Source organism: Arachis ipaensis, chromosome B2, assembly GCF_059453495.1.
Source record: "Arachis ipaensis isolate K30076 ecotype BB chromosome B2, ASM5945349v1, whole genome shotgun sequence".
Classification (NCBI taxonomy): Eukaryota; Viridiplantae; Streptophyta; class Magnoliopsida; order Fabales; family Fabaceae; genus Arachis; species Arachis ipaensis.
This window is the reverse complement of record NC_142437.1, coordinates 115,986,710-116,106,040: the sequence shown is the minus strand read 5'-3', so window position 1 is coordinate 116,106,040 and position 119,331 is coordinate 115,986,710. Positions and strand designations below refer to the sequence as shown.

The window sequence follows — 119,331 nt, the reverse complement described above, 5'->3', positions numbered from 1 at the left end:
TCTTCCTTGAATAAAATCTTCTTTTATAGAGTTTGATATCTATTCTTTAATATTGGAATGATTTTCTTTTTTTATCAACTAGCCGTTGTATCATTTATGAGTTGATTCCATTGATATTGAAGAGGAAAACTTTTTTTTCATTCACCGAATGCAGATATGATTTTGGAGAGTATTACTTACTGTCTTGATTGTGCATAATCTTTTCAAACATGACTTGATATCATCTTTAATGATATTCTCAATAATATGTTTCTATTGCACAATTTTAGCTTTTTTGTTTAGTTATCCTTGATTAATTTCTACATTGCTTGTCATATTTGTTAGTTATAACAGAAAATAGTTGATTGTGTTTATTATCCTAAAGTACCAAATTAAATCTTGACTCAATAAATTCGCAAGAGATATACACAAGATTTTACATGAATATGATCTAAATTTTGTCTTTTATAAATTAACATGCTTAGGACAGTCTTAGGTTGATTATAACTTTAGATTCAAGCTAAAAGTTGAACTGTAATAATATATATAATAAAAGAAATTTATTTTTAAGTTGATCAATCAAGTAAGTATTTTAAATTTTTAATTAATAGTTAAATTTGAGTTTTGAGCTTTTGAGATCTGGAAAATATAATTAAAAAAAAATAAAAATTCTATTTACAAAGATATTTTATTCAATTTATGAAACTTTTTTGGGTTAACTAAGTTAATCAATTTTCTAAAATTTTGGAGAGGGAAGGAAAATTAGGAAGAACTTTACCTAAAAAAAAGTTGAATAAGTAAATAAACCATAATAAAGAGAAAATTATTAAGATGCTAATTTGACCAACTTTTTCTTTTTCATTGCCTAATACCTTTTGTATCTAGCTTTATTCTTTATCCTTATTATGATTTTTTTTTTTTTTTGTGTCATCCTTATTTTCTTTCTAATGTCGACTATAAGTGTCTAATTTCTATGTATATAACTTAAATACCAAACTTCCAACAAATTTAACATAGCAATAAATTTATTTATATATTTATTTATTTATTAAATTTATTTATTTTTATAAAATAAAAAAGGTTTCTTCTTTTGGATTGAAATCCCAGACTGACAGCATAAAAGAGCAATGAGAACTCAGAATATGATGGAAGAAGAAAGAGTGGCGGTGGCACTGTTCTTAATTATTTATTAGTTTACTTTTCTCTTTTTAGGTAAGGGACATATTTGTGAAAGATTAAAAACTAATATGACAAATCAAACAGTATCCTTTGCCATGTGCAATTTGATTTTATATTATATATATAATAATGACAAAATGGAAAATAAAATAAAATAAGGCATGAGACACGGCCATGAGGTGATTTTTCATCATTGTCAATGAATTATCATGTGCATATTAAGCCTATAAGGTGGAATAATTTGTACACATTTTATTGTCAAAACCATAGATTTAGTTATTGTAAAATATTTAGTGCAGAATCACATGCATCTCTTAAAATACTCACCAATGTGGTTCTGCTGTGAGAAATGTTAGTAATGAGATGGCCATGTGAGAAGGAGTTATGAACTTCAACTATATTAGATAAGCAATAATTAATGTCTATTTTTTTATTGGTCAAATAATAATAATAATAATAATAATAATAATAATAATAATAATAATAATAATATTTTTTGGGGTCTGAAATAATTAATGATAAACATAATCAGATTGGAGAAAAATGAAGTTTTTTTTTTCCTCCATAGACCTTGCTTTATATTAGAGACCAAACCAATTTTTTGTTTTTGTTTTGTAGAGGCCGAAGCCTACACTGAATCAGAAGTGAGTCCAAGTTTTATTGTGAGGAATTTCAATTCCACACTTGAAGGTTGGATTTATTTATTCTTTTTATTTCCTTTTCAATAAGAAAAGTGACTTTTGTTATTAAAAATTTATGTTTGTGTAACTTATTTGAATAAAATTTTAAGAGAAAATAGAAAAAATAATCTTCCTAAGAATAAGTTTAAAGGCAACAACTTTTTTTTTGGACTAAACTCTATTTTAGTCCTTGATGAAAATTTCTAAGCACAAATTAGCCTCTTGTTGTTACTATTTAAGAAGATAAACAAATTTATCCCTTCATATGAAAATATATTTAAATGGTAGAAAATGGTAATTTTAAAACTTTTTTTCTTTTGACCGTTAACATAATTTAATTGATTAGAATTGAAGACCTAATACATAATTTTTTGGGCATTTAATACATAGATTCATCATTACAAAGTAATATTCGTTTTTTTTTTGACGGGGCACGGGCCAGGAGCCCGACCCACACCGAAACCAACCGACCCACTAAACAATAATCTCTGATTCTAAACTAATATCTAAGGTCCTGAGACAACTCCCTAAACCACTACGCCTTGCTTGTACTTGATGCCATACATGTTTGGGTTTTTGGAAGAGCTAAAGTCTAGTTTGGGTAAACAGCTAAAACCAAAAATTACATGAGATTGGATTCTGTTGTACTATCTTATCTCTTCTGTTCACTTTTCATTTTAGGGTTAATGGGTTATCTTGTTTCTTTGTTTCAATCATAGTGGTAAAAACGGAACCAAATTAGTTGGTTCGATCGAAAAATTGATGAATTAGACTATAAATCGGTTCGATTTACTTTTTAGACCGTGTAAAATAAAAATCAATATAAACTAGTCAAATTTGGTAGGAACCGACAGAAACGGTCCAACCAGTTTGGTTGCCACTATATGGTGCTTCATACCTGCGCATCTCCACCTGTCAACCTATTAGCATGTGTTATTTTGGAGAAATCCAAAATGTTAAAACCAAAGTTCGAAAGCTGCAATTTGGTTTTAAAAATTACATTAAACATTAATACTACGGTAATTTACATAAATAAATTGTTTGCCCCTCAAATTTACGTAATTACATTGTTTTAAATATGAAGACGCAAATACATTGTTTCATATATTTATAGAAACCGCTACTGCCAGTAGCGGTTTCCCAAAACACATAATCCGCTATAGCCAGCAGCGGATTACATGTGAATGGTAGGGGTGAGCACGGGTTGGTTTGGTTCGGGTTTATTGTAAAATTAAAACCGAATCGATCAAAATGTAATTGATTCGGTTTGGTTCGGATTTGCATTTTTTTGTACATGTACCCGAACCAAACCAAACCGATTAAGAACGGATTTGTTCGGTTCGGATAATTGGGTACCCGATGACTTTGAAATTCATAAAAAAAAAAACCAAATTTTTATCTTAAAAATTCAACAAGTACAATAAACATGTAACATCAATAAAAATAATCCAAACATGTTAAACACCAAATACATTAAAAACTAAACTCATTAAAATCTATAATGAATAATCATTGTCTAATGAAAAAGTCATATATATTTTTTTAGTTTTTTTTATGTAATTAATATATGATCGGGTTCGCGGGTTGGTTCGGGTTCCGCACCCCCAAAACCGATACCCGAACCAATCACTAACAAAATCCATCGGTTTGGTTCGGGTTAGACTCGATTACCCGTTGGTTTCAGAACCAATTTAATTGGTTCGGTTCGAGTTCGGACGGGTAATCGGGTACCTGCTACCCGTGATGATTGGCCATAAACTGCTACTGGCAGTAACGGTTTATGTGTATTGGGATATGTGCGTAAACCGTTAGTTTACGTTGAGTATGAAAACAAATAGTAAAACAAATATTTATCTAAAAAAATAATTACAAAATAAATAATTAATGGTATATACTATTTAAATAATATCATAAATAAAAAATTTAATTTATCATTTCACAGCATAATTTAAAAAATATAAATATGTATGTAATAAATTTTTTATTTGTATTTATTATTAAAAGTGAGACCAAATTACAAATAAAAAAATACAATACTCAAAATATTAAATTATATAAACTAAGACTAATTTTTTTTATTCTCATCTCTTTTTTTTTTTTGGTGACTGAAATAATTTAAGTATTTTTTTTTTTTTTGTGACTTTTCTCAAGAGACTCGAACACGCAACCTCTTAATTGAGTATGGGGAGTCTATGCCATTTGAGCTATAACTCATTGGCTTCTCATCTCTTTTAAAATTTATAAACCAAGACCAAATAATATATATTTTCTATAATTGTAGAAGCCTTTTGTTAAAATTGTATTTTATTTGAATATTTAAAAAATTAAAATAAAATTAATTTTAAATTTTAAATTTTAAATTTTAAAATATAAATTTATATATATTTATTAAATCTATGTTGATAGAAAGGTATAATTATTCTGATAGATATTAGTAATTTTATTTTTTTTAATTTAAAAAAATAATTCATAAGAATATAAAATTTTATCAATTAATATGTATTTAAAAAATCATCTTTAAACTTTAGCTATATAATTCAAAAGGTCATTGCATTTATAATTTCTAAGATTTTAAAAAGTAAAAACTATTTGTATTTTATAGTTGATTGATTGGATAAATAATAGTGATAACATCATAATTTTAATGAATAAAATAGAAAATATAAATATGTATGTAATAATTTTTTATTTGTATTTATTATTAAGATGAGACTAAATAGCAAATCAAGGAGTGAGTACTCACAAAGTACTAAAATATATAAACTAAGACTAATTTCTTTTTTTTTTTATCTTCATCCCTTCTAAAACTCATGATGATAAAATAATTTATTTTTAGTAAAAAATTCACTAAAGTATACATTTTTTCTTTAAAAATTACTTCATTTTTTATCCATATAAATCATATGATTGCAAAAAATATATACTCAACGTAAACCGCTGCTGCCTCCAGCAGTTTACGCACGTGTCCCAATACACATAAACCGCGATTGGCAGTAGCGGTTTATAACCAAGCATCAACAAACAAAAACCGCGACAGCCTCTAGCGGTTTATGTGCTTCCCCATTCACATGTAATCCGCCGCTGGTTATAGCGGATTATGTGTTTCTATAGATATATGAAACAATGTATTTGCGTCTTCATATTTAAAATAATGCAATTGTGTAAATTTGAGAGACAAATAATTTATTTATGTAAATTGTCCTTAATACTACTACTTTTTATAAGTCAAAAACTCAAAAAAATTACTTTTAAAACTTCCCAAAGGGTCCTAAGTCAATTCTAAGCCTCTATTTTGGTATGGAAAGGAGGCCATAGGCCCAGGAAAGAAAAAAAAGTATAACACAACAAAAACTGGATTTTCATTGGGATTAACATTGTTTGGATTGGGGTTGGGTTTCCCGGCCTTTACCCTTGACCAAAGGAAAAGTTCATCCCAAAATCCCTTAAAATCATATTGAAAAGGTAATTCTCAAAAAAGCCCAACTAAGGAAAAAAACAGATTGAGAAAGACCAGACAAGGAAAATGGACATTGATAAAGATAACCTTAAGTCAACCCCAACAAAAAAAAAAAAGATAAGTCAACTAAGTTAGATTGATCTAGTAGTTAACTCACTAGTTTGCTTAAATAAGTGACAGAAATTCAAATCCCGTCTTCTATATACAACAATCCATTAGCCAGCGACAAACCCTTAAATGGAGCTCCAATTCCTGACGGATTTATCTTTGACTTGCCAAGCTAGAAAATACCGTGAAAAACTAAAAAAAAAAAAATTTCAAATAACCTTAAGCCATTGCTATGTATACAACAATCTATTAGCCAGCGACAAATCCTTAATGGAGTTCCGATTCTCGACTGATTAGTCTTTGACCTGGTAAATTAGGAGATATTGTGAAAACTAAAGAAAAAAAAAAAGATAACCTTAACTAAAGAAAAAAAAAAAGATAACCTTAAGTCACTATAGAGAATCAAATTACATTATTTGATACAACAAAACCAATGACTCATTTCAATATTACAAATTGTTCACAAGTCGTTACAAGGAAATAACTCAGAAATCAAAAGCAAGCCATAATAATCTCACTGCTTAGTGAGCATTTTATATTATATATATTTCTCTCTCTCCCTTCCCTACTAAAAATGTACAAGAATGTTTATTGCTTGGTGTACTTTGCAAGAACTTCAAAGTAATCAGGGAATGTTTTCCGGGTGCAACCAGGATCATTGATGGTTACCGGAACATCGCCACACGCAGCAAGAGAAAATGCCATGGCCATTCTGTGGTCATCGTACGTGTCGATCGCCGTGATGTTCAATTTCTCGGGTGGCGTTATCACACAGTAATCAGGACCTTCTTCAACTGTTGCTCCTAGCTGAAATACCAACGACAGGACAATGAGATAAGAACTTCCCAATTGAGTGTTATATTTGCTTGAATTTTATATTGTCAATCAAATGTGTGTAAACTTTATTGACATTAACAGTGCATATAGATCAAATCCTTCTTTTACTAGGAATTTCAATGTTTGAACTTCTACTTTTATAGCTTGGTTTGGTTTCAAAATCATTTAGTTTCTCAATGAATTGTTAACTCATTTGGGGGGCATTCATTTTGTTAAAAAGAAGCAGCAAGACACTACTCACCTTCCTAAGTTCTGTGCAAATTGCTATCATTCTCTCTGTCTCCTTAACTCTCCAACTAGCCACTGAAAAGTAGAAGAAACATAAAGAATAAATCAGTGCCTGAGATGCAAACAAGTTTGCTTGAATGATATAGCAGAAGATATAGCTCAAATGGATTATATAGCCAATGAGACAATGACTCGCGCTACCCCTTTTCGGATAAAACTACATACTTGCAATTTGTTAAAAAGATTTTAAATTAAACAAATAAACAAGGAAGGGTATCTCCACACAAATATTATTTCTAATTATACCGAAGACATCACAACAAGAACTATGTGAGTTACAAAGGGGATACAATAATTAAGAACCACGGATAAAGTTCTCAGAAAAACAAGTAAAACTTAGAAGACCATGGTTTTAAGGACATAGTGGCTAATCGAATTCCGATGTAATTAACCACAACAAAAGAACTTTTTAAACAAACTACTAGAGCACAGACAAAGGAATAAACCATACCATCTCTTATGGCAGTGGGGCCATTAGCAAATAGCGCAACAACAGCAAGAGTCATGGCAACATCTGGCATCTTGTTCATATTGACATCAACGCCTTGCAAGACTTTTCGGCCTGAAGGATCTCGTGGTGGGCCAGTAACGGTGACACTGTTCTCTGTCCATGTAACTTTAGCTCCCATCTTTTCGAGAACTTCAGCAAATTTTACATCTCCCTTTAATAAAGATGGATCAAGTTAAGAGAAGCTCAGGGCATTTTTAAGCGAAACGCAAAATGGCTCCACTGAAAAAGATAATCTGATCAGGATTCATGTCATAGAGTTCATTGGATTCACATACCTGTAAACTACTTGTGCCGCAGCCTACAACTGTGATAGTCCCACCGGTAACAGCTGCACCTGCAAGGAAGTAGCTGGCACTAGAAGCATCGCCTTCAACAAAAGCATTCCCAGGAGACCTGGTAGGAAACTTCCAATTATAGTCACAATAATTTATTCTGAAATCTTTACAACTCAATAATAGAAACTTACTTGTACTTTTGACCTCCGTGGACCAAGAACCTATCCCAGTTACCGCTGTGCTCCACATGGACTCCAAAGCGCTCCATCAGTTTCAAAGTCATATCAACGTAGGGAACAGAAATCAGTTTATCGATAATCTCAATTTCAACATCACCAAGGGCCAAAGGAGCTGCCATGAGCAATGCAGTCAAGTATTGACTGCTAATTGATCCAGACAACTTCACCTGCAAATAAGATAAATAAAAGCATTTGAAAAGGATCAAATAAACACCGGTTACAATATTTTTCTTCAGAGAAGTTATAATTAAAATACCATATCTATGTAAAGTTATCGAGAGTTTGTAAGTAACTTTAGAAAATTAAGCAATCCCATTTCGAAGGACAGTCCATGACTCAGTTCTCAATTTGACCGAAAAATTATAAAAGTGATGGATAAAGTTTGATAAGAAAAATCCTCATCCAACATTCCTCTCACTATTTAATTCAAGAATCAATCAGTGGCTTGTAATTGTCATTCTAAGATAGAAGAAAGATCATTCAATTAGAGTTTGTCTGCCTCAACCAACTGTGAAGTTTGTTTAGCCAGAAGAAATTTTAACAATATAAATACAAATTGACGTCACAGGCCACTCCCTCACTAATTCTCAGTTAAAATTATCATGAAATAATAGTAGCAACTCTACTGTAAACTGTTTCAACAATAACAGAGAATTTTAACGCCGATGCCAGAAGGTATAATGAGTAAGGATAGACACATGCATTACACAACTGGCACATAATCTAATAAAATCCTAAGGCAAAACCTTACCTTTCCCCCAGGAAGTCCTCCCTTCCCAACTACACGAACAGGTGGACAGTTTGTGCCAAGGGAACAATCAACATCTGCACCAAGCTGCTTGAGACCAGCCACCAAATCTCCAATAGGCCTCTCTCTCATTCGGGGCACCCCATCAAGTACATAGCTGAAAAAAACACAAATTGGTTCATTAGCAACTCAGACCAGTGATCATGACAGAAGAAAGTAGAGGTTAAGGTTGATCATCAGGGGTGCTCCTCAAAATTTGTTTGCTCAACCTTCGCATGCTCGTATAAATATTAAATGTAACTAAAAAGGCACCTTTAAGTTTTGAAAGAAGGGGTTTGACTAATCTAAAAAGAATTGTCTAGATTATAATAGTATAAAGAAAGAGTGCATGCTCTATTGTTACTTATACTATAAGTAATTCAAAGATTGTGAGGACTTATAATATGACAGACCTTGTGTTTCCACCTGCAGCAGTCACAGCTGCTGTCAAAGGACGCATTGCAGTACCAGCATTTCCAAGGAATAAAGTAACTTCCTCTTTAGACTCTCGACCAGTGGGAAACAACCCCCCACAGCCTTCCACGATTGCTTGTTTGGCATTTTTGTCATCTTCCACTCGTAGTCCAAGGGTCCTTAATGCACCGAGCATGTAATGAACATCCTCGCTATTCAACAAGTTGTCCACAACAGTTGTTCCCTGAATAAAAATAGCAGAAATAATGTCAACAAGACAACCATTAACGAATCAAAAGTTGTAAGAGCAATAAAATGAAACTGATAAATGAAACTGATCTTGAAACACCCGCTAACTTCATATGTTTTTTTTATTTTATTTCTAAGAATACTTTAATCAAACTTGGATAACCATCGACCATGTAGATATTCTTACATGCCAAATTTCAAAAAAGTCCAAAACATGAATAAGTATATAATCCTGTTTCCTCTAAAGTATCTAGCAAATAACAATTGGATCACATAGTCAAATTACAATCAGCATTCTAATCATTAGCTACTTCATTAAAATATCAATCTTCTTCATGTCTTCATAGAAAAGGTACTTCATTTTCACAAGAATAATGACAATATTCAATATCATCAACAAATCAACTCTAGCTCCTAATCACAACTAATCACATTTCAGTCCACATTCCACATTTCTTATCATTGGGCATATTAATTTCATGTCCATTTATGCTGAATCAAGCGCTTCAATTTCCTTAAAACCATAAAATTCAAAATCAACAACATAAGCTCCAGCTTCCAATTACAGAACCAAAAAGCTCTCTTTTTTTCCCCTCAAAAATGAAATTAAATGAAATCTTCACCTCAGAGAGAGCAGCAAGAAGCAAAATTCGATTGGACAGAGACTTCGAGCCAGGCAATGTGATGGTTCCGGAGATTTCTTTGATAGGTTCCAGAACGATCTCCGGCGCCGTCGAAGGCTTCTCTGTAGCGGCAACAGATGCAGAAACCCTAACCACATTATTATTGCACCTACCCACCTCAAAATTTCCCAAAAAGACACCATTTTTGTGATTCAAGCTCACAGATTTTGAGGTGCCCCAAAGTTGTGACTTCAATGAAACTGAGTTTGCTGATTTGGGTATGTGGGAATTGTGAGTATGGCGAAGAAGAATCTGTGTGTTTTGAGGACCATTGTGGATTCTGGTCACTTGGGCCATCTCAAAATTTTGTTAAGATTCAAACTTTATTAGATGCTCAGCAATAATCCTCAATCTCTTTTGTAAATGTGTTTTCTGAGTGTGGGTGAAACAAGTTATTTTGTGTTTTGCTTTTGGGGGTTTGGTGAAATGAGTGGTTGGTGGATTGACTCTAAATTATACAAGTGACTTAAATTATTTCAGACATGCCAACCAAGATGCACATTTCTCACACGAAAAAAGGAAATTGAGAGTGATTCGAGAAGTGCACCTACCAACAAAAATGGGTTTATGTAGGTCCTTGGTTATTACCTATTACAATTAGTAGTTAGGGACTTAGGGTGGTAAATTGAGGAGAACATATTAGATAGCATTATAACATTAACGAATTTTAATACTAGGAGTGTTAGGAGACCAACAAGTTTTGTGATTTATAGTCATCAATTAATTATTATTAGTGTTTTTAATAGTGTGAGATTTTATCTAATGATGTAGAATTACTCATTTCTCTTTTACTGGTTAAGTGTTCACCAAATTTTAATAAAAATACTGGCCCTCTATCTTTAGTAAATATTCATATTTCATATACATATTTATCTTAAACCAAATCTAATACTATATAATTTAGGTCTACACACATTAAACTAAACATAATATAGAAACTTAATTTAGTTTCAATTTTTCAATTTCTATCTCTCCTTCAACTGTAATCTTAATGTTTGTTTTAAAAATAATTATCATCATTCATTTTAAATTTTTAATATATAAAATATTTAAAAATTACAAAAAAGAATAAAAAAAACTTTATGACTATATACGAATGTTTTCAATTCAATATTAAATATGCTCTAAGCTCTAAAGTCTAAAGTATTTTACCATTTATATATTAGAAAGGTGCACACGAATCTATTCGAAGAAGGGGTTGGTGAGAAGGGAAAGGTTGGTGGAATGGACTAGAGAGAAACAGAAAGCAAGGCAGCCAAACACTATCTCTATCTCACCAAACCAGTGGAATATTTACTGTTTAAGCTTTGGAATATTCTTTAAAATTATACAAAAAAATTATTGTCTAAAAAGGTCTCTTTTCTCAGGATGAAAGCGAAAATATTTCCAAGGAGTTATATTAAAATGGTTAATTAATTTAAAATTATAATCAAAGCAATTTCCCCAAAACTAAATTATAATTCGATCATCTAAATTACGGATTATTTTTTTTTTCTGTTTTTCTCTTAAAAGGAAAAGCAACACAAGAAAAAGACTTAATTCTCATGTTATAAAAGAGTGCCAATATATGCTAGATTCTGAAATGTTCTTCTATCAAATTATGGATTTGTTTTCTTTTTTCCCTATAGCAGCACAACTACAGGATGGTATTTATGTAAGTTATGCTCCTTTACTTAGTATAGAGTGGTGTAGATATTATGCGTTGAAATACCAAATCAGATGAACCACCATGAATGTTATTCAATGAGAATCATTGATTTTGACCGTGTGGCAAATGCATAACTCAACTGTTCAAAGTGTTATTACAAGTTCATACTTCCATCTCCTGCTTTGATCTAAGAAACTCAAATGAGAATCACAAGCATCTGTAACCTAATATATTCCTTATTCAAGTGAAGGAATGCCCTTTAAACATGCCTCATGCAAATTCCCCTCTCAATGTAAACATCAACTCAAACCAAGGCAAAAACAAAAATTAAGAAACTAATACATCTTAGATAAGTGATTTTGCTGCAGCAATAACAGCTTCCTTTGTAATGCCAAACTCTTTGTATATTTTTCCTGCTGGGGCACTAGCTCCGAATCGATCAATGCCTATTGCTTTTCCTTTGCTTCCAATGATTCTCTCCCACCCAAATGTTGATCCTGCCTCAATGCTAACTCTAGCTGAAACAGCAGCAGGGAGAACACTCTCCTTGTATGCTTCCGATTGCTCGTTGAAAAGTTCCCATGAAACGAACGAAACGACTCTAACAGCCTTACCTTCCTTTCTGAGATCATCAGCAGCCTTGGCGGCAATCTCCAATTCGGAACCAGTTCCAATCAAAATGACATCAGGCTTATTGCCTGTTGAGTTGTCTGAGATGGTGTATCCACCCTTCCCGACTCCTTCAATAGAAGTTCCAGGAAGATTGGGCAACTTTTGCCTAGAAAGGGCGAGGATAGAGGGTCTCTTCCTGTTAAGCACGGCAACTTTGTATGATCCGGCAGTTTCATTACCATCAGCAGGACGAAGCATCAAAACATTAGGCATTGCCCGGAAGCTTGCCAGGTGCTCAATAGGTTGGTGGGTCGGCCCATCCTCTCCGAGTCCTATTGAATCATGGGTCATCACATAAATAACACCAGCCTGAGACAGGGCAGAAAGCCTTATGGCAGCTCTCATGTAGTCGGTGAAAACAAAGAAAGTTGCACAGTAAGGAATCAGGCCAGGGCTGTGTAGAGCAATGCCGTTGCTGATTGCTCCCATGCCATGTTCTCTGACGCCAAATCTAATATTACGCTCAGCAGGAGTGTCCTTTTGGAAGTTCCCAAACATTTTCATCAAGGTCATGTTGGAGGATGCAAGATCCGCACTACCACCAAGCAGACCGGGAAGAACCTTTGCAAGGGCATTAAGGTTGTGCTGAGAGAGATTTCTGGTGGCATCACCTGGGGTCTCGGGGGTGTATGTCTGAAATCAAATTGGAAGGGTGACAAGCATCAATGTTATGGACATCAACAGCCAAATTCCATTACTTCGATATTTGAATAATAGTTTTAAGATCATAAACACAAGTGTCCATTAAAATTTAATAACAAAATATCATATTTAAAACCAAGATACTCATAGACATCAGAAGTAGTTTAGAATTAACTCACTGGAAGTGCTTTCTCCCATCCAGCAGGAAATTCTCCATTGATAATACACTTCAGTTCTGCAGCTTCCTCCTTGTATTTCTTCTCATATTCGGCAAACTTTTTATTCCACTCGGCTTCAAGTGCAGCACCCTCAGGGATGTGACGACTCCAGTGCCTGGTAACACAGGCAAACGATTCTTGTTCAGTACCATATAAAATCAACTGTTAAAAAGGAAAGAGAGAAATATTTAAACCCTATTATCCATACTTTTTGACATCCTCGGGCACATGGAAAGGCTCATGTGCCCATCCAAGGTTCTGCCTTGTAGCCTCAACTTCTTTGGCACCCAATGCACTTCCGTGCACACTGTAGGAGTTAGCCTTGTTAGGAGAACCATAACCAATTGTGGTCGTGACCTGTGGAATAGGTAAAACCGGACAAAGACTAATCAATAAAACTGTTAAAAACCACTTGCACACATACAAAGTACACAGACATTAATTTCACATTTACCAACTTCAGCATGTTAGGAAATTATTTAAAATAATCAAATCAATATTTTTTTGTAAAGAGAGAAACCTCAATATCAGTTGACTGTAAGGCAGATTTTGCTTGTTATTATAATTATATACTAGAAATCTAGGTCCAATGTTAGCCATATTAAACCAACCTTGATTAGTGTGGGTCTGTCTTTCACAGCCTTTGCCTCCTTGATGGCAGCACGAATTTCATCATAACCATTGTTTCCATTCTTTACCCAAATAACATGCCATCCAAGTCCCTCAAATCGTCTATCAACACTCTCGGTGAATGCAATTTCAGTGTTACCATCAATAGAAATGTGATTGTCATCATAGAATGCTATTAGCTTCCCTAATCCCCAGTGGCCAGCAAGTGAGCATGCTTCATTTGCAATTCCCTCCATCTGACAACCATCACCCAATATAGCATACCTTCATGAAATAACAAATGCCATTAACGAAATGCCACAGCCACACAATCTCATAATTTTTAGAAGTGGAAGAGGTGAGGATTAAGGGTATTTTACGTGTAATGATCAACAATCTCATTGTCAGGCTTATTAAATCTCGCAGCCAAGTGCTTCTCTGCGAGGGCCAAACCCACAGCATTGGCAATACCCTGACCAAGAGGACCTGGACAAAATACAAGAATAGATAGGTAAATTAAACATACTGAAAAGCCAAATTAGAGTCAGCTAGTATATAAACTCAAATTATGTCTAACCTGTTGTAACTTCAATTCCAGGTGTCTCGAAATTCTCAGGGTGTCCCGGGGTCCTGCTTTCCCACTGGCGGAATTGCTTCAAATCCTCCTCCTAAAAATTAAACCCCATGAAAGCTCACCGTTAATATCCAACCAGAATTAAGCCAAACAATAGGCCAGCCTTGTATTAAACAAAACAAAAAGAAAGAAGATTGCTTGTTCAACAATGAGTCTAAATGAATTTCCACGGACACCAAGCTAAACAACACACCAGGAAAGAAACAGACACACATAAATAATTAAACTAAAAAAACAATCATAAACAACAAATATCAACTAAGAAGTTTCTCACTAGGTGGGGTCACCAAAGGGGATTGAAAAGTAGTAGTCTTCTCTATCCCAAACTAAATTCCCTCTCAATGAAGCTGTCACTATTATTCTCAGTCTACCTCTAACAAAAATGACACAAAACTCCAAAAAGACCACCTTCAATTGTGACACTCCCTACATGATTGTATCACCTTACTTCATCTTCCACAGTAACATACTCAAATCATAGTAACAGAACTGAAAAGTATGCAAACCAAAACCTTGCACGCAGATCCATTCAACACAGATCATAAATTTAAAAAAGAAAAAATCATTCAGATCAAAAGCACCAGACAAAAGGGTGAAAACTCAGATAGAGATTCCAATAACGAAAAGTTAAAAAGTAAGATAAAATACACAAAGCAACAAACTTTGCAACAGATCCAAACAAACCAACATGAAAATTTCAAACCTTTCAACAAAACACAAACACACAACGATGACACTAACCTTGACGCTATCATAGCCAGCAAGGTGAAGCAACGCATACTGAAGCATGCAACCATGTCCAGCGGAGAGAACAAAGCGATCACGGTTGAACCATTTCGGATTCTTCGGGTTGTACCTCATAACCTCGTCATAGAGCACGTGACCCATCGGGGCGCAACCCATGGGAAGACCCGGGTGACCCGAATTCGCTTTCTCAACGGCATCGATTGCGAGGAACCGGATCGTGTTGACCGACTTCTCAACGATGGCGGGGTCGGCGGCTGTGCGGTCGACGGTATCGACGGCGGAGGAGGAGGAAGCGGAGACCTTGAGGGCGGAGATTGGGGGGATGCGGCGGAGGGAGATTGCGGGTTGGGTCGGGTTAGATGAGGCGGTTGGGCGGAGGCCGGAAAATGAGGGGAGGGAAGAGCGGCGGGATGAGGAGGCGGGACGGGAGAGGATGGATTGGGAGATGGAGAGAGAGGAAGATGCCATGGTTGGTTGGTGTGCGAGTGTGAGAGAGTGAGATAGAGAAAGAGAGAAGAAGAAGAAGAAGCTGGCGATGGTGAAGGGTCCATGTTTGGGTTTTGTAGAGAGAGAGAGAGAGAGGGATCGTTGAAGTTGTCGCCCACACCGGACTATTGCACTGTTCCTTTAGAGAGAAAATCTTAATTAAATAATAAATTATTATTTTTCGATTTCAGAAAGATAACAAATAATAATAAATTAATAATATATATATTTGGATGCAGAAAGGAATAATAATCAATATCAATCAACGAAAACGGTTTCTAAAAAAATATATATAAAATAAACCAAAATATACCCAAGATTTGGCACTTATTTTCAATTAAGTTTTTTATTAGTAGTTTTTATAAAAAAAATCATTTTGAAATTTGAATATTTGTTTCAAATTATTAAATATAAAAGTAAATATTTTTTTAAAAAATTTAATATTTTAACGAAAAACAATAGATAACAATCAAATTAATATTTGATCAAGACTTACATATAATTATTTTTATGTGAAGTTGATAATTAAAAATGATTAGATTATGATTTAGTCAAATTTATTAAATTATATAACGATTCTTAAATATTAATTTTATATGAAGACAATTGCATGTAAACTTTTACCTTAAAATTTTATTTAATATGAAAGTTTAATGAAACTTTTAGATTATAAAAATTTAACCAAAAATTTAATAAAATTTTATTTAACGGTTTTTAACTATTATTTTTAAATTTTTAGTTCAATAAAACGAAAAAAAAAAAACATATTTCACTACTAAAAATTTAAATATTGACTAAACGGTATAACATACTAAAATTATATTGATACGCAAAAATAATTATTTAACAAAATTAATCAAACATTAATTAGGAGCTAACTCGGTAACCCTTTAATTTGTTCATGTATGTTCTTTATCATTAAACCACCAAATTTTTCATTCTCTTTTCTCTTCTCCCTCTACCTCCACCATCATATATATCTTTTTCTTTTCTTTCATGTTTCTAACTTTTTGTTGGTATCGAATTAGTTTCAACCTATTATAATTAGTTTTGTCGCATCCATATTTTATTATAATTAAAAATGCCAAAATGATCATCTATACTAACGAGTGATTATGCTTATATTTTATTGAAATGTATTAATTGATATGGATCTTGTTCATATCTTAACTCAAAATGAAGCCAGATTCATTAAGAATAAAAGTTTATTAAAAATCCAATTTTATTTATCTAAATATATAATATTTTTTATAAATTTTTTTTTTATTGTTATCCCATCTAAAGAGAAGATCTTAAAATTAAAGAAATAATTATCCATTAATAAAAATAAAATGACTATTTAAAAAATAATTTATCTATTTTATTATACTTTTTAAATATATTTAAGTCTTAATTTAATAAAATTTTACTTAAAATTCTTGCTAACTCACGTTCGAACTCAAAAACAATTTAATTTCAAGTAACCTTTCAAACAGGTCTTATTAATAATACCACAAGTAAGAAATGTTAATATTTTTAATTTTGAAATACATTGAATGTAATGGCAATATATTAAAATCATCAATTTTTAAATTTAATTCTTCTAATCATATCATGGAGTTGGTGTCAATTTGGACGTTTGTGTTTGGTGCATGTTGGGGTTTGGGGGAGAAAAGCCATATAAAAAATGATTGTTGATAATATACTATTTGAACAAATATTTTTAAAAAATGCCATATAAATATATTTTCTATAAGTAATATCACTTATATTGTTATTATGAGTGGATATATGTGTGTGATTTATATGGTGGAATAGTTAAATTTGACCACGGAAACTAGGCTTAGATGCTGCTCAATTATTTTGTCTTAATACCAAAAATACCCTTCAGATGCATCATTATTATCGTCACCAATACATGCGTATTAACCTATTCCTATTCCTGTCACCAAAAAAAAAAAAACCTATTCCTATTCCTATTCTTCTATTCATTTCTCTATTTTTACAAGGTTACAACGATGTTTAAGGAAGCTTGCACGTGGCAACTGCCATTGTTGTTGGTAAAGAAGGTTGGTCAATATCAGGAATGTAAGTATTTACTTTGAATTTAAGATTTGTTATTTGTTGACATCATAAAACTTTGTTGGTTGGTCGTTGAAATACAAGTGTATATGTCATTCAAAAAATTCAATGTTTTCATATTGAAATTATAAGGATTATTTTTGGGTGAAAGTAGCTTGTCAAATCCAGTGAAAGGTGTTACTACAAAAATTATAAGGATATAACTTTCCTTATCGTTGCAAAGAAAAAAATTTAGATAACTACTGAAGTATATACTATCATATTAATTACAATATTTTACTCTATAAATTATTGTTTACAAGTCATGTAGACATAAATATTTAATTAAACAATAATGTTTCAATGTATATCATCAATTAATCAATGAGTAAATGGTTAAATTAGTCCCTAAAAAATCACTCGTTTTTTAAATTGGTCTCCAGAAGATTTTTTAAATTTAATTCGTCCTTTAAAGATTTTAAAATAATCATATTAGTACTTCCATTACTTTTTTTGTTGCGACACCCAACACACATCTGGGAGTCTTAATTGACTATTAACATGATTAGTTTATGAAATTAGATCAAATCAATCCCGAATTGAGGGATTTCAATGTCTCAAGTTCTTCTCTCAATTAGGTATTGATTTGATCTAATTTCATAAATTTATTATGTTAATAGTCAATTAAGACTCTTAAGTATGTGTTGGAGTATCACTTAACGTGTTACATTAGCAAATTTTAGCATCATCAACAAAAAAAGTGACAAAAGAACTAACATGATTAATTTAAAATTTTTAAAAGACAAATTTAATTAAAAAAATATTTCAAGAACCAATTTAAAGAACGAGTGATCTTTCAAAGACTAATTTGATCATTTACTCATTAATCAATTAGTACATACTTAATACACATAATTAATGTAGAACAAATTATTTATGCTGCTTCTACATTAAAATAATCTTTGCCCCACATCGATTAGATATGGCCTATGAGAATCACAAGGGTCAGTACAACTACCTTTCAATTTAGTACAAAGTTATTAGTGTATTGATTCGTTGCATGGGTGTGTATTTGAGTGGAAAAAATATTAATAATATATGAGCTCATATTAAGAATAGAATACAGTGTAATAATGTATTATATATTGGTTTCTAGCTATTAAATAATTAAATTCTTGCAGCCTCCTTATAAGAATAGCAATGGAATTTTGTGGGTTGGTATTTTTCTGTTCTCACTTCCATTCTCACGTATCTTTATTTATTAGTTTTTGTGAAAAAAAATATTTATATAGGTATTAATAGAATTTTTTTTTAAAATAATATAACAATAATTTTTACACAAAGTAATTCAATATATTTTGATTGAAAATTTAAAATTAATAATTTATTTATTGTAAAAATATAAAATTAAAAAGTAAATTAAAAAGAATAAGAAATCGTCTATACCAATCCAAACATATAAATTTTTTATTAATTGCTAGTCACACCTGATAATACAGCTTAGATCAATAGATCCTATATAACTGAGGGAAAGTAGAACAAAAGCAAAAAGCAAGGACATCATTAATTCAACTTTGGCTTCTATTTTATGTTAATCTTGTAATAATTTTGGTGCAAAGGAATATATTCTAGACAGTGCTTGACGTTTTTGGAATTGAATATAAAAAGAATAGAGGTTTTTAATTCGCCAATAATAAAGAGAGACAGACTTTGGACCAACCTTTATTCTTGACCACGAATTTTTTTTTTCTTTTTTTTCTTTTTTTTTTTTTTATATAATTGGTACTCTCAAGAAGTTCTCATTTGCGATAACTTCATGCTGATATAAGCACTTACAAATTTCATTTTCATGAGAAAATGACTTTTATAGAAACCTGATCGGTGATCCTTGAATTCCTTGCTTTACATAACACTTTTGTGTAGGTCAATATTATCCAAATATATATATATATATATATATATAGGGACAATAAAAATACTAAATAATTTACATAATAGATATGTCGGATAATATTCAATTAAAGAGGTATGTAGATAATTATGTTAATTATTTTTAATTAAATAATTATTTTTTTATTTATTTTATTTATGTACCGTTAATAATAATTAAATGTTTAATTTATTAAATATATAAATAATTATTTTAATATTAAAATTTAAAACATAATTAAAAATAAAATATTTTTTTATTTTATTAAATCAAATTTAAAATTTTTACATTATTTAAAAAAATCATTATCTACTTAACAAAACTGTATCCAAAATATGTCCCTTCTTTTCAAGGACAAAAACTATAACTGAGATAATAAATTAGTTTAAATGAACAAAAATTAGCCAGCGGTGATATGCATAGATTTCTTGTTCCATCAATAGTTTTCATTTCTATATAAAAAATGCTTTCATTTTTATTCTAAGAATTCTAAGAATATATATATATATATATATATATATATATATATATATATATTTAAAAATGTATGAAACGTTATTTAATTTTTTTTACTAATAACTTTATTAAATTACTTTTAATAATACTTTTAAAATATATTTTTAAAACGCATGTTAGCAAAATCTTTATTTAATAAAAATATATCAATCAAAGTACTATTATATTCGGTAGAATTTTATTTTATTTTTTATATGAAGGAGGATTTTAGAGGTTGCTCTAAAATGATGAATATAAAAATATTAGGGCGTAAATTTATTTTAAAAAAAAATTGTATAAAAATAAATACAGTATATCTATCATAAAATATATAATATTCTTTTTTGTTTATTCTTCATATCTAATGCATGCCTTTTTATGCTGAGATAATAAAGAAATAAATTGAATTTGTTACACAAAGATATCCTTTATAGAGTAAGAATTTCTTACATTTATAATAATCTCTTTCCATGTTGAACATAAGGACAAAATAAATAAAAAATGACTTCTTCACTTCCATGCTACATCACACCAAGTAGGCAAGTAACATAGGAAAACTAAAAGGGGATAAGTACAATCTAGTTATTTTGTCCTCAAATCACAACATGGAATAAACAAAATTAACGAGAGAAGGTTGTGTTTCAAACTCTTTTCTTAAGTCTCACATCATCACCCTGATATCTTTGCAACTTGAAGTAGTATTGCTACTCAGAGAATATGGTGCTGATTCTGATTTAAGGGGAAAAAATGAATCATTTGATGAATTAACGGACGGACTAATATCTGTCATAGAAGACAGTTTTTTTATTTTTCACGGTATTTTCAGTTTGGTAGATAAAGTACTAATTTGTCGCGGATCCAAACTCTATTTAAGGATTTGTCGTTGGCTAATGAATTGCTGTATGCATAAGGTGAGATTTGAAACTCCGATACTTATTTAAACAAACTAGTAAACTAATGAAGACAATTAAGAGAGATATGAAAGCTAAAAGTATTATCCATTGCAAAGTGTGCTTGGTTTTCACTTGATTAATCAATAGAGGAGAAAGCTAATAGAAAGAAATAATATGTAACTAATAGTAATAGATGGAGGTTAAAAATAAAAAGGTTAACATAGAAAGAAATATTAGATGGAAATCAAGTCAAGTAAATAATACGTAACAAGGTTGGTATTATACTATTATTACAAGTTTTACATCTCTTAAGAATTAAGATTTTAGAACATTTATAAGTGAATGACATCCCTCCCCTCTTTAGCTAACTTTTGAGATGAGTTAGTCCATTCAATTCTAATAGTTGGAATTTTGATAAGAAATCATAATGAATTAACGGAATGTTTATGTTTATTTGTGTAATGGTTATGGAGTTTGAGATAGTGTAATTGATGGAAATAATGGATTAAGTGTATGAATGTGTGGTATAATGGAGAAGTGTAATTTTGGTGATGTTTTTTCAATGTAACAATTTTACCACTAGTCTCCACTCTTAACTGTTTTTCCTTCAAATTTTCTACCTTTTATAACCAAAATATCTTCAATGCAACCGACTAAGGACTCTTCTTGAAGGAACAATAATCAAGTAACTGCCACTTTTGAGTCCATGATTTCTTAGAAAAGTCAAGGGAGGAATTGTATGAAAGGTTTATGTATCTAGGATTAGCACGTTATATGAAAGGTTTAAGATCCAAACTATGACTATAGTTAAGGTTAACAACATAACCAGTTTAAGAAATTATGCTTCCATTCAACAAGTTGTAACTTGAATCTAGTGTTACAGGAGAAAAACAAGTGCTGATAGGAAATGGAGTAGACCCTGTTAATCATTCATCTTAAAACTAACAAACATGATTAAGACATGAAATAAGCTGCCTCTTTCCATGTATTCATAAACCAAACTTGCATTGATTGTGAAGGCAAAAGCCATGAAGTTTCACGATTTTTCTATGACGGATTTCTGTTAACATCTTCACTTCGTTGCGGAAGCTTTCATTGAAGGATATGTTTTGAGATTCGCTTTGTTGAAGTTTCTTCAATGCAACAACTTTTCCACTTGGTAATTGTGCTCTATAAATACTACCATATGCCCCAGTACCAATACAGTACTGGAAGTCAAAGTTATTTGTTGCTTCAATGATGTCTTAAAATGCAATTCTACCATCATAGTTCCATATACAAAACAAGTCTCCATTTTTGGCTTGTCTTTGTTCAATTTTGATTTTATTGGTAGACAGAGTAAAATACAATATGAACAGACAAATGATAAGGAGGATGCAACTAACAGGAAGAATAATTACAATGAAGTGTTTAGCCTTGTTAGTTTTTTGGACTTGAGAAGAACAAGAAGGGAAATTAGGAGTGTTACCAATTAGTGATTCTATGGAAAACTTTGAAGCCTTTTGAACACTTAAAAGAAATTGAATGACACGTTTATATGAAGTAAATTTGCAAGTTCAATTGGTAAGCCACCTGAGAGATGGTTGTAGCTAAGATCCAAACTTGCTAATATACGACCTATATCTGTTTGTGACTAAGAAGCATCATCACTAACAAGTAAAGAAGGTACTTTACCACTCAGAAAATTGTGACTAACATCAAGGATGTTAACAAAACCAATTTGGACAGGAATGCCTCCACTTTAGCTTGTTATTGCTTAAATTAACTCTTGCTAGGAAACAGTTTACTCTAGGAGATGGGATAAATCCTTCTAGCTTATTATTGGAAAGGTCTACATAACAAAGGCTAATGGAATTCCTCATCTCAAATGGTATATGCCCAACTAATTGATTGGTTGAAAGATGCAGAGAAGACAAGGGTAACTTGAACAGTTCAGATAGAATAACACTAGATATCTTCTTGTGAGAAAGATACAAGGTAGTTCCGCTAACCAAATTCGTATAGAACTATTTATTTGATTGAATTCTATATATAACTCTTGTAAGAAAATTAAGCTCCGACTTGAGAAGGAATTGGACAAAAAAAAGAGTTAGATGAAAGATTTAATACTGCTAGTGCTTCTAAACTCCCTATCTCTGGTGGTGTTTGTCCTTCTATTTGGTTTGAATCAAGGTAGAGATAAGATAAATTTCCCAATTGACATAGAGTTAAAGGGATTGAACCTGAGAGTGAATTATTTGAGAAATAGAGTTTTTTTAAACTCTTTAAATTCCCAAGATTTTGAAGCATGTGACCTTCAATTTGGTTTGAAGCAAGTGAGAGAGAGTCAGGTTTCCCAATCGGCCTAAACTAGACGGGATTGTACCATTGATCAAATTATTTGAGAGATGTAGTTCTTGTAGGTCTCTTAAATTCCTTAACTGTTGTGGTATTGGACCTTCGATTCGGTTTGAAGCAAGCGAAAGAAAGGTTAGATTCTCGAATTCACCCAACTCAGAAGGAATGGTTCCACAAAGAGAATTGAAGAAAACTAACAAGAAAAAGGCAGAGAATAGCACTAAAGAACATGATAAATATGTATTGAAGTTGTATTTTACATGATAAGAACATGCTATTTATATGGAAATTACCAACTAATTTTATAAATATTCATATACTAATTACTAACTCTCAACTACTTATTAAATATCTTTTGTGTTGTTAATATGTTGGGTTGATGGAGATTGGTTTAATATGCCTCCGCAAGCTGGACGATGGTATACGTCAAGAATCCCCAACTTGGATAAGTTGGTGTAGAAAGGGAGTTAAACCCCAAAATGGTCTCTGAGATTGTCGTCGTCCACTGAAATCGTCCTGAGATTCCAATTGCACCAATTACGTCCCTGAGATTGACAAAAATGCACCATATTAGTCCTGACCCATTTTCCATTAATGACACGTTAATGACATGGCTTGATGATGTGACCGTTAATGACACGTGTCACTCCATGATTTGGCCACGTGTAATGGTATGATGATGTGTTGACCAGTGACATGTGGCATGCTGATGTGGATGGTTGTGCCACGTGTCACAATGCTATTTGGCCACGTGTCTGTTTGTACCACGTGTCGCAACCGTATTCGTCCACGTGTCATCCATTATGTCATCATTGTAGATGTACCAAATTAGTCCCTAATTTCAACTGCTTTCATTATGAAAAATATGGACACAAAGTAGCAGATTGTGGATTTAAAATGATGAATAACAATCAAGTACATATTGCAGAGCATTAAAATACTGATGATAATCCGACTGCTCAAATCTTTATTTTTTACAAGTAATTCATGTGCTGAAGATGAAAATATACGGCACTTGGATAGTGCCTGTAGTAATCATATGTCTTATAGAAAGGAGTTATTTTTTTCATTAGATGATTCAGTTAAACTACTATTGAAGTTTGGTAATAGTACAAAGATCCCTATTGAAGAAAAAAGATAAATACTAATTAGATTGAAGAATAGTTTTCTAAGTTATATTTTTGATGTATTCTATGCTCCTGAACTTGATTACAATTTATTGAGTATGAGATAATTATCTGAGAAGAGATATAAGATGATAACATACCGTGGATACTACACCATGTTTAACAACAATGAAAGATTCATAGATAAAGCAAAGATGACTTCAAACAGATATTTTAAAACTCCCACAAATTACAAATAAAATTCACACAAAATTAATTTTCGTTATTATTTAATTTAACCGACATTTTACCAAAGGAATTGCATTGTTCTAAAATAAAAAGTTTGAGTAATTATAGATAAAGACCGGATTGAATCTTTACTGTTAAGTTATTGACATAGCATACAATAGTACAATATCATACAATGACTACTGACTAGTGTTAGATCTATACATCCAAATAAAAAACTATCGAAGTAGCCAAAAATAAGATACTCCTATGTCTAGGTTCCTGAGAGATGCAGGCAAAATTACCAGCCAAAATAAGTTTATTTGAGAATAACTATAGTTGTTCATATTGGAATTTCTGGCAGTTAAGTGATTTTATAGTGGTGGTAGATGTGGCTGTTTTTGTTTTTTTTTTTTTTATCTTGCTACAGGTTTTTTCTCTGCCTTTTGCTGCATCGAGTAAAGTATTAGGTCATCAAAATTGTTTACTCTTGATCAATCTAAACTCTAAAATATATAAAATAGACCTATGTTTCAAAGGATTCCTCTATGTTACACTTTGGACAAAGTATTAAACAGTGTGAATTTAAAGCATGATCTTCTTTCCTATATGGTTAGCTTTTTCTGGACACTAGCATAAATTTCAAAGTGAAATGAAGGAACATACATAACAAATAAACAAAACAAGCAAAAACATATTCATTGAGCACTTAATACATGAATAGGACCGTACTTTAGGTTCACCCCCCAAAATTCGGTTAGTTGCTCTCTATGGAAGAAAGGTGAAGATAAAACGCATGTTAAATTAAACAAGCCAATAAAATGTACATTAAACACATAGCAGTATAGTCCGAGATATTATTCACCTCATCTCCAGTTCTTCCACACCAGAATAACTTGCTTGACTTTTTCATCATAATATGGAGCCCTTAAACTAGATATAACAATCATAGCTCCATGCTCTTGATCCATATAATCTTAAATGACCAAGAAAAAAATTGAGGAAAAATCAAATATAAAATTATCCCTAATATTAAGAAAGGCATATTTAACATTCCAGTCTTAAACATTTATTTGTATCTAATTCTGCTCATAAATCCCCTCTTTTCTTCCCTTTTAATTTCAGAGTGAAATAGCTTTCATTTTTTGTTACACATAGCAAGTTATGTCTTCATTTTGTTATGATACTTATAGAGATCTAGGAAAAACAGGGCAAAGAAGAGCAAAGAGACACAAGACTGTTTTTAGTGTCCACACCCCAGATTAAAAGTTCAGAATTGTATTTAATAAAAATATATCTAAAAGCTAATCCTAAAACTAGGAAGTACCTAACAAAATAACGTTGAAAGTCATACATAAAAATGTAAAATTTACACCACTATAGAAACTATATCAACATGCTACAACGTTTCATTACTGATACAACAAAATATAAGATGAAAACAGAAAACTTAACATGGTTCAATTAACCTGCCATGATAGAAAGACCTACGAGCACATGCTCTATGAACAATTAAGAATTCAAGTGGCTAAGCCTAACAAAGATCCTAACTGTAATCCCAACAAACAAAATACTGAAATACTTACTACTAAGACCAAACTGAATTGACAAATTAACAATTTGTTTACATTTTAAATTTCATATTGATGTGGGATAGATATGATAATGCAACCAAGAAAATATTGAATAAAGATAAAGCATTTAATATAACAGATTAGATTTAACTAGAGGAAGCTATAACTAGAGGAAGCTATATTTGCACTTTCAAACGTCCCGGTTTTTCACATTTATAGTTGAAAGGAAAATCATGTGCAGAAAATTTTTGTACTTAAATGTACACAAAATTTTTAAAAGGTAATACTAAATTTCTCGCACACTTTAAGCACATAGAAAATTAACCAAAAAACTGAAATAGAAATCTGAATTAAAAATCTACGGCTTATACATTCAAAAATCAATAAAAGAATATGGTAGAGAATACATACAAATTGACCATCTCAAAATGCAATTCACATCACAAATCTCATACTGAGATGTGATATTCTGTTTAGAAAATATACCAATTATTACATTGTTTCTACCAACCACAACATAGGAAAAAAAAAGGCAATTAATTATGTAAACCTTTTATAATCATCTAAACAGAGGGATTAGTAGTAAGAAAACAAAAACCAGTAACTTAATCATGATAATGCAGCAAAAGAAAAAAAATTTACACAGACAAAACATAAAAAGCAAATGAAAATTTTCAACATATATAGGAGACGGAAAATAAAACAGATAATATAAGAAATATATCTATCGGATTAAACTCAAAATATATTGGATTAACAAGTTGCTAAACTCTATTTTCAATTTTCAGATGTTCTTGAGTTATTTTCCCTTCATATTTGGAAAGAAAATCACAATTTAAAGCAAAATAAAATCACATGTCTAATTTGTTCACTTGAATGTAAGCTCCTGATCCTATCTCTCTTATTTATGGCATCACTTGTGCATGCTGCTAAATCTAATCTAGGTGTTAACTGGAGTTAGTAATCAATGAGAATCAGCACAATAATATAGCATGTGAAAGATTTTCATGGCTAAAATTACTGATGCTAATTCTGCTTCTCCTCAAAAGCTATTCACTATTTATTTTACTCCCAGTAGTTTAAAACTGAATTAGATACAAGATTAATAAAATAAGCACAGAGGCAACTAGGAATTTTATAAGAGACTCCACACTTTGCATCTTAAGTCTGCACAAGAAACGTATTATCTCAAAAAGAATCTACATTTACAAAGTTTTGGATTGAGTTCATAAGATTTTGACATGATAAAATTTGAAGCTAAATTAACATAAGACAACAAAATGAATAAATGAAGAAAAAGTACTTCATCTTTATATAAAAATAGAGAGCCGGAGAGTGCAAGCGAAACTATTTATAGGAGTACTTATTCTTTCAAAACATGTTGAGATAAGCCCCTCTGCCACGAAAGCCGTCGATTACTAGTTTGACATACAAGGTGCAGCAAGTTTATATACTCAAAATAAAACAACTCTCATATACTGTAATTTTTTGTTTTTGGGTTTGCCATCAGTTGCTAGTGAACTTCTAAAAACAACCATGCTAAAGGTAAGATTAGAAGAAGTATATTATGTAATCTGCAAAATAAAACCTATAAAGTTTTGCATAACCAACTAAGAAATATTACTATTAGATGTGATTCAAAAGATATATTGGATTTAAAAAGAGACTAAACTTCATTTGCACTTTTCAAATGTTCTTCCCCAAATGGCAAGTTGTTCACTTGTATGTTGGCTACTCATTCTTCTTTCTTTGTTTGAATCTTTGGTGATGTTAAACTTGATGGTGAATTTGATGGCCTGCAAAAAAGCAGAACTGATAAAAGTCAAAGCTTTAGACATGAAAAAGATATAAACTTCGAAACCCCACCACAAGACCAGACTATAGGAAGCAAGACAATGATTAATGATTCCCTAAGCGTTGATAAATTCAAAATTCAATATCCATAGATTATAGTGACATTTGATTGCAACTTGATGCATAATACATATTACACATTACTTATTCATTAATTACAATGCAACTAAAACTATCAGGAATATCTTGTTACAAAGCATAGGAGAATAGTTTACATACAGTTTTCCTTCCTCTTATTCTTCTTGTCCTTGTCCTTAATGTCGCTAGGGAGTGGCAAGAGACTCTCTGTATACACAGCATAGGCTCTACGGATGGGACAACAAAGATTTTTAAAATGTTTGAGCAGGTCTCCTCGGACATTATGTATGAAGTACCCTCTTTTATCAGAGAAAGTATAACCTCTTCCAATAATATCACCATGACTGTAAAAGCACACCGGCTGAAAGACTTCGCAAGGAATCTGATAGAGAGTCCAAGTTGAGTGCACTTTATATTCTTTCATCACCCATATCTCAGTTTTACGGCTATCATAATTGCGATAATACAAGCCCAGGCAGCCTCCTAGTACGGCGAGAATTGAATAGGAACATGCACTCTTTACAGGTTGTTCCGGCGCAGATAAAGTTGAGAAAGTTCTCTCCTTCAGATCAAAGATAAGAATAACATCCCTGTAAGCTTCAAGAACGCTAGGCACCCAATGAATAGTGCCATTAAAGAACAACCCAGGTGGATTCCAGTTATAAGAACCCAAGAGATTAGAGAGTGCAGCATCAAGATTAATCCATGAATTGGTTCTCAAGGACAAGTAATCCAAGTGATAATGGTCATCCTTATCCTGCCAGGCTACAACAACTAAGTAGTCATCCTGTGAAGCATCATAACCAAATCCATAGAGATGGAACTTGTAAGGAAGCCTAACGACATAGTATTTAAGACGAGCAACAATATGAGAATAAGATATTCTTTTGCTGAATCCGGTCAGTAGGTTCCATACCACAAGAAAATGTGGGTCTCGATACGACAGAATAAAGCCTCTGCAGGATCCCAAGACCGCAAAATGAGAAGGTTTCTTTTTGAAAGGGGGAGACATCACTTTTTGTGATGCATCATTGTCGTCTAAGTAAATAAAGTAAACCATAGCTTCGTTTTCTATGAAGAAACATGCGTTGGTGGCAACGGGAGAGTGGTGAAAATGCAATTCCGCAAAGTCGGGATCAGAAATTAGAGAGTACCACAACTTGGAAACGCACTTGAGGCGAGCGAGATGTCTGATCGGCACCCGCATTAGGACTATGTGAATCAGTTCAAGAGAGAGGATGTCGTAAATGCTCTTGCTCTTGTGATTCTTCTTCTTCTCCATGGTAGATTCCTCTTTTGGTTTGTTCCCCATGTGCTTCCGCTTCTTCTTCTTATCCATGCTTGGATTGCTGAGCTTTTCGCAATTCATGTAGCAATTCTTCCCTCAACCCCGGGACATGAAATTGCTTTGAAAACATAAACGAAGGGAAGGGTCAGCTTTGGATTGACTATTGAAAAAAAAAAATACTTTTTTTAAATAATAAAAAAGTTTAATTTATTTTAAAAAGTTAATAAGAAATGTAAAAAATTATTAAAATTTATTATTTTTTATTATTATTTAATCTCAATATTTAAAAGTATAAGTTAAAATATATTGTTGAATTAGTAAATTAAAAAAATTAAATTATTAACTAAAAATAATAATAAATTTTAATAATTTTTGTTATTTTTAAAGTTAAATATAATAATATTAGATTTATTAAATAGAAAAATATATTTTTTTTATTTAAATTATATAAAATGGTAAAGTGTATAAAATAATTTTTAAACATGCATTTTCTCAACCGTGAGTCAAGGTGAGATGTATATCCGTGAGGTCCTTTAAAGTTTTCTGTCAAAAGCACGGCCAATTTGACCTCTTCAATCTTTATATCCTGAAATATTTTTCTGTAATATTTTTGAATTCACTATCTTATATATAGCTCTTAAACCCGAGTAAAACTCTATAATGGTCTCTCAGATTGAGCTCGTGCATCAATGTTACCCCTGACTTTTGAAATGTTCTAATTGCACCCTTCAGATTGAGCTCCGTGCAAAATTCTGGTCCCTCCACCCAATTCCGGCGTGACTCAGCAGCCGGAGCGATGAGCTGGCTGCTTATGGTCCACGTAGGCAGCCTTAAATGGCTAGCTGATGTGGAGTATTATCAAAAACTCTCCGAATTCCCTGAATTAGTCCTTAGTACCAATTATAAACCCTAAGTTGTTCTTCCCTCTTTCTGTGTGAATTGGTTCGTCGTCCACCTCAAGCTCTTCTTCCCTCTTCCTCTTATTCTTCTTCTTCGTCCTCTCCCGCCATGAGTGACAGTCACGCTTCTCGAAGGTCGAATCGCTCATCTGCGACTGGAAACTGGAGAGGGAACAATGTGCGTAGCCGGCGTTCAGCAGTTCCAGAGTGGTGTGGTTGTGGGTGCAGGCCTGTCCTTCGGTGGTCAGGGACGGAGAGTCATCCTAATAAGTCGTTCTTCGGGTGTCCGAATTATAACGTGAGTGCAATTACTGGCTGAAATTTATAGTGTTGGTTAGTTGAGGTAGTTGTTTGATAAGGTTGATGCATATTTGCAGACTAGTAGAAAGAATTGGTGTGGGTTATTTGTCTGGGCAGATTCGGTACAGGATGAGGTGCCGCTGAAGTCTAATGAAGAAGATGAGCATGGTGGGATGAAGATGAACATTGCATGGAAGGTGGGCAAACTGGAAGCAGATGTGAGAAATGTAAAGCTGATGGTCCAAGTGCTTGGTTTAGGGGTATTCATGTTAGTTGTGTTTGTGTTGATGTTATTGTTGAAGGTTTGATTAGGGTGAGAACTGAAACACAGAACCAGTATAATCCAGTTTATGAACAATGTAATTGACATTAGATTGTTTTTGATATATTGAATGACTATTTGGTTTTGTTTTTGTAAACATAATTGACATGGATAAGCAACAGTAGGAAAAGCTTACATAAGGCACAATTCATAACTGAATGACAATAAAAATAGTTCATATAAAATTTTGCAATAATGCATTGATGACAATAACAAGCCAGAAAATTTTGAGCATTGTTTCAGCTAGATTCCAGCAACTTAGTTAGTATTTAAAAGTTGCAGAGATGTCTATAAATCACCATGACCAAACAAAAGAAGGCCAAGATAATTGTTTCACAAAATATTACAATCTTTCATAATTTCAACCTAAAACTAGGATCATAATCACTTCTTTCTTGGCGGTTTGAATCCTGGGGTGGGTACAAACTTCAGAAAGTTAGCGAGCCTTGCTGCAGTTGCCTCACTAGCTCCCTCCATTGGATTGAATGATGTAGAGCCAGTTGGAATAGGTGACCTTCTTCTAAGTGGCAGTTTCCCAGGTCTTGTAGGTGTGTTCTTGTTTTGTTCATGCTCCTGCAATGCAGACAATATTTTGACATAAGGCCTATAAAATAAGACAAATAATAAAAACACGTTACATGAAGCATTATTAAACACAATACCTTTTGGGAGTTTTCAGCTTCAGAGTATGAGGGCTGAGACAAATCAATTTCAGCCTGCTGGACATCCACATCCACAAAAGTGGCAGGAGCAGGGGCAGATGTAGTAGCAGTAGCAGACGCTCTTGCAGTTCTAGAGCCTGTAGCAGTAGCAGAGGCAGTTGCAGCTTGAGGTGCATTGGAAGTAGTTGTTGTAGCTGACGCAAAGGCAGTTACAGTGACATTCTGAGCAGCAGCCTTAGGGTCTTTAGCAGCAGCCTCCGCAGCTTTTTTCTTCTCAGCCTCTGCAGCTTCAGCAGCCTTCTTCTTCTCACACCCTCTTTTTGTATGACCTTTCTGCAAGCAATACTTGCAAGTGAATGGTCGTAGCTGTCTCTTCAGAGTGGTGGTTGGCTTTGATTTCTTGCTAGACTGACCCCCCTCATCCGCATGCTTCCTTCTCTTGGTTTGGAGCTGTCCAGGTTTCCTCTTAACCAAAGGTGCCAATGGTCTGTTGGCCTCAGATCTTTCCCATAATTGTTGGCCAGGTAAAGGATTTATGTGGTGGGAGTAAGTGGCTTTGTAGGACTCCATTGTGAGGAGCTTGTGGCAGAAATTCTCTGGCCACTTGTTGACCCTAGCAATAGCAGCACATGCGTTCACACATGGGATTCCTGCAACACCATAATCAGCAATAACAATTAGGTGCATAGTTAATTAGACTCACTAGGCAGAGTAGTTAAATAATTAAGTAACAGTTAAATACATTACCTGTTAGCATCCAAAACTGACAAGTACATAGCCTTTTCCCCAGATCCACTACATGGTGTGTAGGGTGTCCATGTACCTCGAACTTCTCGTATCCGGTGTCTCCAGCCCAGATTGGTTGCCATTGCCTAGATTCCTTCCTCAGCTTCTCCAGTCTGCTCTTGATCACTAGGGGAAGTATCCCCACATGGTTATCCAACTTCACTTTATTTTTGGCCATCGTTCTCATTACGAACATCCTAACCTCTTCCAGCAGTGTGATTATAGGCTTCCTCCTAGCTTCCTTAATCTTTGCGTTGAATACTTCGCACGCATTGTTACATATTGAGTCTAACTTTGGCTTGTGACTGAACTGAGATCTTGCCCAAGAATGTGTTGGCCACTTTTCTAGGTATGCCCATGCCTCCGGATTAAGCCGCTTCAACTTTTCCCTATGTTCCCTGAATTCCTCAAAGGTTGTGGCTCGTGCACAATCCCACAGCAACCCTCTTAGCTCCAGATCTTTCCATTGCTTGTTGAAATTCTTCCACAAATGCCATACACAGAAACGGTGATGCACATTGGGCATCACCTCCTGTACAATATTTATGAGTCCCTGCAACACAGAGTGGATGCAAATAATAATTAACACAGATACAACAGAGAGAAGTTTGTAGAATACACAGTTATATGCTCACCGAATTAGAGCCTGACTTTTTTAATTTTCACCATAATAGACCCTGGCTTTTAATATTTTCACCATAATAGTCCCTGAGTTTCTATTAAAGGCACCATAATTGTCCCTAACTTTTACTATCGTGCATCTACAGTAGTCCTACTCACATATCAGCAAGTCTCTTACAGATCCAGGATATTATAACACAGTGAAGCAACCAAACTGGAAACTATATCAGAAGGGATTAGCAGCCATGTACGTTTTGCATATCAGATATGAAACACCAACCATGTGTCTTGTAATCTCCCAAATCTGCGTGCAATAGTTCCAAGAACCATTTTCAGTTGGCAGTATTTTCAACTTCCACAATTGCCCAAGCAATGACATATATGTGGTGGTTTGCATCCTGCCCAATAGCTGATAGAATCTGCCCTCCAAAGACAGTTTTCAGGAAAGCACCATCAAGTCCAATGAGTGGACGACATCCTGCCTTAAATCTATTCTTGCAGCCACTTAAACACACATACATTTTCTCAAATATGACATCACCGTTTGGCTGTGGGATGGTGCAAATTTGGACAGTTGAACCCGAGTTGGTCTTCAGCAGTGTCTCCCCATAGTCCCTCACCATTTCATATTGTGCCTTTTCATCACCATATACAAGGTTTCTAGCATCAGACAGTACCCTTGAGATCGAGTTCCTATTCAATGACAGATCATACTTGGTCTTGAAGATGGTGTTTGCATCACAATGCCTGAAGTTGGGATACTTTCTAACTTTCTTCACCAGCTTACTAGCAACCCAGTTACGATTGGCTGCTCTGTTTTTATCCTCCCTTGCACAGCTATGATCATCTCTGAAAGTCTTCACTTGCCAGCAAGTATCGTCTCGGTCCTTGGAAGCAAAGATAACCCAACTGCATTCCTTCACCTTGCAAACTGCCCTAAGCCTCTTCATATCATTTTTATTGAATCGAATATGCCTTCTCTCCTGGATGGTGTGCTCCCTAACAGCCTTTTTAAAATCCCACTTCGTATTAAACTGCATTCCAACCTCTAAGTGAAGCTCCCCGAACCTAGCCCCCTCTCTAAAAACTGGAAACACCTCATCAGACTTGGTCTCCTCTTCTAATTCGTCTTCAGAGTTGGGTGGGATTTTCATCTCCAATGAATGCCAAGAGTTGGCACCATCAGAATCAGTCCCATAATCGTATGCATCATAATCATCATTCTTATCAGTTCCAACTTTCCCAAAATCCACTTCAACATCAGAATTACCCTCCACATAAGCATCGTCATCAACACAAATCTTCTCCTTCATCTTATTCTTTCCCTTACCCTTATCCTGTGAATCACTCTTATTACTTGTTTTCTTCTTACCCTTTACCTTACGTGAAGGAACAGGGTCCGCAGCACATGAATCAGATGAGCTGTCTTTCTGTACTGGTTTATAGGGCTCATCTTCTGAACTATCATCAGAATTAGAGGACTCCTCATCAGAGGACATCAACATCACTGGGATCTTGCTACCCTGCCCCCTTTTCTGAGTCTTTGTGCCTCCTATCCCAGTGGCAGACCTCATGCAATACCTCCTATGAACTTTTGTTTGACTTGGTTTCGGGGTGTTCTTGGCCTTCTTTTTAAGTTTTTGTTCAGTCGGCACCTTAACAGATGCTTTTACCCCATCCTCCCTAGGTCGACTCACATTAGCAGTAGGATTCTTTTCATGATTTGGCCTAGCACCATTGTGTGGGGCAGCTGCAATATTTTCCTTAGCTTGCGTCCCAAGGTCCCTTACTTGATCATCAATGTATACCATAACCTCCTTCCCTTCTATCAGTTCAGGTGACGAAACCTCATGTTCAATGTAGATATCAACAAGACCTGCATTCTGTGAACCCATCTCACACATCTCTCTTAGGTCTGCATCACTATTTAACTTCCTCAATCCCTCCCCTATGCTCTTTCCAGGTACAAGCCACCAGACTTCCTTCATTCTGTCACAATCTAGCTCCTTATAATAGTTTCTCAGGTAAAATACATCCAGCCTATCCACCTCAACATCACCTAGGCAGTTTCTGTTGTCTGGATAGTAACCAATCTTTCCATCCATACCCTTTTCAAAACTTCCTCCATGATGAAACATAATGTCCAGTACTTCATCCATCTGCCAGATAAGTAAACAAACAAATTAAACACATGCAACCCTTCTTTGAGGAAGAAAAAAATAGAGCAACCCAAATCCCTTCCTAACAACATAACCACAAAAAACCTAACAACATAGAAATCTAAACAAAACACCAAACGAAGATGAACTCTCCCTCAATCAACACACCACGTGAAGAGCCATCAGTGAAAACCCAAAAAAAAAAAAAATTTAAACTTCAACTACACATTGTATTACTAACCTTGTTGTAGCTGACAATGACAATACCCTCTACTTCAACAACTTCGTACCTGTGGCGTCCTTCCTTCTCCTGGCAATGAACTCAGTCAAGCACTAACCAGAACGTGCCCTAATGTCACAGCATTCTCTGGACGACACAGCATTCTCTGGACGACAGAGAGAAGAAATGTCTGAAGAGAAGTAGGAGAAAGACTAACGAATGATCAACCCTCTCCCCAAGCAACCTTTCAATTCCCCTCCAAGGCAAAACGACGTCATCCTGATTCATTAACACCATCCAGGCAAAACGGCGTCGTTTAAGGCCGCCTACGTGGACCATAAGTAGCCAGCTCAGTGCTCCGTCTGCTGAGTCACGCCGGATTTGGGTAGAGGGACCAGGATTTCGCACGGAGCTCAATCTGAAGGGTGCAATTAGAGTATTTCGAAAGTTAGGGGTAACATTGATGCACGGGTTCAATCTGAGGGACCATTATGGGATTTCACTCCTTAAACCCACAAATAAAATGTCTGACTGTTGCATCAGAATATGCAACTTTTTTTTCATGCTATTGATTGATTTGAATCCTATATCTTAAGCTAGCCAACAAAATAATTGAGTAAATTAAAAGAATCATATAAAATTCTCCTACCAAAAAGGTCATATATCCCAAGATATGTAAGAAAGATATGTTCGCCCCACACTCAAGGGGAAGAAAATAGAAAGTTTAATTTTTCTAAGAATTTTAACTTAAAAGATTTCAACTAAAGATCTCAATAAAAATTAATTCAGTTTCCTATTTAGTTCAACAACATATTACTCTAAATTAAACTTTTTTATTCTCACATTTTTATTTAGTTTTGTATAGCCAATTTTATTCTCACATTCATTACTTTATTTTCAGTTATTAAACAGCTAAATAAAAAAATATAGGAATAAATAAATTAAGTAGTCTTTTTATTATAATACTTAGATAGAGACCTAGAAAAAACAGGAGAAATAATAAGAGATACAAGACTAATATTAATATCTACAACATAGTTTACAATGCAGAATTTGTAACAATTCAAAAGTTATAAAAGTTAAAAGCCTATACTTAAGACAGTTAAATTTTTATATTTTATATGTAGATATTTAAATTCTAAATACACAATACTAAGGGTGTATTTGAATTCTCATCCCACACTTTTAACACACACAAAAAAATCAATAAAAGAATTGAATTAAAAATCTACAGCCTAAAGAAATTTATTACATCAAAAAATTAATATAGTAGAAAATATATAAAAATTGACAATTTTATTTAGGTATCCTTGTTGGAATAAATTATTTCAATTGACCCAGATCATCTATATTGAATCACCAAAATATATTATAATGCAGAAGCGTACCTTTACTCATAAGAGTCAGAAATTGATAGAAGGATTTGAATTTTGTGGTACTTTCGATCTTTCTCAACCAAAACCTTATGTATTTCTAGGTGGCTGAATTGTTACTCTTTTGATGGGGAAAGAGCGACAAAGGCGGCCTTTGGTATATTGGAAACCGAAACCCTAAAGGCCTATTTATATTTGAGCATGGCACCCATTAGACCCTAAAGCCCAAATAAAATAGTATCTAAAGTCTAAATGATAATATATCTAAAATCTAGAAGATAACTATCTAAGAAACAAAAGATAATATCTGATTTTATTCTCATTTAGTTCCAAATCAAAAGTAATAATGACTTATTTAATTTAGTATTTATAATAATAAATGAGATCACCATTATTAGATGATTTAGTTAAACTATTATTGAAATTTGGTATGTAATAGTACAAAGATCTCTATTGAATTAAAAAGACAAATACTAATTAGATTGAAGAATAATTTTTTGAGTTATATTTTTGTTGTTTTCTATGCTCCTGAACTTGATTATAATTTACTGAGTATGAGACAGTTGTCTGAGAAGGATATAAAATGATAACATATCGTAGATACTGCACTGTATTTGACAACAACAAAAGGTTCATAGATAAAGTAAAGATGATTTCAAATAGATATTCTAAAACTCCCACAAATTACAAGTAAAATTTGTACAAAACTAATTTTTGTTACTATTTAATTTAATCAATATTTTAATAGAAGGATTGCATTGTCCTAAAATAAAAAAATTGAGAATAATTATAGACAAAGACCAGATTGAATTTTTATTCTTAATTGTAGTATTAAGTTATTGACATAGCATACAATACCATACAATGACTACTGACTAGTGTTAGACTTATACAACCAAATAAAAAACTACTGAAGTAGCCAAAAATAAGATACTCCTATGTCTAGGTTTCTGAGAGATGCAGGCAAAATTATCAGCCAAAATAAGTGCATTTGAGAAGAACTATAGTTGTTCATATTGAAATTTCTGGCAGTTAAGTGATTTTGTAGTGGCGGTAGATGTGGTTGTTTTTTTTTTTCTTATCTTGCTACAAGTTTTTTCTCTACCTTTTGCTGCATCGAGTAAAGTATTAGGTCATCAAAATTGTTTACTCTTAATCAATCTAAACTCTAAAATATATAAAATAGCCCTATGTTTCAAAGGATTTCTCTATGTTGTACTTTGGACAAAGTATTAAACAGTGTGAATTTAAAGCATGATCTTCTTTCCTATATGGTTAACCTTTTTCTGGACACTAGCATAAGTTTCAAAGTGAAATGAAAGAACATGCAAAACAAATAAACAAAACAAGCAAAAATGTATTCATTGAGCACTTAATACATGAATAGGACCTGTACTTTAGGTTCACCTCCCAAAATTTGGTTAGTCGCTCTCTATGGAAGAAAGGTGAAGATAAAACGCATGTTAAATTAAACAAGCCAATAAAATGTATATTAAACACATAACAGTGTAGTCCAAAATATTATTCTTTTCGAACATTTCAACATTTATCACCTCATCTCCAGCTCTTCAACACCAAAATAACTTGCTTGACTTTTTCATCGTAATATGGAGCCCTTAAACTAGATATAACAATCATAGCTCCATGCTCTTGATCCATATAATCTTTCGGGGGCCACTCTAATGAAGTCATCAAAAATGACTTCCGCTGAATTTCAAAGCTGCACCATTGGATATTATTTTGGGATTGAAAATTTTATGGACATGTGTCATTCATGATGGACAAGAAATTAAAGTTGGTGTAGCATAATTTTTTTATTTTGGTTCAATATGTTAAATGAATCTAGTTAAACCGATATAAAAATAAATCGGTTTATAACGACAATTAAATTTAATTTTAATTATTTTTATTAATAATAAATCAATTTATGACAACAATCAAATATTCTAAATGTCATCTCAAGAACAAATTAACTTTTAGTTTTAGGATTACAAATAATCATATATGAAGTGATATATTTCATATCAAAATTATTTTTTAAATTTTATCTTAATCATTAATTTACATAAAATGGTGCTCTAAATTTATTCTAAATCACTAATTTACACTTAATTAGAGATTTAACAGTGAACTTAACATTAAATTATGTTTTATATTAAATCTCAACTTTTAATTAATATTAATTTTCAGTGTAAAAGTGAATTTCATATATAGTAATGCTTTAATTTTGATTGAAATCATTAATTCACACTTAATTAGAAGTGCAAAAGAGAACTTCATATGATTACATCAAATCATACTCTAAATTTGATATTAAAAACTAATTAACACTTTTTTTTGTTGTCATGATTATGAATTTCAAATTAAATATGTTCAAATTTTTATATGACCATATCACTAATTATCATTTATTTATATATACAAACAAATTTTCAAATCAAATGACACTCTAAATTTAAGTAAATTTAATAAAAATTTTAAATTTTTATTTTAATAAATACTCAACAAATCATTAAAAATTTAATTTATTATAACTTTACCAAAAAAAAATTTTAATTAAAAATTTTAACTTTACCAAATTTAATATTTATTAATTATAACAATAATTAATAAATATTAAGCCAATGAGTAATAGCTCAAATGGCATAGTCTCCCCATACTCAATTAAGAGGTTGCGGGTTCGAGTCTCCTATCTTTGGTAAAAAAAAAAATTAATAAATATTAAATAAAATAAATTTGAGTTATTTTAACTATTTTTTTTGTTTTTCAAACATTATTATTATAAAATAAAAGGTACATTATACAAATAATTACAAAGCTATGATTTATTTTATTATAATTTATTTATATTTAGATATACTTACTTTTTAGTTTTTTATTTTTATTATTGAAGGAGAAAAAATTAAGTAAAATTATTAATTAAAATATTAACCAAAAAATATATTAGTATTTTTAAATTTGAATCATATAGTGGTTTGGTTCAATACAATTTAATAAAATCCGACCAAATTAAAAGTAAATCACGTGAGACACTTGTTTCAATCACAAGAACGAACTTGTTTCAATCACAAGAACGACTTCAGGAGAAGTCATTTTTAATGACTTCATTTAAGTGGGCGCCTAATCTTAAATGGCCAAGAAAAAAATTGGAAGAAAAATCAAATATAAAATTATCTCTATTATTAAGAAAGGCATATTTAACATTCCAGTTTTAAACATTAATTTATATCTAATTCTACTCATAAATCTCCTTTTTTATTTATACATGTACTCCCGTGTACTCCCATATCGTTTTGATGGACATATATACTAAAAAAAGAAACGTATTATCTAAAAAAAAATCCATATTTAAAAAGTTTTGGATTGGGTTCATTAGATTTTGACATGATAAAATTTGAAACTAAATTAACATAAGACAACATAATGAATAAGTAAAGAAAAAAAAAACTTCATCTTTATATCAAAATAGAAAGATAGAGAGTGCAAGCGAAACTATTTATAAGAGTACTTATCCTTTTAAAACATATTCAAATGAGAAGGTAGTTTCTCCCTGAAAAGAGGAGACACCACTTTTTGTGAAGTATCATTGTCGTCTAAGTAAACAAAGTAAGCCATAACGTCATTTTCTATGAAGAAGCATGCGTTGGTGGCAGGAGAGTGGTGAAAATGCAATTCCACAGAGTCAGGATCAGAAATTAGAGAGTACCACAGTTTGGAAACGCACTTAAGGCGAGCGAGATGTCTGATAGTTTGATTAATAGTTTGATTTTAGACGTTGTTTTAATGATGTGCAATTTTCTCATTTGCTATGATTCCTATACTTTGCCATATCTCCAAATCTTGTTTTTTTTTTTTTACTTACTACTAGTTCTGCGCTAATTTGGTTAATTTTCACTTCTTGATTTAACAGTAATTTTTTAGTGTAGTTATGTTGTTCATTATTTTATAAAAATCAAATTGTAATGTAATCAAAGAGACTAATTCATATACATACAATTTTACTATTTATATTTTGTAGTTGTCAAATTTTTTTATTCGTACTCATTCTGGCCAAATGCAGTTTCAGTACCCAATTCTATAGTATGCATTAATTTAGAGACTTTAGTGATAGAATAAAATGATTTAATTGAAAATAAATGTTAAAATTATAAAAAAAGTACCAAAAAAGTACAAAAAAGCACATATTTATTTTTAACAAAATAACTCTAGCTAATTCTAGAAAATAAAAAAATACTAACTATGATTGATTGGAATAATAACTAATTTAATTACTCACTATTAATTTACGACAATATTAATGAACAAAGTCCTAACTCTTAAAATTCAGAATATTAGTTTTATACTTACATTTTATTATTCTATCTATTTATTATCATTTTATTATATTTAATAGAAAAATAAAATAAAATTAATTTTATGAAAGTTCATTTTCTAACTATGTACAAAGTTTTTATTCTTTTTTAATCTAAAGGTATCAAATTCTTAAATTTTAAGTTTATGTATTTTAATTTTTCCTGATACTATTGTTTTAAATCCAACAAGTCAAAATTCTAAATTTTAATTAGTATGTAAAATTTTTGAAATATAGTTTAAAGTTATAAAATTTATAATTTAATATTTTTTATTAAAGTTAAATTTTACTCTAAATTAAAAATGATAGTTACTTCACTAAACAAAATTCAAATTAATATTTATAATAAGATAAATGAAATTTTTAGCGGTAATGTTAAATGCAACTTTTATTTAGTCCACTCACCCAGTTTTCAGGATAACTCCCTCACACTTTTCTTTTTCTCCAAATCCCCTATTTGTTATCTCCTGCAATTGATTCAAGTTTGATAACATACAGCCAACCCTTTCGCTAATAAGATTCTCTTCAGTTTCTCCAAATCCGTAATTTCTTAGTTCTTACACTCATATCAAGCCAACTAACCTTCAAAGCAAATCTGTTTCGCTTAATCCGTTCCTTTTTAGGTTCTGAGTACCATTGCACTAGACATTTTGTGGAAGAGTAAGGGACCAGGATTTGCAGTTCGAATGCCGTCAGTTCGAGTCGTCGAAGAAGCAAGCAAAATCAATCCGATTCTACCGGCAAACCCGAATCGCGAAGAAGACTTAAGGAACCCTAAATTGCTCCATTACACCTCCCTCACCGTCACTCTCTCTGGAGGTAGTGCTCTAAATCTTACCTCTCTAACACACTGTCTGGTCGATTTAAGTTTTATCTTCTTGTCCTGTTGTTGGTAGAGATGAGTGCGTTGACTTGGATTTGCATGTTTTATTCTTTTATCCTTTTGTAGGCATAGAGAATGAACTACTGGTATAAAGTATAATTTAAATGTATAAATATAACTAGTTACTTAGTAGTATGTATTAATGTGATTAATTACATTCCTAACTAACCTTAGTTCTCTTTTATATGGTAAAATTCCTAAAATCAACATTATTTTGGTAATGGCCATAGCCATAGTAAGGTAGCAAACAAGAGTTATTGTTTACATTTCTTGGCATTTCTTGTGTTTTTTACTCTTGAGTCTGACTTTATGCATCTAGTTCTGTATATTCTAAACCACTTCAGAAGAAGTTCCACCATTTAGATCACTATGGTAGCATCCATTCTTCAAACATGTAATTTTCTGTATACTCAACTTTTTTAAGAGCCTAATCTTTGTGAATATTTCTTTTTGCATGAGTGTTATTTTGTGATCATAATAATGTTAGTCAATGTAGTTCAAACTATCTCCATGAGAGAGATTTTAGTTCCATGTATGAGGAAGAAGGAAGCTCCAAGAATGGTAAGAAGCAGTTTATGTGTTTACAGGGCAGATTGATCAATAGAAATGAGGTGACAATAAGGATACTTTATTTGATTTGCTTCTTTCAACCTTTCTTTTATTATAGCACTAGACAGTAGCTGAGACTATTTGTTGACGATGATTCTTTCAATTATTAAAGCGTAGTTGTTGTTGTGTGATTGAAATTTAAAATTATTTAATAGAGAACAAGAAGAAAGAATTCATAATTGAAGTGGAGGCTATAGGTTATGTTAGACATAAACATCTTGTGTGCCTGCTTGGAGGGAGTTAACAGATACTTAGTTTTAGCAAAGCAAATCATTTTTAGTGTTTGTTTCAATGTTTAAGCTACTAATGGATGAATATGTGAATATTGGTAACTTAGAGTAATGGATGCATATTGCTATGGAACAAGGAACACTTACTTGGGAGGTCCGCATGCTCGATAGTTACTTGGTAAGTTCAACTTTCTACTTTAAAATATTGATCTTGGTAATTGCTAACACATTTCTATTTTTACTTTTAAATTCTTTGTCTCAAATGGTTTTGATTGCAATCCGATATCCTACTTACTTACATGAAATAATTGAATTGAAAGTTGTTTAACAGGATATAAGTCTAGCAATATATATTGATTGACGATGAGTTTAATGAGATGTTTTATGTTGTGAAAATGAAAATTCAGCCTTATTGGATATGCATTCTTACTTTTTTTTAACTACATTAAACTATTAATTTAAATAATGTCTTGGGACATTTTTTTCATGAATTAAGAGATAACACAATCTTATTTGAATGTTTTTGCAGGTATTCCAATGAAGACGTTAGAGATTTAATAATGATGCATTCTGATACTTGATTTTGTAATAGTTTAAACTCATTTAGTTCAGGATATTTACTTTTCAACATTATTACTTAAATTTCATATTTTTATTTCTAAGAATACCACTTATGTGGATATGGTTAATTTTTTTAATTTTGTATGATATAATTTTGTACTAAGTAGCATCTTTATTATATATATATATATATATATATATATATATATATATATATATATATATATATATATATATATATCTTTCATGATTAGCCACGGAAAAAACCGTGGCTAAATAACCCAGCAACATTAGTCACGGACAAAATTGTGGCCAAAAAGCCCAGCCTGCCAATATTAACCACGGATAAAATTGTGGCAAAATTATATTTGTTAGTTACATTGTTATCATTTAGCCACGGTTTAGAGTGTGGCCAAAATAGTAAAAACCGTGGCTATTCAAATGTCTCCACGAGTCACAAAACCGTGACTAACAAGCCAAAAATCGTGGCTAATTGAAAATGCATCGCCCTTGTTAGCCACGGATACCCATTCGTTGCTAACGCTTCATCGCCATGGTTTTTCTTGATTTTAGCCATAGTTTTTTCCATGGCTAATCACCGTGTCTAGACTTTTCCTTATAATAATAAGAAGAAAGACAGGGAAGTCAAGTCCATGTTTCTTCCAAAATTTTAGTTTAATATCATAATTATCTATTTATTAAAAGTTAATTGTGTTAAAAATTTAAAGAATTATTAAGAATGCTCAAGAGTTTTTATTAATTAAGGTATTTAGTTATTAAATGATGACAAAACTAAAGTATGTAAGCTGAACGAGACACATTGTTTTCTAATATAAATTATATCTCAGTTATTAGAAGACATTAACACTTTAAAAAATCAAAGCAAGCTCTACAAACTTCATCAATCATCGCCAATATATACAATTAGTTGTTTAAAATTATTATTTTAGTATTAAAAATTGTCTATATAAAAGTACATATGTCTTATGTATTTTATATTCTATAAAATGAAAATATGTTATGAGAATTGAGAATTTTTTTTTTATTTTTTTATTTTATGAGTAGTAGTGAATTAGAAAGATGAAAAATATGATAATGTTATCTGTATGAGTGAGTAATCTTAAAACAAATAAATTGTTGGTATTATACTTACATTTGGTATCAGAATTGGTTAATTCAGTACATGATGTTTAAGAATTTGTGAGGTGTATAAGAGTTCTCACATAGTTGTTTATTCGAATCGGTATGACAAACACTTTTAATATTGTATGTTTTGGTCCCAAATTAAATGGGAACCTCGATTATAGTTATTGAGAGATTTTGATGTCTACCCATTTAAAAACTCAAAATCTGTAAAATTTTATTGAATCGGGTTTGCAAGAAAGAGCATATGATTCCCAACATAAGAGAGATTAATTGGCGCTATCTCAAATTCATCAAGGAGTAGATTATGGGGTGTTTAACAAAATAGAAAATGCCAAAAGTGCAAAAGAGGCATAGAACATGTTGAAACTGTCATACAAAGTCGTAGATAAAACCCAGAAAGCAAAGTTACAGTCTTTACAAAGAGAAAATGAAAGGTACGAGATGTCTAGCTTAGAAACTGTTGAGCAATATTTTACTCGTAGTGTAGATTTGTTCAATAAGATGAGAGTCTATGGAGAAGATATGTCCGATAGTAAAGTGGGAGAGAAAATTCTTCGCACCATGCCAATGAAGTATGACCATGTGATGACTACGATACTAGAGTCACACGATATGAATACCACGACAATTGCAGAGTTACAAGGAACTATGGAAAGCCACATCAGCAGGATATTGAAAAAGTAAAAAAAAAATCAACAGAGAAAACCCGGAAAAGCCAAGTGAATTTAAACAATAATGCAGAATTAAGTCATACACAAGAAGGACGAGATCGTAGTTTCAATGTTCAAAATAGAGGTAGAGAAAGTTTCAGAGGTAGAGGTCGTAGCAATTACAACTAAGAAAGCTTTGGTGCTTTGATGTTTTGGCTGGTTATATGCACTTTTTTGTGCTTTGTTTGAAACGCTCTTGTACCTCATTTGATTATAGTGGAACTATTTCATTGGTCTGGACGACTCGTGATTTTTACCTCTCACATTGAGGGGGTTTTCCACGTTAAAATCTCGGTGTGTTCTTATTATTGCTTAACTTGCTATATTTGCTTGTTATAGTTGCTGCCATATTGTGTTGTGAGTGCTTCCATATTGTTCTTGTGTTGGACATTTGTGTCGTTTTCGCTGCTAGGCTCTTTCATACTTGCATCAGAGCTTGTTGGTATTTTTCTGGGCTTGTGAATCTGTGAACAATGGAAGCTAATACTAATACTAATAGGATAATCACTCTTAATGGTCCTAATTATGATTTGTGGAAGTCAAAAATGAAAGATTTGCTTTATGTCAAGAATTTTCATCAACCAGTTTTTGGTACAGAGAAGCCTAATGATAAATCTGATGATGATTGGACTTTGTTGCATAGACAAGTCTGTGGATATATTAGGCAGTGGGTTGACGATAATGTGTTGAACCATATTATTGGAGAGACACATGCTCAGACTCTTTGGATTAAGCTTGAACAGTTGTATGCTCGAAAAACTGGGAATAATAAGATGTTTTTTGATCAAGCAATTGTTGGCTTTGAAGTATACAGATGGGACATCAATGACAGATCACTTGAATAATTTCCAAGGAATTATGAATCAATTATCTTCCATCGGTATCAAGTTTGATGAAGAGGTTCAAGGATTGTTACTTCTTGGCTCCTTACCAGACTCGTGGGAAATTCTCAGAATGTCATTGTCCAATTCTGCTCCTGATGGTGTAATCTCTATGGATCTTGCCAAGAGCAGTGTTTTGAATGAAGAGATGAGAAGAAAGTCACAAGGTACATCGACTACACATTCAGATGTTCTTGTTTCTGAGTCTAGGGGGAGAAGCAAAAGTTGAGGTCCTAAAGGTAGAGATCAAAGCAGAAGCAAGTCTCGAGGAAAGTATAAGAATATTGAGTGTCATCATTGTGGTCAAAAGGGACATATGAAGAAATTTTGTTGGCAGTTAAAGAAGGAGAAAACCAAGGCAAGTAAAGACAAGAGCACAAATAAAGATGATGGTAGCAAGGAAGACAAGGTTAATGTAACTCATGATGATTTTCTTGTTGTTGAGGAGTTTGAATCTGTTAACCTTGTTGATAATAGCACTAGTTGGGTGTTTGATAGCGGTGCTTCTATTCATGTTATATCTAGGAGGGATTTGTTTACGTCTTATATTCCTGGTGATTTTGGTGATGTAAAAATGGCTCATCAAGGTGTTGCAAAATGTGCCGGTGTTGGACAGGTTTGCTTGGAAACCTCCAACGGTACCAAGTTGACTTTGAAGCGTGTGAAGCATGTTCCAGATATTCGGTTGAACTTACTTTCTGTTGGTAAGTTGTGTGATGAAGACTTTGATAGTGCATTCTCTCGTGATAGTTGGAAGCTCACCAAGGGTTCCATGGTTGTTGCTAGAGGTACTCGACACTCTACTCTTTATTTAACTCAAGCAAAGATTGTGAAAGATGTTGTTAATGCTGCTGAGTTTGTTGATGAAACTGATTTATGGCATAAGAGATTATGTCATATGAGTGAGAAGGGCATGAATATGTTATCCAAGAGAAATCTTTTATCTGGTTGTAAGGTTGCTTTGCAAAAGTGCAACCATTGCTTTGCTAGGAAACAGAACAGGGTTTCTTTCAAGAGCCACCCACCTTCAAGGAAGTCAGAGATACTTGACTTGGTGCATTCTGGTGTATGTGGGCCGATGAAGACAAGAACACTTGGAGGGTCTATCTATTTTGTAACCTTTATTGATGATCATTCTAGGAAATTATGGGTTTACTCTTTAAAGACCAAAGATCAAGTTTTGAATGTGTTCAAGCAATTTCAAGCTTCTGTTGAAAGAGAAACTGGGAAGAAGTTGAAATGCATTCGTACTGACAATGGTGGTGAGTACTCAGGTCCATTTGATGCTTATTGTAAAGAGCATGGTATAAGACATCAGAAGATTCCTCCGAAGACTCCTCAGTTGAATGGCTTGGCTGAAAGGATGAACAGAACATTGGTTGAAAGAGTTAGGTGCTTATTGTCATAGTCTGGATTGGCAAAATCCTTTTGGGGTGAAGCTTTGAGCACTGTTGTTCATGTCTTGAACCGGACACCATGTGTTCCCTTGCAGTTTGAAGTGCCAGAGAAGGTATGGTCAGGTAAAGATGTTTCTTATGATCATTTAAGAGTCTTTGGATGTAAAGCTTTTGTTCATATTCCTAAAGATGAGAGATCTAAGCTTGATATAAAGACTAGGCAGTGTATTTTTATTGGCTATGGCATGGATGAGTTTGGTTACAGGTTTTATGATCCTGTTAGCAAGAAGGTGATTTGGAGTAGAGATGTTGTCTTTGTTGAAGACCAAACATTGAAGGATATTGATAATGCGGAGAAGCCAATGGTTCAGTCTAGTGATGATTTTTCTGACTTGGATATAACTCCCTCTATGCCTATGGTAGAAGATGGTAGAGTTGAAGTTTAAAATAATGAGCATGATACAAGTGCAGGTGAAGATGGAACAATTGATCCGATACTTGATGAAGTTGGTGATGATGATCAAGATGAAGAACCAGCTTTGGAAATTCCTGCAAATGCACTCAGAAGGTCTACAAGAGAGCGGAAGCCTTCATCAAGGTATTCTCCACATGAGTTTGTTTTGTTGACTGATGGGGGAGAACCTGAATGCTTTGGAGAGGCTGTTGAAGATGAAAGCAAAACTCAATGGCTTGAAGCTATGCAAGAAGAAATGAAGTCCTTGCTTGAGAATGATACCTATGAGTTGGTGAAGCTACCGAAGGGTATGCGAGTTTTGAAGAACAAATGGGTATTCAGAATCAAGAATGAAGAACACAATTCTAAGCCTCGGTATAAGGCTAGATTGGTTGTTAGAGGTTTTAGCCAGAGAAAAGGTGTTGATTATGAGGAGATCTTTTCTCCTGTTGTGAGGATGTCATCCATTCGTGCTGTGCTTGGATTAGCAGCGTCTCTTGATTTGGAGATTGAGCAAATGGATGTGAAGACAGCTTTTCTTCATGGTGATTTAGATAAGGAGGTCTACATGGAGCAACCGGAGGGCTTTGTTGTTAAAGGAAAGGAAGATTTTGTGTGCAAGCTTAAGAAGAGTCTTTATGCAAGCTCTAAGACAGTGGTACAAGAAGTTTGAATCTGTTATGGGGAAGCATGGTTACCGTAAGTCAACTTCAGATCATTGTGTATTTGTGCAAAAATTTTCTGATGATGATTTTATCATTCTTTTGCTTTATGTGGATGATATTTTGATTGTGGGCAAGAATGCTTTGAGGATTAATGAGTTGAAGAAACAATTGAGCAAGTTCTTTGCTATGAAGGACTTGGGTCCTGCCAAACAAATTTTGGGCATGACTATTACTCGTTATAGAGATTCCAAGAAGCTTTATTTGTCACAAGAGAAGTACATAAAGAAGGTGCTTCAAAGGTTTGGCATGAATGATGCCAAATGTGTTGCTAGTTCTTTTGCTTCTCATTTTAAGTTGAGTACCAAGCAGTGTCCAACCACTGATGAGGAGAAACAAGCAATGGATGAAATTCCTTATGCCTCAGCTGTTGGAAGCTTGATGTATGCTATGGTATGTACTAGACCAGACATTGCTCATGCGGTTGGTACTGTGAGTCGTTTTCTCTCTAATCCAGGTAAAGAACATTGGAATGCTGTTAAATGGATTATGAGATATCTCAAAGGTACAAATAACTTGAGTTTGAGTTTTGGTGGTGAGAAACCTTTGCTAGTTGGCTTTACTGATGCAGACATGGCAGGAGATATTGATTCTCGAAAGTCTACTTCAAGTTATTTGGTCAAGTTTGCAGGGGGAGCTATTTCATGGCAGTCAAGGCTACAAAAGTGTGTTGCACTTTCTACCACAGAGGCAGAGTTTATTGCAGCAACTGAAGCATGTAAAGAGTTGTTGTGGATGAAGAAGTTTCTTGCAGCACTTGGTTTCAAGCAAGACCGTTATGTGTTGTTGTGTGATAGCCAAAGTGCTATTCATCTTGCCAAGAATTCTACTTTTCATCCAAGATCTAAATATATTGATGTTAGGTATCACTGGATACGGGATGTGTTAGATTCAAAGTTTTTAGAACTTGAGAAAGTTCACACTGATGACAATGGTGCTGATATGATGACAAAAGCATTGTCAAGAGAAAAGTTTGAAATATGTTGTTTGATCGCCGGAATGGCGAGAGCCTCCACCTAGTCGAGAAGGGGGAGATTTGTTGGGCTTTTTTCTCTTCTTTGTGAGGCCCAAGCCCAACATTTTGGGGGTGTATTCTTGCACCCTAGTGTCACAACCCTAATTCAGATTTTGGAGGTCATTTGAGAGAAAGAGAGTAGCCACCAAAGAGAGAAAGAGAAGGGGAAAAACAGAATTCCCATTTTTGTCCAAAGCAGTAAATTTCAAATGGAAGTTTCTTAGTTGTTCACCGTTGGATCGGCTTGAAATTTAAACTGTGTGTTTCTATCATCTTGTTCTTTATTCTGGTCGGTGAAGATGTTGATTGGAAATTTGCAGTGAGAGAATTGGCTTCGCAAGAGAGAAATTAGGTTTCCCATTTTTACACAGAGTAGCAATCTTGGAATGGCAGTTTTTCATTCTTTCACCGTTGGATCAATATGAAATTTGGACTGTAGATTCTTCACATTGTGTTCTTCATTCTGAACGGTGAAGATTTTAATTGGAGGTCTACAGAGGGAGAAATTGGCTTCGACAGCAGCTCTATTTTTTTGGTATATTTCATCTTCTTGCTTCTAATTTGAAAGCTTTGGTGCTTTGATGTTTTGGCTGGTTATATGCACTTTTTTGTGCTTTGTTTGAGACGCTCTTGTACCTCATTTGATTATAGTGGAGCTATTTCATTGGTCTGGACGACTCGTGATTTTTACCTCTCACATTGAGGGGGTTTTCCACGTTAAAATCTCAGTGTGTTCTTATTATTGCTTTACTTGCTATATTTGCTTGTTATAGTTGCTGCCACATTGTGTTGTGAGTGCTTCCATATTATTCTTGTGTTGGACATTTGTGTCGTTTCCGCTGCTAGGCTCTTTCAGTATTTTGATATAAGAAAAAAAATACTTACACATTTTATCCAACCACCTCTCCACCTAATGCCCTTTTACTTGTATTCATGACATCAAGCTAAGTATTATATATGCGTCCGGATAGTTTTCCAGCATGAATGATTCCTTTAGCATTTTGTCATCGATCACCAAATCAAAAGCATAAGCAAGGTTAAACAGATATGTATGATATGACTATCTCTATGCTATACAAACGATAGAGTGAATACCCATGAATTTGAGTAGTATTGCTATGTCTAAAAGTATAAAATTTATACAACTATAGCAACTATATCAATATACTATAAGATTTCATTACCGATACAACAATTAATGTGAAAATAGAAACTTAACGTGATTTAATTAACCTACAATGATAGAAACCCCTACGACTACGAGCACATACTCTATGAACAATTAAGAATTCAAGTGGCAAATACAAAGATTTCAACTGTAATCCCAACAAACAAAATATTTACTATTAAGACCAAACTCAATTGACAAATTAACAATTTGTTTATATGTTAAATCTCATATTGACATGTGATATTCTGTATAGACATGATAATGCAACTAAGGAAATATTGAATAAAAATAAAATTTTTAATATAACAGATTTGATTCAACTAGAGGAAGCTATATTTGCGCTTTCAAATGTTCCAGTTTTTCACCTTCATAGTTAGAAGGTAAATCATACTTTAAAGCAAAGCCAAAAAAGAAAAAATTTTCCCTGAAAGTTTCTTCCAGCTCAACTTACCAATCCTACACTTTATTTACAATCGAATTAAGTGTCTCGGTTGTTCCATAGAAACAGTACATAAAAATATTTTTGACATTTTCATTCAAATAGTTATCTTTTATATACGCTTCATCCTTTTTATTCAATCCATTGCATGATGCCCGCAATAACAAGTTACTAACAAAAATGAAGAATGTTATATGTATTGAGTATAATTCTATTGGACATGTTCTTATGCTTTTTTTTTTTTATTAAAAATAAGATAAAAATTTATATATAATTATTTTTATACAAAGTTAATAGTTAAAAACTATTTGATAATAATTTAGTCAAATTTATTAAATTATCTATTAATTTTTAACTATTAATTTTACGTAAAAATAATTATACGTACATATTTATCTAAAAGTAGTTGATAAAAATAGGATAAATAAAAAGTTTGTTAGATCCATACAAAAATTTAGAATAGATTGACTAAGATTTGGTATCACATTTACATTGCAGAGTGGTTGATTAATTAATTAGTTACTTGACTCGGTCAATTAACATTCTTTAACCCCTCGCAATAAACTTGATTTAGTAAGTAGTTTAGGTTTGGAATCTATAAAATTATAATGATAGAAATTACCGTAAAGATTTTATAATTATTTTTGTATGAAGATGTTTTTTTTTTACTATTAGATAATAAATTATAAAGTTTGATTTTAATATGTTATAAAAGTATTTTTTTTTAAAGTGTGGTTAAATAAAAAAATACATTTTTAATACAAAAATTTTTATAAAAAAATATTTTTAGCATCTTTATTTAAATAGATGCCAATTATAATAATTAATAAAAAAAACTACAAAATGATTGCTTTATATTTTTTAAAGAGACTGAAAAAATAACCAAATTTGTCAGAAAGAAAAATCAATTCAACCACTCAAACTACTGTACTACCGTTTGTGACAAAGTATTATAAAATATTTAACTATTCTAATAGTTTATTAGAATAATACTTTGTGATAAAAGCTTGCATTGCTTGGGGCTGGGTACTAGATTTAAAAAATAAAAGATCTGCTCTATTTTCCTGCAGAGAACATATTAACATAGCACTAACAGGCACGTAATATAATAAATTTGAGTTAGTCTAATAGTTAGTTTATTAATTTGTTTAAATTATTATATGTCAAGAGTTTAAATATCATCTTATGCATATAATAATTTATTAATTAATAAAAAAATTCTTAAATATAGTTTAAATTTATGACGAATTATTAGTGTTTGACATATTACCTAATCAATAGCAACTATTTTTTTTTTTACTAGCTGCCTGATTAGAATTTAGTGCTATTTTTTTTTTACTAGCTGCCTGATTAGAATTTACCATGACCTTTTTTTTAGCTACTAATTGGGATTTACTGTGTGCTAATGACATCAACATGCGGGTTCGTGCTTATTTAAAAATTCTGCATGGGATGAGATTAAAATAGGAGATTTGAGAGATGGGGAGAAGTTTGGGTACCACTAGATTAGATTGTTTCTTTTTTTTTAAATGTATTACATAACTATATATTATATTTTTTAATTAATATATATAATAAACATTTAATTAAATATTTTTATATTTATTTAATTTAATATTTATTTTAACAATTTTATATAATTTTAAAAATAATCAATTTAAAAAATAATTAATATAAAATAAAAATAAAAATTAAATAAATATACAAATAATATTTAATTAAATATTTTAGATCATATGTATTAGTTAAAAAATATAATACATTTAAAAAAATATATAATATATAATAAGAAGCAACTTGACTTGATGATAGTCACGCTACTATCCTAAGTTCTTTATTCGAATTTAACTTTGTTCTTAATATTTTAAACGAAGTTAATATTTAAGTTAACAAATCTTAACATAAAAAATATACTTTACTTTATTTACAAATTGTGAAGAGATAGATCCATTAATTTAATTGAGTTCTATGTTGAATATTTCCAATCACGTTGAAGCTCCTAGCCTCCTACTTGAGAGGGAATTGAACTGGAATGTGAGTTACATGGAAGATATGTCTTGTAAGGATTTTAAGTTTCCTATTTGCAATGGTATCCGTCCTTCAATTTGGTTTGAAATTTTGAATCAAGGTAGAATAGGAGATGTAACTCAAGTTCACCAACTCACATAAAGAAGAAGGGACTGAACCTGTTAGTGAATTATTTGGGAGAGATAAAATTTTTAGCCTTTTTAAATTCCCTACTTATAGTGGTATAGGACCTTCAATTTATTTATTTATTTTTGTTGACTAACCTTCAATTTAATTTAAACCAAGAAAAAGAATTCCCAACTTTTCGTATTTAAGCAATTTGATTTGGACTGTGGACCAACGACTTCTCTGCTTGACTTTGACTTGACTTCTGCATACAAGAAAATTGAAAGTTGAAACGTGTTCTTACTTTTACAGAAGCAAGAATTGGGGAAAGCAAAAATCTAAAATCGAAATAATAATATCCTTTCCCAATTTGCAATATCTGTTCGCATTTTCTCCATTATTAGTACCACTTTTGTTTCAATTGAATGTGTGATAATGGGCACACGGAGTTGAATCCCTATACACTAATTGCTTTGATAATTTAAGTGCTTATGCTTTGAATTCCTTCCCTGTAATTTCTTATTCATTAACTTTAACTTTTCGCCATACCATTGGTTATTTTTAACAGAAATAAATAAAATTAATCAATAGAAAAAATGCAACCTATTAGATTAATTGGAATTTGACATAAAGTTTAGATAAAATACTGTAAGATATTCATTAAAAAAATATTGACACAAATTTTTTAACAAGAGTTCTCTCTATATATATTTAACTCAATTGGCAGAGAGTTTGACACAAGACTCGCATTAACTTCTGAAAATCTTGAAATAGCATGATTTGAAGTCCCTCATGCACCCTACAATATAATCAAGTATTTGAAATATTTTAGCTCTTCTTAGTGAACAAAGAAAGAAGCCATAAATAAATAAACAAGGTTATGAATACCGGACCGGTCATTGAACCGGTCAAACAACTGGTTTAATGGTTCAATGGTCCGACCGGGGTCGAACCGTGGTCGAACCGGTTTAATTAAATATACACTAAAATTATATAAAAATTCAATATATAATTTTAAATATACCAAATTAGTCTCAAACAATAGTATTATACTAACTCAAACAATAGTATTATACTAAAAAATGATTGGCTAAGCTATAATATCAATTAGTCTCAAACAATAGTATTATACCAACTCAAACAAAATTAACTCAAACAAAAAGCAGCGATTCAGAAACTAACCATCAACAAATAATTGCAATATTTCTTGCTCCACCTGGCCCTGTTCCTCCAAAGGCTTCCTTTTTTTCTAAATTAGTTGGCTAAGCTACATGTAAAACTAAAGTTTCCTGTTTTATTTTGATTAAAGTTTCAAAACCAAATCTGGCAAATCAATAGATACTATGGGAAAAATAAAACTGCATATCTAATTGAAACAAAGTTCTCACGTTTCTACAGCCTTTTCAATATTCTAGATCATGACACCCTTAACTTCAGAGACCTTTTTCTGAACCTTGGCAAGCTTGCTTATCTACTCCAGTACTGCATATGCTCCTTGAATTTCAGCCTGCACCATCCAAACAAAACAAAACAAAACAACACAATTTACACAAATTCAACCAAATCAACCTCCATAATCAATTAGTCTCAAACAATAGTATTATACTAACTCAAACACAATTAACTCAAACAAAAAGCAGCAATTCAGAAACTAACCATCAACAAAATTAACTCAAACAAGCAGCAGCAATTCAGAATATCAATCCCATAACAGAAGCAGCAATGCAAAACAGAAGCAGGTAACAGAAGCAGCAATGCAAAACAGAAGCAGCTACCAGAAGCAGCAAAAAATATTCATCATGATTCATGAAGCAGCGAGCTAACAGAAGCAGCAATGCAAAACATATTCAAAATAAAAAACATCAATCCCGAAAATCAAGAAGGCAGCATAGAATAGGCGAGCTCACAGAACTTCAGAAAATCAAAATCCAAAATCATAAAGGCAGCATAGAACAGGCGAGCTCACAGAACCTCAGAAAATCAAAATCCAAAATCAAGCATAGAACAGGCGAGCTCACAGAACAAGATCAGAACCTCAGAAAATCAAAATCAAGAAGCATAGGTGAAAGAACAGAGTCTTACCAAATTCAGAAGGAGGCGGGCTCGGCCGGTGGTCGTCGGCTGCTGTCGATGGTTGTGGGTGGCGACCAACAACAGCATAACAGAATCAAGAATATCATCAACAATCCTAGACCACGGTGATAACAACAATAATTGAAGAAGAAAAATTAAAACAACAATTACAGTAAAAAAAATACCTTCTCTTCTAGAGAACAGAGGTGAGGGAGCACGACGGAAGGCTGGACGCGGCAGAACTAGAGAAGAGGTGGCCTGGACCACCGCGGAACTGGAGAAGAGGTGGCCTGGACCACCGCGGAACTGGAGAAGAGGTGGCCTGGACCGCCACGGAACTGGAGCCCAGGAGGGTGGTGCGCGGCGGAACTAGAGCAGAGGAGCAGAGCCGGCGCAGCGGAACAGCGGCTGCGCGACGGAGGAAGCACGCGAGACGAGATGCAGTAGGGACGGCAGCTTCGAGTAGTTGAGACGGCGGGGGTGATATGGCAGTGAGGCCAGGGCTGGGAGAACTGGTGAACGGGATCTAGGGGTTGGGAGGAGAGGCTTCTGTGCTTCCCCTGACTGCGACGGACGGCGGCGGTGACTCACTCCTTGCGGCTTTCGACGATCGGCGGTGAGGCTAGGGTTTCCGTTTTGGTTTCGGGAGAAGGACTGGAGACTGGAAACTGACTAGGGCCTCCTTCGATTTTTACGCGTTTTCCCCTTTTTTTTTTTTTTTTTTTTAATCCAAAACGACGTCGTTTAGCATTTCAGCCTTCAAACCAAAAACCGTTAAAAAACCGGACGGTTTTTCCGGTTCATCGGTTAACCGCCGGTTCGACCGGTTTTTTTACTAGTTTTTTGTCAGACGATTTTTGACATTACCCGGACCGGCTAGATGACCGGTTCCCGGTTATTCCGGTTGAACCGGCCGGTTCGGTTCGGTTTTCAGAACCATGTAAATAAATAAATAAATGTATTCTTTGCTTACATTATTAGTATAAGAATACTATATGCACAAAAAAAAATCAATTACTATATATATATATATATATATATATTAATTATTCTACTTATTTTTAATGTATATTTTATATTTTACTATGTATTTAATATAGATGATTGATCTAGTGATTGATTTTTGTATACACATGTTTGTTATGAATATGAATGGCTTAAAAGTATTTTGTATTATTGATTAGTTTAATTATAAAAGACATAAACACATACCAAAAATAAATAAATAAATAAAAAAGGATGGAAAGAATGACTAAGATGTTAACAAAGGATGTAAGCTAAATAAAAATTGAACAAAAAAAAACTCAAGATCTTTGTGAGAAAATTGGATAGATCAAAGGAAATGCATGGTAAACCTTAACCGTCCTTAACCTCATGCATATAGTAATGAATTAATGATTATATGTTCATCGTAATTAGCAAAGCATTAAAGTTCTAAATAGAAAAAAAAAATATTATTTCAATAATAACAATTTCTTACCTTATTCATCTTCTAATCAGCAATTATTTTCACTATTGCTATCTTCTCAGAAATTGTGCTATCAATTGATGAAATATAATCTAAGCGAAAAGCAACGACAGTGACTGTTTAGAAGTAAAAAACTCGTGCCCACTTGCAGCATTGATGGTCTTGACTTTGGATTAGAACGCAAGCATGTTAATGCCATTGTTACTACATGAACTATAGCTTGAGTTTCTTTTGACTTAATGGTAAACGGATACGTGGATCCAAGAGATCTTTTACCATTATGTTTTGTTAGAAGAGTCATCTAACGAAGACGAGATTAGCTCTCTTGGGTGCCTTCCCACTAAAGTTTCCAATACCACCACTCTAAAACTATAGACGTTACAGTTTTCTGTTAGAGCCATTGTATAAGCCAACTCTGCACAACGAATAAAGAATGATCTCAATGAAATTAATTTCTCATATTCAAGAATTGATAAATCTATTTACTAAACGCATCAAAAGATTTTTTAAGAAAACTTCACCTGGTGCAAGGTACCCATATGTTCCAACTTGTAATGTCTAATTTGAAGAATCTAAGAATTCAAGATCAAGAAGTCTAGCAATTCCAAAGTATGAGATAACAACATGCAACTCTGAGTTCAACAAAATGTTGTTGCTAATGTTATTGCTTGTTTCATCTCTGTGAACTATTGACGGAAAACAATCATGACGCATGTAAGACAATGCATTAGCTGTTCCGCTAATGATATTCATCCTCTTGCTCCAACTTAGCTCCTTAGCTTCTTCATCATCCATCCTCAAGGCATAAAATAAGCTTCATCTTTCCATGTATTTGGATACCAAAAACATGCACCAATTGTGGAGACAAAAACCATGAAGCTTAACAATATTTCTATGAATGATTTGTGATAACATCTTTACTTCATTGCGGAAGCTCTTGTCAAACGATGGATTTTGTGACTCCCTTTAGTAAAGTTTCTTCAATGCAACAATTTTGCTATTTGGAAATTGCGCTCTGTACACACTGCCATAAGTTCTGATATCAAAGTCCTGTGTTGCTTTGATGATGTCTTCAAATGCAATTTTACCATGTTTGTACATGGCAATAATTATGTAAACCCATTTCGTTATAAATATACACACTCATTGCTTACTATTGTGGTGGCGCTTCTATTTTCTACCGCAGCCTATTATGTCATCATATTCCCATCCAACTGCACAATCGGCTCGGACTTAGACATGTTTTAATATAAAGTGGTTGGTGGAGTCATATTCATAGTATCCTATACCAATGTATTTTGATCTGCCGATGCTGGAGGGGTTGTAGAGATTCACGGATCTGTATTGAATGTTAATCCTTATAATGAGTTCAAATTATTGCAGCTACAGAACTTAAATCTCACTGTCTTCTCCAATTTGGTCAACCTCAATCTTTTTGGAATGAAACTTACAGGAAGCATCTCAAAAAAATTAGTACCCCACAAAACTTTCTTATCTTGATTTGTGCTTTAATAATCTTTATGATAAACTGTCTCCAACACTTTCAAACGTCACTCAACTTATAGAGTTATATGTTTCTTTCAATTCTCTTAGTGGCATCATTCCTTCTACTTTGGGAATCAAACCAAATTGAAGGTCCCATAGCAGTGAAACTAGGAATCTAACACATCTTAAATTATTGTCCCTTTCATTTAATTTACTCAATGGATCCATTTCCTCTGTTTTGGATCAATTGGAGAATTTAACATACTTAATCCAAATCAAATAAAATGTCCTATACCACTAAAATTAGAAAATTTAAAAATATTAAAGATACTATATTTTGATAATAATTTGTTGATAGGCATAATTCCTTACATTTTTAGTCGATTAAAGAATTTGACTCTTTTTTTTCGCTTAAAGTCCAACCAAGTTAGAGATTTCATACCGTTTCAACTAGGTAATTTAAACATGTTAAAAAGAATTGCATCTCTCAAACAATTCACTCGCAGTTACAATTCCTTCTACTGTGAGTCGATTGAAGAGCTTGATATATCTCAACTTAGATTTAAATCAAATTGAGGGTCCCATACCGCTATAAATAGAAAATGAGTCAACTTATATCATTGTCTCTTTCAAGCAATTCACTCAACGGTTCAATTCCTTCGTAACTCAGAATTTGATCAATCTGCGCATTTTGCATCTTTCTCATAATATGATATCTGGTATTATACCATCTAAGCTGTTTCAGTTCACGAGCTCAACCTCACTACATATTTCTAACAATCAATTGGGTGGAAACATATCATCAAAGATTGGAATTCTTGATACTTTGCGATGTAAACCTATCCAATAATAAGTTAGAATGATTAATCCCATCTTCCATGCTAAATTGTCTCAGTTTTGGAAAAAATGAGTTGAGTAATAATCTGTTAAGTGAGAATATTACTTCAAAAATCGGCTATGTCGATAAACTTGACATGAGCCACAATTTTCTTAGCAATAACGTACTTTTGGATCCGTTAATGATGTTCCTCATGTTCCTAGGACAGAATATTTTTTATTAAGTTTGGATCTTAGCTACAATAATCTCACAGGTACTTTACCTATAGACCTTACAACCATACCTCATAAATTTGTCATTCAAATTTTTTGAGTATATACAAGACGCAAAGATTTTCATACAAAATCAATGATTGGTAATACTCCAATGTCCGTCAATCCTTCTATTCAAGTTCAAAACACCAAAAGACCAGGGCATCTAGGTCTAATTGCTCTTCTTACCCGTTGTTACTTCCTCCTTGTCATTTTTGTGGGTATATTTTGTTTTATTCAATAAACAATTTGAAATGTTCATCACTTAACACAAAATATATATTTTGCTTATGTGATAAATATTCCAGATATCAAATAAAGCAAAATATACCCACAAAAATGACGAGGAGAAAGCAACAACAACGGATCGGAAGAGCAGTTAGACCTAGGTGCCTTGGTTTTTTGGTGTTTTGAACTTGAACGAAAGAGTTGTCACATTGGAGTATTACCAATCATTGATTTTGCATGAAAACATTTGCACTCTTGTGGACACTCAAAAAAACTGAATGACAATTTATACGAGGTATGGTTGCAAAGTATACAGATAAAATAACCGTAAAATTATTGTAACTAAGATCTAAACTTGATAAAGAAGATTCTGTCCCAAGAATATGAGGAACATCATTAATGGATAAGAAAGGATACGCTACTGCGAAGAAGATTGTGGCTCATATCAAGTTTATCGATATAACCAATTTTTGAAAGAATAATCCCACTTAACAGCTTATTACTCAAGTCAATTTTCCCAAAACTGAGACAGTGTAACATGGGAGATGGGATGAATTCTTCTAACTTGTTATTGGATAGATTTACATTGCAAAGAGAATCAAGACTTCCAATATCTGATGATATACCCAATTGATTGTTAAAAAGATGGAGTAAGGTAAAGCTCGTGACTGAAATAGCTTAGGTGATATTCAAATAGTTTGAGAGATGCAATTCTTTAAACATATTCAAATTACCTGGTTGAAACGTATGAAACCTCTAACTTGGTTGGACTCCAAGTCGGAAAAAAATCAAATTCTTTAATTGACCAAAAGTGAAAAGAATTGTGTCTATCAACAAATTATTATCAAAATATAGTATCCTTAATCTTTTCAAATTTTTTAATTCTAGTGGTAAAAGACATTCTATTTGGTTTGGACTAAACACAAGATGTGTTAAACTTTCTAACCGTCCTATAGCAGAGAAATTGAACCATTAAGTAAATTAAATGAAAGGGATAATAATTCAAGATGTATCAGATTTCCTAGTTTTGCTAACCTTCAATTTGGTTTGATTCAAGAGAGAGAGCAGTCGACCAAACGTAGAAGGAATAATGTTACTAAGAGAATTGAAAGAAACATATAACCCTACAAGTTGAGTGAGGTTTGAAAGTGTTAGGAACAGTTTACCATGAAGATTATTAAAGCACAAATTAAGATAAGAACGCTTTGTGAGGATACCAATTTCTTTGGGGATACTTCCTATAAGCCCCCATTCCAAAAAGATTGAGGTATATCAAATTAGAGAAGACAGTGAAATTCAAGTTCTGTAGTCCCAATAATTTGGACTCATTATAAGAATTAATATTCAATATAAATCTATCAATCTCTACAACCTTTCCAGTATCGGCATAGCTGATCCCGATCGAATAGCAATAATATAGGATACTATGAATATGACTCCACCAACCACTTTATATTAAAGCATGTCTCTTTCAATTATTGAAGGAAGACTAAAGCATTTGATGGGAGCACAAAAGTGCCACCGCAATAGTAAAAACAGCAAAGTTACTACTACACTTTCCATCAATGAGTGTATATGTTTATAATATACAATTGGCAAGAGTGAAGAGTGCCATTGTTCAACAATGTTCTCAAAGAAAGAGAGAAACATTATTATGCGTTACTGTGGAAGAACAAACAGTGAAGAAGAGGCTCTGTATAAATAAGTGAATATGCATGAGTGTACAAACAAATTTATATAACCAATGGAATGAGTGTTAAACCTGAAAGTAGCAAAACATGAACTTGTACGAAAGAACCCAAAATAGAAAGAAAGCCATCAAAATCAACGTTGAGTAATCATAATTCAAAATCAAAGGAACAGAGAATTAATGGTGTCTATAAGTCATTTTCAGAGGCACATTAAGGTACCAGGGAGAAGTTGGGTGAGGTGAAGTGAAGTGTTGAAACTTCAAACAACCACTAAAAAGAGAAAAAAGAAGACGAAGACTTTTGTTTCAATTGAACATGTGACATGGGCACATGGGACATCAGTACATGTCACATGGAATTGAATCTCTAAAGACTAATTGCTTTGAAAAAGTGATCTTCCATGCAATTTCTTATTCATTCACTTTAACTTTTGGCCATATCATTAGTTACTGGTAACATGAAAAATAAAACTAATCAATAGAAAAAAGGCAATCTATTAGATTAATTTATCATGAACTTTAGGTGAAATACTAAAATCTGTTGTGATATGGAATTAATTAAAAAAAGATACAGACACACATTCCTTACTTGTAAATTACTTTTATTATCAACAGTTCCTCTCTTTATAAATGTAACTCAATTGATAGACAGTTTGACACATGACTGATGACCACATTGAAGTCTCTCACACACCGTGCAATATAATCAAGTATTTGAAATATTTTAACTCTTCTAAATGAACAAAGAAAGAAACCACAAATAAAAAAAATATAATGAAACAAACAAACAAGGATATATAATGTTCCACATACTAGATTTGGAGGCAGTAAGCAGTAAACTATATATATAAATCAGGAATTAAGAAGTGAGAACATGAAGTAGCTCGCAAGGTAATCAAACACTTTTGGCAATCTCTTTTTAATTTACTATTGAGCTTTGCAATTCAAATTTATCTAAACTCCTATAAGCTCCACAAAATTTAAGTGAACTATTGAGTTTGAATGTTTGATTATCTTGACAATGTGAATAACAGCACTTTAAAAATAAAAAGAGACTTAAATTCATTTGACACTTTTATTTTATGAAGTATATAGACTTCGATGAAAAGTTGTATTGATGTATGAAATGCATAAGACACCGACATTCATTCATACTTGTTCAACACACGTCTGGCATACCCAATTATGCATAAACAAAAATCAGAAAAGTATTCAAAATAAAAGATATTAAAAATGTATAATGTAGTCACAATACAAATTTATTATCCAAATAAAAGATATACAAAATTCAGATAAAAGTATTCAAAATTTTATTCTTTGTCTATATTATTAGTATGAACTGCTAAAAGTAGTTTGTATTATTGATTAATCTAATTAAAAAGGATACAAAAAATATTAAAAATAAAAAAGGTGAAAAGAACGGCGAAGATGTTAACACAGGATGTAAGCTAAGTAAAAATTGAACTAAAAAGAAAACTCGAACTTTGTGGAAAAATTGGATAGATCAAAGGAAATACATGGGTCTTAAGACTACATTTTGTTATGAGAACAAAACAACACAACAGAACGCTGAGAATAAGATACATAAAATAGAGACACAGAAATTATTATTCTTATATTTTATTTGATGATAATTTAAATATAAGAAAGAACAAATTATTAAACTCCAATTTACTCTCTTTTTCTCATACAAAAAATAAAAAAATAATAATAAAAAATGATTACAAAATTAATAGAAATAAAAAAAAATAAATTGTGTTTTTTATTAGATAGTATCTCTATATCCTATTTAAAAGAACATAAAATACACTAATTTAATACAAATATAATTTCATATTTTTGTATCCTACAATATTACGTGCCTATATATAAACGCAACTTAAATGCTTTCACTAGTTCGCTGACCTCGGATGATCCATATGACTAACCTCACCGAATATAGTAATGATTATTCATAGGATTTATTACATGGTTTTGAATAGTAAAGGCATAGCAAATTCTAAATAAAAAAAATTAATTGCTTAAATAATAACAATTAATGAGTGTAAACCTGAAAGTAACCAAATATAAACATTTGTATGAAAGAACCCAAATCGGAAAGAAAGCCATCAAAATCAAAGTTGAGTGATCAAAATTCAAAATCAAAGGGGACAGAGAATTAATGGTCTCTATAAGTCATTTTCAGAGGCACATTAAGCTACTAGGGAGAAGTTGTGTTAGGCAAGGTTGCGAGAACCGAACCGGTTATCGAACTGGTCAAATAACTGGTTCAATGGTCCAATTGGGGTCGAACGTGGTTGAACTGATTTTATTAAATATACAATAAAATCATTAAAAATTCAATATACAATTTCAAATATTCATATTTAATATTTTCTAAACTAATAAAATTTAAAAATTTACCATTTTACATAATAATTTGTTTATATTTTATCATTAAGAATTGATAATAAAAAAAATTTAATTAACTTCTAAATTCTAATCAAGTTCAATTACTTGACAATCAAGATAAACACTCCAAGAATTTGTGGACTTACTGACAAGTCTCTTCATTATTCTTACCTGCAGAATGGATTCTGATTGAGTGCATAAAGTGCGGCAAGCGCAATTGCTGCAGCTATCAATGAGGGGCAGTGCAGAACAATTTGACAGTGCATAAGACCAAGTTCAGCCAGGAAAAAAATCATGTTCTCCAGCTGCATTTTGTGTTTAAATATATCAAAGTAAAGAAACCATGGAACCAAATCTGCACTGCAATAGTGCAATAATTACTATGCATCATGGTCAGGATTCAATATAATTTGAAAGAAAGAAAAGGCAGCACAATTCTAACCTAGTTGAGTTGCCATACTCCATATTTCCAGATCAGATTTGATAGGTTGCTCCTTAGGAGCATGAATCACGATAATGATGGAACCGGCAATGCACATTATACATCCCAAAACCCCAATCGAGTGTAGCTTCTCTTTCAGGATAATCTGAGCCAAAACAGCACTAACGGATGCCATCGCCATGCAAAAGGTAAAAACGAAGTTAGAGGTTAATATTGTCTTCACACCAACTAGAGAAGAAAAGGTAAAGCCGAATACCTCACGATAATGCTCAATGCGCCAAGAGGGGTAACTAGAACTGTTGGGGCAAATGCATAGGCAACAAAATTTGCAATCTCTCCAACAATCACTAAAGAATAAACCACAAAGAAACAGATTCTGCAAGATGTCAACTAAAGATAAAAGTTGCATTATAATTTAAAATCTCCATATTCTAGACTGATTCTATTCTAATAACCATCAATAGCTAATACACAAAAGTCAATACTATATAAAATTCAGAACCCAGAGACCAATGCAAAATGAAATTACTTCAACCTAACCCATTGAATACAAACTTTCCCTTTTGATCCAATTAAGCCATAATAAGATCATTGAATCAAATCAAAACCAAGAATGAGGAGAATAATATCCATTGAAGTAACAGAAAATCTAACTAACAAATATAAAATCAAACAATATAAAATCAAACAAACATTGGGAGCTTACTCGTAATCATCCCCACCCACCAGAGTGGCTCCAATAGATAAGAATAGCCACCAACACCTACAAATAAATAAATAAATAAATTGAGAAATTGATTGGGAACAAAAAAGAAAAAGATGAGAAATGAGAATTGACGAACCAGCCCTAACACCGCTGATTCAATATAATTTTTTTATTTTTCTTTCTCTGAGCATGCAATTTACACAGATGTTAAGATGAACTCAAATTACTTACGATGACAAGGAATCTAGTTCACTTGTAGTAACATGAGACATGTTGGTGAACTCAGTTATTCAAGGCAAGACCAAATACCAGATTTTGAATCAACAAACCAAAATCAAACTCTAGGTAATCAGGCATTTCTAGTATGAAGTGTATATACATGCTAAATGAATAGGAAGCAAACTTATAGCAAAAATATTCAAAATCAAAATCAAAATAAGCACTCTAGAAGCAAATAATCAAGACAAAAGAAGGATTGGAGCGAGGAACGGAAATTGACATGACAAAGTGCACCAAAAGCTATGTTGGACCTGGTGAAGAAACATAGGAAATGCCATGGAAATGTTGGACCTGGTGAAAGACAGCTGTTCATGACAGCAAAATAGTTTCCGAGTCAAAAAGCTTATCTAGTTACAATCATGGATTTGAGTTTACTATGCATGGAAACTTCATAGATTGTATGTTACAAGTTTCTCACCTTGAGCAAGTCTAAAAGAGTTGAGTCTTCAGGATTGCTCATGCTTAAATCTGAAGATTGAAATTGCACAGAAAAAATGTAACAAGTTTATTAAATAATAAATAATCAGGAATCTCTAGGAAAGTTGCAACATGAACTGCTTACATAGAAAGTTAAAAGATAAAGATGTGACATTTTGTGTTTACCCGGGAAACCTTCGCGACCAGCAGGGTTAACAATGATCCTCTTCCAAGAAGCACCAACTGCGATCAATAATCGAAACATTTTTTTCAATCATGGTTAACAAAAGTTGTTAACAAAAGCAGTCTACAGAAGTCCACATCACAGTAGCCAATTCCAAAGCTCAAAAAAAAAAAATGACAATATCAAGTTATGCAGTTAGACTAGTCTTCAAGCATAAAACAAAATCTTCCAAGTGAAGTAAGTTACTGTAAAATGCCTAAATTACTAATACTCGATAATTTTGTTAAATTCTGAAACAATATCAGCTGATTGAAACCTTTAGCGTGACACCCTAAGAAGCTCGAACTGGTTACATAATTATCGGAAAATGAAATCATGGTGTTTAAATGTCACAAGCTAAACCTCCTTTATTATTAGAACTTACTCACTCCCTATATTAATATACAAAGAAAAACTCTGTTATCCTTTGTTAATAAAATCATAAATTATTTTATGAAAAATAACAAAATGTCGTAGATCAAGCTTCAAAAACCGTTTATATTAAAACACAATGATAATTTTCTTGATGGAACCTAATGGAAAAAGAAGTAATGAGGTAATAAGGTGCACGAACAAAATAAAGTAGAGAAGTGAAAGAAATTGATACCCATCCCGAGTCCACAGAGAGCGACGTCATTGTTCTACTTTATGTACTTCTGCACCAGCAAAAAAATTAAAAATTGAAAGCCAAAATTAAAGCAGTGGCACAATCACAAAATTAAAAATCGCAGGGAGTGGACCAAAATAAAAATCCGATGGAACCAAAACCAAAATCAAGAAGAGGAAAACCCTAAATTCGGTAATTTGATAACAGCACATTACAAGAAATGAACCAAAATAGAACATCCATGAAACTATTATGAAGAAATAAGCAATAAGGAGTAGGGGTGTGCATGGCCCGGCTCGGCCCGAAGACCCGGCCCGGTCCCGAACACTTTAAGGGCTAATTTGGTGTGATTTTATCGGGTCTAGGGCCGGGTATGGGTCTCAAAAATAGACCCGGTCATAATTTCGGGTCGGGTCCGGGCCATAGCTCGGGTCACCCGAAGTCGGCCCGGTGGCCCGGTCATCATATATAATTAATATTTTGTGTTATTAGTGATGGATGATGGCTATTATTATGTGAAATTTAAGTGTTGTAAACCTTAATATTTTGTGTTATTAGTCATTATATATAAGACTATAAGTTAATATTTTATGTTTAAAATGCATAAGACTTTAGACTAATGCATAATATTGTGTTATTTGTATTGATTTAAATATTTGGTGTTATAGGCAATATTAGTATTGATTATGGTTATGCTTTAATTTTAGAGAAGAGTTGGTTCTTAGTATATATTTCTAAGTGAATTTTACCATGTCAAATAATGATTGGAGTCTTGGAAATTTGGATATTTTTACATGCTAACTTACAAGAAGGTATCAAGATAATATAATGTTAACGGCCCGGTTTTCACCCGGTATAATCGTGGCCCGAAAGTGTATAGATTTCATCGGGTCTAGGGTCAGGTTCGGGTCTTAAAAATAGGCCCGGTATATATTTCGGGTCGGGTCTGGGTCACACCAAACCCGGTTTCACCCGGCCCATGCACACCCCTAATAAGGAGCATCAGGTCAATTATCAAAGCCGCATAAAAGACGAAATGCTAGAAACAATAATTAAGAGTGAATACAAAATCGAAAACGAAAGCATTATTGAGAGAGCATGTAATTAGAACAATTAGCATATAACAATCATCGAAGTAATTACAACCACAGGATGTGAATTTAGTTACAGATCTAAGAGTGAGAAGTTCTTAGAACGCAAACTGAGAAACAGATTGAGGAGGAGAATGCACGTTAATGGACGAGGAGAAGCTCGCAGATCTGGAGAAAATCTTAACGGAGGAGGAGAAGCTCGCACATTGAGTGAGTGTGTATGATAATATTGACAAAATATGAACAGCGAAAGCATAGAAAACAAAACAAGACCCTTCAAGATAAGATTTTTTTGAGTAATGTGGATCCCACATCAATAAAGACAAGCACCGTTACATTCGTTAATAAATCATCATTTTCATTATAAAAAAATAAGAGGCCATATAAAGAGGCCTAAAACGTCTTTTTTTAAAGATGTTTTTATATTGTGTTTTAATTGATTTCTGTATAATTTATTCGGTGTTTCTCATTATATATTATTAAATTTCTCAAAAATTTTTCTTTCTAGAAACAATAAAAAATATTTAATTTAGACTAAAACAAAAAAAGTAATAGATTAACTATTAGATTTTTTTTAAAAGATTATTTATATAAAAAAATATATCACATTCATCAAAATATATATATATATATATATAGAAGGAGCCTTGTTCTATACCACTATTTCATAGGGGACAAACGGGAGTTATAACACTATAGAGGGTACCCCATTAGGGGGACTACTAACTCCTGTTTTAAGTCTATCTAAAGACCTCTCTAGGCCTCTAGTTGGCTACTATGGTAGTCCCCCTCCGAGAGCCAGTTTCCTCTATCTCACCTCCCCTGATACTGTATGGAACTTGACATTTGCCAAGCCGGGACACATACAATATTCACCAGGGTATGGAGCCGACGTCGATCACAGACAGCCGCATAAGGTCCTCACTCTCATGCAACGGAATGGCGGCGGCAGCCCGGCATACAGCTATATATATATATATATAACAAGCTCTTAAAATTTTTATAAATAAAAAAATAATTAATTTATATTCGTACAATATATAAAATAATTACTATATTATTATTATATTATATATTAAGATTCACTATTTTAAATTTTTTTTATTTTTAATATAAGCATTAGAAATAAATAAAATTTTTATAACTAAATGTAGTGTAACAAAAAATATATAATATTAATTAGTTCTTAAAATATTCTAAAAAAATAGTTTCTTTCATTTTAGTAAAATAACTATTTATTAAAGTAGACAAATTAATTATTTTCTTCTCATATACAATTTTTTTAAGACATAAAAGTAATTAATTAAGACGTTGGTTAAGATAATTAAAGTCACTATTTCATTAAATTTTTAATTTTAAAAAAAAATTCTAGTTAATTTTGGTATAGAAATTTCTAATTTGAAAACATTGATAAAAATTATGTTGAATTTTGATTTATTTGATTCTCATTTAAATTAATCACTACATAAGTTAAAGTTATGTTTTGAAGTTATATTCGAGTTTTAATCTGATTTTTAAAGTTTCAATTTACTTAGTTTGATTTTTTAACTTAGGTATCCATGACTCATATTAGGGTTTTAAGTGTTTAGTTGAAAAAAAAAGGTAAAAAAAATTTCAATTGTCACATCAAACAGTCGCTAGAATGTATAATGTAACAGTGGTTAGTCCATCTCAGCATGTCGTTAACGATTTTGTGAGACAGTGACAAAACTAAGATTAGGAACTAATGTGAGTCATAACTATTAAGTTGGGAGACTAAATTGAGTAAATCGAAATTTTTGAAATTAGATTGAAACATAGTTGTTAAAACCAAACTAGTGATCGAACCGGTCAAATTACTAGTTTATTGGTTCAACCGATAAATCACTGGTTGAATCTATAAAACCGGTCTCACGTAAATATAAAATATAAAATAGTTAAAAACTTAAAATTAAAATTTGAAATACATATCTTCACTAACATTTTATGAAGAATCAAGTCTCAATTTCTGAAAATAACTAATATAAAAAAATCACAAAATTTTAATACTACAATAGTATCTTATTTTGACATAATAAAAAAATAATTAATTCACAAAGCCTATCATCTAACTATAATATTAGTAGATTTTAACACTAACATAAAAATAAATAACCTTAATCACAATACTAGCAATAAAATAGATCAAGTAAATTAATAAATTTTTAGTGAAATTTATATTTATATTAATAATGGTATATAATTAAAATATAATTAATTTTAAAAATAGAAAAAACAAAAATTAAATTAAATTAGATATTTATGTATACTATATAATTAGTATTTGTCAAATATAATACTTAGAAGTAGGAACGGATCCAAAAAGTTTAGTATGGAGGGGCTGAATTTTAGATAATTTTTTTTATTTCATAAAAATAATTAACATATAGTTATTAGAGTTAGTTTTTTAAAAAATTTATCAAATATATATATAATTATAAATTTTTTCACAATTTTATTTTTAATATGATAGTTACATAAAAAAAATATAACAATATCAATAGTACATTATAAAATTATAAAGTACCAATAATTTATAGCGTGTTTAGTTAAAAATGATCACATATCTTATTAATTCTTTCAAAAATTTTTAAAAATTTGAAAATAAATGATAAATTATTAATTATTTGAAAGACACAATACCTTTATAAAATACAAGATATAAGATATTTTTATAAAAATTTTTCTTTCAACAACGTAAATTTAGAAAAAAAAGTATTTTTTATAAGAAAAGAATATTTAAAGTACATAATGTGATTACCAAAATATAACTACGTAAGTTATTATTAATATAATAATATAAATTTTAAATATGTTAATATAAAATAAACAAATGATTTTTTTAAATAAATATAGAGATTATTATATAAAAACTAATTTGAAAATTACAAAGACTTGAGGATATGATATTAAATTAGTTAAGTGAAAAATATTAGTGAATTAAATAATTAAGACATAAATCTATCACATAATAAAAAATAATACATATAAAAAGACTAAATTATATAATATTTTTTATATTTTTAAATACATATCTCATATATAAATATCGTTTCTAAAAATTTGGGGGGGGGGGGGGCGAGGCTCTAAGTCCGTCCCTGCTTAGAAGTGCAATGGCTAAGTGGCAAGTAGAGGTTGCTTTTGCTCCAAGGTTCTTGGTTTGAGACCTTGTGGAGACATTTTAAAAAAATTTTCAAGCATACCAGTTCGGTTAGACCGGTTTGTACCGGTTCTTATCGGTTCACACCGGTTTTATTCCTCAAACGGTCCAAGGAGTAAACCGAACCGAACTAGGGTTCGGTTCTAGTCCGGTTCACTAGTTTTTCGGTCGAACCAGCTGATCCAGTTCGGTTTTTACAATTATGGATTCAAATACGAATATAATTTTAGAGACTAATAAGTATTATCTCTTTGTTGACAATTAAGTTGTTTTAATGGTAATTAAGATATAATAATGGTTTATAATAAAAGAAGCATTCTTTTGCAACAATGAACCTATAGTAGTAGTTAGGGGTGTTCATAGATTATATCATATCCATATAAATCCACAGTATTTATCCGTATCTGATATGTAATTTGAGGATATGATCTGATCTGTAAGATGATCGGATTGGATCGAATCGGATCCACACTCTAATTAGATAGAAGTAAATATGTTTACAAAAGTAAACAAAAAAATTATTGACTTTTTTTATAAAAATAAAATTTTTTAATATTTTTTATTTTATGGATATATTTGATATCTGATCCAAACATAAAAAGTGTGAATATCGAATTTGATCTAATGAGTTTAGTGCGGATTGGATTGAAATTTCAGCCATATCCCATCTCTGTAAACACCCCTAGCAATAATAATTAAAAAATTATAATTATTATATTTTTAACTAAGAGAAAGTGCAAAAAAAAAAAGTACTAAATACAAGAACATTTAATCAAGTATTAAAAGAAAATTTTACTTTAAAACAATTGAACTTTTTTTGCTTTTATATATATATATATATATATATATATATATATATAATGTAATAATAATAATAATAATAATAATAATAATAATAATAATAATAATAATACGATAATTGTTTTATATATCACACAAATATAAACATATTTTTTCTATGATCTTAAGAAAGGTTTTGTAAATCCCTAACTTTGTTATCGATTTTTGTAGTGTTAACCCTCATATTATCAATTTGATTCGTATATAATTCGGATGATAAATTATTTGGTGACGTGCTTCCTTTTTTACTGTGATATACTTGTTTATTATTATTATTATTATTATTATTATTATTATTATTATTAAAAAATAACAGGCCAAATTATTGCCATAACATAATAGAAGCAGTGGTGGAGCTTAGTTCAGACAAGGGGTGGCCATGGCCCCCCCAAACTTTTTATAAAAAATTTAGTAGTATTTTTTTAAAAGATAAAAAATAGTTCACTTGACTTAAATACTTTACTATGATTTAAAGTATCTAATAAGTTCAATAAACAACACTCTCTCTATCTTTAGGTTCAAATATAAAAAATTAGATATCTTTTATTTATTTAATTTAATATTATTTTATATTTTACTATTTATTTAATTTAATGTTTTATATGATAAAAAATAATAGAATATTCAATAAGTATTAATATTATTGTATTTGTATAAATTGATAAAAAAATTCAATAAATATTATAAATTTTAATATTTGTCCTTCTAACTTCTTTATATATTTTACAGGATATATATTCAAATTTTTATATAAAATAATAATGAAAAATCAAAGAATTGATACATTTTTTAAGAGGAAGGCTAATATTTAAGAAGGAGAACATATAACTTTTACAATATCAACACATGTAGATAGTTCTTCTACTTTAATGAATCACGAAAAAAGTGAGATATAACCTTCAAAAGTTCAAAAAGTTATATCTGATGACTTTAACTTTAACTTTTTGGAACGAGATCTTGAAAAATGGCTTTAAATTTGACAGTATCACCCAAATCAAAGAGATGAGATTAGACGAGCTTATCTTAAATGAGGTCCATATAAAAAAATATTTTGACAATTATTTTCTATTTGGCCCCCCCAAAATTTTGTTTCAAGTTCCGCCACTGAATAGAAGTACGGAAGTTTATCATTCTTCTCTAATGGAGGAAACAAAATTCTTTTCAATGGTTTATTTAACGTTTAGTAGAATAAAAATAATTTTTATTAGAATAAATTTTAATACGAGTTTAATATTTTTATTCATCATAAAATATTTATAGAATTACTCGTAGATAAATTTTGAAAAAAAGAAAAAAAACATGATTTTTAATTTTATTTTTAAAATAAACTTTATTTTTAATTTTAAAATAAAATTTATTTTTATTTTTTAACAATATTAATTTTTTCCCGTATATAATTATTCAATTATTTTTTAATCATATATAAATAAATTACTCTTAATAAGACTTTTTTGTGTTGTTCAATTATCTTTTTTAAAAAATAATTAATTATTAAATTAATTAAACTTTTCACAACAAAAATAATAAAAAAAATGATGAACGAACAAAATTAACTATCCTGATAATTTTTTGTATTTTTATTCATATTTTAATTATAAACATAAATATAATTAATTATATTATTTATGAAATGTGACTATAGATGTAGATAAAATTTAGTTATATTACTTATATATAGTTTCATTATATTGTATTGCTTATAAAATTAGATTATAATTATGACAATAGAATTGTTCTTGTATTTTTATATGTGTGACTAATTGGTGGTGTTAAAACATTACTCTTAATTATAAATAAGGTTTATAATTTAAAAAATCAAAGACTCAATTAAAAAGATACGGAAAAAATGAAGTTAAAATATTCTAACTCTTTAAAATAAAAATATTCGAAATTCAATTAAAAATTATTTAAAATTTAAACTCAATAAAAATTTATATTCAATGTGTTTTGTATTAAATATATTTAATAACCTATTATATCATATTGGTTGAAATTAATTTTTATAATTTTAATTTTTTAATAACACTTTATTAGAAAAAATTATCTTTTCAGAATTTTTTAAAAACTAATTAATATTATATATATTTTGTTACATTACATCTTGTTATAAAAAATTTATTTATTTCTAATGCTTATATTAAAAATAAAAATAAATTTAAATTAATAAATTTTAATCTACAATATAATAATAATATAGTAATTATTTTATATATTATACAAATAAAAATTAATTATTTTTTATTTATAAAAAATTTAAAAGCTTGTTTTCTATATATATATTTTGATGAATGTGATATATTTTTTTTGGAAAAGTCTAGGGACCAGCAATTTTATTGCATTTTGGCCAGCATGTAACCAGCAGAGAAATGTGAGTCATTGGATGATATCTCACACCAATCTCACACCATCAAATCATCATTGATGGCTAGTTGATGGCTACCAATCACAAATGTTGCTGGCCCCTTAGCATTGCTCATTTTTTTTATGTAAATAATCTTTTAAAAAAAATCTAACAGTTAATCTATTACTTTTTTTGTTTTAGTCTAAATTAAATATTTTTTATTATTTTTGAAAAAAAAATCTTTTAAAGAATTTAATAATATGTGATGAGGAACACCGAATAAATTATACAGAAACCAATTAAAACATAACATGGAAACATCTTTAAAAAAAGTCGTTTTAGGCGACTTTATTTGAGTGGCCTCCAAAAAAATAATATTATCATTTACCAAAATGCATGGCGTCATAATTCATCACCCCATTGTTGAAATCGGAACTTTTTTTTTATGAAAGTAAAAATAGTGATATACTTAAATATGATAATAATTTTTGGTATTTTATAAAATTGTAAAAAATACATAAATTAGACGAGTCTGATTTTTGTATCTCAATTTTTTTTTATTTTTTTAACACAAATCAAATAATTCTAAACCTCTAACAAATCAAAAGATTCGATTTTTTACTTCTCTAATTAAATAGTTTTACATTTAAAAATAACATTCATTAATTCACATTTTTTAAAAACACCATTGTAATTCCAATATTAAAAACAAAAAGTTGTTAGAATCGGCGTGACATGAAGTAGGTCCCGAACTATCTATGTTACAATTTATATCAGAATTTATAATTTATATCAAAGAATTTCTGCATGTTGGTTAAGTTTAAGATCACTAAATGTGCATTTGAATTTCATAGGTGATAAGTAATTAAGTATTGATAATTTACTAGTGAAAAAAACAAGTCTAACAATTATTTTTGTTCTTAAATGGAACATGCATAATGCATTACGCTCTTAACAAATAGTGAGATCTCACTAATAATTAATATCATTTATATTTATCTATAAATATGATAAGCGTAAGCTGACGATGATATTTAATAATCGTTTTCAACTTTTCTTTTCTTTATACAATAATTTTTTGAATTTAAACGTAATTGCGCATATATATAGTTTGTAATGATGTTGAATTTTGTTTTGATATCACATTATAAAAATATAAATTAGGTTTAATTATTCTATTAGTTTCTATAATTTTAGGGGTGATCATGGATCGGATTCGATCCGCATATCCGCGGTATTTATCCGAATCCGATCCGAAAATTGCGGATATGGATCCGATCCGCAAGGCTTTCGGATCAGATCGGATCGGATCCGCACACTAATCGGATCGGATTGCGGATTTTGTATTGATATCCGCATATCCGCGTATCCGCAAAAATAAATAAATAAATAAAAAACGTATATGAGCCAAGGGGAGTTCAAAATTACCTAAATCCGCCAAACAAAATTCTGATACATCATTCTACCAAAGAACAAATTAATGTAATTCGAATGACATCTTATTGTAAAATCAAACTAGTATAGACGGAGCAAAGTATTTTCATATAAAAACCCTAGCAGAGAAAGAGTACGTACTCCGTACTCAAGGAGAATGAGAGAAGGAGAGAGGGGGGGCGAACGGTTGAGGGTGAAACACAATGAAGAAGATGGCCATGCCATCGGAAGAGATAAGGGGGAGAGCGTGGGTGGGTGTGTATCCGGTGTTAAGGAGGGTTCTTCTCGAGAGGGATTAGAAAAGCCATTCAAGGTCTCTTTTAGAGATAAAGTCATTGGTGCAGAAAAATCTAAGGCCTTTGCATTAGTAGGGTCTTTATCTGGGGATGGTATCGCGACGGTGACAGGTAAGCAGGGTGATTCTCGTCCACCAAGTGTCAATTTTACCAAGGAGGCAAAGAGTTGTCTAGCTGAACCTTATAAGGAAGCCATCGTGATCAAGGTGTTGGATAAGCATTATGGCTACACGGCTCTCATGCATAAGCTTCGGATAGTATGGCGCATCAAAGGAGGGTTTGATTTGTTGGATGTGGGATTTGGATATTTTTTGGTTAAATTTGATATTACTGCGGATCGTGAGAAAGTCATTCTTGGTGGCCCGTGGTTGATAGACGGTCACTATGTTGCAGTAAAGCCATGAGATGTGGATTTTAGGCCATGCGAAAAATCCTTTGGATCAACGCTGGTATGGATTCGAGTCTCGGGACTTCCAATTTGGTGCTACCAGGAACAAGCAATGCTGTGAATTGCTTCTGCAATAGGGATTCCGGTGAAAGTAGATTTGGCTACTAAGCTTGCAGAAAGAGGAAAATATGTCCGTGCTTGTATTCAAATTAATCTTGAGTTGCCTGTAATCAAACATATTATAGTGGAGGGTGTGACTTATGAAGTGGAGTACGAGAGTTTACCGTTGATTTGTGCTACTTGTGCACGATATGGGCATGATAAATCGTTGTGCATGGAGAAGGAGTCCTTGGAAGGAAACGGGAATTCCTTTGGTGATGAAAAAAATAATGAAGCCCCGACATTAGTGCCACACAACAATCATGAGATTCAACAAGAGGCTGAATCAGAAGCTCGTGATTTGGGTGAGAATCCTCGTAATTTGGGTGAAAAATTAGGAGTTGTTAAAGGGAAGGATGTGGTTACGAAATCATTGGCTCCTCACGTGCCTGATGGTCATGTTAATGAGGCATGCATGGATGATGTAGAGGGCTGGCAACAAGTGCTCCGTAAGGGAAAATTCACAATGGGCCAGTCATCAGGTTTGAAGGACCAAGATGGAAAGCAGCACAAGTTTGGTTCGAGAAGGGTTCCAAGACCCAATTTGCGTGGTGATGGAGGTAAATCAATTGGCATTAGGATGGGGAAGCGAGAAAAACATGAAATTGCGCCATCTCCATCACGCAGAACTCCTGCACGTCGTGGAATTTCTCTACGGAAGCGTCCTCGGCCTTCCTCCTTGCAGAACTCGCCAGTTGATAAAAATGGTGGCACAATGGAGGAAACCTTAGTAGATGGAAGCATGGCAGGTGCAGTGTCAGGAGGTCCGAAGGTGACAATTATTGAGGATCAGAGTGTGCCAGTACCGCAGGACAAACCACCTATTGAGGTTGGTGATTCTGTTTAGAGTTTTATGTTCTTATTTATTCTGTCCCTATTATCTATGGATAGTTTAAATATGATTGTTTGGAATATTAGGGGTGCTTCTAATAAGTTAGCCCGTGTGCATTGCAAGGAACTTGTTAGAAAATTTAGACCTGTTTTCTTTATTGTGGTTGAAACTCACTCCCCTTTTCAGCATTTAAAATTATTCTGGGAAAGATTGGGGTATCACTCTGTTGGTATAGTAGAAGCAGAGGGGCATAAGGGAGGTATTTGGTTTCTATCTTCTATGAAGGGTGTTTGTTGTAAGTTCATTGATGCTTTTGATCAGGGTGTTACTGTTGAGGTTCACTTTGATAATTTAATTTGGAGGCGTAGTGGTATTTATGGCAGTCCTCAATTTAATAAAAGGGTTCTCCTTTTTGGATTATCTTGTTGCACAATCCATGGTTTTTCAAGGACCTTGGATTGTTCTTGGTGATTTTAATGAAGTCAAATTTTCTCATGAATCTAAGGGCTGTCAGTTTTCTCATCAAAGAGCAGACATGTTTGCTACTTCATTAGGGGATAGTGGTTTGTTTGATCTGAAGACTATTGGGAGGCAGTTTTCTTGGTACAGGAGGGTGAAAAATTATGTTGGCGTGGCAAAAAAGCTTGATCGAGTCTGTATAAATAATAGTTGGTTATCTATCTTTCCAGAGGCTTATGCAGAAGTTTTAAATAGGCTTCAGTCTGATCATTGCCCTATTCTGGTGCGTTGTAAAGGTCGTCCTCAGCCTAAAGGGAATCGACCTTTTCGATTTGTTGCTGCTTGGGCTACTCATCCTGGGTATAGAGATATTGTGAACCAGTCATGGTGGTCTGGTAATAGAGGAATTCATGGCAAGCTTTCGGAAGTACAGAAGAATTCACTAGAGTTTAACTCAAAGGTATTTGGTAACATTTTTGTTAAGAAATGTGAATTAGAGCAGCAGATTAATTATTTACAAAAGTGTTTGGAAGTGGTGGATAGTATTTATTTGCGTCAGAAAGAGCGACAGTTGCTTGATGATTATAATAATACTCTAGTGCAAGAAGAGCTCCTATGGTTCCAAAAGTCCAGAGAGCAGTGGGTAAGGTTCGGGGATAGAAATACAAGATTCTTTCATATTCAAACTCTTGCGCGAAGGAAGCATAATAAGATTCATGGCCTTTTTCTCAAGGATGGAGTGTGGGAAACTGATCCAGAGGTTCTGAGTCAAGAAGCAGAGTCTTTCTATAAAAGCTTATTCTGTCATTTGGATGATGTTGATTTGGGTTGCCTTGGTGATGTGCCTCTTCCTTCTCTAAATGAGGAAGCTTGCAATAACCTTACGGCACCAGTTACTATGAAGGAAGTCAAAGCAGCGGTTTTTCACATGAACTCTTTTAAAGCTCTGGGTCCTGATGGGTTTCAAGCTTTCTTCTTCAAAGAATATTGGGAGATCATTGGTCTTGATGTCTGGAAGATGGTTAAGCAGGCATTCTCCGGTGTTCCTCTTGATCCGAGAATGTTGGAGACTTTACTAGTTCTCATTCCAAAGGTTGAATCACCGGTATCTATGAAAGATTTCAGGCCGATTAGTCTCTGCAATGTAGTTTACAAGATCATCACGAAGGTCCTTGTTAATAGGCTTCGTCCTCATCTTGCGGAGATTGTTGGCCCGCTTCAAGGAGGATTTATTCCGGGACGAGGAACTCCTGACAACATCATTATTGCCCAAGAAGTCCTCCACTTTATGAAGAAGACTAAATCAAAGAAAGGCACACTGGCATTTAAGATTGATCTGGAGAAAGCTTATGACAGAGTTGACTGGAGGTTTTTAGCTCATACCCTTAAAAGCTTTGGTTTTCCTATTCCTACACTTAATTTGATTATGAATTGTGTCACTGCTTCTTCCTTATCTATTCTTTGGAATGGGAGTCGTCTGAATGGCTTTACTCCTAGCCGAGGTCTTAGACAAGGAGACCCTATATCACCCTATCTTTTTGTGTTGTGTATGGAGCGATTGGCATGCTTTATTAGTCATCAGGTTGATTTGGGCTTGTGGGAACCGGTTGCTATTTCTAGAGGAGGACCAAGAATATCCCACTTAATGTTTGCGGATGACTTGCTTCTATTCTGTAAAGCTACAAAGAGACAAGTGCAAAATGTGATGTTGGTTTTAGAGACTTTTTGCAAAGCATCTGGGATGAAGATTAATGTGGAGAAGTCTAAAGCGCTTTGCTCCAAGAATGTCTCTGCAATAAGGAAAGAGGTTTTCACTGGGGTATCCTCTATCAGATTTGTCCAGGACTTGGGCAAGTATCTTGGAGTTACCCTTAGCCATTCTAGGGTGACTCGTTCAGCTTTCAATGGTGTCCTGGATAAGATTCGGAGTAGGCTAGCAAGCTGGAAAGGAAGTTTACTCAATCGGGCTGGTAGACTTTGCTTGGTTAATTCTGTTGTCGCTGCTATTTCCACGTACCAGATTCAGGTCTCTATTTTTCCCAAAGGAATCATTAGTAAATTGGAGTATATGATGAGGAATTTTCTTTGGAAAGGACAAGTTGATGGAAGAGGATTGAATCTTGTTAGTTGGAAGGTACTGGTTACTCCAAAAAAATATGGAGGTTTAGGGATTAGAGATCCTTATTGTGTAAATATTGCTCTTCTTGGGAAGCTAGTTTGGACTTTCTTCCAGCAGCCAAATAAGCTATGGGTCCAATTGTTGGATGCCAAATACCGATCATCTCTATATGACTGTTTTAGTTATCCTAAGAACAAGGACTCTCCCATTTGGAGGTGTCTTTGCAAGGCTTGAAAAGTGTTGAAGGATGGGTTTGCTTGGTGTATTGGAGATTTGAACCAGAATTTTTGGTTTTCTAGCTGGAGGAAGGAAGGACGGTTATCTAATGAGATCGATTATGTTCACATTTCTGATTCGAATCTCCGGATACAGGATATTTGGTCGGTTGGTAGGTGGCATTTGGATACTTTTTATTCTCCTTTATCTCAAAATCTGAAAGATAATATTCTTTCTTACAATCCAGATGAACAAGCAGGTCCGAAAGTGGGTTGGTATTGGAGTGGGTCTGCTGCCAAAGTCTATAACTCTCGCAATGGTTACTTGTGGTTGTGTAAGCAGCTGTTTGGTTGGGAGGAGCGGGAGAATTGGCTTTGGCTTTGGCGCCAACTTGTTCCGGAAAAGCATAAATTTTTGGCTTGGTTGTGTCTTAAGGAGGCTCTTCCTACTGCAAGTTTTCGCTTTAGAAGAGGGATGTCGTCGTCGGATAAGTGTCCAAGATGTCTTTCTAGCCAGGAATCGGTTTTACATTGTATTCGGGATTGTCCCAAAGCTCAGCTTGTCTGGCATAGGTTGGATATTTCTTGTCATCCTTTGGATTTGAAGAACTGGTTATTGTATCATAGCAGAGAGCATCCGTTCAAGTTCTTTTCGGGACTTTGGTGGATATGGCGAGCAAGGAATAATGACATCTTTAATCCCGATGAAACTTGGCCTCCGGAAAAAGTGATTTGTCTGGCATTAACTTCAGAAAAGGAGCTTAGGAATATCTTTGAATTACAACGTATGTCCCTTCCCTCTACTCTAAATGGTTTTTGGAATCCCCCATCCATTGGTACTTTTAAGATTAATTGTGATGCTAGTTATTTTGGTTCGGGTGATAGTGTTGGTTTTGCTTGTGTTATTAGAGATTGTAATGGGAGCTGGCAAAGGGGGTGTTTGGGAATGATTGAGAGTAATAGTATTCTTCAAGGAGAATTGTTTGCTATTTGGAGAGGATATCTCTTAGCTTGGGATGTGGGTCAACGAGATGTTATTTGTGAGACGGATTGTGTGGAAGCATTTAATCTTGTTACTCAAGATGGTTTTGGGTTTATTGATCCACTGGTGCTCAAAATAAGAGATATCATGCATTGGAATTGGCGGGTTGACTTTTGTTTGATTATGAGAGATGCAAACACGGTGGCAGATACTATGGCAAAGATGGCGATGAAGTTACAACTTTCGCATGTGGAGCTTCTTTCACCTTGGAAGGAGTTTAAGAGTAGTCTTAAACGGGACTGTCCCTCTATTTAGGCAGTTCCTTGTTTTGTTTGTTTTGTTTTTCTTTGTTTAATTTATTTCAGTCACGAAAAAAAATGTAATTCGAATCAATACAATTCGAATTAGATTTGTATGTAATTCGAATTGATATAATTCGAATTACTTGAAAGCATTGACAACACGTAATTCGAATCAATATGTCACGAATTATAAACTTAGAGTTCGAATTGTATCAATTCGAATTAGTAGGGAGACGTGCTTTGAAGGGAGTTCGAATCAAGTTGATTCGAATTACTTTATTTTCGAAACTAGTAGTAATTCGAAACGATATAATTCGAATTACTCCCTTTTCGTAACAAATTCTAATAAATTTTTTTAATGAATTTATTTAAATTATAGTACAAAAAATATTTTATTCTATGCAAAATAATTTTAAAAAAATAGCTTAAAAAATATTTTTTAAATTATTTTGCATACAATAAAATATTTTTTTTGTAGTATAATTTAAATAAATTTATTAAAAAATATTCATGAGCTATCAAGAATTGGCAGAAGAGTATTGTATAAAGTTCGAATTGTTCACCGTATAATTTGAATAAGACTTGGTTTGGTAAAGCTTTTACTTTTTAAGAGTAGCTTATGAAAGCTGTCTTTTAAAAGACGACTTTTTAAAAGCTACAGCACTTGCGTTTGATAAAATCACATTAAAAATAGTTTTTAATAAGCACAATGTCACGGTAAATTTTAGAAGGTTAAATTTAACAGTGTTTGTAGAGTTTTCTAGAGTATTTGAGAATGCTCTAGATGGTTCTGGAACGTTCTAGAATGTCCTAGAAGTTCCTGGAATATCCTAGAAGGTTCTAGAAGACTCTAGAAGATCATAGAGTATTCTAGAAGAGTGTAGATGTATATAGAAGTATAAAGAGTGGTATGGAATAATCTAGAAACAATTGGAAAGTTGTGGTAGGATAGATATTTGTAAAGAAGGTTCTGGATGATTAATCTGGACCGTTGATTAGATTTGATCTTAACCATCCATTGAGGAGGTGGATGGCTATAAATAGGAGGTAAGAGTTAGTGTAAGGGGTGTGAATCATTTGTAACCACACTTGAGCAATAAAGTGTTCTTTCACCAAAGCTTCCTTTCTCTTGTGTTCTCTTGTGTTCTTAGCTTTCTTGCTAAGTATTGAGGGTTAGGCTGACTTGGTCTTAGCTCAAGAGGTTGAGTAAGTCCGAGTGCCGGCACGGTAGCGTTGGAGTGTGTCCAAGGCCGTGACAATTTGGTATCCGAGCAAGGTTCGAGAGGGAGCACAAGTCGCTTGTGGGAATGGCTTCTAGTATCACCATGGAGCATGTTGAGTCTCAAAGGGGAAGGGATACTATTCTTTCTCAATGGGGAGGCAAGAAAGTCCGTTCTTCAAGTGAGCCTAGAGGTAAGGACTCTAACTTCTTAGAAGAAAGAGTTTCTATGTTGGAAAATGTTCTATCCTCTATGGATGAGCGCTTCCAAAGGATAGAACATGACAAGGAGACCCTCGAGGCTCACGTATTAGGAGAACTAGATGCTTTCAAAGAAAGCATGCTCCAAATTGAAGAGAAGCTTGAGAATTCCTTAAAGCTATTTGAGGAAGTTCGAGTTTGGTTCGAGGAGGCGAAATCTCGACCAACCATTATAAGGGAGACGACAAAGATTGATCTCCCCAAGCCAAAGGAGTTCAAGGGCGTAAGGGACGCTCGCGAGGTGGAGAACTTCCTATGGCAAATGGAGAGGTACTTCGAAGGCCAAGGGGTGGTCGAAGAAGCAATAAAGGTACGCACTGCAGCTCTCTACCTTTCTGATAATGCTACTTTGTGGTGGAGGAGAAAGTGCGTAGACATGGAAAAGGGCACTTGCAACATAGCCACATGGGAAGATTTCAAAAGGGAATTGAAAAGACAATTCTTCCCTGAGAATGTGGTTTATGAAGCAAGGAAGAAGTTGAGGGAGTTGAAGCACAAGAGTACGATTAGCGACTACGTAAAGGAGTTTACTACTCTCACGCTTCAAATCCCCAACTTAGCATCAGAGGATGCATTGTTCTTCTTCATTGATGGACTCCAACCTTGGGCAAAGCAAGAACTACAAAGAAGGAATGTTAAGGATGTTGATGAGGCCATCGTGGTGGCCGAATCACTCACTGAGTATCATAGGGGAGACTCTAAACCTAAGTCTTCCTCCAAGCCTAGTTCTGCTAAAGGTGGGGGAGACAAGGGGAAGAGCTTCTCAACCAAGAAAGAAGGAAAATACTCTTCAAAGAAAGAGTACGAAGAAAAAAAGAAGGCTTTCGTGCCCAAAGGAGGATGCTTCGTGTGCAAGGGACCGCACCAAATGAAGGATTGTCCCAAGCTAGGGACTTTGGCATCTATTGCTGAGGAACGAGAAGCTCAAACTCAAGTAACTGAGTGTGTTGGATCTATCCAACACATAAATGCTGTGAAGACCAAAGAAGCAAGTACTGCAGAAAAGAAAGGCTTGATGTATGTCTAAGCCTTTGTCAATGAAAAACCTGTCATGGCTATGATCGACACTGGTGCTACACACAACTTCATCACGCCTGATGAAGCAAGGAGGCTTGGGTTGAAGATCACCGAAAAGAATGGTTGGTTCAAACCCGTGAATACCAAGGGTGAACCCCTTAAGGGAGTAGCAAAAGGGGTTGAGATGACTCTTGGTTCTTGGAAGGGCCTTGTGGATTTCTCAGTAGCACCCATGGACGATTTTAAAATAGTCATCGGGCTCGATTTACAAAGGAAGGCAAATATAATACCTATGCCATACTACGACGTAGTATGCGTCATGGAGAAAGGGTCTCCGTGCATGGTCCCTACAGTCTCTAAAGTTGGAGGACCACCGATACTCTCCGCTATGCAACTCAAGAAAGGGTTCAAGAAGGGAGAGATTACATATTTGGCCCTACTACAAGAGGAGTCAACACTTGAAAGAGAAGACGTTCCTCCCGAAATCAAGGAAGTCCTTGAAGAAAATAAGGATGTGATGCCTCCCGAGTTGCCAAAACAACTACCACCTAGGAGGAAGGTGGACCACAAGATTGAATTGGAGTTAGGAGCAAAGCCGCCCGCCTCAACACCGTATAGAATGGCACCGCCAGAACTCGAGGAGTTGAAGAAGCAACTCAAGGATTTGCTAGATGCTGGGTTCATCCGTCCATCGAAGGCACCTTATGGCGCACCAGTCTTATTCCAAAAGAAGCATGATGGTTCATTGAGGTTATGCATCGACTATCGAGCACTTAACAAGGTAACCATCAAGAACAAATACCCCATTCCTTTGATAGCCGATTTGTTTGATCAACTTGGTAGAGCCAAGTGGTTCTCAAAGCTAGATTTGAGGTCAGGATATCACCAAGTGAGAATTGCCGATGGTGATGAGCCTAAGACCACGTGTGTCACGAGGTATGGATCGTATGAATGGTTGGTGATGCCTTTTGGCTTGACCAATGCTCCTGCGACCTTCTGTACCTTGATGAACGAGATCTTTCGACCTTATCTTGATCGGTTTGTAGTGGTCTACTTGGATGATATTGTTGTCTATAGCAATACCTTGGAGGAACATGTAGAACACTTACGAACCGTGTTCAAGATCTTGCGAGAGAATAACCTATATGTGAAGAAGGAAAAGTGTTCCTTTGCAAGGGACGAAGTCCACTTCTTGGGACACATCATTAAAGGTGGAACTCTCTGCATGGATCAAGGAAAGGTGAAGGCTATCAAAGAGTGGGAGCCGCCAAACAAGGTATCTGAATTGAGGTCATTCCTTGGGTTGGCTAATTACTATCGGAGGTTTATCAAGGGATACTCCGCTAAGGCTGCACCATTAACTGATCTTCTCAAGAAGAATCACTCTTGGGAATGGTCAAAGGAGTGTCAAAAGGCCTTTGATGAGTTGAAGGCTGCTATCACAGAAGGACCAGTACTAGCACTACCCGACTACTCAAAGGTATTTGAAGTCCACACTGATGCTTCTGACTACGCTATTGGAGGAGTTCTGATGCAAGAAGGACATCCTATTGCCTTTGAGAGTCGCAAGTTGAATGATACAGAGAGGCGATACACTGTCCAAGAGAAGGAGATGACCGCGGTGGTGCATTGTCTGAGAACTTGGCGTCACTACTTGCTTGGTTCACACTTCATCGTCAAGACAGACAATGTGGCTACAAGCTACTTCCAAACTCAAAAGAAGTTAAGCCCCAAACAAGCTAGGTGGCAAGACTTCTTGGCTGAGTTTGATTTCGAATTCGAATACAAATCAGGCAAGACTAATGTCGTAGCAGATGCACTGAGTCGCAAGGCTGAGTTAGCGGCCATTTCTATGGTGGGAGGAGATATTATGCATATCATCAAGGAAGGGTTGCATCACGATCCATTAGCCAAGAAGTTGGTGGAGTTGGCTAGAGAAGGTAAGACCAAAAGATTTTGGTTAGAAAACGACCTTCTCTACACAAAAGGGAGAAGACTATACGTTCCTAAATGGGACAATCTGAGAAGGAAGTTGGTAAGAGAATGCCACGACACCAAGTGGGCTGGTTACCAAGGTCAGCGAAGGACCTTAGCACTCATTGAATCTTCTTATTATTGGCCTCAAATGAGAGCTGAAGTGGAGAGCTATGTGAAGACTTGTCTTGTGTGCCAACAAGATAAGATTGAAAACAAGACACCAAGTGGGTTGTTGGAACCTCTGCCTCCATCAGAGCGACCGTGGGAAAGTGTCTCTCTAGATTTCATCTCTGCCTTACCGAAGTCCGAGGGGTTTGGATCTATTCTCGTGGTAGTGGATCGATTTTCGAAGTATGCTACCTTTATACCTGCCCCTACTGACTGCACTGCAGAGGAAGCAGCACGACTATTCTTCAAGAATGTGGTGAAGTACTGGGGATTGCCTAAGAGCATCATTAGTGATCGAGATCCACGCTTCACAGGACGACTATGGACAGAGCTGTTCAAACTCCTTGGGTCGGAGCTTCATTTCTCAACAAGCTTCCATCCTCAAACCGATGGGCAGACTGAGAGAGTGAATGCCTTACTTGAGTGTTACTTAAGGCATTTTGTAAGCGCTAATCAGAAGGATTGGACAAAACTCCTAGACATTGCTCAATTCTCATACAATCTGCAAAGGAGCGAGTCTACAGGAAAGAGCCCATTTGAGATTGTGACTGGACAACAGCCGCTTACACCTCACTCTCTTTCTTCCTCTTACTCAGGAAAGAGCCCTGGAGCTTATCATATGATTAAGTCATGGGAAGAACAAGCAGATGTCACTCGTTCTTACCTCGACAAAGCTGCCAAGAGGATGAAGAAATGGGCAGATAAGAAGAGGAGGCATGCGAGCTATCAAGTGGGAGACAAGGTAATGATCAAACTTCTTCCACAACAATTCAAAGCCTTTCGCAAGGTTCATAAGGGCTTAATCCGCAAATATGAAGGGCCATTTGAGATCATTGGACGTGTTGGGGAGGTTTCTTACAAAGTACAACTCCCTCCCTCTATGAAGATCCACCCGGTCTTCCATGTGAGTATGCTTAAACCATATCATGGAGACCAAGACGAACCGAGTAGAGGTGACTCAAGTCGCGCTCCGCCCGTGGTAATTAGATCCTTTGACAAAGAAATCGAAGAGATCCTAGCTAATCGCATCGTGCGACGAAGAGGGGTGCCACCAAGTATCCAATACTTGATCAAGTGGAAAGGGCTCCCGATAACCGAAGCTAGCTGGGAAACTCGCAAAGATCTGTGGCAATTCCAAGAACACCTAGAGCGCTATCATGAACAGAACGCGACGAGGACGTCTGCGCATTAGGTGGGGGAGAATGTCACGGTAAATTTTAGAAGGTTAAATTTAACAGTGTTTGTAGAGTTTTCTAGAGTATTTGAGAATGCTCTAGATGGTTCTGGAACGTTCTAGAATGTCCTAGAAGTTTCTGGAATATCCTAGAAGGTTCTAGAAGACTCTAGAAGATCATAGAGTATTCTAGAAGAGTGTAGATGTATATAGAAGTATAAAGAGTGGTATGGAATAATCTAGAAACAATTGGAAAGTTGTGGTAGGATAGATATTTGTAAAGAAGGTTCTGGATGATTAATCTGGACCGTTGATTAGATTTGATCTTAACCATCCATTGAGGAGGTGGATGGCTATAAATAGGAGGTAAGAGTTAGTGTAAGGGGTGTGAATCATTTGTAACCACACTTGAGCAATAAAGTGTTCTTTCACCAAAGCTTCCTTTCTCTTGTGTTCTCTTGTGTTCTTAGCTTTCTTGCTAAGTATTGAGGGTTAGGCTGACTTGGTCTTAGCTCAAGAGGTTGAGTAAGTCCGAGTGCCGGCACGGTAGCGTTGGAGTGTGTCCAAGGCCGTGACAACAAGTACTATAATTGTGTTTGGTAAAACAGTTTTTAAAAATTAAAAAAAATATAATAAACATATTTATAACGAAGAATAATTTTTTTTTTCAAATTTTAGAGACCAATAATTTAAATATTTATTCGATTTACTCTCTATATTAATATAAATAGAGTTATCATTAGTCAATAATAAAACTTGTACTGATACGTCTATTACCCATTTATATATATTGACTCACTTATACAAATCACAAAAAATGAGACACATATCTCAAGTAAAATTATATGAAGATTGTGTTAGAATTTGTGAAGGTTAGGTTAAGAAATTAGAAATATATGAGAATTCCAATGGCAATATAATGACAGGAAATATGTGTGGAAAAATATATTTTTAATTGTTTTGTATGGAATCATCAACCTAACCTTCACAAATTTTAACACAATCTTCATATAATTTTACTTGAGATATGTGTCTCATTTTTTGTGATTTGTATAAGTGAGTCAATATATATAAATGGGTAATAGACGTATCAGTACAAGTTTTATTATTGACTAATGATAACTCTATTTATATTAATATAGAGAGTAAATCGAATAAATATTTAAATTATTGGTCTCTAAAATTTGAAAAAAAAATATTATTCTTCGTTATAAATATGTTTATTATATATTTTTTTTAATTTTTAAAAGCTGTTTTACCAAACACAATTATAGTACTTGTGCTTATTAAAAACTATTTTTAATGTGATTTTACCAAACGCAAGTGCTGTAGCTTTTAAAAAGTCGTCTTTTAAAAGACAGCTTTCATAAGCTACTTTTAAAAAGTAAAAACTTTACCAAATCAAGCCTTATTCAAATTATACGGTGAACAATTAGAACTTTATACAATACTCTTCTGCCCATTCTTGATAGCTCATGAATATTTTTTAATAAATTTATTTAAATTATACTACAAAAAAATATTTTATTGTATGCAAAATAATTTAAAAAATATTTTTTAAGCTATTTTTTAAAAATTATTTTGCATAGAATAAAATATTTTTTGTACTATAATTTAAATAAATTTATTAAAAATTTATTAGAATTTGTTACGAAAAGGGAGTAATTCGAATTATATAATTTCAAATTACTACTAGTTTCGAAAATAGAGTAATTCGAATCAACTTGATTCGAACTCCCTTCAAAGCACGTCTCCCTACTAATTCGAATTGATACAATTCGAACTCTAAGTTTATAATTCGTGACATATTGATTCGAATTAAGTGTTGTCAATGCTTTCAAGTAATTCGAATTATATCAATTCGAATTACATACAAATCTAATTCGAATTGTATTGATTTGAATTACATTAATTTGTTCTTTGGTAGAATGATGTATCAGAATTTTGTTTAATTTTAAACTCTCATTGGCTCATATACGTTTTTTACCCTAATTATCATATATGTTATATTATTTTAATTTATTATTTAAGAAAAGTATGTTTAATATTATTTTAAGAGTAAACATATTTAAAAGAATAGAAAAAATGAATTTTATTGATATTTTTTTAATAAAAATAAGCTTTTAAAAATATTTTTGTGTTTTGCGGATATATCCGATATCCGATCCGATCCGATAATTTTAGTGCGGATCGGATCGAAATTTTGGCAATATCCGATCCGATCCGATCCGCTGCAGCCCTATATAATTTTGTGAAATTTTTAGTTAGGTTTTTATACTTTTTTTTTTTAATTGGGTTCCTGTATCAATTTTTTTTTTCAATTAGGTTTCTCTTGATAGTAATTGGCTTAATTTTACAGGGATCTAACTAAAAAAATTGGTGCAAAAATCAAAATAAAAAAATATAGAAATTTAATTAAAAAAAATTTTGATGCAAAGACTCAATTAAAAAAAAATTACAAAAACCTAATTAAAAATTTTACAAAATTATAACTACCAATAGAATAATTAATACAACAAATGTCTTTGTGAAAATTAAAGATGGAACAAAAAGTGAGTGTGTATCTTTATAACGAAACGGTGAGTGTGAATGTTTATAACATTTTGTATATAAAATGAGTGTGTGTATATTTATATAGTAACAAATGTTATTTATACATTAAAATTAATTATTAATATATTTATATATAAATATATATATATAATTTAATTTATTTTTAATATATATTTATATTTTAATATATATTTTATATTAATAACTAATTTTAATGTACATGTAGCATTAACCATAAATAGCATTATTGTCATGCATGTACTACAAACACGTTGGTTTCAGCGTGGAAATTACAATTAAAACTTAATCATGACTTTCTTTGCTGCCACTTTTATAAAAGTAAAAAAAAAAACGACAAAGACTTCCACTTTGCCTATTTTCCCTGTTTTCATATCCGAAGCTAGTTTAGTTCGGTTTCTAGAGTTTCTGATGTGTTCATAACATATAGTAGAAGAAAATAAAGTAATTTTAAAGATTTATTTTGTGTTTAAATTTTATTCTAATAATAAATATATAAATCAGATCTAAATACCTGTGTACGTTAATAAAGTCATTTTTTTCTTTGATAGTATGAAAGTGTTACGTATATTCACACCGAGACCAATCTTTGCTGTCAACTCCTTAACCAATGGACATCTGATCTAAATTGAAAAATCTCTTGCAATTTTTTGCACGCCATAAAATTTTTCTTAAAAAATTAGACTCACATACATTTATATGTGTAGAGGTAAATAAATAAAACTTTTGTGTTTTATTTTCTTCTTTTTTCTCTACTCTTGGCACGTATATGTATATATATATATATATAGTATGAGATTTGTTATTGATTTTAAATTTGAATATTATTTCAAATTTAAATCATATCTTGAAATTCTAAATATAAATCCTTCAAATTTATGAATCATATTATAACTCAATTTGAAACAGAATTAGGATAAGTTAGGATCTCATCCAAATTTAGAAATAAAATAACTAATTATTCTCAAATCTCGTTTAATATCCTCAATTATCATATTATTATTATATTCTTGGTGCTAGCAAAGAATATAATAATATTCTATTTGAATTAATATAATTATTTATTTGATCAAATCAAAATAATAATTAAATAATTCTATAACAAAAGTTAGAACACTCGTTAGTGTGTGACCCCATAGGTTCAATATTAAGCGGGTAATAAATTAGTCATACTAAATTTACTAATCAAGGTTGACGTCTAGCAACACTCCTCAACGACCCGATAGTATGAAGTAATATATTTTTACTAAGAACCTGAGAAGAACAAAGTATAATTCCTTCCATCTTTCCAGCTCTTGGTTAACCCTTAGAGTATGGTTTAATTGTCAAACTCTAACTTGTTACCATTATTATAATGAATTGTGAATAATTGAAAAAACTCATGTCTTCATTCATTCAATTCCCTTGACCAAGGTTTTATTCATCTCAGTCATTATAATCATAGAGCTCAATCTCTTTACTAAAAGTTGACGGATTCCTTATTGACTAATCATTAATTCTACAAGTATTTAAATCATATACAATATCCATTCAACTAGCACCCTAGGGTATTAGGTGACTGAAATCAAAGTATAATAAATACATTGTTAATTACTATGACAGTAGCGGGTCAAAAGAAACTCTATTACTATGTTCATCTTGAGAATATCCTATTGACAAATATACAATAATTATAACCATTAGGATTTCTCAAAGTGAGTTAGTTCAATGGTCATATCTCTAATTAATTTTTTTTGTTTATAAAAATTTAAGTATTAAATTCTAAAATCTCAATTATTTAAATAAAATCATATAAAGTTCTTATTATTTTACAACTACTAAAATTTATAATTTAAATATAAAAAGAGGAGTGCTACACATACAAGTCATTTTTGTTTACAAGTCTTACAAGTTGGGCCTAACACGCGAGTTACAGAAGAAGAAGAAGAAGAAGAAGAAGAAGAAGAAGAAGAAGAAGAAGAAGAAGAAGAAGAAGAAGAAGAAGAAGAAGAAGAAGAAGAAGAAGAAGAAGAAGAAGAAGAAGAAGAAGAAGAAGAAGAAGAAGAAGAAGAAGAAGCGTGAATATAAATGACTTGTATGATTTGTATGGAAAAGCGTTCTCTCTTTGCCTTCGATCTCCTTCTATTTTTTCTGATTTTCATGGTTTCTGAAATCAAGCTTTGAAATTGTTTTGAAGATGATGGAACTTCAGAAATACACCCGAACGATTACAAAAATACACCCAAACGATTATAGAAATACATCCAAAGAATTACAGAAATACACCCAAACAGTTACAGAAATAAACTAAACGATTACAGAAATACACCCAAAGGATTACAGAAATACACCCAAATGATTTAAGAAATACACTCAAAGGATTTAAGAAATACACCCAATATAGGGAGAGACAGTATATTTCTTCTTGAAATCAATACACCCAAAGAATTATAGAAATACACCCAAAGGATTACAAAAATACACCCAAAGAATTTAAGAAATACACCCAAAATTCGTTGAAGTACACCTTATGCATAATTCAGAACTCTTTCTCTTTTTCCTCTTCATCTTCTGCTGCTGCTTCTTCTTCTTCAAAAACGATTTCAGAGCTTGATGTCAAAAAATAATGGAAACCGAGAATAATGAAAAAGAAAACAAAGAGAAAAGCACGTAAATGAAGAAAAAGAACAGGAAGAGGAAAAGGAAGAAGAACGTGTAGCAAGAAGAAGAAGAAGGAGAAAGAGAAGGCAAGAAACGTACCTTGAATAATGTTTCTTCATTTTTTCTGGTGATTTTGATGAAGGAAAAAGAGAAAACGAAAAGAGGAGAAGAAATTTCAATAAAAAAAGAGGGAGGAAGAGAAAAAAAAGAGACACAGAGAAAGAAGAAGAAGAAGAAGAAGAAGAAGAAGAAGAAGAAGAAGAAGAAGAAGAAGAAGAAGAAGAAGAAGAAGAAGAACGGAGAAAGAAGAAGAAGAAAAAGAGGCACAAAAAAAACGTGAAACGGCGTGTTTATAAATGACTTGTATGACTTGTATGGAAAATCACTTGTATGTGGAGAATTACTCATATAAAAAATACTTAATAATTATAAAATCAGGGAAAAACCTTAATTTATTTTAAACACAATTTACCAAAATTTGCTTTAATTATCTTTAATAAAATAAGTTCTGAGATTAAAATCTTTAATGAATAAATAAATTGAATTTAGCATATAATAAGATTTTTTTAAAAATTCTGGGTCTTACAAAGAACACGATTTATATAAATAATAGAATGATTGTAAAATCTAAAAGTAGCAAAAGATGAATACTTCTAGGAAAGAATCCAAAAGAGAAAGAAAGCCATTAAAATCAAACTTTGAGTGATTAAAATTCAAAATAAAAGTAATGTGTGTTAGTGAAAGAACAAACCATGAAGAAGAAGCTTTGTGTATAATTAAGTGAATGTGTATAATGGTAAAGAAGAACACAGTTTATATAACTAATAGAATAATTGTAAAATCTAAAAGTAGCAAAAGATGAATACTTATAGAAAAGAATCCAGAAGAGAAAAAAAATCAATTAAAATCAAAGTTTGAGTGATTAAAATTCAAAATCAAAGAAATGTGTGTTAGTGAAAGAACAAACCATGAAGAAAAAGCTTTGTGTATGATTAAGTGAATATGAATAACGGTGAAGAAGAACACGATTTATATAACCAATGGAATGACTGTAAAACCTAAAAGTAGAAAAAGATGAATAATTGTAGGAAAGAATCCAAAAGAGAACGAAAACCATTAAAATCAAAGTTTGAGTGATTAAAATTCAAAATCAAAGAAATGTGTGTTATTGAAAGAACGAACCATGAAGAGAAAGCTTTATGTATGATTAAGTGAATGTGTATATAACCAATGGAAGGATTGTAAACCCTAAAAGTAGCAAAAGATGAATACTTGTAGGAAAGAATCCAAAAGAGAATGAAAGTCATTAAAATCAAAGTTTGAGTGATTAAAATTCAAAATCAAAGAAATATGTGTTAGTGAAAGAACGAACTCTAAAGAAGAAGCTTTGCGTATGATTAAGTCAATGTGTATAACGGTGAAGAAGAACACGGTTTATATAACCAATAGAATGATTGTAAAACCCAAAAGTAGCAAAAGATGAATACTTGTAGGAAAGTATCAGCTCTAATACCACTTGTTGGGCCACCTGTGGAGAGCTCTCGACCACCGGAGAGATTTCGTGGAGGAATCAAGCGAGAGAACATAAGATGAGAAGACAGCACATCCAACTCAAAACCTTAAGGTAGTAAGTTAATGGATCTCTCATCTTATAAACTCCTTACTCTTCTTTGCTTTCTTTGATGTGGGTCTAATTTCATGCACGCTTCACACTTGCAATATTAACAGAAAAGAGAAAGAAAGCCATTAAAATCAAAGTTTGAATGATTAAAATTCCAAATAAAAAAAATATGTGTTAGTGAAAGAACTAACCGTGAAGAAGAAGCTTTGTGTATGATTGAGTCAATGTGTATAACGGTGAAGAAGAACATGATTTATATAACCAATAGAATGATTGTAAAACCTAAAAGTAGCAAAAGGAGAATACTTGTAGGAAAGTATCAGCTCTGATACCACTTGTTGGTCCACCTGTGGAGAGCTCTCGACCACCGGGGAGATTTCGGGGAGGAATCAAGCGATAGAACATAAGATGAGAAAACACCACATCTAACTCAAAACCTTAAGGTAGTAAGTTAATAGATCTCTTATCTTATAAACTCCTTACTCTTTATCGCTTTCTTTGATGTGGGTCTAACTTCATGCACTCCTGACACTTGCAAGATTAACACAAAAGAGAAAGAAAGCCATTAAAATCAAAGTTTGAGTGATTAAAATTTCAAATCAAAGAAATGTGTGTTAGTGAAAGAACAAACCGTGAAGAAGAAGCTTTGTGTATGATTAAGTGAATGTGTATAACGCTGAAGAAGAATACGGTTTATATAACCAATGGAATGATTGTAAAACCCAAAAGTAGCAAAAGATGAATACTTGTAGGAAAGAATCTGAAAGAGAAAGAAAGCTATTAAAATCAAAGTTTGAGTGATTAAAATTCAAAATAAAAAAAAGTGTTATAGTGAAAGAACGAACCATGAAGAACAAGCTTTGTGTATGAATAAGTGAATATGTATAACGGTGAAGAAGAACATGGTTTATATAACCAATAGAACGATTGTAAAACCTAAAAGTAGCAAAAGATGAATACTTGTAGGAAAGAATCTAAAAGAGAAAGAAAGTCAATAAAATTAAAGTTTGAGTGATCAAATTCAAAATCAAAGAAATGTGTGTTAGTGAAAGAACGAACCTTGAAGAAGAAGCTTTCTGTAAGATTAAGTGATTGCGTATAACGGTGAAGAAGAACATGTTATATATAACCAATTGAATGATTGTAAAAGCTTAAAGTAGCAAAAGATGATTACTTGTAGAAAAGTATCGGCTCTGATACCACTTGTTGGGCCACCTGTGGAGAGGTCTCGACCACCGGACACATTTCAGGGAAGAATCAAGTTAGAGGACATAAGATTAGAAGACACCACATCCAACTCAAAACCTTAAGGTAGTAAGTTAATGGATCTCTCATCTTATAAACTCCTTGTTCTTCTTTACTTTCTTTGATGTGGGTCTAACTTCATGCACTCGTCACACTTGCAACATTAACACAAAAGAGAAAGAAAGCCTTTAAAATCAAAGTTTGAGTGATTAAAATTCAAAATCAAAGAAATGTGTGTTGGTGTAAGAATGAATCATGAAGAAGAAATTTTGTGTATGATTAAGTGAATGTGTATAACGGTGAAGTAGAACTCGCTTTTTATAACCAATGGAATGATTGTAAAACCTTAAAGTAGCAAAAGATGAATACTTGTAGGAAAGAATCCAAAAGAGAAAGAAAGCCATTAACATCAAAGTTTGAGTGATTAAAATTCAAAATCAAAGAATTGTCTGTTACTGAAAGAATGAATCGTCAATAACAAAGTTTGTGTATGAGTATGTGATTGTGTATAACGGTGAAGAAGAACATAGTTTATATAGCCAATGGAATAATTGTAAAACCTAAAGTAGCAAAAGATGAATACTTATAGGAAAGTATCAGCTCTGATACCACTTGTTGGGCCACCTGTGGAGAGCTACCGACCACCGGAGACATTTCGGGGAGAAATCAAGGGAGAGAACATAAGATAAGAAGACACCACATCCAACTCAAAACCTTAAGGTAGTAAGTAAATGGATCTCTCATCTTATAAACTCGTGAAGAAAAAGCTTTGTGTATGATTAAGTGTAACGATGAAGAAGAACACGATTTATATAACCAATGGAATGGTTGTAAAACCTAAAAGTAGAAAAAGATGAATACTTGTAGGAAAGAATCCAAAAGAGAAAGAAAGCCATTAAAATAAAAGTTTGAGTGATTAATTCAAAATCAAAGAAATGTGTGTTAGTGAAAGAACGAACCGTTAAGAAGAAGCTTTGTGCATGATTAAGTGAATGTGTTTAATGGTGAAGAAGAACATGGTTTATATAACCAATAGAATGATTGTAAAACCTTAAAGTAGCAAAAGATGAATACTTGTAGGAAAGTATCGGCTCTAATACCACTTTGGACCACCTGTGGAGAGCTCTCGAACATCGGGGAGATTTTGGGGAGGAATCAAGCGAGAGAACATAAGATGAGAAGACACTACATCCAAGTCTAAGGCTTAAGGTAGTAAGTTAATGAATCTGTCATCTTATAAAGTCCTTACTCTTTCTTGCTTTCTTTGATGTAGGTCTAATTTCATTCACTCCTCACACTTGCATCATTAACACAAAAGAGAAAAAAAGCCATTAAAATCAAAGTTTGAGTGATTAAATTTCAAAATCAAAGAAATGTATGTTAGTGAAAGAACGAACCTGAAGAAGAAGCTCTGTGTATGATTAAGTGATTGTGTATAACAGTAAAGAAGAACATGGTATATATAATCAATAGAATGATTGTAAAAGCTTAAAGTAGCAAAAGATGAATACTTGTAGGAAAGTATTGGCTCTGATACCACTTGTTGGGCCACCTATGGAGAGCTCTCGACCACCGGGAATATTTTGGGGAGGAATCAAGCGAGAGAACATAAGATGAGAAGACACCACATCCAACTCAAAACCTTAAGGTAGTAAGTCAATGGATCTCTCATCTTATAAAATCGTGAAGAAAAAGCTTTGTGTATAATTAAGTGAATGTGTATAACGGTGAAGAAGAACACGGTTTATATAACCAATGGAATTGTTGTAAAACCTAAAAGTAGAAAAAGATGAATACTTGTAAGAAAGAATCCAAAAGAGAAAGAAAACCATTAAAATCAAAGTTTCAGTGATTAAAATTCAAAATCAAAGAAATGTGTTAGTGAAAGAACGAACCGTTAAGAAGAAACTTTGTTTATGATTAAGTGAATGTGTATAACGGTGAAGAAGAACACGATTTATATAACAAATAGAATGATTGTAAAACCTAGAAGTAGCAAAAGATGAATACTTATAGAAAAGAATCCAAAAGTGAAAGAAAGCAATTAAAATCAAAGTTTGAGTGATTAAAATTCAAAATCGAAGAAATGTGTATTAGTGAAAGAATGAACCGTGAAGAACAAACCTTGCGTATGATTATGTGATTGTGTATAACGGTGAAGAAGAACATGGTTTATATAACCAATGGAATATTTGTAAAACCTTAAGGTAGCAAAAGATGAATACTTGTAAAATAGTATCGGCTCTGATACCACTTGTTGGGCCACCTGTGGAGAGCTCTCGACCATCGAGGACATTTCAGAGAAGAATCAAGTAAGAGAACATAAGATAAAAAGACATAACATCCAACTCAAAACCTTAAGGTAGTAAGTTGATGGATCTCTCATCTTATTAACTCGTGAAAAAAAAGCTTTATGTATGATTAAGTAAATGTGTATAACGGTGAAGAAGAATACAGTTTATATAACCAATGGAATGGTTGTAAAACCTAAAAGTAGAAAAAGATGAATACTTGTAGGAAAGAATCCAAAAGAGAAAGAAGCCATTAAAATCAAAGTTTGAGTGATTAAAATTCAAAATCAAAGAAATGTGTGTTAGAGAAAGAACGAACCGTTAAGAAGAAGCTTTGTGTATGATTAAGTGAATGTGTTTAACGGTGAAGAAGAACATTATTTATATAACCAATGGAATGATTGTAAAACCTTAAAGTAGCAAAAGATGAATACTTGTAGGAAAGTATCGGCTTTGATACCACTTGTTGGACCACCTGTGTAGAGCTCTCGACCACCGGGAAGATTTTGGGGAGGAATCAAGCGAGAGAACATAAGATGGGAAGACACTACATCCAACTCAAAAATTTAAGGTAGTAAGTTAATGAATATATCATCTTATAAAGTCCTTACACTTCCTTGCTTTCTTTTATGTGGTTCTAATTTTATGCACTCCTCACACTTGCATCATTAACACAAAAAAGAAAGAAAGCCATTAAAATCAAAGTTTGAGTGATTAAATTTCAAAATTAACGAAATATGTGTTAATGAAAGAATGAACTGTGAAGAAGAAGCTTTGTGTATGATTAAGTGATTGTGTATAACGGTGAAGAAGAACATGATATATATAACCAAATGGAATGATTTTAAAAGCTTAAAGTAGCAAAAGATGAATACTTGTAGGAAAGTATCGGCCCTGATACCACTTGTTGGGCCACCTATGGAGAGCTCTCGACCACCGGGAACATTTCGGGGAGGAATCAAGCGAGAGGCCATAAGATAAGAAGACACCACATCCAACTCAAAACCTTAAGGTAGTAAGTTAATGGATCTCTCATCTTATAAACTCCTTGCTCTTTCTTACTTTCTTTGATGTGAGTCTAACTTCATGCACTCTTCACACTTGCAAGATTAACACAAAAGAGAAAGAAAACCTTTAAAATTAAAGTTTGAGAGATTAAAATTCAAAATAAAAAAATGTGTGTTAGTGAAAGAATGAACCATGAAAAAGAAATTTTGTGTATGATTAAGTGAATGTGTATAACTGTGAAGTAGAACTCGGTTTTTATCACCAATGAAATGATTGTAATACCTAAAAGTAGCAAAAGACGAACACTTATAGGAAAGAATCCAAAAGAGAAAGAAAGCCTTTAAAATCAAAGTTTGAGTGATTAAATTTCAAAATTAAAGAAATGCGTGTTAGTGAAAGAACGAACCGTGAAGAAGAAGCTTTGTGTATGATTAGGTGACTGTGTATAACGGTGAAGAAAAACATGAAATATATAACTAGTGGAATGATTTTAAAAGCTTAAAGTAGCAAAAGATGAATACTTGTAGGAAAGTATCGGCTTTGATACCACTTGTTGGATTTTAAAAGCTTAAAGTAGCAAAATATGAATAGTTGTAGGAAAGTATTGGCTCTGATACCACTTGTTGGGCCATCTATGGAGAGCTCTTGACCACTGGGAACATTTCGGGGAGGAATCAAGCGAGAGAACATAAGATGAGAATACATCACATCCACCTCAAAACCTTAAGGTAATAAATTAATGGATCTCTCATCTTATAAACTCCTTACTCTTCCTTGCATTCTTTGATGTGGGTCTAACTTCATGTACTTCTCACACTTGCAACATTAACAGAAAAGAGAAAGAAAGCCATTAAAATCAAAGTTTGAGTGATTAAAATTCACAATAAAAGAAATGTGTGTTAGTGAAAGAACGAATCATGAAGAAAAAGCTTTGTGTATGATTGAGTGAATATGTATAACAGCGAAGAAGAACACGATTTATATAACCAATAGAATGGTTGTAAAACCTAAAATTAGAAAATGATGAATACTTGTAGGAAAGAATCCAAAAGAGAAAGAAAGCCATTAAAACTAAAGTTTGAGTGATTAAAATTCAAAATCAAAGAAATGTGTGTTAGTGAAAGAACGAACCGTTAAGAAGAAGCTTTGTATATGATTAAGTGAATGTGTAGAACGGTGAAGAAGAACACGGTTTATATAACCAATGGAATGATTGTAAAACCTAAAAGTAGCAAAAGATGAATACTTGTAGGAAAGTATCAGCTCTGATACCAATTGTTGGGCCACCTGTGGAGAGTTCTCGACCACCGGGGAGATTTCGGGGAGGAATCAAGCGAGAGAACATAGGATGAGAAGACACTACATCCAACTCAAAACCTTAAGGTAGTAAGAACATGATTTATATAACCAATAAAATGATTGTAAAACCTAAAAGTAGCAAAAGATAAATACTTGTAGGAAAGTATCAACTCTGATACCACTTATTGGTCTACCTGTGGAGAGCTCTCGACCACCGAGGAGATTTCGGAGAGAAATCAAGCGGGAGAACATAAGATGAGAAGGCACCACATCCAGCTCAGAACCTTAAGGTAGTAAGTTAATGGATCTCTCATCTTACAAAGTGTTAGAAGCAGCTTACCATTAAGATAATTATGGGACAAATCAAGATAAGAAAGCTTTGTGAGAGTACCAATTTCTTTGGGAATACTTTTCGTAAGCCCCATTCCATAAAGATTGAGGTAAGCCCCATCCCATAAAGATTGAGGTGGACCAAATTGGGAAAGGCACTAAGATTCAAGTTTTGTAGCTGCAGCATTTTAGACTTATTATAAGAATTATTAAACAATACGGATCTGTCAATCTTTATAACACTTCCAGCATCATCACAACTGATGTCGGTCCAGTGGCAATGATATAAAATACTATGCTTACTCCACCAACCACTTTGTATTAAAGCATGTCTTTCTGAATTATTGAAGGAAGACGAAACATTTGGTGGAAAAATAACATAAGAGGCTGCGGTGGAAAAAAAAGTGCCACCACAGTAACAAGCAAAGCAAAGTTATCATTGGCGAGAGTCAAAAGTGTCATTGTTTGAATGAGAAATGTGTGCTAGTGAAAAAAACAAACTGGGAAGAAAAAGCTGTGTATGATACTATGATTGAATGTTTATAACGGTGAAAAAGGATATGGTTTAAATAATCAATAGAATGATTGTAAAACTTAAAAATAGTAAAAGATGCATATTTACACGACATAATCCAAAAGAGAACGAAAGCCATTAAAATCAAGTTGGGTATTCATAATCAAAGAGATGGAATAGAGTTTATAACGTGAAGAAGAACATGGTTTGCCAATGGAATGATTGTAAAATTGAAAGTAGCAAAAGATGAATACATATACGAAAGAATCCAAAAGAGGAAGAAAGCCATTAAAATCAAGTTGAGTATTCAAAATCAAATAAATGGAACAGAGTTTTCGTTTTCAAAGGTATATTAAAGATACTAAGGAGAAGTTACGTTAAGTGAAGTGAAGAGTTAAATAACTACTAAAATGAGAAAAAAGAAGACGAAGACTTGCCTTTGATTATTTTCCCTTTTATTCAGATTCGATCCGTCCGAAGCTAGCTTTCATCGATGACTGAGTTTCTGGCACTCTTCTTCTCTTACTCTTTCTTCATTGACTAGAGAAATTGAAACACAGCTATTACTTTCTTTTATTTTTTATTAATTATTTTATGAATTTATTTGTACTTTATGTTAGTTTCGTGTTGATATATATTTTTAGGATTTTTATAACGTACTGATGTAATCATACAGATGCAAGGATATTGTGACAGATGGGAATACAACTGCACTCAAGGAGACAATTTTTTTTGTCATACATCACACTCACACGTATATCACACACACTAACCTAGCAAACACTAGGACTCGAACCTGGTGTGGCTTCATTTGAGGAAAATACGTTTAGTGTTTGGGCAATTGGGCTTTTGTTTTTGTTTTTGGGAAATAGCTAGTTGGCTTCGTTATATTATTTTTTTTATGTCAATATTGGTGGGCTCATTTATATCCCTCCTCTTCCTATATAGATTTGGCTCTTTTATTGGGCCAAACATGATTAATCATAACATCTTGCTTATAGGTTATAAACATAATTTGTAATTGTATTTTAAGTAGTTAGCAACTGAATAAACTGCATTATTAGAATAACAAAGATAATGTTAATAATTAAATTATATATTATATAATTTTACTTTTTATTTAAAAAATAGAATAAGTAATTATCTTGTATAAATAATTAAATTATTAAACTTAAAAACAAGTAACAATCCTTAAATTAAAAAGAATATTATTATTGTCAAATCAATTTTCGATTAAAATTTAAAATCAAAGAAATGTGTGTTAGTGAAAGAACGAACCGTTAAGAAGAATCTTTGTTTATGATTAAGTTATTGTGTATAACGGTGAAGAAAAACACGATTTATATAACCAATGGAATGATTGTAAAACCTTAAAGTAGCAAAAGATGAATACTTATAGAAAAGAATCCAAAAGAGAAAGAAAGCAATTGAAACTAATGTTTGAGTGATTAAAATTCAAAATCAAAGAAATGTGTGTTAGTGAAAGAATGAACCGTGAAGAACAAACCTTGTGTATGATTATGTGATTGTGTATAACAGTGAAGAAGAACATGGTTTATATAACCAATGGAATAATTGTAAAACCTTAAACTAGCAAAAGATGAATACTTGTAGAAAAGTATCGGCTCTGATACCACTTGTTGGCCCCCTGTGGAGAGCTCTCAACCACCGGGGACATCTCGGAGATGAATCAAGCAAGAGAACATAAGATAAGAAGACACCACATCCAACTCAAAACCTTAAGGTAGTAAGTTAATGGATCTCCCATCCTATAAACTCATGATAAAAAGCTGTGTATGATTAAGTAAATGTGTATAACGGTAAAGAAGAACACGGTTTATGTAACTAATAGAATGGTTGTAAAACCTAAAAGTAGAAAAAGATGAATACTTGTAGGAAAGAATACAAAAGAGAAAGAAAGCCATTAAAATCAAAGTTTGAGTGATTAAAATTCAAAATCAAAGAAATGTGTGTTAGTGAAAGAACGAGCCGTTAAGAAGAAGCTTTGTGTATGACTAAGTGAATGTGTTTAAAGGTGAAGAAGAACATGGTTAATATAACCAATGGAATGATTGTAAAACCTTAAAGTAGCAAAAGATGAATACTTGTAGGAAAGTATCGGCTCTGATACCACTTGCTGGACCACCTGTGGAGAGCTCTCGACCACCGGAAAGATTTTGGAGAGGAATCAAGCGAGAGAACATAAGATGGGAAGACACTACATCCAACTCAAAAACTTAAGGTAGTAAGTTAATGAATCTATCATCTTATAAAGTCCTTATACTTCCTTGCTTTCTTTGATGTGGGTCTAATTTCATGCACTCCTCACACTTGCACCATTAACACAAGAGAAAGAACGCCATTAAAATCAAAGTTTGAGTGATTAAATTTCAAAATTAAAAAAATGTGTGTTAGTGAAAGAACGAACCGTGAAGAAGTAGCTATGTGTATGATTAAGTGATTGTGTATAACGGTGAAGAAGAACATGAAATATATAACCAATGGAATGATTTTAAAAGCTTAAAGTAGCAAAAGATGAATACTTGTAGGAAAGTATCGGCTCTGATAGCACTTGTTGGATTTTAAAAGCTTAAAGTAGCAAAAGATGAATACTTGTAGGAAAGTATCGGCTCTGATACCACTTGTTGGTCCACCTAAGGAGAGCTCTCGACCACTGGGAACATTTCAGGGAGGAATCAAGCGAGAAAACAAAAGATGAGAAGACATCACCATCTACCTCAAAATCTTAAGGTAGAAAGTTAATGGATCTCTCATCTTATAAACTCCTTACTCTTCTTTGCATTCTTTGATATGGGTCTAACTTCATGCACTTCTCACACTTGCAACATTAACAGAAAAGGGAAAGAAAGCCATTAAAATCAAAGTTTGGGTGATTAAAATTCACAATAAAAGAAATGTGTATTAGTGAAAGAACGAATCGTGAAGAAAAAGCTTTGTGTATGATCGAGTGACTGTGTATAACGGCGAAGAAGAACACGGTTTATATAACCAATGGAATGGTTGTAAAACCTAAAAGTAGAAAATGATGAATTCTTGTAGGAAAGAATCCAAAAGAGAAAGAAAGCCATTAAAACTAAAGTTTGAGTGATTAAATTCAAAATCAAAGAAATGTGTGTTAGTAAAAGAACCAACCGTTAAGAAGAAGCTTTGTATATGATGAAGTGAATGTGTATAACGGTAAAGAAGAACACGGTTTATATAACCAATGGAATGATTGTAAAACCTAAAAGTAGCAAAAGATGAATACTTGTAGGAAAGTATCAGCTCTGATACCAATTATTTGGCTACCTGTGGAGAGTTCCCGACCACCGGAGAGATTTCGGGGAGGAATCAAGTGAGAGAACATAAGATGAGATGACACCACATCCAATTCAAATCCTTAAAGTACTAAGAACACGGTTTATATAACCAATAGAATGATTGTAAAGCCTAAAAGTAGCAAAAGATAAATACTTGTAGGAAAGTATCAGCTCTGATACCACTTGTTGGTCCACCTGTGGAGAGTTCTCGACCACCGAGGAGATTTCGGGGAGAAATCAAGCGAGAGAGCATAAGATGAGAAGGTACCACATCCAGCTCAGAACCTTAAGGTAGTAAGTTAATGGATCTCTCATCTTACAAAGTGTTAGAAGCAGCTTACCATTAAGATAATTATGGGACAAATCAAGATAAGAAAGCTTCGTGAGAGTACCAATTTCTTTGGGAATACTATCCGTAAGCCCCATTCCATAAAGATTGAGGAAAGCCCCATCCCATAAAGATTGAGGTAGACCAAATTGGGAAATGCACTGAGATTCAAGTTCCGTAGCTGCAGCAATTTAGACTTATTATAAAGATTTTTAAAGAATACGGATCCGTCAATCTTTATAACACTTCCAGCATCATCACAGCTGATGTCGGTCCAATGGCAATGATATAAAATACTATGCTTACCGCACCAACCTCTTTGTATTAAAGCATGTCTTTCTGAATTATTGAAGGAAGACGAAACATTTGGTGGGAAAATAACATAAGAGGCTGCGGTGGAAAACAAAAGCGCCACCATAGTAACAAGTAAAGCAAAGTTATAATTGGCGAGAGTCAACAGTGTCATTGTTTGAATGAGAAATGTGTGCTAGTGAAAAAAACAAACTGGGAAGAAAAAGCTGTGTATGATACTATGATTGAATGTTTATAACGGTGAAGAAGGATATAGTTTAAATAATCAATAGAAAGATTGTAAAACTTAAAAATAGTAAAAGATGCATACTTACACGACATAATCCAAAAGAGAAAGAAAGCCATTAAAATCAAGTTGAGTATTCAAAATCAAAGAGATGGAACAGAGTTTATAACGTGAAGAAGAACATGAAATATATAACCAATGGAATGATTTTAAAAGCTTAAAGTAGCAAAAGATGAATACTTGTAGGAAAGTATCGGCTCTGATACCACTTGTTGGTCCACCTAAGGAGAGCTCTCGACCACTGGGAACATTTCGGGGAGGAATCAAGCGAGAGAACATAAGATGAGAAGACATCACATACACCTCAAAACCTTAAGGTAGTAAGTTAATGGATCTCTCATCTTATAAACTCCTTACTCTTTCTTGCATTCTTTGATGTGGGTCTAACTTCATGCACTTCTCACACTTGCAACATTAACAGAAAAGAGAAAGAAAGCCTTTAAAATCAAAGTTTGGGTGATTAAAATTCATAATAAAAGAAATGTGTTTTAGTGAAAGAACGAATCGTGAAGAAAAAGCTTTGTGTATGATTGAGTAAATGTGTATAACGGCAAAGAAGAACACGGTTTATATAACCAATGGAATGGTTTTAAAACCTAAAAGTAGAAAATGATGAATACTTGTAGGAAATAATCCAAAAGAGAAAGAAAGCCATTAAAACTAAAGTTTGAGTGATTAAATTCAAAATCAAAGAAATGTGTGTTAGTAAAATAACAAACCGTTAAGAAAAAGCTTTGTATATGATTAAGTGAATGTGTAAAACGGTGAAGAAGAACACGGTTTATATAACCAATGGAATGATTGTAAAACCTAAAAGTAGCAAAAGATGAATACTTGTAGGAAAGTATCAGCTCTGATACCAATTATTTGGCTACCTGTGGAGAGTTTCCGACCACCAGAGAGATTTTGGGAAGGAATCAAGTGAGAGAACATAGGATGAGATGACACCACATCCAACTCAAAAATTTAAAGTAGTAAGAACACGGTTTATATAACCAATAGAATGATTGTAAAGCCTAAAAGTAGCAAAAGATAAATACTTGTAGGAAAGTATCAGCTCTGATACCACTTGTTGGTCCACCTGTGGAGAGCTCTCGACCACCGAGGAGATTTCGGGGAGAAATCAAGCAAGAGAACATAAGATGAGAAGGTACCACATCCAGCTCAGAACCTTAAAGTAGTAAGTTAATGGATCTCTCATCTTACAAAGTGTTAGAAGCAGCTTACCATTAAGATAATTATGGGACAAATCAAGATAAGAAAGCTTCGTGAGAGTACCAATTTCTTTGGGAATACTATCCGTAAGCCCCATTCCATAAAGATTGAGGTAAGCCCCATCCCATAAAGATTGAGGTAGACCAAATTGGGAAAGGCACTGAGATTCAAGTTCTGTAGCTGCAGCAATTTAGACTTATTATAAGGATTATTAAACAATACGGATCCGTCAATCTTTATAACACTTCCAGCATCATCACAACTGATGTCGGTCCAATGGCAATGATATAAAATACTATGCTTACTCCACCATCCACTTTGTATTAAAACATGTCTTTCTGAATTATTGAAGGAAGATGAAATATTTTGTGGGAAAATAACATAAGAGGCTGCGGTGGAAAACAAAAGCACCACCATAGTAATAAGCAAAGCAAAGTTATAATTGGCGAGAGTCAACAGTGTCATTGTTTGAATGAGAAATGTGTGCTAGTGAAAAAAACAAACTGGGAAGAAAACGCTGTGTATGATACTATGATTGAATGTTTATAACGGTGAAGAAGAATATGGTTTAAATAATCAATAGAATGATTGTAAAACTTAAAAATAGTAAAAGATGCATACTTACACGACATATAATCCAAAAGAGAAAGAAAGCCATTAAAATCAAGTTGAGTATTCAAAATCAAAGAGATGGAACAGAGTTTATAACGTGAAGAAGAACATGAAATATATAACCAATGGAATGATTTTAAAAGTTTAAAGTAGCAAAAGATGAATACTTGTAGGAAAGTATCGGCTCTGATACCACTTGTTGAGCGACCTAAGGAGAGCTCTCGACCACTGGGAACATTTCGGGGAGGAATCAAGCGAGAGAACATAAGATGAGAAGACATCACATACACCTCAAAACCTTAAGGTAGTAAGTTAATGGATCTCTCATCTTATAAACTCCTTACTCTTTCTTGCATTCTTTGATGTGGGTCTAACTTCATGCACTTCTCACACTTGCAACATTAACAGAAAAGAGAAAGAAAGCCTTTAAAATCAAAGTTTGGGTGATTAAAATTCATAATAAAAGAAATGTGTTTTAGTGAAAGAACGAATCGTGAAGAAAAAGCTTTGTGTATGATTGAGTAAATGTGTATAACGGCAAAGAAGAACACGGTTTATATAACCAATGGAATGGTTTTAAAACCTAAAAGTAGAAAATGATGAATACTTGTAGGAAATAATCCAAAAGAGAAAGAAAGCCATTAAAACTAAAGTTTGAGTGATTAAATTCAAAATCAAAGAAATGTGTGTTAGTAAAATAACAAACCGTTAAGAAAAAGCTTTGTATATGATTAAGTGAATGTGTAAAACGGTGAAGAAGAACATGGTTTATATAACCAATGGAATGATTGTAAAACCTAAAAGTGGCAAAAGATGAATACTTGTAGGAAAGTATCAGCTCTGATACCAATTATTTGGCCACCTGTGGAGAGTTTCCGACCACCGGAGAGATTTCGGGGAGGAATCAAGTGAGAGAACATAGGATGAGATGACACCACATCCAACTCAAAACCTTAAAGTAGTAAGAACACGGTTTATATAACCAATAGAATGATTGTAAAGCCTAAAAGTAGCAAAAGATAAATACTTGTAGGAAAGTATCAGCTCTGATATCACTTGTTGGTCCACCTGTGGAGAGCTCTCGACCACCGAGGAGATTTCGAGGAGAAATCAAGCGAGAGAACATAAGATGAGAAGGTACCACATCCAGCTCAGAACCTTAAAGTAGTAAGTTAATGGATCTCTCATCTTACGAAGTGTTAGAAGCTGCTTACCATTAAGTTAATTATGGGAAAAATCAAGATAAGAAAGCTTCGTGAGAGTAGCAATTTCTTTGGGAATACTATCCGTAAGCCCCATTCCATAAAGATTGAGGTAAGCCCCATCCCAAAAAGATTGAGGTAGACCAAATTGGGAAAGGCACTGAGATTCAAGTTCTGTAGCTGCAGCAATTTAGACTTATTATAAGGATTATTAAACAATACGGATCCGTCAATCTTTATAACACTTCCAGCATCATCACACCTGATGTCGGTCCAATGGCAATGATATAAAATACTATGCTTACTCCACCAACCACTTTGTATTAAAACATGTCTTTCTGAATTATTGAAGGAAGATGAAACATTTGGTGGGAAAATAACATAAGAGCCTGCGGTGGAAAACAAAAGCGCCACCATAGTAACAAGCAAAGTAAAGTTATAATTGGCGAGAGTCAACAGTGTCATTGTTTGAATGAGAAATGTGTGCTATTAAAAAAAATAAACTGGGAAAAAAAAGATGTGTATGATACTATGATTGAATGTATATAATGGTGAAGAAGGATATGGTTTAAATAATCAATAGAATGATTGTAAAACTTAAAAATAGTAAAAGATGCATACTTACACGACATAATCCAAAAGAGAAAGAAAGCCATTAAAATCAAGTTGAGTATTCAAAATCAAAGAGATGGAACATAGTTTATAACGTGAAGAAGAACATGAAATATAACCAATGGAATGATTTTAAAAGCTTAAATTAGCAAAAGATGAATACTGTAGGAAAGTATCGGCTCTGATACCACTTGCTGGATTTTAAAAGCTTAAAGTAGCAAAAGATGAATACTTGTAAGAAAGTATCGGCTCTGATACCACAGGTTGAGCCATCTAAGGAGAGCTTTCGACCACTGGAAACATTTCGGGGAGGAATCAAGCGAGAGAACATAAGATGAAAATACATCACATAGACCTCAAAACCTTAAGATAGTAAGTTAATGGATCTCTCATCTTATAAATTCCTTACTCTTCCTTGCATTCTTTGATGTGGGTCTAACTTCATGCACTTCTCACACTTGCAACATTAACAGAAAAGAGAAAGAAAGCCATTAAAATCAAAGTTTGGGTGATTAAAATTCATAATAAAAGAAATGTGTTTTAGTGAAAGAATGAATCGTGAAGAAAAAGCTTTGTGTATGATTGAGTAAATGTGTATAACGGCGAAGAAGAACACGGTTTATATAACCAATGGAATGGTTGTAAAACCTAAAAGTAGAAAATGATGAATACTTGTAAGAAAGAATCCAAAAGAGAAAGAAAGCCATTAAAACTAAAGTTTGAGTGATTAAAATTCAAAATCAAAGAAATGTGTGTTAGTAAAAGAACAAATCGTCAAGAAGAAGCTTTGTATATGATTAAGTGAATGTGTATAACGGTGAAGAAGAACACAGTTTATATAACCAATGGAATGATTGTAAAACCTAAAAGTAGTAAAAGATGAATACTTGTAGGAAAGTATCAGCTCTGATACCAATTATTTGGCCACCTGTGGAGAGTTTCCGACCACCGGAGAGATTTCGGGAAGGAATCAAGTGAGAGAACATAGGATGAGATGACACCACATCCAACTCAAATCCTTAAAGTAGTAAGAACACGGTTTATATAACCAATAGAATGATTGTAAAGCCTAAAAGTAGCAAAAGATAAATACTTGTAGGAAAGTATCAGCTCTGATACCACTTGTTGGTCCACCTGTGGAGAGTTCTCGACCACCGAGGAGATTTCGGGGAGAAATCAAGTGAGAGAACATAAGATGAGAAGGTACCACATCCAGCTTAGAACCTTAAGGTAGTAAGTTAATGGATCTCTCATCTTACAAGGTATTAGAAGTAGCTTACCATTAAGATAATTCTGGGACAAATCAAGATAAGAAAGCTTCGTGAGAGTACCAATTTATTTGGAAATACTATCCGTAAGCCCCATTCCATAAAGATTGAGGTAAGCCCCATCCCATAAAGATTGAGGTAGACCAAATTGGGAAAGGCACTGAGATTCAAGTTCTGTAGTTGCAGCAATTTAGACTTATTATAAGGATTATTAAACAATACGGATCCGTCAATCTTTATAACACTTCCAGCATCATCATAGCTGATGTCGGTCCAAAGGCAATGATATAAAATACTATACTTACTCCACCAACCACTTTGTATTAAAGCATGTCTTTCTGAATTATTGAAGGAAGACGAAACATTTGGTGGGAAAATAACATAAGAGGCTGCGGTGGAAAACAAAAGCGCCACCATAATAACAAGCAAAGCAAAGTTATAATTGGCGAGAGTCAACATTGTCATTGTTTGAATGAGAAATGTGTGCTAGTGAAAAAAACAAACTGGGAAGAAAAAGCTGTGTATGATATTATGATTGAATGTTTATAACGGTGAAGAAGGATATGGTTTAAATAATCAATAGAATGATTGTAAAACTTAAAAATAGTAAAAGATGCATACTTAAACGACATAATTCAAAAGAGAGAGAAAGCCATTAAAATCAAGTTGAGTATTCAAAATCAAAGAGATGGAACATAGTTTATAACGTGAAGAAGAACATGAAATATATAACCAATGGAATGATTTTAAAAGCTTAAAGTAGCAAAAGATGAATACTTGTAGGAAAGTATCGGCTCTGATACCACTTGCTGGATTTTAAAAGCTTAAAGTAGCAAAAGATGAAAAATTGTAGGAAAGTATCGGCTCTGATACCACTTGTTGAGCCACCTAAGGAGAGCTCTCGACCACTGGGAACATTTCGGGGAGGAATCAAGCGAGAGAACATAAGATGAGAAGACATCATATACACCTCAAAACCTTAAGGTAGTAAGTTAATGGATCTCTCATCTTATAAACTCCTTACTCCTTCTTGCATTCTTTGATATGGGTCTACTTTCATGCACTTCTCACACTTGCAATATAAACAGAAAAGGGAAAGAAAGCCATTAAAATCAAAGTTTGGGTGATTAAAATTCATAATAAAAGAAATGTGTTTTAGTGAAAGAACGAATCGTGAAGAAAAAGCTTTGTGTATGATTGAGTGACTGTGTATAACGGCGAAGAAGAACACAGTTTATATAACCAATGGAATGGTTGTAAAACCTAAAAGTAGAAAATGATGAATACTTGTAGGAAAGAATCCAAAAGAGAAAGAAAGCCATTAAAACTAAAGTTTGAGTGATTAAAATTCAAAATCAAAGAAATGTGTGTTAGTAAAAGAACAAAACGTTAAGAAGAAGCTTTGTATATGATTAAGTGAATGTGTATAACGGTGAAGAAGAACACAGTTTATATAACCAATGGAATGATTGTAAAACCTAAAAGTAGCAAAAGATGAATACTTGTAGGAAAGTATCAGCTCTGATACCAATTATTTGGCCACCTGTGGAGAGTTCCCGACCACCGGAGAGATTTCAGGATGGAATCAAGTGAGAGAACATAGGATGAGATGACACCACATCCAACTCAAATCCTTAAAGTAGTACGAACACGGTTTATATAACCAATAGAATGATTGTAAAGCCTAAAAGTAGCAAAAGATAAATACTTGTAGGAAAGTATCAGCTCTGATACCACTTGTTGGTCCACCTGTGGAGAGTTCTCGACCACCGAGGAGATTTCGGGGAGAAATCAAGCGAGAGAACATAAGATGAGAAGGTACCACATCCAGCTTAGAACCTTAAGGTAGTAAGTTAATGGATCTCTCATCTTACAAAGTGTTAGAAGCAGCTTACCATTAAGATAATTCTGGGACAAATCAAGATAAGAAAGCTTCGTGAGAGTACCAACTTATTTGGGAATACTATCCGTAAGCCCCATTCCATAAAGATTGAGGTAAGCCCCATCCCATAAAGATTGAGGTAGACCAAATTGGGAAATGCACTGAGATTCAAGTTCTGTAGCTGCAGCAATTTAGACTTATTATAAGGATTATTAAACAATACGGATCCGTCAATCTTTATAACACTTCCAGCATCATCATAGCTGATGTCGGTCCAATGACAATGATATAAAATACTATACTTACTCCACCAACCACTTTGTATTAAAGCATGTCTTTCTGAATTATTGAAGGAAGACGAAACATTTGGTGGGAAAATAACATAAGAGGCTGCGGTGGAAAACAAAAGCTTCACCATAGTAACAAGCAAAGCAAAGTTATAATTGGCGAGAGTCAACATTGTCATTGTTTGAATGAGAAATGTGTGCTAGTGAAAAAAACAAACTGGGAAGAAAAAGCTGTGTATGATACTATGAATGAATGTTTATAACGGTGAAGAAGGATATGGTTTAAATAATCAATAGAATGATTGTAAAACTTAAAAATATTATAAGATGCATACTTACACGACATAATCCAAAAGAGAAAGAAAGCCATTAAAATCAAGTTGAGTATTCAAAATCAAAGAGATGGAACATAGTTTATAACGTGAAGAAGAACATGAAATATATAACCAATGGAATGATTTTAAAAGCTTAAAGTAGCAAAAGATGAATACTTGTAGGAAAGTATCGGCTCTGATACCACTTGCTGGATTTTAAAAGCTTAAAGTAGCAAAAGATGAATACTTGTAGGAAAGTATCAGCTCTGATACCACTTGTTGAGCCACCTAAGGAGAGCTCTCGACCACTGGGAACATTTCGGGGAGGAATCAAGCGAGAGAACATAAGATGAGAAGACATCATATACACCTCAAAACCTTAAGGTAGTAAGTTAATGGATCTCTCATCTTATAAACTCCTAACTCTTCCTTGCATTCTTTGATGTGGGTCTAACTTCATGCACTTCTCACACTTGCAACATTAACAGAAAAGAGAAAGAAAGCCATTAAAATCAAAGTTTGGGTGATTAAAATTCATAATAAAAGAAATGTGTTTTAGTGAAAGAACGAATCGTGAAGAAAAAGCTTTGTGTATGATTGAGTAAATGTGTATAACGGCAAAGAAGAACACGGTTTATATAACCAATGGAATGGTTTTAAAACCTAAAAGTAGAAAATGATGAATACTTGTAGGAAAGAATCCAAAAGAGAAAGAAAGCCATTAAAACTAAAGTTTGAGTGATTAAAATTCAAAATCAAAGAAATGTGTGTTAGTAAAAGAACAAAACGTTAAGAAGAAGCTTTGTATATGATTAAGTGAATGTGTATAACGGTGAAGAAGAACACGGTTTATATAACCAATGGAATGATTGTAAAACCAAAAAGTTGCAAAAGATGAATACTTGTAGGAAAGTATCACCTCTGATACCAATTATTTGGCCACCTGTGGATAGTTCCCGACCACCGGAGAGATTTTGGGAAGGAATCAAGTGAGAGAACATAGGATGAGATGACACCACATCCAACTCAAATCCTTAAAGTAGTAAGAACATGGTTTATATAACCAATAGAATGATTGTAAAGCCTAAAAGTAGCAAAAGATAAATACTTGTAGGAAAGTATCAGCTCTGATACCACTTGTTGGTCCACCTGTGGAGAGTTCTAGACCACCGAAGAGATTTCGCGGAGAAATCAAGCGAGAGAACATAAGATGAGAAGGTACCACATCCAGCTTAGAACCTTAAGGTAGTAAGTTAATGGATCTCTCATCTTACAAAGTGTTAGAAGCAGCTTACCATTAAGATAATTATGGGACAAATCAAGATAAGAAAGCTTCGTGAGAGTACCAATTTCTTTGGAAATACTATCCGTAAGCCCCATTCCATAAAGATTGAGGTAAGCCCCATCCCATAAAGATTGAGGTAGACCAAATTGGGAAAGGCACTGAGATTCAAGTTCTGTAGCTGCAGTAATTTAGACTTATTATAAGGATTATTAAACAATACGGATCCGTCAATCTTTATAACATTTCCAGCATCATCACAGCTGATGTCGGTCCAATGGCAATGATATAAAATACTATGCTTACTCCACCAACCACTTTGTATTAAAGCATGTCTTTCTAAATTATTGAAGGAAGACGAAACATTTGGTGGGAAAATAACATAAGAGGCTGTGGTGGAAAACAAAAGCGCCACCATAGTAACAAGCAAAGCAAAGTTATAATTGGCGAGAGTCAACAGTGTCATTGTTTGAATGAGAAATGTGTGCTAGTGAAAAAAACAAACTCGGAAGAAAAAGCTGTGTATGATACTATGATTGAATGTTTATAACGGTGAAGAAGGATATGGTTTAAATAATCAATAGAATGGTTGTAAAACTTAAAAATAGTAAAAGATGCATTCTTACACGACATAATCCAAAAGAGAAAGAAAGCCATTAAAATCAAGTTGAGTATTCAAAATCAAAGAGATGGAACATAGTTTATAACGTGAAGAAGAACATGAAATATATAACCAATGGAATGATTTTAAAAGCTTAAAGTAGCAAAAGATGAATACTTGTAGGAAAGTATCGGCTCTGATACCACTTGCTGGATTTTAAAAGCTTAAAGTAGCAAAAGATGAATACTTGTAGGAAAGTATCGGCTCTGATACCACTTGTTGGGCCACCTAAGGAGAGCTCTCGACCACTGGGAACATTTCGGAGAGGAATCATGCGAGAGAACATAAGATGAGAAGACATCACATACACCTCAAAACCTTAAGGTAGTAAGTTAATGGATCTCTCATCTTATAAACTCCTTACTCTTCCTTGCATTCTTTGATGTGGGTCTAACTTCATGCACTTCTCACACTTGCAACATTAACAGAAAAGGGAAAGAAAGCCATTAAAATCGAAGTTTGGGTGATTAAAATTCATAATAAAAGAAATGTGTATTAGTGAAAGAACAAATCGTGAAGAAAAAGCTTTGTGTATGATTGAGTGACTATGTATAACGGCGAAGAAGAACACGGTTTATATAACCAATGGAATGGTTGTAAAACCTAAAAGTAGAAAATGATGAATACTTGTAGGAAAGAATCCAAAAGAGAAAGAAAGCCATTAAAACTAAAGTTTGAGTGATTAAAATTCAAAATCAAAGAAATGTGTGTTAGTAAAAGAACAAACCATTAAGAAGAAGCTTTGTATATGATTAAGTGAATGTGTATAACGGTGAAGAAGAACACGGTTTATATAACCAATGGAATGATTGTAAAACCTAAAAGTAGCAAAAGATGAATACTTGTAGGAAAGTATCAGCTCTGATACCAATTATTTGGCCACCTGTGGAGAGTTCTCGACCACCGGAGAGATTTCGGGAAGGAATCAAGTGAGAGAACATAGGATGAGATGACACCACATCCAACTCAAATCCTTAAAGTAGTAAGAACACGGTTTATATAACCAATAGAATGATTGTAAAGCCTAAAAGTAGCAAAAGATAAATACTTGTAGGAAAGTATCAGCTCTGATACCACTTGTTGGTCCACCTGTGGAGAGTTCTCGACCACCGAGGAGATTTCGGGGAGAAATCAAGCGAGAGAACATAAGATGAGAAGGTACCACATCCAGCTTAGAACCTTAAGGTAGTAAGTTAATGGATCTCTCATCTTACAAAGTGTTAGAAGCAGCTTACCATTAAGATAATTATGGGACAAATCAAGATAAGAAAGCTTCGTGAGAGTACCAATTTCTTTGGGAATACTATCCGTAAGCCCCATTCCATAAAGATTGAGGTAAGCCCCATCCCATAAAGATTGAGGTAGACCAAATTGGGAAAGGCACTGAGATTCAAGTTCTGTAGCTGCAGTAATTTAGACTTATTATAAGGATTATTAAACAATACGGATCCGTCAATCTTTATAACACTTCCAACATCATCACAGCTGATGTCGGTCCAATGGCAATGATATAAAATACTATGCTTACTCCACCAACCACTTTGTATTAAAGCATGTCTTTCTGAATTATTGAAGGAAGACGAAACATTTGGTGGGAAAATAACATAAGAGGCTGTGGTGGAAAACAAAAACGCCACCATAGTAACAAGCAAAGCAAAGTTATAATTGGCGAGAGTCAACAGTGTCATTGTTTGAATGAGAAATGTGTGCTAGTGAAAAAAAGAAACTGGTAAGAAAAAACTGTGTATGATACTATGATTGAATGTTTATAACGGTGAAAAAGGATATGGTTTAAATAATCAATAGAATGATTGTAAAACTTAAAAATAGTAAAAGATGCATACTTACACGACATAATCCAAAAGAGAAAGAAAGCCATTAAAATCAAGTTGAGTATTCAAAATCAAAGAGATGGAACATAGTTTATAACGTGAAGAAGAACATGAAATATATAACCAATGGAATGATTTTAAAAGCTTAAAGTAGCAAAAGATGAATACTTGTAGCAAAGTATCGGCTCTGATACCACTTGCTGGATTTTAAAAGCTTAAAGTAGCAAAAGATGAATACTTGTAAGAAAGTATCGGCTCTGATACCACTTGTTGGGCCACCTAAGGAGAGCTCTCGACCACTGGGAACATTTCGGGGAGGAATCATGCGAGAGAACATAAGATGAGAAGACATCACATACACCTCAAAACCTTAAGGTAGTAAGTTAATGGATCTCTCATCTTATAAACTCCTTACTCTTCCTTGCATTCTTTGATGTGGGTCTAACTTCATGCACTTCTCACACTTGCAACATTAACAGAAAAGGGAAAGAAAGCCATTAAAATCAAAGTTTGGGTGATTAAAATTCATAATAAAATAAATGTGTATTAGTGAAAGAACAAATCGTGAAGAAAAAGCTTTCTGTATGATTGAGTGACTATGTATAACGGTGAAGAAGAACACGGTTTATATAACCAATGGAATGGTTGTAAAACCTAAAAGTAGAAAATGATGAATACTTGTAGGAAAGAATCCAAAAGAGAAAGAAAGCCATTAAAACTAAAGTTTGAGTGATTAAAATTCAAAATTAAAGAAATGTGTGTTAGTAAAAGAACAAACCGTTAAGAAGAAGCTTTGTATATGATTAAGTGAATGTGTATAACGGTGAAGAAGAACACAGTTTATATAACCAATGGAATGATTGTAAAACCTAAAAGTAGCAAAAGATGAATACTTGTAGGAAAGTATCAGCTCTGATACCAATTATTTGGCCACCTGTGGAGAGTTCCTGACCACCGGAGAGATTTCGGGGAGGAATCAAGTGAGAGAACATAGGATGAGATGACACCACATCCAACTCAAAACCTTAAAGTAGTAAGAACACGGTTTATATAACCAATAGAATGATTGTAAAGCCTAAAAGTAGCAAAAGATAAATACTTGTAGGAAAGTATCAGCTCTGATACCCCTTGTTGGTCCACCTGTGGAGAGCTCTCGACCACCGAGGAGATTTCGGGGAGAAATCAAACGAGAGAACATAAGATGAGAAGGTACCACATCCAGCTCAGAACCTTAAGGTAGTAAGTTAATGGATCTCTCATCTTACAAAGTGTTAGAAGCAGCTTACCATTAAGATAATTATGGGACAAATCAAGATAAGAAAGCTTCATGAGAGTACCAATTTCTTTGGGAATACTATCCGTAAGCCCCATTCCATAAAGATTGAGGTAAGCCCCATCCCATAAAGATTGAGGTAGAGCAAATTGGGAAAGGCACTGAGATTCAAGTTCTGTAGCTGCAGCAATTTAGACTTATTATAAGGATTATTAAATAATACGGATCCGTCAATCTTCATCATCACAGCTGATGTCGGTCCAATGGCAATGATATAAAATACTATACTTACTCCACCAACCACTTTGTATTAAAGCATATCTTTCTGAATTATTGAAGGAAGACGAAACATTTGGTAGAAAAATAACATAAGAGGCTGTGGTGGAAAACAAAAGCGCCACCATAGTAACAAGCAAAGCAAAGTTATAATTGGCGAGAGTCAGCAGTGTCATTGTTTGAATGAGAAATGTGTGCTAGTGAAAAAAAATAAACTGGGAAGAAAAAGCTGTATATGATACTATGATTGAATGTTTATAACGGTGAAGAAGGATATGGTTTAAATAATCAATAGAATGATTGTAAAACTTAAAAATAGTAAAAGATGCATACTTACACGACATAATCCAAAAGAGAAAGAAAGCCATTAAAATCAAGTTGAGTATTCAAAATCAAAGAGATGGAACAGAGTTTATAACGTAAAGAAGAACACGGTTTACCAATGGAATGATTGTAAAATTGAAAGTTGCAAAAGATGAATACATATACGAAAGAATCCAAAAGAAGAAGAAAGCCATTAAAATCAAGTTGAGTATTCAAAATCAAAGAAATGGAACAGAGTTTTCGTTTTCAAAGGTATATTAAAGATACTAAGGAGAAGTTACGTTAAGTGAAGTGAAGAGTTAAATAACTACTAAAATGAGAAAAAAGAAGACGAAGACTTGCCTTTGATTATTTTCCCTTTTTTTCAGATTCGATCCGTCCGAAGCTAGCTTTCATCGATGACTGAGTTTCTGGCACTCTTCTTCTCTTACTCTTTCTTCATTGACTAGAGAAATTGAAACACAGCTATTACTTTCTTTTATTTTTAATTAATTATTTTATGAATTTATTTGTGCTTTATGTTAGTTTCGTGTTGATATATGTTTTTAGGATTTTTATAACATACTGATGTAATCATACAGATGCAAGGATATTGTGACAGATGGGAATACAGTTGCACTCAAGGAGACAATTTTTTTTTGTCATACATCACACTCACACGTATATCACACACACTAACCTAGCAAACACTAGGACTCGAACCTGGTGTGGCTTCATTTAAGGCAAATACGTTTAGTGTTTGGGCAATTGGGCTTTTGTTTTTGTTTTTGGAAAATAGCTAGTTGACTTCATTATATTATTTTTTTATGTCAATATTGATGGGCTCATTTATATCCCTCCTCCTCCTATATAGATTTGGCTCTTTTATTAGGATAAACATGATTAATCATAACATCTTGCTTATAAGTTATAAACATAATTTGTAATTGCATTTTAAGTAGTTAGCAACTAAATAAACTGCATGATTAGAATAACAAAGATAATGTTAATAATTAAATTATATATTATATAATTTTATTTTTTATTTAAAAAATAGAATAAATAATTATCATGTATAAATAATTAAATTATTAAACTTAAAAACAAGTAACAATTCTTAAATTGAAAAGAATATTATTATTGTCAAATCAATTTTTGATTAAATAAATTTCTACAACTATAAATATTTAAAATTTTTTTTGTCACTTTTTAAAACCCTTCCCTCAAGGACGCTCCTCCAACTCTATGATGAATTATTTTTTGTGTCCGCTCTCAGAAAATTAGTGAACCTTTAGTATCTGCATCTATACACCTTTTAATCAGTGAATTGGGCTTATGGAGAAGTCTCCAGCCTTCTTTTGTGAGCATTACAAGGTTGAAGACTTTTAAGTCTTTGAAGTTTAATCCTCCATAATTTAGGTCTATAAGTAATATGTAAGTTTATCCAGTAAAATTCTTTATTATTTATCTTTTATGATATTTTATTTAATATTAATATTATTTTCTAAAGTGAATAATAATTAATTATATAGATAATTATTCTCTAAAATGAATAATAATTAATTATGAACATAATTATTTTCCAAAATAAATAATAGTTAATCATATAAATAATTATTTTTCGAAATAAATAATAAGCAATTATATAAATAATTTTTTAAGGGAACGTATGGTAAGTGAGAATCTCTTAAAAAGAATTATGTATCACAATTGATTATTGCACTATTAAAAATACAATCTCTAGTTCTCTACTAAATGAAAGTAAGGATATATCTCATCCTTTCTCAA

The 119,331-nt window shown here is 32.9% G+C and overlaps 6 protein-coding genes and 1 pseudogene across 11 annotated transcripts; 1 reads left to right on the top strand and 6 right to left on the bottom strand.

Annotated features, from left to right (window-relative positions):
- Nucleotides 1–5,764: 5,764 nt before the first annotated feature.
- On the bottom strand, nt 5,765–10,305 carry LOC107625945 (3-phosphoshikimate 1-carboxyvinyltransferase 2). The gene is made up of 8 exons (XM_016328690.3): nt 9,627–10,305; nt 8,754–8,998; nt 8,305–8,458; nt 7,506–7,720; nt 7,315–7,432; nt 6,980–7,190; nt 6,482–6,543; nt 5,765–6,210 (listed from the first exon to the last, which is right to left on the bottom strand). Exons 1-8 carry the CDS (start codon nt 9,981–9,983, stop codon nt 5,992–5,994), a joined length of 1,581 nt encoding a protein of 526 aa, XP_016184176.1. The 5' UTR covers nt 9,984–10,305; the 3' UTR covers nt 5,765–5,991.
- Nucleotides 10,306–11,401: 1,096 nt separating this feature from the next.
- Nucleotides 11,402–15,479, bottom strand: LOC107625942 (transketolase, chloroplastic). Its single transcript, XM_016328688.2, has 7 exons — nt 14,851–15,479; nt 14,053–14,143; nt 13,856–13,961; nt 13,478–13,760; nt 13,075–13,223; nt 12,828–12,981; nt 11,402–12,639 (listed from the first exon to the last, which is right to left on the bottom strand). Exons 1-7 carry the CDS (start codon nt 15,322–15,324, stop codon nt 11,680–11,682), a joined length of 2,217 nt encoding a protein of 738 aa, XP_016184174.1. The 5' UTR covers nt 15,325–15,479; the 3' UTR covers nt 11,402–11,679.
- An 11,912-nt stretch (nt 15,480–27,391) lies between these two features.
- Nucleotides 27,392–29,280, bottom strand: LOC107625943 (F-box protein CPR1-like). Its single transcript, XM_016328689.3, has 2 exons — nt 28,019–29,280; nt 27,392–27,741 (listed from the first exon to the last, which is right to left on the bottom strand). The coding sequence occupies exons 1-2, from the start codon at nt 29,244–29,246 to the stop codon at nt 27,716–27,718; spliced, it is 1,254 nt and encodes a 417-aa protein (XP_016184175.1). The 5' UTR covers nt 29,247–29,280; the 3' UTR covers nt 27,392–27,715.
- A 1,790-nt stretch (nt 29,281–31,070) lies between these two features.
- On the bottom strand, nt 31,071–31,918 carry LOC148575319 (uncharacterized). Its single transcript, XM_088504432.1, has 2 exons — nt 31,349–31,918; nt 31,071–31,259 (listed from the first exon to the last, which is right to left on the bottom strand). The coding sequence occupies exons 1-2, from the start codon at nt 31,916–31,918 to the stop codon at nt 31,071–31,073; spliced, it is 759 nt and encodes a 252-aa protein (XP_088360558.1).
- Nucleotides 31,919–57,281: 25,363 nt separating this feature from the next.
- Nucleotides 57,282–109,898, bottom strand: LOC148575317 (MDIS1-interacting receptor like kinase 2-like; annotated as a pseudogene).
- LOC107625941 (putative magnesium transporter NIPA5) lies at nt 63,106–66,576 on the bottom strand. 6 transcript variants are annotated; one of them, XM_088503918.1, is made up of 8 exons: nt 66,308–66,576; nt 65,664–65,720; nt 65,479–65,528; nt 65,312–65,365; nt 64,782–64,838; nt 64,332–64,422; nt 64,076–64,236; nt 63,106–63,988 (listed from the first exon to the last, which is right to left on the bottom strand). In XM_088503918.1, the coding sequence occupies exons 5-8, from the start codon at nt 64,789–64,791 to the stop codon at nt 63,801–63,803; spliced, it is 450 nt and encodes a 149-aa protein (XP_088360044.1). In that variant the 5' UTR covers nt 64,792–64,838; nt 65,312–65,365; nt 65,479–65,528; nt 65,664–65,720; nt 66,308–66,576; the 3' UTR covers nt 63,106–63,800. The 6 variants fall into 6 exon arrangements, 4 of the variants coding, with proteins under 4 accessions (XP_088360044.1, XP_088360046.1, XP_088360045.1 ...); XM_088503920.1 differs by having other exon boundaries at nt 64,332–64,371; XR_015904905.1 differs by having other exon boundaries at nt 63,805–63,938; nt 64,332–64,451.
- LOC148575318 (uncharacterized) lies at nt 82,026–83,471 on the top strand. The gene has a single exon (XM_088503917.1). It carries the CDS (start codon nt 82,251–82,253, stop codon nt 83,448–83,450), a length of 1,200 nt encoding a protein of 399 aa, XP_088360043.1. The 5' UTR covers nt 82,026–82,250; the 3' UTR covers nt 83,451–83,471.
- Nucleotides 109,899–119,331: the final 9,433 nt, after the last annotated feature.

What these genes read in the sequence shown, in the direction of transcription:
- LOC107625943 (XM_016328689.3), bottom strand. Translation starts at nt 29,246, where the DNA reads ATGAATTGCGAAAAGCTCAGCAATCCAAGCATGGATAAGAAGAAGAAG. An exon ending in GAATAAGAGGAAGGAAAACT is followed by an intron (nt 27,742 to 28,018) that starts GTATGTAAACTA and finishes GCTTTTTTGCAG; the next exon opens with GCCATCAAATTCACCATCAA.
- LOC107625945 (XM_016328690.3), bottom strand. Translation starts at nt 9,983, where the DNA reads ATGGCCCAAGTGACCAGAATCCACAATGGTCCTCAAAACACACAGATT. An exon ending in TTCTTGCTGCTCTCTCTGAG is followed by an intron (nt 8,999 to 9,626) that starts GTGAAGATTTCA and finishes ATTTTTATTCAG; the next exon opens with GGAACAACTGTTGTGGACAA. An exon ending in TTTGCACAGAACTTAGGAAG is followed by an intron (nt 6,211 to 6,481) that starts GTGAGTAGTGTC and finishes TTGGTATTTCAG; the next exon opens with CTAGGAGCAACAGTTGAAGA.
- LOC107625941 (XM_088503918.1), bottom strand. An exon ending in GCATTGAGCATTATCGTGAG is followed by an intron (nt 64,237 to 64,331) that starts GTATTCGGCTTT and finishes GGCATCCGTTAG; the next exon opens with TGCTGTTTTGGCTCAGATTA. An exon ending in GAGTATGGCAACTCAACTAG is followed by an intron (nt 63,989 to 64,075) that starts GTTAGAATTGTG and finishes ATTGCAGTGCAG; the next exon opens with ATTTGGTTCCATGGTTTCTT.
- LOC107625942 (XM_016328688.2), bottom strand. Translation starts at nt 15,324, where the DNA reads ATGGCATCTTCCTCTCTCTCCATCTCCCAATCCATCCTCTCCCGTCCC. An exon ending in GAGATTGTTGATCATTACAC is followed by an intron (nt 13,761 to 13,855) that starts GTAAAATACCCT and finishes TATTTCATGAAG; the next exon opens with GTATGCTATATTGGGTGATG. An exon ending in GTGCCCGAGGATGTCAAAAA is followed by an intron (nt 12,982 to 13,074) that starts GTATGGATAATA and finishes CTGTGTTACCAG; the next exon opens with GCACTGGAGTCGTCACATCC.
- LOC148575318 (XM_088503917.1), top strand. Translation starts at nt 82,251, where the DNA reads ATGGCTTCTAGTATCACCATGGAGCATGTTGAGTCTCAAAGGGGAAGG.
- LOC148575319 (XM_088504432.1), bottom strand. Translation starts at nt 31,918, where the DNA reads ATGGAGTCCTACAAAGCCACTTACTCCCACCACATAAATCCTTTACCT. An exon ending in AAGCTGAAAACTCCCAAAAG is followed by an intron (nt 31,260 to 31,348) that starts GTATTGTGTTTA and finishes TCTGCATTGCAG; the next exon opens with GAGCATGAACAAAACAAGAA.